The sequence below is a fragment of the Myotis yumanensis genome, unplaced genomic scaffold, assembly GCF_028538775.1.
Source record: "Myotis yumanensis isolate MYYU_CA2020_CCGP unplaced genomic scaffold, mMyoYum1.0.hap1 SCAF_21, whole genome shotgun sequence".
Lineage (NCBI taxonomy): Eukaryota > Metazoa > Chordata > Mammalia > Chiroptera > Vespertilionidae > Myotis > Myotis yumanensis.
Window position 1 is genome coordinate 11,957,915 of NW_027223772.1, and position 126,352 is coordinate 12,084,266.

The 126,352-nt window shown below is 45.3% G+C and overlaps 2 protein-coding genes, 1 long non-coding RNA gene and 2 other non-coding genes across 5 annotated transcripts; 1 reads left to right on the forward strand and 4 right to left on the reverse strand.

Moving 5' to 3' along the window:
- Positions 1-20,594: 20,594 nt before the first annotated feature.
- Positions 20,595-20,797, reverse strand: LOC138999032 (small nucleolar RNA SNORA74). The gene has a single exon (XR_011469300.1). It is a non-coding gene; the product is annotated as a small nucleolar RNA SNORA74 (small nucleolar RNA).
- Positions 20,798-41,903: 21,106 nt separating this feature from the next.
- Positions 41,904-48,535, reverse strand: LOC138998955 (NUT family member 2G-like). Its single transcript, XM_070400989.1, has 7 exons — positions 48,520-48,535; positions 45,596-46,313; positions 45,116-45,244; positions 44,528-44,667; positions 43,822-44,066; positions 43,331-43,447; positions 41,904-42,797 (listed from the first exon to the last, which is right to left on the reverse strand). The coding sequence occupies exons 1-7, from the start codon at positions 48,533-48,535 to the stop codon at positions 41,904-41,906; spliced, it is 2,259 nt and encodes a 752-aa protein (XP_070257090.1).
- A 9,074-nt stretch (positions 48,536-57,609) lies between these two features.
- Positions 57,610-83,047, reverse strand: LOC138998956 (ubiquitin-ribosomal protein eL40 fusion protein-like). Its single transcript, XM_070400990.1, has 3 exons — positions 82,958-83,047; positions 57,886-57,988; positions 57,610-57,803 (listed from the first exon to the last, which is right to left on the reverse strand). Exons 1-3 carry the CDS (start codon positions 83,045-83,047, stop codon positions 57,610-57,612), a joined length of 387 nt encoding a protein of 128 aa, XP_070257091.1.
- Positions 83,048-92,214: 9,167 nt separating this feature from the next.
- LOC138998785 (uncharacterized) lies at positions 92,215-98,164 on the forward strand. Its single transcript, XR_011469267.1, has 4 exons — positions 92,215-92,517; positions 96,646-96,727; positions 97,337-97,536; positions 97,630-98,164. It is a non-coding gene; the product is annotated as an uncharacterized lncRNA (long non-coding RNA).
- An 8,107-nt stretch (positions 98,165-106,271) lies between these two features.
- On the reverse strand, positions 106,272-106,474 carry LOC138999038 (small nucleolar RNA SNORA74). Its single transcript, XR_011469305.1, has one exon. It is a non-coding gene; the product is annotated as a small nucleolar RNA SNORA74 (small nucleolar RNA).
- Positions 106,475-126,352: the final 19,878 nt, after the last annotated feature.

Genomic DNA, 126,352 nt, shown 5'->3' on the forward strand with positions numbered 1-126,352 from the left:
CTGAGATACTGCTCAGATTCCCTGCTCTGCTGTCCATGGGTAAGAAGCAGTGAGGGACCTGGGCCATGGGTGTTGCCCAGTAGATGTCGAGAGTCAGAAGTTATGTCTCCTGACTTTGAGAAAGTACTTTGGCTTCAGGATGATCAGATTCCTCTTTGCTGTAACCATGGACACCTCTGCTTCACAGCGTGCTTTTGAGCATCAAATGCGATTATTTTATAAAGGAAGCAACATACATATGGGGACCTTATTCTTATTATCATTGACCATTTGACTCATCTACTAATTCTTGGGTCTTTCAGAGTCTAATATCCCAATGGTCTCCCAGAAAGGGCCTCATGTGTATTGCCTATGTGTCTACCTTCATTACATGTAATTCACTCTTCTGGCTCCCAGGTTCAAGATATCATCAAAGCAAGGACGACGACAGGGAGCAGATTTCTTTCCTGAAAAGGTGACTAGTCTTTCCCCATTTTTCCTGATCTCCCTTTAGCATGTTCTCTGCATTTCCAGGGATTCAGTGGAGCCTTCCCTGGTCATGGGAGGGGTTGCCATAGGAATGGGAATGTGAGTGAATGCCTTGAGATGAGTGCATTGTGAAGTCATGGGTGTGGAGCAATGTGAAAGGGCAGCAGGCTTCAGGTGCCCCACCCTCACCAGGCCAGTAGGTCCTCTTTTCCTTGTTCTGGTCCTAGCAGCATCTTCTTACTTCCTATCACCTGCAGCACCCTGGGACAGAATTATGACATCACCCGCTGTCGTCGACTTTTATGTCCAGACCCCTCCTGTGAGGTGTGTAATAATGCAGCTGCTGAAATTAATCAGATGCTGTTCTCAGAGGCATTGGAAAAGCCTACTTCCTCTTTGTCTTCTGTGGCTTCCTCAGCTTCTGAGACAGCTCCGGTGACTGAGCCATCATTTAATCAGTCCTCTGTCTTCTCAGCAATCCCTCTCGGAGAACTCTTACCAACTCCTCTGCCTGAGCCTTCCCCACAACCTCCCTCTGTTCTCTCCTCTAACCCAATGACAACCTTGGGTAATTTTCTGTCACCTTTACCACTGGGTCAAACTCCAGAGCCAATGCACCATTCCTCACCTCAACCCAAAGACTTATTCTCTTCGACCTTGACACACTATGATTTGCATCAAGGGTTTCTTGCCCTCCATTCTACAAAAACCTCTTTTTGGGCAGACCCGGAAGCCAAACTTATCGATCCTAGACATCTTTTATTTCTCAGCCCTGATGAGCATGACTCAACACAGGAGGACATACATCCTAAGACCTGGAAAGGCAACTTAAAGGGAAAACTTACTCAGCTATTCTGGGGCCTTCCATCTCTGCATAGTGAGTCCTTGTCCTCTGCCGTCAATGCCTCAGGCGACTATTCAGTCTTTTTCAACAGCATCTCAAATTCCTTCACAGACCAAGAATCCCCAGGACTTTCTTATTTCCAACCTCCATTCTTGGCAGAGGTCCAACCTCAACCCTTGTCTCAAACCTTGCCTTGTCTCAAACCTGAGTACTTCCATCTCACTCAGATCCAAACCCAGGCCCACCTTCAATCCCCACTCCCAATCCTACCATCCAGTCCCATTACCCAGAAGAAGGCCTGTGAAATGAGTGTCCACATACCCAATTATGCATCAGAATGTCACACCTCGTCTGAAACGGAACACCTGGAATGCAATGTGTTGCTGAAAGAACAGGAAAGTTGGTGGGGTTTAACCTCTGTGGTTCAAAGTTCTAAGGCCCATGTTACCAATTCCATCGATCCTGTAGAGTTTCCTCTCAGCAGTGAATTTCGAGATCAATTTGAGCATCACCTTAGAAAGAGGCTCATCCAACACCACCAGGGCCAGCCCTGCATGCTCCATGGGCCTCTGTCACTAATGAGGCCTCTGAGCAATTGCTCAGGCATACTTGAGTCAAAGAGCAGTTCTGGCCTCTCATGGATCTCTGTGGATAAGGACCAGAGCAGTGAAAATCCAAATGTTGGATTGAGCCAAACAGGAAGCTTCTATGAGAGGAGCTTAGAAATGTTTCAGCTAGAGGAGAATAAAGGGAAGGATGAGGGACCCGGCCAAGAGAATGATCCAAAAGCTCATCTGCTGAGTGATTCAAAGACCTCTTCACATAAGGATGTGGGAAGTGGCTCTGAGGTGATGAGTCTGTCAAGAGAAAACTCAATGTTTTCTGAGCATAGTGTAAGTCAGAGACAACTGGAAAATGTCCAGAAAGTACATTTTTTGAGAAAAAAGTTTGAGAAAATCGGTGAGGGTCAGCTTCCTGGGACTGTGCACAGTTCACAACACTCTATCAAGCAGAATCCTGTAAAATCCCACACCAAATTAGAGAAAAGTTTGCCATCATCAGTGGGTGGGGACTACTGCCTGAGCACATCCCAGGAGCTTCCCTCGCTTGAGTGTGGTACACAGCAGATGCGGAAACCCCACATTACCAAGTGTCAGATGGGGATGTTGTCAGCCCTTCCCACCAAAGTCCTTCAATCCAAAGAGCACTTCAAACCCAAAGATACTGCATCTCATTCTTCTATCAATCCCAACTCTTCCTCCTCAACCAAACTGATTTCTGAGGCAAACACCAAATCTGGGGCCTTCATGCCCCTGAGAGGAAGTTCTGAATCCCTTCACCTGGACAAAGTGGAAACAGGAAATTCAGCTGACGACCTGAATTTTCCTCTCCCTGCCATCTCACTCATGGACAAGAAAGGACATTCGCCTGCTGAGATCCAACACACACTCTCAGAGGAAATTCAGAAATTTTTGAAAATCAAACTGCCTGTCACAAATACCATTAATGAGGGGAAAAGTCAGATAAATTCTCTGATAGCCAACATTCAACCCCCAAAGCTGCCTGCCAGGCAAGAAGGGACCCCACAGGAGACAAAGAATAACAGTGTGAATTCTGACAGAGTAGAAATACAACAGGGTGCAAATAGGGAGAAATCAGAACCTGCTTCCAGGCCCAGCATGTGTAGGGAGATAGTCAGGGCTGAGGGGCTCAAAGCTCTTCAACCCCAAACTAGTGGCGTCTTGACAACCAGAAAGCCAGGAATCTCCCAAAGGATCGACAAAGAAACTATTGTGACCACTGAAAACCCATCAGTTCAAGATCCTAACTTATCAGAACTTAAAACGCAAATAATGACTGCGTTAAAGTTGAAGTTAGAGACAAAGCATAGTGAGTCCGAAAGCCAGCCCACGGACGTGTCCTATGACTCAGACAGCTTGACTTGCAGAGGCTCCCTGACTCCTGATCAGGGTGTCTCCAGTGGGGATGAGGAGGTTCCCCAGTTGCTGCATGTCCAATCGGAGGACAGCGGAGTCAGTATGGAGAAGCAGCAGGAACCTTGGCTTCCAAGGCAGGCATTAAGGTCCTGCCAGGATCAGAATTCCCCACCAGCTGTAAACAATGATATCGTGTCCCCTCCCCCAGAGCCTACAGACCCCAAATCAGTAGAGCTTGGTGCAGGAGATGCACAATTGACAATTTCCCAACCTGAAGAGAAGATATTTCTTTCTCAGGAAGCAATTTTAGAGGACATACTTAGGAACAGATCTTCCCAGGCGCTATCACAGAAGGGACAGGCCACCTCACTTGTGGGCAAGGAAGATACCCATTTCCTAGGTAAAATTAAGAACTTTTTTCAACGGTATCAGCCTGGAATAAAACAGAAAATGCAAGAAGCCCTCCAGGAAAAGGGCATCATCCCCCTATCATCTACACAAAGCAGAGGCCCAGTTAAAAGCAGAGCTGCTTTTACTGGGCCAGCACATGACATGTCTGACATGGGGAAGTCCCCAGAAGAGAAACTGGGGCGCCGGCCTGCAGTCGTTACCACCTGCCCCCAAGAGCCCCTTCCCTCCGCAGCGCAGTCGGGGAAACCTGTGCAGAAGGGAGCAGTGCAGGCCCAGGCAGAGCCAGTGCAGAGGCGTCCTTTCCTCCGCAGGGCTCCCCCCTATGATGTGACAAATGCCGTGTCCGGCCGCCACACAGCTATCTTGGCTGGCCAGGGCTCTAGCAATACTAGACATACCACAAACGAACACAGACCCCCCCAGAACGTTGTGTTATCAAAGGGCCAGCAAATATGTCAGAAGCACCCTCAATCTGTGCCCCTCAGGGGGACTCTGCCCCATCCAAGCCCCAACTGCAGGCCTCAAATTGCCAAGGGGCCTCCTGCTGTTCTTACCACTGCTGGAGGCACTGCGTTCAGAGAGCAGCCTCCACGATTTAGACACACAATGCTTCTCCAGAATTTCCAGGGGGAAACATTTCCCACCCCCAAGTAATTCCCTCCTTGTGGGGAATACTGATTTGCCTAATAAATGTGTCTGTAATAATAGTGATGTCTTCTCCGTGTCCTGAGTTGGGGGCAAGGGTTTAGGGTTTCTCGGGGCTTGTGCTTAAGGGAAGAAAGGAATAAGTTCAACTCCTACTGATTGCTTCCTTGGCTTCCAAAAGTGACCATTTCCAGCTAGGTTTGGCTCAGCGGATAGAGCATCAGCTTGTGGACTGAAGGGTCCCAGGTTTGATTCCAGTCAAGGTCACATGCCCAGTGGGAGGGCATGCAGGAGGCAGCCAATCAATGAGTCTCTCTCATCACAGATGTTTCTATCTTTCTCCCTCTCCTTTCCTCTCTGGAATATATATATATATATATATATTTTTTTTTTTTCTTTTTTTTTTTTAAAGTGACCATTCTCTGGAGCTCTTGTGAGAAATACATATCATGTGCCCTCCCCCAAAGTCCACTTCCTCCCTGATGAGGTTTGAGGAGATGGGCTCTGTCTCCTACCTCATAGCTTAGCCTTAAGGAACATGGATAGCAGCCCACACCTTCCCCTTCAGGGAATGCTGTATGACCTTGAAGGCAGCAGGGAAGACAGTGGCTTAATCATTATTTAGAATCAGTAATCAGAGGAACCCACAGGTGGGTGAACCCTGAATAGGAGTGTGTGGAGGGATATTGCTGCCGTGAATGTTGGGCTGGTTGAGGTAGGAGCTAGGAACAGCACAGACACTGCTCAAAAATCAATCTTGTGGGTCAAGTTAACATGTTGTAAAAGCATACTTTAACCCTGACACTGAAGTACGCCTACTGGAAAGTCACCTTAGGGAAGTGGTTCCCATCTCTGGGCATTTCTTCAGGCTGAGGGATTAATGATTTTTATTTTATTTTATTTTTTATTTTTACTTTTTGCTGAGCAAAAGCATCACTCAGCTATCAGTAGCAGCAATGTTAACCAGGCAGCCTCTTACCTCCCAGGTAAAACAAAGCTGAAAGTAAGTACAAGATGCCTTAAAGTGAAAGAGAAAGTAAGAACAAATAAAGAGGGGAAAGAATAACCTTGTTGGTGGAACAAAGGTTTATGCCTCGTCAGCCCCACCTTGGATGCTGTCTTGCTTCCAGCTTCCTCTAAGTGACCTACACTCTACCTGCTGGGGCTGGTCAGAGCACTGCACAGCACACTGATGCCTTGCACCAGAAAGGCATAGTGGTAGTGGAGCTATAATAAATCTCCCCAGAACACCTTCAGCTCATGAACCAGAGGTGCGTTCTAGACTAAGCACCAGGTTTACAGATATCTGAGGACTCAACATGGACTTCCATGGAATGTATTTTTGGGGGTGAGGTGGGGGGAGGTAAATCTGCACATACACACCCTTATTACAGTGGTCTGGAGGGAAGGCAGATCCACCGGTACAGACTGAAACACAAAAATGGAATGAGCGTCCTCATGAGCACTTCAGGTTGCCTTTCCAGTCAGCCTTGTGAATCCTGAGCGTAAAGAGAAAGAGCAAAAACCAAAACCAAAGAGCCCCCTCTCACTACCACACTAGTATCTTCTTGTCTAGAGTTATGCCATTGGCCTTGCAATGTCTGAAGCTAGAGATCAGAGAAAAAATGCAGAACAAAAAGGAACTAAAGGTGGAATGGGGCCCAAGGCAGGGGACGTGAAGAGGTCAGCAGGCAGCGGAGGGTTGTAACATCCATGTGGACAAGCAGCCGATAACGCAGCCTCCCAGTTCCTACACCATCTCATCTTGGGGTCCTTTACTGCCGCTCCAGTGCAGTCACTGCCACACTCAGACCTTATTACCAGGAACATCTCTGCCTCAGGAATAATATAGTCTGACCGTTTACCCTTTGGCCTCATCCCCTATCCTTCCAGCATAGATGCCCATTGTTAATTTTTCAATTTCAGGTCATATATTTATCCACTCACTCCCTGCCAATCCACAAAGCTCTTGGCTTCCTCCCTTACTAAGGTAGACTTGATGGTCCATCTAGTGACTAACATTTAAAAAGCTCTACGATAATGCGCCCCCCCCCCTCCCCCCCCCCCCCCCCCGCCCCCGCTTCCAGTTCCCTTTAATCCTTCCTGTCTGGCGAAATTTCAACTTTGTGTTTTTTCAGAAATGTCTTCCTATAAGTAACTGACCACTATTGGATTAGATCTCACAATTGATTCTACTGGTTCCAAGGAACTACCTGGAACTCATTCATTCCACAAATAATGCTCCCATGCTTACTGACATGTGAACAAAACAAATGGAGCTCAGTTCCCTGTTTTCTTAGTCCATTCTCTTCCCAAAGCTCCTCAAATCCATGGCAAATCTAACTTTCCTCAAACTGAGGCCATCTCCACTTGCTCGACAGATGTGCTGAACAACTGTTCAGAGAGGAGCAAGAAGCCACGAGATGGGGACTTTTCAACAAAACACTTAAAAAAACAACAACTTTCAGCCCTAACCAGTTTGGCTCAGTGGCTAGAGCATCAGCCTGCGGACTGAAAGGTCCCAGGTTTGATTCCAGTCAAGGGCATGTACCTTGGTTGTGGGGCAATGTTTCTAACTCTCTATCCCTCTCCCTTCCTCTCTCTAAAAAATCAATAAAATCTATTTTAAAAGCCCTTTCACATTCTCCTTTCCTTTTTCCTTCTTATTTTCTATGGAAAGAGGTTTCCTTCCCAACCTCAACGGAATGACACTGCCTTATTAAGAGAGAGCTAAATTCCCATCTGGATGGACTGATGCCCCTTTGCCAGGTATCCTTTGCCCCCTCCCTCTCCTTATGAGGTACCCAACGTCTTTTATTTTTCAAAGCTTGTTAACACAGAAATGCTCACACATGCATAAGAGCAGATAGAACCTTATATCTTTCCATGTACCCTCACCCAACTTTCACAATTATCATTTGGTACATGTAATACATCCCATTTTTACAATAAAGTGGAAAAGCCCATTGAAACATCTTGTTATCTATTTCTCAGACATATGCTATGTGCCCATGTCCAAGTTCCTCTTTTTCTTTGATATTCACGTATGGGACACACTTATGCACCACAGATGTAAACAGCATGCAGCTTTAGAGGCTTTGGCAATCAGTTCTGATCTGCCTTGTAGTCAACCCTGAGGAGTCATTTGAGCAAATTCTCTCAACTCCATACAGAGTAAATCCAGTGCACAGCATTGCTGTTCCTTAATCACACAGTAACTATGGTAACACGCTAAATGTATAGAAGTAGAAAACTACAGAATTGGCATTGCTATATGTGTTTTCAAATATTTAGAACAGCGGTTCTCAACCTGTGGGTCGCGACCCCTTTGGCGGTCAAACGACCCTTTCACAGGGGTCGCCTAAGACCATCCTGCATATCAGATATTTCCATTATGATTCATAACAGTAGCAACATTACAGTTATGAAGTAGCAACGAAAATAATTTTATGGTTGGGTCACAACATGAGGAACTGTATTTAAAGGGCCAGAAGGTTGAGAACCACTGATTTAGAAGAATGTTTCCTGTTATGCATGAAAATGACTTAAACGCAGATCAGCACACTTGTTTTTCTTTCTTTCCAAAAATGCCATTAAAAGTAAAATATGAGATGAAAAGATGCTCAATATCACTAGCCATCAGAAAAAAAAAATGCACATCACAAGCACTATGAGGTAGCAACAGACACACACACACAAAAAGGCTAGAATTGAAAATTCAGGTACGTCTCACTGAGAATGTGGGAAGGTGGAACCCTCACACATAGCCGGCGGGAATGAAAAATGGTTCAGCCACTTTGACAAATAATCTGGCCTGTCCTCAAAATGTCAAACAGAGAGTTTCCATATGACCCAGCAACTCCACCTCTAAGTACACACTCATGAGAAACGAAAACACATGTCCACACCAAACTTGTAAACAAATGCTCACAGCAGTAGCATCCAGTATTCATAATACTCAAAAGGTGGAAACGACCCACATGTCCATCAGCTGATGAATGGTAAATAAAATGTGGTATATCCATGCAATGTAATATCTTAAGGCAATAAAAACTATTAATACGTGCTATAACATGGATGAACCCTGAAAGCATTATGCTAAGTGAATAAAGCCAGTCACAAAGGATCACATGTGATTCCATTCATATGTAATGTCCCAAACAGAGAGAACTAGAGAAATAGAAAGTACATTAGTGATTGTTTAGGGCTGGGGGTGGGGGAAGAAAGAGGGGGGGAGATGATAATTAGAGATTATAAAGTTTCTTTTTGAAGTCATGAAAATGTTTAAAAATTCACTAGAGATGCACATATCTGTGAATATATTAAAATTATACACTTTAAATGAGTATGGTATGTGAACTATATTTAAAGTTAAACAAGTAAAAAATTTAAAAAGAATAAGTACTTAAGAAGGACAAATAGGGGAAAGGATAAGACAAAAGACGTCAACACATTTCCTGGAGATGAGAATCCAGGTGAGGAGAGGTAAGTGACTAGCAGAACAGGGGAAGTGCCAGCAAACCCATCACAGCACAAAACCCCAGAAGACGAACAACCTGGTGGCACCAGACAAGAAATGAGGGGTTCCATGTGGTAAATATCTTGATTTTTTGTTCTTTTATTGTTTTTTATATTATGTATAATTTTAAAAAATCTTTTATTCATTGGTGGGGGGAATTTCACTAAGTGAAAATATATGGTATGATGAATGGGTGAAGTTGGAAGTTACGTTAGAGAAATCTAAAGGGCCCTGTAGGGGTGGACAGATCTGCTGGGCTGGATCATGGGGAGATGAGTTGAAGGTTCTCCAGTAATTTGTAAAATCCTTTTGAAAAGTTAGCATGCTTTAAATGTGTAGTGGGTGCCAGGTTTCTGCCTAGGACAAAATCAGATCATTGTTTTAAAGTTGGCATTGCACACTTCTGGGGTCTGGGTATGGTGGTGGTGGTGGTAGCTACAGAAATCAAAGTTAGAAATCTCAAAGGTCAGGTAAAATTCAGGAAAACAATCAACGGTCCATTTAAAAAATATATTTATTTGAAAATTAAAAGTTTTGAAAAGTTGCATGCATAGTAAAACCATAAACCCTTTCTCCTCTCTGATCCATCACTGTTTCTGTTTCCTTCCTTCCCTCCCCTTTCTCCCTATATATCAACACACACACATATATGAAAAATATCCATGCATACTTGAGTTTATGCATCCTGTATATTCTCCAATATTTTATTGCATATTTCTTTAAAAGATTCTCTTACATACAATACAGTTATTCCCACCAGTAATTTAACATTTGGCATAAAACTTTTAATTAATGTCCCATTCATAGTCTATTTTTGTCAGTTTATTGAGTAGTCCTTTGTGGCTTTCTTAAACCCTCCATTACAGGATTCCGTCACAGCCCACGGCAAATTACGGCCCTCGGGCCGGATTCGGCCCGTTTGAAATGAATAAAACTATAAAAAAAAGACCATACCCTTTTATGTAATGATGTTTACTTTGAATTTATATTTGTTCACACAAACACTCCATCCATGCTTTTGTCCCGGCCCTCCGGTCCAGTTTAAGAACCCACTGTGGCCCTGGAGTCAAAAAGTTTGCCCACCCCTGGTAGAAGCACATACTGCATTGAGTTGTCATGTGTCTTTATTCTCCTTGAGTCTGTCTCAGGTTCTCAGCCTTTCCTTTTGATGGCAAGGCCATTTTTTTAAAAGCGTATTCAATGTGCTATTTTCATAATGTCTTCTCACCTAGAAAAAAAAATGTTGTACAGTTTATCTTGCTCAGATCTTAAAGGATGTTTTTACGGCTCTGAGTCCTATGGACCTTAAGGACAGTCAGGGCCAGTCTTGCTATAAGAAAGTGATACCAGAAGTACAAGGAGAGTGGAGGGATTTTTCTGAAGAGACACCTCCAGCAGTCAAGGGAGGATAAGGGGTGGCGGTGGGGCTGAAAGTGCACCTTGCTTTTGGATGGAGACAATGGTGAAGCTGTGGATGCAGGAGAAGACACACAAAGAATGGAGCCGTCATTGCTGGTGAACATCCTCAGTGGGAGGGAGAAGATAGAGGACTGAGGCCAAGCCTGATTCCTCGGACTCAGAGGGAACACAGGCAAGAAATGCAAGGGAATGACAAGGCTTCATTTCAGCAGTTTATAAGCTAAAAAAAGGGAAGCTGTAGTGGTTGTAACTATTCAAGGATTAGCTGGTATGGGAGAGGAAATGAATACATATACAACATTATCAAAAGATAATTATTCCAAAAGATACCAATAGGAATGTTGGTGAAAAATTAAAAAGTAAAACCATTAACTTTTCATAGAAGAAGTAACCATCAGTGTGATTTAAAAACACACACACAGAAAACCAAAAAAAAAAAATGTATTGCTAAACATAATCACAGTCGTGCACATTAGAAGTTATGCTAATGAGAAGCCCACTTCCTAATCAAGATGTTTGTCTTGTGTGTTGTGGGCTAGCACAACTGCTGTGTAAAATAAAGAATTAAAAAATGTTGTGAGGCCGAAACCGGTTTGGCTCAGTGGATAGAGCGTCAGCCTGCGGACTGAAAGGTCCCAGGTTCGATTCCGGTCAAGGGCATGTACCTGGGTTGCGGGCACATCCCCAGTGCGAGATGTGCAGGAGGCAGCTGGTTGATGTTTCTCTCTCATCGATGTTTCTAACTCTCTATCTCTCTCTCCCTTCCTCTCTGTAACAAATCAATAAAATATATTTAAAAAAAAATAAAAAATGTTGTGAGGAGAGAAGGAATTTGGCAGAGAAGAAAAGGAACAGCAGAGGTAGACACTGTGTGAAGAGGACTAGGTTTGAGAATCTAGGAGCTACATAAGCTAATAGGGGCTGAATAGCCTAAATGGGATCTGGCAGAAAAAGGATTACTACAGAATTTAGACATGTTTGCCATGGGTGCATGAGTGTGCCATGCCCTCGTCTCTCTCTTAGTCATGCTTTCTGTGCATTGATACAGGCTGCTCTGCTCTCTCACACTTTTTGGTAAATGTGGATTCTTTGGGGGAGATATAGAGGTGGGGCTGCTGCTGAGTGTATTTCTGGTTTCATACAAGTAAGTATCTCTGGTTTCATGTAAGAACACATTATGTTCCAGGGAAAGCTGCACTTGAGGACAGAGTAGATCTTGGGGATGTAAATCCTTGGGCACAGCAGGCTTCCAAAGGGTAATTGAGGTCCACGAGGAGATCACCAAGCAGTCAAGGGGCTTCAGGTACTATCTGGGTAAGAGGTGGAATAAATAGAAAATTTCACCAAGTTAAAATATGTGGTATGTTGACTGGGTGAAGTTGGAAGTTATGTTGGAGAAATCGAAAAGGCCCTCCCTGTAGGGATAAACAGATCTCCTGGGCTGGACGATGGGGAGATGGGTTGTGAGGCCGTTGTCTCTGAGTTGTCCCCTAACCCACCCTCAAGAACTTTTGAGGTCTCTGTTACAGCTCCGTGATGTGGGCCTGAAAATCTAGCTTAGACAGTGCTCTCAATGTCCAGCTGCCTAAGGTCCCAATGCACTTTTGAAGATGCAAACCATCTTCTTTGACTGAGGTGCTTTACTGTACGATGGCTGAACCATAGCTCAAATTTCTAGGTATTCCTAGCCTTCTTGTGGGATAGGGCTTCTCCTTCTCTCACTGTGCTACCTAGAAAAGAATCCATATTTCCCAATATTTTGGAAACAGGTATATCAATTAGATAAGTAAACCAGAGTTTCTGAGAGATATTAAATCCTTCTTTATACATAGATGCTTTCAAAGCTATCAGTTGCCCTTTAAGTACTGCTTTTGCTGAATCTTGCAAACTTTAAGTTGCATTTTTATTTAGTTTAAAATTCTTTTTTTATTTGAGACCGCTTCCTTGACATATGTGTATTGTTTAATTTCCAAACATTTCAGAATATGCCAGCTATCTATCTGTTATTTATTGCTCGTTCAATTCCATTATGATCTGAAAGCATACTTTGTATGATTTCTATTCTTTTATATTTGTTAAAGTGTGTCTTGTAGCCCAGAGTATGGTCTCTCTTGGTGAATGTTCCATATGAGCTTAATAAGAATGTGTATTGCGTTGTTGGATGAAGTGTTCTATAATTATCACTTAGATAAAATTGATATTTCTTTTTAGTCCTTTCTTACTCAGCAGTTAGCCAAATGTAGGAAGCATTGGTAGAATATGTTCATATCAGGAGGTGAAATAAAACAGATGAGTTAGTTTTGTGCAATGTCTTCACTATTCTAGTAATAATAAATACACGCGTGAGCTACAAAATATGAATTGTGGAGTTAAGTACTTGATTAATTGCATGAGTTAAGTACTCTTATGGTTACATTTAAAACTGGCATCCAACAACATAAAGTTGAATGAATAGTAAAAGGTGTGCTAATAATTTAAGATTTTAATTCCTCCTTATGTAGAATGACATTAAATAGAAAATAAAAAATACCACGATGAGTCAAAAGAGAAACCATAGAGGGGGGAAAAAGCTTTATATTTTATTACTTTAAAAATATCTATATTTTTATTGATCACAGAGAGAGACAGATACATCAATGATGAGAGAGAATCATCAATCACCTGCCTCCTGTATACCCCACACTGGAGATTGAGCCCACAACCCAGGCATGTGCCTAGACCAGGAATCAAACCATGACCTCCTGGTTCGTAGATCGACGCTCAGCCACTGAACCATTTTAAATGGCATTTTCCCCTGCTTTTAGAACAAGTGTCAAAATGAATAATGTTTTCATTTTTTACTGGGCCCCACAAATGTAAATGGCCTTAGAAGGAATGTTCTAAAACTAGCATCATTAGCTGCTATACTGTATCACATCCCCAAGACAAGTCCCATTTCCAAAGCCACTGCATGTACATTGGTTTGAAGGGCTGTGTTAACCACCATTACCTCTCTTACTAGGTGCTTATGAGAATTAAATGAACATGCTGAGTAACCCTTATATATCTATACTCATCGAAGGAATTATGACTCTTATCACACACACATGAACAGTGAAGGGTAAAACTGTCATTGCCTCCCAGGTTGAACCAGTCATGGGAGAAACCTATGAGCAGGGCTGGTGGCTTGTGGATCAGCGGAGACCAGCTGCTCTCTACTTCAAGCCTGTCATGAAGAGTTCATCCAATCCACAGAGGTTTGTGGAGAAGTGGCTTCCTGTCAGATCAAAAGAATAGGAATGAGAGTGCTGCCCAGAAGGTTGGAGAGAAATGACAAGCACCTTATTGATTTTTCACAGAGAGGAAGGGAGAGAGACAGAGAGCTAGAAAATTGATCAGCTGCCTCCTGCACATCCCCCACTGGGGACGCGCCCGCAACCCAGGCACATGCCCTTGACCGGAATCCACCCTGGGACCCCTCAGTCCGCAGGCCGACGCTCCATCCACTGAGCCAAACCGGTTTTGGCTCTCAATATCATCTTATAAAAATCTCACAACCAGGATTATGACAGTGACCCAACCACCCATGTAGAGCAGATGGAGAACAGCTCTACCCAATTCTCCCGCACCCAGGACAGTGCCTTCTATTTTTTTTTTTTTTTTTTTTTGGTATATCTTTATCACAGTAAAATATACACAATGAAATTTACCATTTTAACTATTTTTCAGGGTGCAGTCCAGTGGTGTTAAGTACATTCATATTGTTGTGCTGCCGTCACCACCATCATCTCCATCACTGTTCTCATCTTCTCCAACTGAAGCTCTGTCCCCACTAAACAACAACTCTGCATCCACTCCCCCGTCCCTGGTCCCCTCCCTCTTACCTCTGTCTCTATGACTCTGATGGCTCTAGGGACCTCAGGTGAGTGGAATCACACAATATTTGTCCTTTTGTGACTGGCTTGTTTCACTGAGCATCACGTCTGCAGGGTCCATCCAGGTTGTAGCATGTGTCACAATGGCCTATTTTTCGAAATTGAATTTATTGGGGTGAGATTGGTAACGAAATCATGTAGCTTTCAGGTATACAGTTCTATAATACATCATCTGTATGTTGATTTCTGTGTCTCACCACCCTCCCCCCTGCCCCCAGGTCAGGTCTCCTTCCATCACAATTTATCCTTTCTAAACCCTCTTCTCCCCACACCCCTTTCTCCCTGATAATCACCAAACTGCTGTCTGTGTCTATGAGTTTTTTTCTTTGCTTAATCCCTTCACCTTTTTCACCTAGTCCCCCAACCTCCCTCCCCTCTGACAGCTGTCAGTCAGTTTTCTATATCTATGAGCCTGTTTCTATTTTGATTGTAGTTTATTTTGTTCACTAGATTCCACATATAAGTGAAACCATAAGGAACTTGTATTTCTCTGACTGGCTTACTTCACTTCACTTAGCATAATACTCACCAGCTCCATCCATGCTGTTGCAAAAGTTAAGATTTCCTTCGTGTCCTGTGTGTGTGTGTGGGTGAGTAGTATTCCGTTCTGTTAATGTACCACAGCTTTTTCTCCACTAATCTGCTGCTGGGCACTTGGGCTGCTGTGAAATCTTTGCTAATGTAAATAATGCTGCAATGAACATAGGGCTGCATATATCCTTTCAGATCAGTGTTTCAGGTTTCTGCAGTTATATTCTCAGAAGTGGAAATGCTAGGTCATAAAGCAGTTCTCTTTTTAATTTTTGAGGTAACTTCATACTGCTTTCCATAATGGTTGCACCAATCTGCATTCCCACCCAGAGTACAGGAGAGTTCCCTTTTCTCCACATATTCACCAGCACTTGATGTTTATTGATTTATTGATGACAGCCATTCTGACAGATGTGAGGTGATACCTCACTGTGATTTTAATTTCTATTTCTGTAGTGATTAGTGATGCTCTGCATCTTTTTATTTGTGTAATACTCATCTGCAGGTCCTCATTGGAGAAGTGTCTGTTTAGGTTCTTTGCTCATTTTTAAATTGGATTGATTTTTTTAAGATGTTGAGTTTTATAACTTCTTCACAAATTTTGTATATTAAGCCCTTATCAGATGTATCCTTGGCAAATATGTTCTCCCATTCAATGGGTTGTCTTTTCATTTTGTTGATGGTTTCCTTTGCTGTGCAATAACTTTTTAGTTTGATGTAGTCCCATTTGTTTAGTTTTTCTTTTGCTTCCCTTACCCAAATAGAGATATCAGAATAAAAAATATTGCTATGAAAATTTATTGCCTTTATTTTCTTCTAGAATTTTTATGGTTTCAAATCTTACTTTCATTTCTTTAATCCATTCTGAGTTTATTCTTCAATATGGTGTAAGAAGGTAGTCTGCATTCATTTATTTTTCTACATACTTGTCCAATTTTCCCAATAGCATTTATTGAGTGGACTATCTTTACCACATTGTATGTTCTTGTGTCCTTTGTCAAATATTAATTTACCATAAATTTATGGGTTTATTTCTGGGCTTTTTATTCTGTTCCAATGATCTATATGTCTGTTTTATGCCAGTACCATGCTATATTTATTACTATGGCCTTTTAGTATAGTTTGTTATCAGGTAGCATGATTCCTCCAACTTTGCTGTTCTTTCTCAAGATCACTGTGGCTATTGGCTTGGTTTTATATTCTTTGATTTGTGTGTGTGTGTGTGTGTGTGTGTGTGTATGTGTTTGTGTGTGTGTGTTGGGGTTTTTTTTTTGTACTTCCATATAAATTTTTGTGGTATTTGTTGTAGCTCTCTGAAATACATCATTGGACATTTTAATGTTGGTAATTCTTCCAATCTTTGAACACCATATATGCTTTTACTTATTTGTATCTTCTGCAACTTCTTCCTTCCTTCATTTCTTTCATTTTCTTCTTTCATTTTCTTCTTTCTTTCTTTCTTTTGTTCTTTCTATCTACGTGATGTTTATTATGTTGAGGTGTATTCCCTCTATTCACATTTTGCTGCAAGTTGTTATAATGAAAAGGTGTTTTGTGGAATGCTCTTTCTGCATCTATTGTTATAACCATGTGATTTTTATTCCTTATTTTGTTTATGCTGTATCATGTATTTTATGTGCAGATACTGTACCAAGCTTGCATCCCCGGAATAAATCCCACTTCATCATGTTGTGTAATCTTTTTAATGTATTACTGGATCCAGTTTGCCAATATTTTGTTGAGGATTTTAGCATCTATGTTCATCAGGGATATTGGCCTATAATTTTGTTTCTTTGTAAAGTCTTATTCTGGTTTGGGGATTAGGATAATGCTGGACTCATAAAATGAGCTTGGATATCTTCCCTTGTCTTGAGTGTTTTGGATGAGTTTGAGGAGAACAGGTATTAGTTCTTCTCTGAATGTTTGATGAAATACACTGTGAAGCCATCCAGTCCAGTATCTGGGTTTGTTGAGAAGTTATTTTTTCTTTTAATCCTCACCAAGGATATATTTTCCAATGAATTTTTTTTTTTTTTTTTAGAGAAGAGGGAAGGAGGGAGGGTGGGAGGGGAAAGAGGGAGAGAGAGAGAGAGAGAGAGAGAGACATCAATGTGAAGCACACAAATCAAATGGTTGTCTCTCTCACACACACACACACCTCAACAGGGGGCAGGGGTGAACCTGCAACCCAGGTACTTGCCTTTGACTGGGAATCGAACCCATGATCCTTTGGTGCGTGGACTATAGCTCTAACCACTGACACACAATGGCCCGTGCTTCATCGATCACTTGTTTGTTTTTTACTGTTTTGTTTATTTCTGCTCTGATCTTTATTATTTCTTTATTATTCTCACTTTGTGGTGTCTTTTTTGTAGTTTTTTTTTTTTTTTTTTTGCACTAGTTCCTCTAAGTGTAAAGTTAGATGATGTATTTCAGATTTTTCTTGTTTCTTGAGGTAGGCCTGTAATGTTATGAATTTCCCTCTTAGGACTGCTTATGCTGTGTTCCATAGAGTTAGGATTGTTGTCCTCTCATTTCCATGTGTTTCAAGGTATCATTTGATTATGTCTTTGATCTCATTGTTAACCATTCATTGTTTAGTAACATGTTAATTAGCCTCCAAGACTTTCTGTGTTTTGCAGATTTATCTTTTTCTTTTTCTGTTTTTTTTTCAATCCTATATTATTCATTTTTAGTGTGGTCAAATAAATATAAGATTTAGAGTTTTAACCACAGTTATGTATACATTATGTATATTGACATGCAATTCTCGCCACTGTGTATCTCCAGATTTTTATTTTATTTTTTTGCTTTTCATTGCTTTTATTTCTCTGTTAATAAATTTATTGGGGCAGGGTGGTTTTAGGTGTGTACAATTAAGTAATAGATCACCTGTATATCGGTTTTTTTCTCAGTGACTTCCAGTTGTATACAGTTATGGTCAGATAAGATTCCTGATATGATTTCATTCTTCTTAAATTTCCTGAGACTGGTTTTTGTGTCCTAACATGTGGTGTATCCTAGAACATGTTGTACATCCACTTAAAAAGAATGTATATTCTACTGCTTCTGGGTGAAATGCTCTGAAGATACCAATTAAATCCATTTGATCTAGTGTGTTATTTAAGGCTACTCTTTCCTTCTTGATTTTCTGTGTGGAAAATCCAGCCATTGATGCCAAGGTGGTATTAAAATGCCCTACTATGAGTATATTATTGTTTAACTCTCCATTTATGTACATCAGGACTTGATTTACACATTTAGGTGCTCTTATGTTGAGGAAATACATGTTTGCAAGGGTTATATCCTCTTGTTGGATTGCTCCCTTTATCATTATGTGGTGTCCTTCCTTATTGCTCAATATAGCCTTTGTTTTAAAGTCTATTTTGTCAGCTATAGGTATTACCTCCCCAGCTTTTTTTCCGTTTGTATTTGCATGAAATATCTTTTGCCATCTCCTTGCTTTTTGTCTGTATATCTTTCATTCTGAGGTAGGTCTCTTATTGACTGCATATCTATGGTTCTTGTTTTCTTATCGATTCAGCTATCATGCCTTTTAATTGAAGCAGTTAAGCCACTTACATTTAAAGTGATTATTCATAGATATGTTTTATTCTTTTAACTCTTGTTTCCCTTTTATTCCTTCTTGATAGTTCTTATACTAATGTTTGGTGGTAACACACTTCTTTGCTGTTTCTTGTCTGCGAAGCTCTTTATTTCTCCATCCATTTTAAATGACAGCCTTGCTGAGGAAAGTAGTCTTGGTTGAAGGTCCTAGCTTTTCATTACTTTGAATATTTTGTGCCAACCCCTACTGACCTGGTATGTTTCTGCAGAGAAACAAGCTGACAATCTTATGGGAGCTCCCTTGTAGGTAACTGACTGTCTTTATCTTGTTGCTTTTAAGATGTCCTGTCTTTAATCTTTGTTATTTTAATTATGATGTGTCTTGGTGTCGAGTTTTTTTGAGTTCATCTCCTTTGGGACTCTGAACTTCCTGTACTTGTGTCTTTTCCTTCACCAGGTTAGGGAAGTGTTCGGTCATTATTTCTTTTAATAGGCTGTAGTCCCTTAATCTTTCTTTTCTCCTTCTTGTACTCCTGTAATGTGGATGTTATGCTTCATGTTGTCCCAAAAGTCCCCTAAACAGTCCTCATTTTTAAAAATCATGTTTTTCTTTTTTCTGCTTTTGTCTTCTGTGACCTTCTCTTCCAAATCACTAATTTGATTCTCTGCTTCATCCAACTATTTATTTCCTCTAGTGTATTCTTCATTGCAGAGTTTGTACTCTTTATTTCTGACTGGATCTTTTATATGGCTTAAATGTTCTTTTTCATGCCTACTATCAGTTTTCAAGTTCCCACTGATTTCATCCATTCTTTGCCTAACTTCTATTCACATCCTTACAACCATTTTTTTTAAAACACCCTGTATCTGGTATATTGCTTGCCTTCACTTCATTTAGCATTTTCCTGGATGTGTCTCCTGTTCTTAAATTCGGGGCATGTTTCTTTGCATTTTGGCTGCCTCTGTGTGTTTGTTTCTTTGTATTAGAACCCAAGTCTTGGTAGTGTGACTTTGTGTAGTAGGTGTCCTGTGGATCCCAGTGGCAAGGTTTTCTTGATCACCTGAGTTGAGTGCTCCAGGGATGTCCCATGTATGTTATGTGAACCTTCCTGTGGTGGTTGATTCTTGATGGCTATTGGCCCATGCATGTATTGAGTCGATGCTCAGGCTAGTTGGCTGGGACCAGTGTACCCTGCCTACAGTGCAGTGTATGAGCTGCTGACAGGTGTTGACCAGGTGGAGCGATTTTCATCTCAGCAGGTTCTGGTGCCTGCCTAGATCTCTCTTTGGATATGCAGCTTGTGAGGCTAATTGTATCCTGCTCTGATGTGCTTGGAAGCTGCCACTGGGCTTGTTGGTCCTGGGGCTTCCTGGGAGGGACTCTGGTGCTGAACAATGTCAGATGCTTTATGTGACTGGCCCAGGGCAATCGATTTGCATCTACAAAGCAATTCACAATGTGTGACAGCCTCTACGGAGGCTGAGTGAGGACAGGAGGGTCCAAGCAGGGCACCAAAGCTGGCTTTTACTAGCATTGAGCCTGGGGACAGGTCAGCAAAAGTCCCAGAGCACACCATGCTCTGCCTCCCTGTCTGCCTCCATCTGCTGGGTGCCTGTTAGTCTCAGTGAATGAAAGAGTCTCTGGAAGCATTCAAGTTGCATGAGGTAGGTGCTCAGGGAGTCCCCAGGTAGAGGTGAGTGGTGTACACCAGATTGATGCAGGTTCAAGCTCAGTGTCAGTGTTGGGTCTGAGGCCACTCAGCAAATGTCCCAGGGTATACCAGGTCCAGCTGCCACCTGCTGGGTCCTCACACATCTTTGAGCAGTGTACAGAAGACACAGACCTGGTGTTGTTTGTAGGAGGAGAAGGAAAATGTCAAAAGAGGCTGCTTCCCAGGATTTAAGATGTCTGGGATCTGTAGTCTGAGATCAGCCCTGTGAGCTTAAGGGCTTTGCAGAGGGTCTGTGGATTCTCAAAGGCCAGAGAGCTGCTTCCTGTTGTGGCTGATTCATGGGTCCCCTGGGATGCCACAGGGGAGCGAGAGCATGGCAGGATCATGCAGGTGTGATGCCCTCATCAGGTAGTGAAAAGTAGAGTCCCCTCATGGGTGGCTGATTTCAGCAGATTCATCCCTCGATTTCTATCCTAAGAGAACTGGAGCTCTCTCCAGACTTCCGATCACATGCATGCTCACTGGCTTCCTGAGCAGCACTGTCCCTGCCTTCTTTCCTCAAGGCTGGATGAGCCAGGCTGGCTGGAGTGTAGGGAAGGGAGGATAGAGGTCCATTTGGTGGGTCGAAATGCTGTTAGAATCTTTAAGGCTTAACTTTATTTTTTCTGTGTCTACTCCCACACTACAACTAAGCAGCCAAAGTGATGCTTAGCTCACTCTCAAGGAAGCACAGTACTGCCTTGTACCAGTGCCACACGTCACCAGCACAGGGAAGGGAGCAACTGGAGGAAGAAGACAGGGCATTCCTCTCCCAGCAGTGTAACACCCTCACAGGCATGATTCTGTCTGGAGAGCTGACCCCTGCTGGAGCGCTTAAGGCTTTTAGGCACAGAGTGAAATGATCTGATTTATATTTTTTAAAGATCACTCTGATTTGTATTTTTATTTTTATTAAAAATTGTTTTACTACTTTAATTTTTTATCAATTAGGGATGACATTCAATATTAGTTTCAAGTGTACAAAAGAGTGGTTAGACATTTATATAACATATAAAATCATCTCCTGATAAGCCTAGCATGGGCTATCTTTGAAAAGGGTATTAATCCTATTCATGAGGGCTCCACCCTCATGACCTAATCAACCTCAAAAGACCCACCTTTTACTTATTTTTAATCAACCTTATTTGTGTGACATTCATTAATAAAATTGCATAGGTCGGGTGTGCAATTCTATAATGCATCATCTGTATATTGGATTGTGTGTTCACTGCCTTCAAGTCTCCTTCCATCACCATTTATCCCCCCCCATGCCCTCTTCTCCCTCCCCCACCTGTCACCCACCAACCCTACCTCCTACTCCCCACATGCCACCCCCACCTGCCACCCCACACCCCACACCCTCAGCCCCCACCTGCCATCCCCACCCCTGACCTGCCAGCTCCCATCCCCCACCACTACCCCTCACCCCCACCTCCCACTCTTACCCCCCACCCCTACCCCCACCCGCCACCCCACATCCCATACCCCACACCACCCACCCACCCACCTCCCATCCCCCACCCCCACCCCCCCACTCCCTCTCCCCCACCCTCCACCCCCCTTCCTCCACCCCCCTACCCCCCTTCCCCTGTTTGTGATTTGACATTTGAAATGATATTTGAGATGTGTCTTGAGAGCACGGGTAGGATTTAGACAGATGAAGAAGGTGAGAATGTGCTTCAGGTACAGAGAGTGGACACTCGGCCTGGAGGCAGGAGAGATGAACACTGGAGAGACCAGAGCATATGCCCCTCAGATGCCTGTGAGTGAGGGGTCAGGGCAGGGAAACAGAAGACCCTTCATGGAGGGAAAAGGCAGAAGGATAAGGGGACCAACCACAGAGTGGTCAGAGCAGGGGAGACAGGGGCCCCTCCATGGGAATGCAGGGCAGCGGGGACAGGGGACCACGGGAGGGGCCGATGGACAGGTAGGACAGGGAATGCTGCGAAAGGGGCAGGGCTAGGAAACAAGGGCCCCACCATGGGGGAACAGGGGACTCTCCATGGAGGGGTCTGCTTCCCCTGTTACCTATCTCTACTTCCCTGTCCTCCCTTCCCTGGCCCCTCCATGGATGGTGCCCTAACCCCACTATCCTGCTCAGACTATGTGGGGTTCTTTGTCCTCCCTGCCCTGCTACCTCCATGGAGGATGCCCTCTCCCCCCTGCCCTGCCCTTTATTTAAGGATCTGTGCCAAAATCCTTGCTGTCTCAAAGTAGGGTTCCCTATCCCCCCAGCCTCTCCCCTCCATGTAGGGTTCTGTCTCCTCCCTGCCCTTCTCCCTCAAACTGGGGTTCCCTTTCCCCACTGCTTGCCCCCTCAAAGTGAGGTTCTCTGTCCCCCTGCCCTGCCCCCTCCATGAAGGAAACCTCCTCCTCCCTGCCCCTCCCCCTCAAAGTGAGGTTCTCTGTCCTCCTGCCCTGCCCCCTCCATGAAGGAAACCTTCTCCTCCCTGCCCCTCCCCCTCAAAGTGGGGTTCTCTACACCCCTGCCCTGCCCATCCATAGAGGGTACCTTCCCCTCCCTTCCCCTGCCCCTAAAGTTGAGATCCCTGTCCCCCTGCCCTGCTCCCTCAATGGATAGTTCTGTCTCCTCTCTGCCCTGCTCTCTCAAAGTGAGGTTCCCTTACCTCCTGCCCTCCCCCCTGCATGGGGGTACCCTGTCCAACTGCCCTGCCCCTCACCATAGAGCAGCGGTTCTCAACCTGTGGGTTGCGACCCCTTTGGTAGTCGAATGACCGTTTCACAGGGGTCACCTAAGACCATCCTGCATATCAGATATTTACATTACGATTCATAACAGTAGCAACGTTACAGTTATGAAGTAGCAACAAAAATAATTTTATGGTTGGATCACAACATGAGGAACTGTATTTAAAGGGCCAGAAGATTGAGAACCACTGCCATAGAGGGTTCCCGGTCTCCCCTCTCCTCCCTGCCCTGTCCCCCTTAAATTGGGGTTCCCTTTACTCCTGCCCTCCCCACTGCATGGAGGGTTTCCTGTATTCACTATTCCTTCCCTCCATGTGCAGTTCCCTGTCCCCAGCTCGAACTCCTTTCTGAAGGGTTCCCTGTCCACACTGTTATGCCCCCTGCCTGTAGGGTTTCCTGTCCTCTTGCACTGCCCCCTCCCAGGAGGGTTCCCTGTCCCCCTGCCCTGCCCCCTCCATGAAGGTTTCCCTGTCCCCCTGTCCTATCCTCTCCATACAGGGTTCCCTGTCCCCATGCCCTGCCTCCTCCATGAAGGTTTCCCTGTCTCCTGCCCTCCACCCTCCATGGAGGGTCCCCTCTCCTCCCTGCCCTGTCCCCTCCATGGAGGGTCCCGTCTCCTCCCGGCCCTGTCCCCTCCATGGAGGATCCCCTCTCCTCGCTGCCCTGTCCCCTCCATGGAGGGTCCCCACTTTCCCTGCCCTCCCTCCTCCATGGAGAGTCCCCTCTCCACCCTGACCAGCCAATCCATGGAGGGTCCCCTCTCCTCCCGGCCCTGTCCCCTCCATGGAGGGTCCCCTGTCCTCCCTGCCCTGTCCCCTCCATGGAGGGTCCCCTCTCCTCCCTGCCCTGTCCCCTCCATGGAGGGTCCCCTCTCCTCCCTGCCCTGTCCCCTCCATGGAGGGTCCCCTCTCCTCCCTTCCCTGTCCCCTCCATGGAGGGTCCCCTTTCCTCCCTGCCCAGTCCCCTCCATGGAGGGTCCCCACTTTCCCTGCCCTCCCTCCTCCATGGAGAGTCCCCTCTCCTCCCTGACCAGCCAATCCATGGAGGGTCCCGTGTTCCCCCTCCCCACCGCCCTGCCCATCAATGGAGAGTTCCCTGTTCCCCATACCCCTTCACTTCCCCCTCCATATAGAGTACTCATTCCCACTATCCTTCCCTTCCATGGAGGGTCCTAACCTCCCTGCCCTGTAACCTCCATGGAGGGTCCCTCTTCTTTACCTGTAACCTCCATGGAGGGTCTCCTCTACTCTTTGTACTCTCCCCTCCATGGAGGGTCACCTCTCATCCCTGTCATCTCGCCTCCATGAAGGGTCCCTTCTCCTCCCTGTCATTTCCCCTCCATGGAGGGTCCCTTCTCCTCCCTGTCATCTCCCCTCCATGGAGGGTCCCTTCTCCTCCCTGCCCTACCCCTCCATGGAGGGTCCCCTGCCCCACCTGTCCTGTAGTCTCAATGGAGTGTTCCCTGCCTCACTGCCCTGTCTCCTCCATGGAGGGTCCCCACTTCCCCTGCCCTCCCTTCTTCATGGAGCGTCCCCTCTCCTCCCTGCCCAGCCCATTCTTGGAAGGTTCCCTGTTTCCCTTCCCCACTGCCCTGCCCCCTCCATGGAGGGTCCCCTCTCCTCCTCTTCCTTCCCATTCCATGGAGGGTCCCTTGTCCTTCCTGCCCAGCCGCTTCTATTGAGGGTCCCCTCTTCTTCCTTCCCTGTCCCCTCCATGGAGGGTTCCCATCACCCTACAGTCCCCCCTCAATGGAGGGTCCCATCTCCTCCCTGCCCTTCCCGTCCATGGTGTGTCCCCTCTCCTTCCTACCTGTCGTCTCCATGGAGGGTTCTCATCCCTCTACAGTCCCCCCCTCCATGGAAGGTCCTCTCTCCTCCTTGACCTGTGCTCTCCATGGAGGGTTCCCACTCCTCCTTACCTGTCCCCTCCATGGAGGATTCCCATCACCCTATGGTCCCCCCTTCATGGATGGTTCCTTCTCCTCCCTGACCCATCCCTTCTATGGAGGCTCCCCTCTCATCCCTGCCTGTCCCCCTCCATGGAGGGTCCCCTCTCCTCCCAGCCTTGTCCCCTCCATGGAGGGTCCCCTCTCCTCCCAGCCTTGTCCCCTCCATGGAGGGTCCCCTCTCCTCCCAGCCTTGTCCCCTCCATGGAGGCTACCCTCTCGTCCCTGCCTGCCCCCCCCCTCCATGGAAGGTTCCCTGCCTCCACTGCCCTGCACCCTCCATGGAGGTTCCCCTCTCCTCCCAGCCTTGTCCCCTCCATGGAGGGTCCCCTTTCATCCCTCCCCTGTACCCTCCATGGAGGTTCCCCTCTCCTCCCAGCCTTGTCCCCTCCATGGAGGGTCCCCTCTCCTCCCAGCCCTCTCCCCTTCATGGAGGGTCCCCTCTCCTCCCATCCTTGTCCCTTCCATGGAGGGTCCCCTCTCCTCCCTTCCCTGTCCCCTCCATGGAGGGTCCCCTCTCCTTCCAGCCTTGTCCCCTCCATGGAGGGTCCCCTCTCCTCCCAGCCTTGTCCCCTCCATGGAGGGTCCCCTCTCCTCCCTGCCCTGTACCCTCCATGGAGGGTCCCCTCTCCTCCCAGCCTTGTCCCCTCCATGGAGGGTTCCCATCCCCCTACGGTCCCCCCTCCATGGAGGGTCCCTTCTCCTCCCTGACCCAACCCTTCCATGGAGGGTCCCCTTTCATCCCAGCCTCATCCCCTCCATGGAGGATCCCCTCTCCTCCCTGCCCTGTCCCCTCCATGGAGGGTCCCCTCTCCTCCCAGCCTTGTCCCCTCCATGGAGGGTCCCCTCTCTTCCCAGCCTTGTCCCCTCCATGGAGGGTCCCCTCTCCTCCCTGCCTGTCCCCTCCATGGAGGGTTCCCTGCCCCCACTGCCCTGCACCCTCCATGGAAGGTCCCTTCTCCTCCCTGCCCGGCCCCTCCATGGAGGGTTCACTGCCTCCCCTACCCTGCCCTCTCCATGAAGGACCCCTTCCCCCTGCCCTGCCCCCTCCATGCAGGGTCTTCTGTTTCCCTGCCCTGTCCCATCACTCACAAGCTCTGAAAGGCATGTGCGCTGGTCCCCAGTGTTCATCTGTCCTGCCTCCAGGCCGTGTCCACTGTCTGTACCTGAAGCACATCTCACCATCGTCATCTGCCCAAATCCTCCCGGGCTCTCAGGACACATGTCAAATATCATTTCAAATGTCAAATCACCGAGTGATCTCTAAAAAATATAAATCAGATCCCCCTATTCTGGTGCCTAAAAGCCTTCATGCTGTGACAGCATTTTCAATCCACCCTAGGGTCCCCTATGTGCCCCCTCCACCATCTGCTGTTCCCATCCAGCCTGGCTGTCCTTGCCCTGGGCACTGCCTCTCCTTTTCGGGAGGCTTTCACAGCTCTCCATGGGGCCAGCTCTGTCTCAAAAGCCACTACTCAGTTTAAATATTTTGGGGAGCCCTTCCCTGAGCCTGCTGGGGAGTCACCCTGCTGGGGAGCCCCCACCCAGCCCTAGGGGGTACAGCAGGCAATAGGTCACAGTACTGACAGAGGTCAGAATGGTAAGACAGGTCATAGAGGTAACCTAGCAACCCTGCCAGGTCAGCCATGTGGGCCAACCTCTCAAATTTTCTTGTGTTGTTTAAAATCAGTGAATAAACATTTATTGACACCAACACACCCCAGGCCCTCTACAGAAAGCACAGGAGGCGTGGCTCTCCCCGAGGTCCTGACCCTCCATAACCAGGTGTTCTTGACAGTGAAAACTGGGTGGGAGGGCGGGGCAGAGAAGCCAGGGAGGGACTCCACTTGAGTTGCTGGCTTTGAGGCTGGAGGAAGGGATCAAAGGCCAACATTTTTGGGAGCGCCCAGGAAGCTGGGAGTGGCTTTGGCAAGAACACAGAAGGGAACTGTCCCATAAGGAATGGATTCTGCCACCTCCCCATGAGCAGGCCCCCCCAAGGCCTCCTGGGAGGAGGGCAACCCAATGAACTGCCTCGGGTTTCTGACCCACAGCACCTGGGATCCCACACTTTGTCCTGTGAACCACTGTGTTTAAGGTCATTGGTCAGGGCACCAACAGAAATCCTTTGTGTCCCTGTGGTTCCCTAGTCATAATAAGCTAAGTCTGTTTTCTTTGTGGCTCTTCCTATCTCCTGAAATAAAGTGTTGCCTTGGTTCTTGTTCACCTGTCTGTCCCTCAGCCCCTCTCAGCACCTGAAAGGTGACCTGTGAAGTCCCTGCCCCCGAGACCCAGGTAGACAGCACACACTTGATGAATGAATTCCTGAGCAAAGAGCTCTTTTCTGATTTCATATTTGTAATAAACCTGATTCATTAACATGTACAGACATATGATATCTTAATCCACTTTACGACACCGCACATAGATTCATGAATTTTTAAAATATCTTAATTTTTTTTTGTCAAAACCCGTGTCTCAATTTCTTGTTCAGAAATGCAATAGCTGCTTTGTGACCTGCCTCAGGGAGGAGAGGGTTCTGACTGCAGACCAGTTCACGCCAGGATGTTGCTCCTGTCCCTAGTCCTTCACAGGCCAGCCCTTTGGCCTCTGGTGGCCAGTTGACCCATGATGCGCCTTCACACCTCATCTCCTGTTCACCAGCCTGGTGTTGCTTCCTGCGTTGGGTACACGGTGCAATACACAGATCCAGTAACATAGAACCCCACACCTGAAACCTATATGTTCATGTTGACCAATGTCACCCGAATGTATTTAATAAATAAAAATATTTTTTAAAACACACACATTAGTTATTTTGCAGATTGAAACTGGTTCAGGGAGATGAAGTGACTGGTCTGAGGTTCCCCAATATTCCCACTGCCCATGATTCTGAATGCCCAGCACTTTCTTGTCTTTCTCCCATTAGACTTCAGTGGTCCTGCCTTTTAAAAATGCAAAGAAGCTAAAAAAAAAAAAAAAAAAAAAAAAAAAAAACAGCAGGAAGCTTCAAACCTCCTTTTGAAAGCAAACTTTAAGTCAGCAGAGTGGAACATCTTCTCTATCAATGTCTCTTTTTCTTTTTGTTCATTCATTTGCCAAATGTTTATTTTACAGACCTATCTAGAACCAACCTTTTCAGTACTGGATCTCCCTCCCAGTAGGTGCCTAGGCCTGTGCTAGGAACAAAGAGTCCCCAGTGCTGAGTGGGAATTCAGCAATCACTTTTGAGTATAATGGCCTGGGTCAATTTCTGGGTCCTCTATTCTGTTCCATTGGTCTATATGTCTGTTCTTGTGCCAGTACCAGGCAGTTTTGAGAACTGTGGCTTGGTAATATAGTTTGATGTCTGGTATTGTGATCCCTCCAACTTTGTTATTCTTTCTCAGGATAGCTGTGGTTATTAGGGGTCTTATTTTATTCCAGATGAATTTTTGGAGAGTTTGTTCTAGATCTTTGAAATATGCCATTGGTATTTTAATAGGTATTGCATTGAATCTATAGATTGCTTTAGGTAGTATGGATATTTTAATGATGGTGATTCTACCAATTCATGAACATAGTATGTTCTACCATTTGTTTATGTCTTCCTCTATCTCTTTTTTCAATGTCCTGTAATTTTCCGAGTATAGGTCTTTTACGTCCCTGGTTAAGTTTATTCCTAGGTATCTTATTTTTTTGGTGCAATGGTAAATGGGATTGGTTTTTTTTTCATTTCTCTTTCTGTGAGTTCATTATTGGTGTATAAAAAGGCCATAGAATTCTGGGTGTTAATTTTGTATCCTGCTACATTGCCAAATTCATTGATTAGGTCTAGTAGTTTTTTGGTGGAGTCTTTGGGCTTTTCTATGTATAATATCATGTCATCTGCAAATAAGGACAGTTTTACTTCTTCTTTCCCAATTTGGATGCCTTTCATTTTTTCTTCTTGTCTGATCACTATGGCTAGTACTTCTAGTACTGTGTCGAACAGGAGTAGTGAAAGTGGGCATCCTTGTGTTGTTCCTGTTCTTAGGGGAAATGGATTTAGTTTTTGCCCACTGAGTATGATATTGGCTGTAGGTTTGTCATATAGGGTTTTTATTATGTTGAAGTATGATCCCTCTATTCCCACTTTGCTGAGAGTTTTTATCAAGAAAGGGTGTTGGATTTTGTCAAATGCTTTTTCTGCATCGATTGATATTATTATGTGATTTTTGTCTTTCAGTTTGTTTATGTGATGTATCACATTTATTGATTTTCGGATGTTGAATCATCCTTGCCTTCCTGGCATAAATCCCACTTGGTCAATGGTGTATGATCTTTCTAATGTATTGCTCAACCCGATTTGCTAGGATTTCATTGAGGATATTAGCATCTATGCTCATCAAGGGTATTGGCCTGTAGTTCTCTTTATTTGTGGTATCTTTGTCTGGTTTTGGTATCACTTGGAGTGCGGGTGAATTTCCCGCCAAAATATAAGATGGCTCTGTCTTTTGGTTTTGTTCCATCCACCAAAAGGGTGGATTACAAACAAATATTTGGTAATACGCAGTTACAATCGGCCCGAGTTTACACGTTTCCCGCACTACACCGCAAATCTATATGAACCGAGGTAAAGAAGGCTCCCGCTGAGTACGCGCAATTCACGCGAGCCGACTTAACTCGTTTCCCGCACTCCAAGTGGTATTAGGGGAATGCTGGCTTCATAGAAAGATCCTGGAAATGTGTGTTGCTCTTGAATTTTTTGGAATAGTCTGAGGAGGATAGGTTTTAGTTCTTTGAATGCTTGGTAGAACTCCCCTGAAAGCCACCCGGACCAGGGCTTTTGTTTGCTGGAAGATTTTTTGATCGCTGTTTCAATTTCTTCGGTAGTTATCGACCTATTCAGGTTTTTTGACTCTTCTTGGTTGAGTTTTGGGAGCTTGTATTTTTCTAAGAAGATGTCCATTTCATCTAGGTTGTCCATAGAATTTTGTTGGAATAGAGTTGTTCATAGCATTTTTTCATAATTGTTTGTATTTCTGTGGGATTGGTTGTGATTTCACCTCTTTCATTTCTGATTTTGTTTATTTGGGTCCTCTCTCTGCTTCTTGGTGAGCCTGGCTAGAGGTTCATCAATCTTGTTTATCCTTTCAAATAACCAGCTCCTGGTTTGTTGATCTTTTGTATTGTTTTTTTTAGTCTCTATGTCGTTTATCTCCACTCTGATCTTTATTATTTCCTTCCTACTCCTTACATTGGGCTTTTCTTGTTGCTCTTTCTAACTCTTTGAGTTGTAGGGTTAGATAATTTATTACCATTGTTTCTTGTTTTTTGAGGCAGGCTTGTAGAGCTATGAACTTCCCTCTCAAGACTGCTTTCACTGTGTCCCATAGATTTTGGATTGTTGTGTTTTCATTGTCGTTTGTTGCCATGATGCTTTTTATTTCTTCTTTGATCTCTCTGGTAACCCAGTCATAGTTTAATAGCATGCTATTTAGCCTCCAGGTGTTTGGGTTTTTTTTATTGTTTTTATTGTAGTTGATTTCTAATTTTATGCCATTGTGATTTGAGATGATGTTTGATATGATTTCTATCTTCTTGAATTTGAAGAGACTTTCCAGTGACCCAATATATGGTCTATCTTTCAAATGACCCATGTGAACTTGAGAAGAATGTATATTCTGTGGCTTTGGGGTGAAATGTTCTGAAGATGTCAATTAATTCCATCTGACCTAGTGCATCATTTAGGACTGATGTTTCTTTGCTGATTTTTTTTGTTTAGAGGATTTGTCCAATGGTGATAGTGGGGTATTAAAGTCCCCTACTATGACTGTATTGCTATCACTCTCTTCCTTGATATCCTCCAGAAGTTTTTTTTATGTATTTGGGTTATCCTGTATTGGGTGCGTATATGTTTACCAGAGTTATATTTTCTTGTTATATTGCTCCCTTTAGTATTATGAAGTGGCCTTCCTTATCCCTTGTTATGTCCTTCCCTTTGAGATCTAATTTGTCATATATAAGTATTGCTACCCCAGCTTTTTTTTCATTTCCATTCGCCTGAAAAATATTTTCCCATCCCTGCACCATCAGTCTGTGTGAGTCCTTTTTTCTGAGGTGGGTTTCCTGTAGACAGCAGATATATGGGTCATGTTTTCTTATCCACTCAGCTACCCTATGTCTTTAGATTGGGGCATTTAATCCATTAACATTTAAAGTTATTATTGATAGGTATTTGTTTGTTGCCATTTTCATTCTTTACGCCTGTGTTCCTTCTTCATTTCCTATTTCTTCTTTTTATAGCAAACCCTTTAGCATTTTCGGGCGTTGCTGGTTTGGTGGTAATAAACTCCTATAGTCCTTTTTTGTCTGTGAAGCTCCTGATTTCACCCTCAATTTTGATTGATAGCCTTGCTGGGTATAGTATTCTCGGATTCCGACCCTTCCTTTGCATGACTTTGTATATTTCATTCCATTCCCTTCTTGCCTGATGTGTTTCTGTTGAGAAATCAGTCACTAGTCTGATGGGGGATTCTTTGTAGATAACTTTCTGTCTCTGGCCACTTTTAAGATTCTTACTTTGTCGTTGGTGTTTGCCAATAAAATTATAATGTGCCTTGGTGTCGGTCTTTTGGGGTTCATTTTGTTTGGGACCTGTGAGCTTCTTGGATTTGTGTGTTTGGGACCTGTGAGCTTCTTGGATTTGTGTGTTTTCTTTCCTATATCAGGGAAGTTTTCTGTCATTATTTCTTCAAACATGTTTCTATTCCTTGCTCAGTTTCCTCTCCTTCTGGCACCTCTATTATGTGGATGTTGTTTCATTTCATGTTGTCCCAAAGTTTCCTTAGGCTCTCCTCCTGTTTTTTAAGTTTTCTTTTTTCCTAGATGTTGCTGTGCTTGGGTATTTTTTCCTACCTTGTCTTCTAGGTCACTGATGGCAGTCCTCTGCTTCTTCTAGTCTACTGTTGATGCTTTCTATTGAGTTCTTTATAGCAGCGATGTCATTTTTCATTTCTTCTTGGTTCTTCTTCATTTCCTCTTGGTTCTTACACATATTGTTGAATTTGTCTTCCATTCTTTTCAGCCACCTTATGACCATTTCTCTGCATTCTTTCTTTGACATATTGCTTACCTCCTTTTTGTTTACTTCCTTTTCTGGTGATTCCTCCTTTTCTTTCGTTTGTGGGCTATTTCTTTGTCTCCCCATGATCTCTCTTCTCCGGGTGTCTGGTTATGTAGCTCTTTCTCTCCGTCCAGCTCTGCACACAATTCTCCAAACATCTCTTCTGCACATCCTTTTTCCCCTGGCACTAAGCAGACGGCGCACTGGTAAAATCCGAGGCTGCCTTTTTGCGCCCAATCCAGCTATGGGATAATTTGTAGAGCTCCCTTCTGCCAGCAGCCCTGTGGATCCCCTTCCACACTTACGGATCACCTGGCCCCAAAGGCCGCGGGCTTTGTGGGGCGCAGACTTCCCCAACATGGATTCCTCTCTCCAACCTGGATTGCAGTCCTCACCTTTCCCTATGGGGATAAAATACAACAAAACAAACAGCTAAACCAAAAAGCACAAATGAAAAACACTCAGAAAAAGAGGGAGCAGAATCTGTAGGGGCAGAGCTCAAATACAGAAAATAAAGTTAAGGAATTGGATGAATAGGGGAAGGACCATGGTGTAGTATAGAGAATGGAGAACAAGAATGAGTGGATAAGAAGAAAAAAAGTTTTAATTATTTATTTTTTTAAAAGAAGAATAGAGAAGAGAGCAGATAGGCCTGAATTAGGGAAGTGAAACTAATTAAAAAATTAGGAGAAGAAAAGAGAGGAGAGAGAGAGAAAAAATGAATAGCAAAAAAAAAAAAAAAAAAGAGAAGGGGAAATGGAGTAGGAGTAGGGAAGAGGAAATTGGATATATGAATAAGCCAAGAGAGACTACAGTAATAATAACACATCAATAAAGCAGATAAAGAAGACCAATTTTTAAAAAGAGATCAAAAGAATGAGAGAGAAAAACTAAAGCAAAAAGAAGAAGAAAAACAGGATACAAAAGGGAGAATCAGGAAGAAAAAGGTGAAAAAAAGAACAATAAATTAAATAACAATTAAAAATAAAATAACTAATACTAAAATTTTTTTAATTTAAAAGAAAAAATAATAAGTGTTATTTGCTTCAGCCATATTTTAATACCCCAAAGGGGGCTAGTTTAGGACCCCACTCTTCTGTTCTAGCTGCCAATTCTGGGCTTCCTGTTAGCTAGTTATGTGCTGACCACTGTCAGGCACTGTCTTTGTGTTGAAGCTCCTAACAATCCACTGCTCTTATGTTTGTGTCTGTCTCCACAGCCATGGCTGCAAGAAGGTGGGACCAATCAGCCCACTTTGCCAGTCTGCCAGCTCTCAGTCTTAATCACTTGCTTTTGTTGATTTTTAGAGATAGAGGGGAATGGAGAGGGAGAGAGAGATAGAAACATTGATGAGAGAGGAACATCATTGATCAGCTACCTCCCACACACATCCTCACTGGGAATTGAGCCCACAACCTGGGCACATGCCCTGACTGGGAATCAAACTGGAGACTTCTTGGTTCCTGGGTCCATGCTCAACTGCTGAGCCACACCAGTTGGGCCAATCTTTCATTTTTCAAATACTCTCAACATCATTTTTACAAAAGACAGACCAGCCTGACCCCAATTAAGTAAAGAAGCACATATTGCAGAATAAGCAAGTTTGCCTCAAACAAGATCCTTAATGACTTCTATCGACCACCCTCCATGTCTCCATTGTGCTGCTGAGTTGCGAGAAGTCAGTATTTGAGACTCCTCAGGTCGTCAGTGTACAATCAATAGCATTTATTAAACAGGAAGCTATTACCCTTCATGTCTGTATGGGCAGTGGAGGTGAGGAGACAACAGGCAATGGCTCTTTGCTATCAGGGAGGGTGTCCACTCTCCCATCCCCCTTCAGTCCCTTGTATCCCTACTGTGCATGGGATGGCAGCAGTGCCAAGGACACCAGCCAGCTTCCTGATTAGTTGCCAGCAGAATCACCCCTGTCTGAAAAGAAGGCCACCTGCAATCCAGAGCGTCCACATTCTTCTGGGAACACATGGCCCCCTGCCCATCGCTTAACAAGGTCCTTCAAACAAAGCCACTTCAGCTGCACACTCTTACAAGCTGTCTGTTAAGATACACAGTGGGGAAAAAATGGTAGCCCTGCCACTTTCCAATTATACAGTTAAGGATTCAAACTGGAAATTAGGTTGATAACTTCCAGCACTTTTGTCTCACAAATCAATGGACTTGCTGTTTTCCATGCATTTGTTCAGCATCAGCACCAACTAATCATTGAAGATCTTTTTTAATCTCCAAGAAACATGGTGCTGAAATATATCTATTGTTAGTTAATTTTCTTGACTCTTATGATTCATCCTGGAACAATTGAGTGCCATGTACACTGATGGGGCAAAAGCAATGGCAGTACCTCAACCAGATCAAAGAGTGGCACCAAACTGCATTAGTAGGAATTGTATTCACTATCACACACTCGTCATGAAAAGGGCCCGTTTCAGTTAAGAATATTCTGAACAGCCCTGGGTGGGTGGCTCGGTTTGTTGGAGCATTGTCCATACACTGAACGGTGGTGGGATTGGTTCCCGGTCAGGGCACACACCTAGGTTTCAGGTGAAATCCCTGGTCAGGGCATGTGCAGGAGGCGGCCAATTGACGTTTCTCTCTCAGATCAATGTTTCTCTCTTTCTCTTTCTCTCTCTCTCTTCCCCTTCCTCCCTCTCTAAAATCAATAAACATTTCCTCGGGTGAGGATGTTTTCTCAATCACAAAAAAAGAATATTCTGAATAAAGCAGTAGCCATTATTTGTTATTAAATCTTGACTCTTGAAAATTCATATATTTATAACATATAATGAAATTGAATGTTACAAACATTACACATTTGTATTTTAAAGTAAATGGGGGGAAAGTAGATAAGATCACATTTTTGCAAAATTTCGCAAAAGAAGAAATTCATGACGTGGAATGTCACTGTACTAAATTAAATAAAGCGTAGCCCAGAAAAGAAAGAGTCAGAAAATAGGAAAGGGAAATGCATGCACATAGAGTCTGCTGGCAACTTGATCTTGGACTTCCAGCCTCCAGAACCATGGGAAGTAAGTCTCTGTTTAAGAAGTAATGTTGTTCTTCTGGTCAAGAGGACAGAGCAAGAAAGCACTCTGTTCACCTCTTCCTGTGATTCCAGCAAAATTACAAATAAATGACCAAACAGTAGTTCTTGGAAACCACCTGAAGACTAGCTGAAGAGCACTTCTATAACATGACCTAAAGCAGAAGCCACGTTGAGACTGGAAAGAGGGGCAAAGACGAACAACAGCTGGTTCCCCACACACCTGTGGCAGGTAAGAATTCGGAGGGATATCCCAGCAGTGAATGTCCCCACTGAGGAGCGAGGGGTTTCAGCCCCAAATCAAACTCCCAGCCGACAGCACCAGTGTCAGGAAAAAGAGTTCCCACAGTGGATGGTTGTGAAAATCAGTAGGAACTCAGTCCCGGTGAGATGGAGGGCTGCTATAGGCCCAGGCATCCTCCTAAAGAGCTTGAGCACAGACACACCTGCTCACCAAAACCCGTCCAAATTCCAGGAAAGGGTCAGGAGTTTGAAAGGCACCAGGCACATGTGGGAGGGACTGAATTGTCCGGCTTCAGGGCGAGGTTCGGTGGAACAGCTTTCTGCTAGAATAAAGTGATGGCAGGACCCATTGTTCCTTTGTGAGCCCTCTCCCTCACCTCCCACATATACACAGCCTGCAGTTAAAGGCTGGTGCCAAATGTGAGTCTCCATTAACCTGCCCCACACCGGTGGTTCTCTTGCCCCACCCAATTCATAGGCCTGCCAGAATCTCTTTCAGAAGTTAACCCACACAAGCGACCAACTTGGGCCCACACTATGCAGTTTTCTAAAATCTATCACAGGTTCCTAAATCCCAAACAAGCAACAGCAGACCTCGGCAGGCCCTGTACCTTTTGCTAAGCAGCCCTAGTGGTAGCCAGCCTCAGTTCACAGCACAACCACTCCCGGGTGCCACTAAACCCAGCACAGGCAACAACCAACCACAGATCACGTTGTAGTCCAACCATGTGGCCCCAGGCCAAACACAAATAGGGGCTGACCTGAACCTGCACCAGAACCCCTCTCAAAAGGCTCTAGTATCAATATGCCTGGTGGCTGTCTTCAGACCACACCGAAGCACCACACACGTAGCCCCAAAAAGGAAACACCAAAAGGTGAACATGGCCGGCACCGGCCATGCTCAAATGAATCCCACTCAAATTCCACACAACTGCTGTCCACTGTAGTGATGACAAGTCTTCAAAAGCAGTAACCCTGAGTGTCAGTTCCACCAACACATGTGCCAACAGCAATCGGGGCTCAACTACCACAGGAGAGCACACAAAATCCACTGGTGGGACACCCTTGGAGATTCGCTTAGGAAATCAGGGAGACTGTGCCACTAGGACTCACAGGACACCTACTACATAAGGCTGCTCTGCCCAGCCCGGAACACATAGCAGATCTACCCAATATATAGAAAGAGACACAGGGTGGCAACCAAAATGAAGAGAAAAAGAAATATGTCCCAAATGAAAGAAAAGGACAAAACTCCAGAAAGAGAACTCAACAATGGGGACAAGCAATCTACCAGATGCAGATTTCAAACACCGCTCATAAGGATGATCAGGAAACTTAGGGGAAGAACAGATGATCTCAGTGAGAACTTTAACAAAGAGATAGGAAATGTAAAAAAGGAGACAGAAAACATGAATGAGAACCAGTCAGAAATAAAGGGTACAATGACTGAAATGAAGAATACATAGGAATCAATCAACAACAGATTAGATGAAACCCGAGGACTGAATCAATGATATGGAAGTCAAAATAACAGAACACACACAAAGAGAAAAGAAAAAAGAACTCCCCCCGCCTCGCTGAAACCTGTTTGGCTCAGTGGATAGAGCTTTTGCCTGTGGACTGAAAGGTCCCAGGTTCGATTGCGGTCAAGGGCATGTACCTGGGTTGCTGGCGCATCCCCAGTAGGAGATGTGCAGGAGGCAGCTGATCGATGTTTCTGGCTCTCTATCTCTCTCCCTTCCTCTCAGTAAAAAATCAATAAAATATATTTTTTTTTAAAAAAAAAGAACTCCCCCCTAAAATGTGGGTGGTTTCAGGGACCTCTGGGGCAACATCAAGAGTAACAACATTCACACCACAAGGGTAAAAGAAGGAGAAGAGAGTCAACGGATTACACACCTACTTGCAGAAATAATGATGGAAAACTTCCCTAACCTGGTGAAAGAAATAGACATACAAGTCCAGGAAGTGCAGAGTCCCCCCCCAAAAAAATGAACCAAATGAGGCCCATGCCAAGACACATCATATAATTAGCATGCCAAATGTTAGACAGAGAATCTGAAAAGCACACTAAAAGAAAAACAGATAGTAATGTAAACCAGAGCTCCCATAAGACCATTAGCTGATTTCTCAACAGAAACTTTGCAGGCCAAAAGGGATTGACACAAATATTCAAAGTGACAAATATCAAGGACCAACAATCAAGATTACCAAGCAAGGCTATCATTTAGAATCAAAGGAAAGATAGAGATCTTCCTAGATAAGAAAAAACTGAAAGAGTTCATCACCACGAAACCAATATTATGAGAAATGATAAAGGGACTTCTTTAATAAGATGAAGAAGAAAAAAGAGGTAAAATATAAATAATAAAATGGTAATAACTATATACCTATCAATAACCCTAACTCATAAATACAGAGAACAAACTGATGGCTGCCTGATGGGAGGGGGGTTGCATGGAGTGGATGAAAAAGCCGAATGGATTAAAAAGCACAAATTGACATTTATGAAACAGTCGTAGGGGTGTAAAGTACAGCTTAGGGAATACAGTCAATAATATTGTAATAACTATATATACTGTCAGATGGGTGCAGCACTTCCCAGAAGGATCACTTTGTGAGTGATAGAAATGTCTAACCACTATGTAACTCATCTGAAAGTAATATAATATTGAATATGAACTGTAATTGAGAAATTTTTAATTTAAGTTAGAAATGAAGAAAATAAATAAATATTTTTGTTTAAACCACTCTGTCGTATTCAGTGTAGCAGCCTGAGCAGATAAAGACATAGAGAATACATAGGATGGGACAGTATACATATTTTTGGGGTTGTAGGGGTAGTGACAAGAGAAGATGAGGAGATGCAACATTAATAAGATGATACATTTTCTAGAGATGATGAAGAATGTGTATTGTCAGTTAATGAAGCAAAAGAGGTCAGGAGGAGGATAGAGAATATTTTAACCTGAACCCAGCTACACTTCTTAAAACAGTAGAACTCAAAAGACACTCTCAAAATCAGTGAGCAAGTAAGATGATCACCTACAAAGTAAGGATTATTAAAATGATGGCATGATTTTCAAAGGCAATTACAAAAAGCATATTAGATGCTTTAGGTGATCATCTTACTTGCTCACTGATTTTAATCCTCAGGTGAGGATTAAAAAATAAAACTATAAATAAATAAATAAAACAATAAATAAATAAATAAAATATTCAAATGAAATATTTGAACACCCACATTCATTGCTACATTTTTTTTTTTTGCAATAGCCAAGAGAAACCCCAATGTCCATCAGCAGATGAAAAGGTAAAGAAATGTGGTCTGTACAAACCAAGAGCTTTGAAAACAAGGAAAGTGAGTCACAGGAGGATGAGCCTTTAGGACATTATGTTAAGTAAAATAAGCAAGTCACAAAAGAACAAATACTGCTGTGATTCTACTCACGTGAAGTATTTAAAGTAGTCAAAGTCAAAGGTAGAACATAGAAAGGTGGTTGTCAAGGTCTGGGGAAGAAGGTAGGAGAATTGGTGTCTAATCTGTATAGAGATCCAAGGTTGAAAAATGACAATTGTCTAGAAATCTGTGACACAGCAATGCAAATGTAGTTGACACCACTGAAGTGTACATGTAAAAATGGTAAAGATGGTTTAAAAAAAAAGAATCATAAGCATACATTTCCATAACATAGATTGTGAACAGATTTGTAGATATAACACCAAACACCAAAGCAACACAAGAAAATAAATAAATAAATTGGGCTTCATTAGAAGTTAAGACTGTTTTCCTTCCAAAGACACTCTCAAGAAAGTAAAGGACAGCCCACAAAATGGGAGAATTTAGTGGAAACCATATCTCTGGGAAGACTCTTACCTAGAATATATAAAGAACTCTTACAGCTCCATAATAAAAGCCAAACCAACTAAACGTTGGGAAACGATGAGGGCACATTGTTCCATAGAAGATGTACACGTGGCCAGAAGCAGAGGAAAGATGCTCAGCATCAGGGAAACGCAATCTCCATCCGCACTGAGATGCCGCTCCGAGTCACGAGGGTGGTGACAGGTCGGTCCTATGTGACTGGGATTTCCCCAGGATGCCAGGGCTTCCTCCAGGGGATTGATTCCACGCGGAGAAGGAGGAAGTCTCTGCAGCCAAACCTGCCTGGTGCCTCCCAGGCTGTCCCAGTTCCTGGTGTGGGACCTGCACTCAGTACCCTGACCTTCCCAGGTGCACTTTCCTCACAGAAAAACGGGAAAAGAACTCACTCCCAGGCTCTCTAAGGGAGGAGGTAATATTACAATATTACTCCCCCTTCCCCCCATTCGCAGCCCCACCAGAACCTACAAGGAAGAGAAGCAGCAGAGAGCGCTGAGCACACAGGGAGCACCTTCTCCATATGAGCATCGTGATTTCCCCTGAGGAGTGATGGGAGGGCATTGCCTTTTCCACAGATTCTACTTCAGTCACTAAGAGCGCAGTCCTGCTTCCTGCCTTATGCGCTGCCCTCCAGGGTGTCATGTCAAGTTTATTTTCCATTCATTTATTACAAACCCAGTTCATTTTATTTATGTCTGCAGAACTGCCTGTAATAAGTTTGTAATAAAGAAGGTTGGCTGCAGGGAAATATGAAACACTTCTTCCCTTTTCTCCCCATTGCACCTACCGTAGTATTTTCCAAACGCTAATGTGCAAATCTCTCCAGGATTCCACGTACCCCGTGGACTTGGCCTTGCCCACGATTCAAGCAGCAATAGGCCTCCAGTCGGCCCCACTGTGCAGGTTCCAGGGAGATTTCGGGGTTCCCAGGGCTCTGAGGTGGGGGCAGCCCAGGCTCTGCGTCCCCCTGGGAACTGTTCATCCAAACAATGACTCAAAGGCAGAAACAGCAGGCAAGTGAGGACAGGCGCAGAGACACCTGGGGCCAGGTGAGAACCTAATGACAGTGACAGGTCACACAGGGGTGGAGCAAGTGTGTTCCCTTCAAACACAACTCAGTGCTCCTGACACCTTGGAGGAGGGGGAGCGGTTACCCTGTTTCACCACCAAGACCCTGAAAGCAGAGAATTTGCAGGACAAATTCACACCAGCGACTCAGGGTCGAGGCTCTGGCCGTCACCCACACATTTGCATCCAGGGCCTGCCACCCATGCAGGGACACATCGGGACTCATGGGGAGGTTGCTCACCCGGGAGGGGAGGCGGCTTCTGGACCAGCCCCACAACACACAGAGTCTGGCACAACCTCCAAGCCCGTTTCTCTGTTTGAGACCCAGCTGGACAGGGAGGGGGCAGCGGCCGGGGAAAGATGGGCCCAGGTGAGAAGTCTCCTCCACAAAGTGCCCAGGAGGCTGGGAGAGTGGGTGCTGCCCGCCACACGGGACAAGGGAAGGCAGCAAGGGAGGGGGTGAGGGCCCTGACATGAGTCCATTCTTGCCAGAGCTCTTTGTGGGGGCAGCAGAGGGCCAGGCCTCCTTTCACTGCACAGCTTCAGCCCCATCCCATCGCTGCTGCCGGACCACCGCCCGGGGCCACAGCTTTGCATGCTGGGTGGGCTGGGGCCTTGCTTGGGAGCCTCAGCCGTCCCACCCAACCTGAGCACAGGGCAGGAATCAGACTTGAACTTGGGGAAGAGGCAATGGCCAGGAGGCAGGGGTGAGGGCCAGGGCGTGGCCACATGGGAGCAGAGCTGGGACAGGCAGTTCTGCAGACAGGGGTCTCCTCCTGGCTCAGCTCCGTCCCTCACTGCTGGCTCATCTCCGTATTACATCCGTGCCTGGGTCCCTGCTTTGTCTGTGTGGTCGGTAGCAGTGCCCACAGCCGGTGACTGGGCCCTTCCCTCAGCCTGGATCTCAGCTGCCACCAGCCCTGGGGCCACAGGCACCTGGGCCCCTGCCACCCCTGCTGGTCGAGCTTGTGAAAGGGCCCCACAGGTTGTGAGTAGGACCTGTTTCCCACGCGGATGTAAATCTGCATCAGCATCTATCACACAAGAGTCCAGCCCTGGTTGGGAGGGAAGGGACAGCAGTCATGGGCGTCCTTGAATCCCCATTGACCCTGAGCCCCACCCCCAGCCACAGCACAGGGGTCCTCCTCCCCCAGCTGGACAGGATCGTCCCACACAGAAATCCCGCAAGGGACTTGGTATCCTCCCCACCCCTGCCATTCCCCGTGGACCGACCTTTAACAGGCTTGTCGCCATTACTCTCCTGTCACCCCCTTGTTCCAGACTCGCCCCCACCCCCCTCCACTTTCAATCACCCACTGAGACAGAGGATGCTCCTCCTGCAGGAGGCCCATGGGGGACAGGTGCCCCTGAGGCCCAGCCTTTCCCTCTCGGGTCAGGGCACAGTCTGGCCTTGGGAGCAGAAGTGATGGGAGGGGTCCCTGGGCATTAGAGAGCTCTGTGCTCCCAGGAGCAAGAAGAGGTCCCTGTCAATCAGGAGGAGGGACTGAGGGTCCCCTGTGGATGCAGAGCGCCCAGGACCTCCCGCATCCTCCCTTCCTCTCAGGTCCCCTCTCCAAGGAGCAGTGCAGACCCGAGTACAGACACAGCGGCCCCCAGAGCATTTTCAAACAAAATTATCTTTATTCATAACAGACCCACAATGTCCCAAAGGTGCTACTCCTACCCCCACCCCCACCCTCATGGTCCTGTCCTCCCTCCTACCCCTACCCCAGACCCACCCCCACCCTAAGGGTCCTGCCCTCCCTCCTACCCCCACCCAGACCTACTCCCACCCTAAGGGTCCTGCCCTCCTTCCTACCCCTTCCCCAGGCACCCCCCCCAATGGTCCTGCCCTCCCTCCTACCCCCACCCCATACCCACCCCTGCCCTAAGGGTCCCGCCCTCCCTCCTGCCTCCCACCCTCCCATGTCAGTGGAGCAGCAGGATCAGCCCTGCGATGAGAAGGAGCCCTTGGCTCCTCTGGGGGACAGCCAGGCCCCATGCAGTCTGGGCCCCTCAGGGCGCTGGCAGTGGGGGGCACACCCCTCTGCTCCATCCTGGCTGCAGTGCCGCTTCCTCCCACTCCCTGGGTCAGACGGGTCACACTTCCTCTTGCGAGGCTGTGAGGAGGGCACCAGCCCCAGAGCCAGTGCTGGCCGCCCACAGACCCCGAGGTCGGCCCCTGGGCGGGGGGTCTTCTCAGCATGGACGGGGCCTCCCCCCAGAGCCCGCTTCTGAGACTTGGATGCTGCAGGTGCAGCGCGGCTGAGGCCTCGTCTCTGAAGGGACTGGGACTGGGCCGCACCCCGGGGCCCCCGACCTCCAGGGCAGGCCAGGCCCGAGGCGGGGACAGGACTCAGAGAGAGCGCGCAGGGCAGCAGGCGGCCGGGAGAGGCCCAGAGGAAGGCCAGGCTGCAGAGATCCTCGTCCTCCTCACGGGGCCTGTCAGATGGCCCGCGAGTCTCCCTGACAGGAGAGGCCTCTCTGGGGATGCAGGCCTCCCTGGGGCCCAGTGCACAGTCAGCAGGCCCATGGCCCTGGGGAGCAGAGGGGGGGCATCGAGCCCGCAGTGGTGGATGCTCCTGACGCCCCGCAGAGACAGCAAAGGCCTGGGGCCTGGGCCGGTGGGCGCCTGCTGGGCCACACCTTTGCTGGTCCTTGAAGTCAGTCTCTGGTGGGCAGGCTTTGTCACTGACCCCCAGCTTGGGGCCATGGTCATGCCTCTGGGCATCTTGGCAGGTCGCAGACTCAGAAGGACTTGAGTCCCACAGGGGAGCACTGTGACTCGGGGGTGCCTGCACGCCCTCCTCCTTGGAGGCCAGGACTTGCTTCTCTACCAGCTGGGAGGAAGAAGGGACAGTGACTGGCGCTGCTCACATGTGAGAGGAGGAGGAGCGTGGGTGACAGGACAATGGCACGGGTGGGGGGCGGGGGAGGCGGGGGGAGGGGAGTGGGAGGTGACAAAGTGACTGGAATCCACCGCAGTCATGTGTCTCTACTCTGTCCCCTGTGCCATATTCCCAGCTTTGTGGCCCCTCCCCTTCTGGGCTCCCACCCCCTCCTCTCTGTAGCCCTCTCTTTTCTGTTGTCCTGCCCTGCTCCCACCCAGGACTGGCCCCTCGGCATGCGGTGCCTGCAGGCAGGGGTGGCGTGGACACAGGCATGTGTGTCCTGGTTCTGGGCTGCTCCCTGCCCTGGTTTACCTGGGTGTGCCCTTCCTGGCTCCCTGAAGGCCTCCCACCCCGATCAACCTCCCTTCCTCCCTGACTCACTAGGGCCTTTCCCTCCTCTAACTCCCCTGGGGTCCCTGGATGCTATGGCTCACTTGGGTACCCCCTCCCATCTCCCTAATGTCTACCCTCCCCTAGCTCACCTGGGCAGCAGTCAGCCCTTCTTCCTGCTCCAACTCCTCAGCTAGGGCCAAGGGATCCTGCTGTGTGTCTGGCGAAATTATTTGTTCCATGAATTGGAGGTCAATGACCTCCTCCACCTGGGACAGAAGGAAGCGGCTGTGAGCCCCTTGGCAGGGAGCAAACTGGGAGTCAGCGGGGCCTGGAGCACAAGTGGGAAAGCCAAGACCCACCCGGCCTCCTGCACAGGCGGGTGTTTTACTCCATCATGGTCATCAGGTGCACACACACACACACACATGCACATACACACACAGGCACACCCACATGAACACAGCACACACCACACACACACACACAAATCGCACACATGCACACAGACACACACACTCTCACGTGCCCAGCTCAGGAACAAAGAGCAGAGCCCAATCCCATCAGCCTGGGAGAACCCGGGTCGGGTGCTGCAGTGCCACCCTCTGGGATCTTATAGACCCGGAGCTGCCAGCCAGCCCACCTGGGTGACAAAGTCTTCCTGGGAGCACAGCTGGTCCAGGTAGCTCAGGAGATCTTCATCCTGCAGCCACTCCATTTCTTCATCTTCCCATCCTCCACCTGGCGCCCCCATGGGCAGCTCATCCATGATGTCCATGTCCTCCTGCTCGGCCTCAGGGGGGATCCCATTCTGGGACTCAGTCTCCCGGGGCAGCAGGGCTGTGTGGGTGCACTGGGCGCTGGGTACAGCCTTCCTGGTAGTGCGAGCTGGGCAGAGAGGGAAGAGGAGGGAGCGTGAGGGGATAAAGCTCCCACCTCCGGGGCGTGCGATGCTGAGGGCAGTGTTCGGGGCATTAATATGGGTGCGGCTGGGTCCGGCCACCTGAAGCCTGTGGCTATGTGAGGGGAGAGGCCAGAGGGGAGCACCCAAGAGAGTCATGTTTGAGGAAGTGTGGAGCCACTGAATCTCCAAGGGGCCCCGCAGCCAGCCCGCTTCTCAGCCGACTTCATGTGGGGCCTTTGACAGGGAGCAGGGAGAGGGGATGAGAAAGTGGACCAGGTCCAGACCCCATGGGGACCAAGGGCCGCTGAGGCCCAACTCTCAGGGCTGTTTCCCTTGAAAGACCAAAGCCCCCCTGAAGGCGAAGGGCCCCTGTGGGTGGGACAGTGGCCTGCCCTAGGCTCTGTTGCCTTTGGCCATGGGCTCCCATGAGAACGTGCTGGCCTACCTGGCTGCCCGCCCACCGCTGGGGCTGGGGGCCCCCGAGGATCAGGTCTCGGTGGGGCAGGAAGGGGCTGGGTCTGCGTCCCCTTCTTCAACTGCAACTTCTGAAACTGCATCTGCTCCTCCGCCTCAAACTCCATGAACCTGGGGGTGAGGGGGGCACAGCTGTGCTGAGAAGGAGGCCCCAGAAAGGCAGCAGCAGGTGGGGGGATGGGAGAGCCAGGGCCTTGGGGCTGTCAGGGCCCGGACACTGGGGAGGCAGGAGGCTGGCTGAGCACACTCCTGCACAGCCCCTCTGGCTGGAGTCTGCCCACGGGGCGGGCACCTCCCCCAGCCTGTCCTGAGCCTTCATGTCCAGCCCAGGATGGGTCAGGGTCAGAGGAGGGGGGGGCTCCCGGGAGGTGGGACAGAAGCACCCACGCTCTGAAGCTGAGGGAGAGGCTTCCCCAGGAGAGAAGGGCCTCTGGGCAGCGGGGACCCCGTGCTGAGTGACACCCTCCCACCACCCTGCTCTCTGATGAGACCTCACAGCTGGACCAAGCCCAGTAGGCAACCACACCCCCACCCCCAGCTGTGGGGACCAAGGACTCACTTTTCTGCCATCTCGAAATAGACCCTCCGGTCAAAGTTGCTCTTGTTCTGCCATTCCTGCATGGCCTGCCCTATTCCCTCCTGCAGCGTCATGGTGGGCCTCAGGCGGGACAGGGACCGCAGCGCTGGCCTGTAATGCCTCAGGGTCAGTCATGGCTGCAGCCTGGCCTCCACCTGCCTGCCCACCCCAGCTCAGTGGCGCCAGGTTCCCACCCCCACCCGGCAGCACTGAGCACCGGCAGGTGAGGGAAGAGGCGTCTGTGTGCAAAGACAAGCCTTCCAGCTGCTGTTGTCATGGCCTCACATTCACACCAGCCCATGAACCAGGACTGGAGGCTGACCCTACACTCACACCCATCGCTGGGACCCCACCCTCAGACCTGCCCTCCAGCATCCTGGGATTAGCCAGCCTGCAAGTCCCTCCCAGCTCCTCTGATGTGAAAGCTCCAGGCGCGCCCCCTGCCCTGCCCAGTGCACTCACATGAGGAAGCAGCAAAGAGCTCCCGCATCAGGACTCTGGGGAAGGTGCCCCCGGGCCAGGGCCTTGAAGCACTGCCACCGACGGAAGTCCTCATACACACTCTCGGGGTTACAGGCATCATCCAGAGAGGCCTTGGACTGGGAGCCGGCCAGGCCACCCTCCCTGGAAGCCGTGTGTGGCCGTGGTCCAGGATCCACTCGGGGGACGATGGGGGCCAGCTGGGCAGCTGGTGGTGGAGCTTGAGGAGGAAGGCCGGGACACCAGCCTCCATCGCCAGCCTGGGTGCCCCCAAAAGCCGAGGGGGGCATAATCGCCTCCACCTCAGTGGCTTCCAAGAAGAGGGGTGCAGGACACACAGCACCCCCACAGATGGCACCTGGGGCACTCCTGTTGAGGGGGGCCTGAGTCAGGACAATGGTCTGAGTCTGGGAGGGCTGTGGTCGTCCCCCTTCTGACCTGGCCTGGTCCATGATGTTATAAGCCCCAGGCCCAACAGGGCCTTGACCAGCATCTCCTGCCACCAGAGATGTCCTGGGCAAAGCGGGCAGCACCAGGGGGCGGCCAGGAGGGAATGACGGGGTCTTGAGGGGCGGCAGGTGCTGCTCCCAAGGTGGCCGGTGTGCGGGGCCAGTAGTGGGCGGGGGAAAGGGCTGTGCTGTGAAAGGAGTGATGGGGGCATCGGGCTTCAGGGTCACATCCGCTCCCAGCGCTGCAGATGCTGTTGAGAGAAAGGAAAGGGTGAAGGGAGGAGGAGAACCAGCAAACAGCACTGAGGCGCTCTGGGCCCCTGTAGCCACCGGGGAATCAGAGCAGTGAGTCTCCCAGGGGAGGGCCATTGGGATGGGCAAACTGCGGAGGTGGCAGATGTCCTCAGGTTATTGTCACGCTCCATTTGGGAATTACTCCACTGGAGAGCTTGCTCCCCAGCGCCAAGGCTCCCTGACCACTGTCTGCGAGAAGAAACGGCCCCAGCCAGCGCTGACCCTGAGAGCCGCCCTAAGGATTCCCTGGCACCGACCCTGCCAGTCTCAGGGCATGGCCCTGGGCAGCAGTCAGCTCTGGGGGAAATGACCCCTGGCAGACCCACTCCTGTAGTGACCGTCTCTAAGGTAAGTTCTAGGCACCCAAAGGGCCTCTGAGAACAGGCCGTGTCTGAAATATCAGGGCCCCATCTGCTCCTCAGTCTTCCCTTTTCTCAATAAATCACCCCTGTTCTGTCCTGGGCTTGCACAACAACACAGAAACACTTGAGTAATGTCTCTCCACAAGAAGGCACAGGGACCTTGATCTGACCTTTGAACGCACTGACCACCATGCACACGTATGTCAGAACCAACAGTGAACACTCAACACGGGCCAGGTCCTGCCACTCGGCCCCAGCGCTCAGACCAGTGATGGCGAACCTATGACAGGGGTGTCAGAGGTGACACGCGAACTCATTTTTTTCGTTGATTTTTCTTTGTTAAATGGCATTTAAATATATAAAATGAATATCAAAAATATCAATCTTTGTTTTACTATGGTTGCAAATATCAAAAAGTTTCTATATGTGACACGGCACCAGAGTTAAGTTAGGGTTTTCCAAAATGCTGACACGCGGAGCTCAAAAGGTTCGCCATCACTGGCTCAGACTAATGGCCCCTCAGGAGCTTGTCATTTCACAGCCAGCAATGGCTGCAGAGGGTTAGAGAAGAGTCAGGGAATGCGGCAAAGTGGGGCTGTCGGTAGGGTTTCCAGAAACTTCCATAGCTGCTGTCCTGTTAGATGGGTCATGGGACTGCAGACTGTTTGAGGTCCTTCCCCTTCCAGCTCCCAACAGTGGAAAGTGAAGGCCAGTAGGAAGCAGGTGTGAGCAGGTGACAGTGGGACACAGTTGTCTGAACACATGCCCGCTCAGAGGAACTCGAGCAGACCTAGTCCAGGAGAGCAGGCTGCACACTGCGTGCCCTAATTCCTCAGGACAGGCGGCCTCGGACATTTACTACTGACACAGGCCATGGTCTTCCTGCCCCTGTGCACTCCCCTTCCCCTTTAAAAAAGAATCCGCCTTCACAGATGTACCACGGAACACCACGCAGGCTCCACATCTGTTTTCTGTCCCTGAAGCAGGGACATGGACTATGAGCAAACCCTTCATCTCAAAGGTAAAGGGCAGGGCAGAGGGTGCACCATGAGATGCTCGACAAGAGGAAGTTGGTCTGAAGACCTGGGTGGCCACAGGGGGAACGATTCGGGACAGCTCAGGGAACCGGGCCCTCTCTTGGTGGAAGTTACCCGGCCACCCTGCCCCTGTGGAATCCAAGCCAACAAGCAGCTCCCTGGGCTGAGGAGGAGTGAGCTCTGGGCCAGAAGCAGGGGAGAAGCTCTGGGCTGCAGCAGTTGGAGGACCTTCCAGCCCAGCCCTCAGGGGGGACATTTCATTGTGGACTTGGCCACAGGCAGCCCCACTGGACAGCTTTCTGGCTAAACCCTCCCATGGCCCCCATTAGCTCTAGTGAACTCAGGTCAAGTCCCTTAGAAAGATACTGCGGGGCAAGCTCCAGGTGCCCCAAGAACAGTACACAGGACTAGGCTTTCCCGTGACCACCCTGTGCCACCCCCACGACATCGCCCACTACTCCCCACACATACATGGGAGTGGCTTGTCTCCCCTCTGGGAAGAACCCACGTGCCTGCTGCCGTCCTTTCTCCACACCCAGGCATTTCCCTGAGCCACCCTGACCCACCTCTAGGAGCCCTCCTGCCAGTGCCCTCACAGGTTCCCATGGGCTCCCAGCCTCCCAGGTGACAGGTGCTTTGAGGTCCAGTGCTCTCTCCCTCCCCTACTTCAGTCAAAGCGTGTTTCCCCAGTGTCACAGTTTAACCCCAAGTTTTGAGGGACATCTCAGTGTTTAAAACATCCCCTCTCCCATCTATAGTCTTACCTCCTACTGAAGCCATCCCCGCAGACTCATTCACCGACCACCGCTGCCTAGTAGCCTCCACAATGAGAAAAGTCAAGTCGAGAATCCAGAGACTGACCTGCTCCAACAGCTGCTCAGCATCCAGTGGAGGGAAGGTTTGGGTTTAAACTGTAGAATGTAGGGCTCCAGACATTCTGCAGCGGGGGAGGGGCCGAGGACCAATGGGCTGGGGTGGGGGTGGGGGGGCATTCCATGGAGGGCTCTGATAGGTAGGCCAGAACCAGCAGTTCCTTTCAAATTTAAAATCACAAATTTAAAGACACACTAGCAGTAATGACCTTCTCTAAGTTCTAGGCACCCAAAGTCCCCTGATGTGCCCTTTCTTTCAGTTCTTGATCCATCACCCTAGTTCTGGGTCCCTCAACCTGCTTCCTATCTGGTCTTGGTTGACTTCAACACAAACTACACTTTCTGAACAAAATTCAGAACGGGCAGCCTGAAGAAATAATGGGAACTTATGGCCACACGGAACCCAGTGTTTGAAATTAGGACTGACCCAGCAGAGGCAGCATGCTCGGTGGCTGTGTGCACATCATTCCTTAGGAAGCAGTCCTGTGGCCCCAAGTGCCGCCCAGTGCTGGGAGCCCTGCAGATGCAGCCGGCCCAGCCTTACAAACCATCCCCTTTGCTCCCGTCCATCAGGGCAAGGCCCTGTAGCCTACAGGGCAAGACCAGACACCACCACTTTTTGTTTCTCAGAGTATAACGTTGTTCAGTGTCTAACTTTTTACATTTTGTAAGATTTTAAAGTAATGCCTTTGCATAGTTCACAGTCAAATTTTGCAAAATGGAAAATGCAGTGATGTGTCTTTCTCCTGCCTCTTTCCCCTCTTGCAAATGACCAGAACGAAAATCAGATGATTTCAGTTTCTTTTGAAATATGACAAACTCTAGTAAGTTGATTCTGCTACTATATGTTTTATTGCCAACTGAAATTCTGCAATATAATGCAAAAAATGAGGGCGGGCAGGGTGACATTGTTCCCATGCTACCTGCCATGTCAACGGAAACTGGCCCAGACAGTCATGTTTTGATCAATGTTTGCACAACAACCTTGCAACGGAAACATCTGTGAAGCAACATTTATTGAAAACTTCCACTTACTGAATAAATACAGGAGGAACGGGGTCAGGGGCAAGTGTCTCTTAGAGTGTGTCCAGGTCTAAAGTTCTTGGCCGGAATTGTGCAATGCACGCCCGGACTTCTGGGAGGACGGACCTACTTTCTAGAAACCACGGACCTGCAGTCCAAGGGCATGAAGGCACTGGCCCCTCCGAGGACAGTGCTTCAGGCCGGCCTCTCCCAAACTCCGTCCCGAGGGGCAGCCAAGTGCATGGACTGCACCTTTGCAACTTTAAAGTCACAAGTGCTCCCTGCAACGGGCTGGGAGGTTCCTGGGAGGAAGACCTGCAGGAGGCCTCACAGGGCCCCTCCCTCCACTCCTTCCTCTCCTGCAGGGACAGCCTGGGCCCTTCCCAGGGTGCCTCGCGCCAGGGCGCAAGAGCATGCCCACTGGGGGCGGGACTCTGTCCTGCAACTGCTCCCAGCGTCCGTTGGGGCGGTTGGCGCCCACAGGCGCGCGCATGCGCTAACGGCAGGGCGGGTCCCCAACGGCCGCCCAGGCTGCACGCGGGGCCTGGCATGGCGGCCTCTGGAGTCCGTTAGGCAAACAGGGAGGTAAGGGGCGCGTGGCCCCCTCTCCCCTCAGGGCCCCCCTCTTCTCTGTGGTTCCCCCTGTGGGCTCTGTGCCCCGGGTCTGTGCTCAGCCCCCACACCCTCACATATTTCTGTGTGTTTTCACCGGGAATTGACAGCCACTGGCCGTTGGGGGTCAGTGATGGGGGCCTACACGGCCCAGTGATGCCTGTGAGTCCAACTCGGGGCGTCGGTCTGTGTCCCCCGCTTTCTGAACAGCGCGGCTCCCGGCAGTTCTTCCGCCTCTGACAGCGCCACCGGTTCACGCCGTGTCTGAGGGCGACTGTGGCCACGGGGCGGCCATGCCCGTGTGTGAACGTGCAGGCGGAGCGCTGTATTTGGAGGGTGTGGAGGTGTATATGCCGGTGAACAGTAGTGTGTGTGCGGTTTGGTGTGCGGTGTGTGGCTGTGTGTTCTCCAAGATGGAAGAGTGAGTTCTGTGGGAATTTGGGAGGGGGTATGTATGCGCAGGTGTGTACGTGGCATGAAGTGTGTTTGGGACATACGTATGGGGACACAGGTGTGCATGTTTGCAGGGCACGGGCTATTCGTGGGTCTGTTCGGGGCTTGTGGAGAGTGTGTGTGTGGAGTGTACTGTGTTCCAGGGCCGTGGCCGGGGAAGGATGTTTCTGGAGCTCCGTGTTTGCATTTTTCAGTCGGGCCCTAAGGCTCACATGTTTTGGGTACCGAGGGTGTGAGTATTTGAGGGAGAGATGGTTTTTGTGCTTATACAGGGGATAGAGGATGGTATCTATGTATGGGAGGTGTGTGATACGGTTATTTGTTAGTGTTTGTGGATGTGAGAGCTGACTCATTAGCTAGGGGTAACTTGGAATTTGGAAGTTGTTTTATATGTGGTTTCCTGGGGATATATCTACGTGTCTTGCCCAGGTATACTGGTCTGTGTTTATATCTATGACCAGGTGCATGAATTATCAGTTTGTTCATAAGGTGTATGGGGTTCTTAGATGTACATAAAGTGTATTTCTTTGGAGAATACTAAAGTGTTTCTACATGTATTTGGTAGTAGTTAGCAAGCAGTGGTCTGTATATTCAGAGTGATGCCAGAGAAAACAATGTGTATAGTGTGCTTTTGTTACATACTGAAGAGGCGAGGTGACGAGGTTGTATTCTGGAGAGGTGGCATAATGTATAGTGTTTGAGGGGTCTGTATATTCAGGGCTTGAGAATATTTGCAAGCGTGTGTGTTTCCATAGGTGTGTGGGAATAGTGTATGCATATTAGTGAGAGTTAAGGGATTGTCAGTGCGTTTGTGTTTTGCATGTATCCATCTGAGTGTGTGGGGTGTGTATATTCGTGAGTGGTTTGTGGGTGTGTGTATTTGGGATTTGTGAGTGTATCAGGAAGCTTAGGGTCCTCTTTGCATCTGTTCCAGAATGTAATGCTTGCGGAATTTGGTGGTATTGCTTGTATGAGTCCTCTCTGTGTGTGAGGTGGGCTTATATGTATTTGATAAGTAGAGGTTGTTTGTCACTCTATGTATTTGAGTTCTTGGAGCTTATGGATGGGCTGTGTGTTCTAGGGAATGTGAGAGTTCACTTTGTGTTTGGAAACAAAGAGACTGTGTAGGTTGTGTGTGTGTGCGTGTGTGTGTGTGTTTGTGTGTGTGTGTGTGTGTTCAGGAATTGTGGAGCGTGTGCATTTTATGGCTGTGGAGTTGCATATGGATCTTTTTTTGGGTGCCACATGAGACAGTTGTCTACTTGTATTTTTAGAGGGTCTGAAGTATTCAGTATTCAGTGTGTATATCTGGGTGGTATGTTGGTTGCCCATGTTTGTATACAGGCCCATGTTGTGTGTGTGTATATATAATTGTAGGTGTAGAATGTGAATATTCCGGATGATTAGGGGTTTGTTTGTAACAACTTAGGTAGTAAGAGGTGGTCTATCTGTATATTCCAGGAGAGTGAGGGTAGAAATGTACATGTGTGTTCATATATGTAAATTCATTTTTGTTTATATATCTGGGTGGGAGTGGAGGTTCCTACGCAGGGTGTAAGTGCATTGTGTGCACATAATCATTTGACAGGGGATGGGGTGTGCTGGAACTGGCTCATACTAGCTTGGGATAGTTGATGGTGCATGTCTCTCTGGGGCTCTGTGTTCATCTAGTGGGTACCTTGAAATTAGGCATGCTGGGAATATTTGTACCAGGAGCTCAGCACAATTGAAGTCTTTCCTGCATCCTCCTGAGAGTGATCAGCATTCACCAGCACCCCACTTGTGTGTGTGTGTCTCAGTGTATGTGCGTGTGAAGCAGGGATATTCAGGCATCAGTGGGCATATGTATGGGAGGCTCTGTGTGAATTGGGAGCGAGGCATCTGGGGCTGCGGGCCTTGCATAGACCATGGTCATTCTGAATCATTGCATTGCTCTTAATCAGGTTGGTCCACTCTTTCGGCCAAAGAATGCCATAAATGTTGGTGATTTCTGGCCCCTCTTCCTACAGATGGATTGGGGGTGTCTGTCCTTTAGGCATGTGGACATTTCTTTATTCTTTAACATTTGTATGATCCTGGCATCTGGGGCCCTAGATGGGTGGGCCTGGTGGACAGATAGCTGTGCAGAACAGAACCTTCACAGTTGTACTTCTGGCCTGACAGGCTACAGTCAGAAGATGGGGGGGCATCCTGGAGGTCAGATGGCAAACTGTTCCCCCTGGCAAACGCCCTAAGAATCAGCTGGGCAGGTACTGGTATTACTGACTCGTACCTGCTGACTGCACGGAGCAGTTGGGGCCAGCACCAGCAGCAGGTGGGAGCGGGGTCGGGGCTGTCAGCAGGTGCAAGTGGTGGCTACTGCCCTGATTGCCCCTCAGGAGCAGGGGGAGATGGAGAAGCCGTGAGGGGCGATCAGGGCTGGCAGCTGCCACTCGCACCCGCTGATGGCTTGGAGCAATTGAGGCCGGCAGCAGCAGCAGGTGCCTATATAATAAAAGCCTAAAGGTAAGGTGGGTGGGCAAGGACAGCCTTTACATGGGGTCCAGGTGGTGAGTTGTGTTGTGTATCAGGCTGGTCAGTGATATCACTAGTTCTTAACCCACTTATCTCCATGGAAACCTCAATCCTTTTGGATAGGGAGGACTTCAGGGGTCAGTGATATGACAGAGATGGATGCGAAGAGGCTTTGTCCCTGAGGATGGCTGGGAGCTGACACCTGGAGAGACAGGGGAGTCCCACTCTGAGGACATATATGTCTGTGACATTTCTGAACACTTTAGACAGGCTCTCCTTTGTTATCTGAAGGCTCATGATGATTCTAGCACTGACCCTCTTTTCTCTATTCCATGTTGATCTGCAAACCACCAGAGGCATCTTGGGCTGCGGGCCTTGCATAGACCATGGTCATTCTGAATCATTGCATTGCTCTTAATCAGGTTGGTCCATTCTTTCGGCCAAAGAATGCCATAAATGTTGGTGATTTCTGGCCCCTCTTCCTACAGATGGATTGGGGGTGTCTGTCCTTTAGGCATGTGGACATTTCTTTATTCGTTAACATTTGTATGATCCTGGCATCTGGGGCAGAGCAATGCAATGATTCAGAATGACCATGGTCTATGATGAGTGTAGCCATAAGCTGACCCCACAGCTGTCTCCTGCCTCTCTTAATTCCTCCCAAGAATCTATTGGGTCTTCCTTCCTTATGGTGAGTCTCCTTCTGGTCTTTTCTCTCCCATGGTGAATCCTCCTGCCAACAGAATGTACCCCTCACTTGCTTGAATGCCCCAATAACTGCTTGTCTGAGTAGAAGCAGATTCCTAGTAGCTCTCACTGCCCTCTCCATAACCTAGCCCCTATAAAATGACAGTGTGTTGTACTGATCATGTTGTGGGTTGATGCCAGAATGGAGCCAGTCCTAGTTTTATATTTTAAAAGGTTACATATTTAAATAAACATGCAGCAGAAACCGGTTTGGCTCAGTGGATAGAGCGTCGGCCTGCGGACTGAATGGTCCCAGGTACGATTCCGGTCAAGGGCGTGTACCTTGGTTGCGGGCACATCCCCAGTAGGAGATGTGCAGGAGGCAGCTGATCGATGTTTCCCTCTCATCGATGTTTCTAACTCTCTATCTCTCTCCCTTCCTCTCTGTAAAAAATCAATAAAATATATTTTAAAAAAAATAAACATGCAGTATAATATATACAAGGTAATGCTCTTGGGGTTGTTTGTTGAAAATTTTTTGGCTTTGGTTCTGAAATGGGAAGGCATGTCTCTTGAGTTTTATGGGTGAGGAACAGGAGTACCTTGGTATCTTGAATCAGCACTGAAAATCCCCCACCAGGTGCAATTAATGCAAAATGCTAGAATGGCTGGGCTTGGACAGAGCTGGTTTTTCTGGGGCTGATATTTTTTTGGAGTGTAGTCATTTCCTTGTCTCTCCATGGACAGAAGGAATCTTCTGTTCTTTTTAAAAACATAATTTAAGAAAATGCTTTATTACAGTTTCCATACAATTGTTATATTAGTTTCAGGTGTGCAACATGGTGCTAAAACATTTATATCACTTACAAATTGATTACCTCGATAAGTCTAGTACCCATTTGACACCATTCGTAGTTCTTACAGTATTATTGACTTTATATCCCTATGGCTGTTTTTGTAATTGGCAATTTGTAGATACTAATCCCTTCCACTTTTCCCCCCATCCTTCCCACCTCCCTTCAAAATGTTCTCAGCACCTGTGTATATACTTCTGTTTTGTTTGTTGGTTAATTTTGTTCTTTAGATTCCACATGTAAATGAAATCCCATGGTCCTTGTCCTTCTCCATCTGAGCTGTTTGACTTAGAATAATGCCCTCTAGTTCTATCTATGTTGTTGCAAATGGCAAGATTTCATTCTATCTTTTGGTTGAGCAGAATTGTATTGTTTGCAGTACCACACTTTCTTTATCCACTCATTTATTGATGGATACTTCGGTTTCTTCCATGTCTTGGCTATCCTATATAATAAAAGCCTAATATGCTAAGTGTCCAGTCGGCCAGTCATTTGTTCCACAAATCAAAGTGTAATCCTATATAATAAAATGCTAATATGCAAATAGACCCAACAGTGGAACAACAGAACAACTGGTTGCTATGATGTGTGCTGACCATCAGATGGTGTGCATAGAACGTGGTGGGTGTTGGCCACGGCGGGATGGTGGGGCAGGTGAGCAGGGGCACCAGTTGTTGTCATTGGGGTGAGCCTCTGGTGTTTACTAAAAATTCTTTGCTCCCCTGCGCCATGGTCCCGCCCGGTGCTTGCACCTGCTGCCAGTGCTGGCCCCGCTCACACCTGCTGATGGCACCTGGCATGGCACTGGTCGCTTGACGCCATTAGAGGTTGCAAGCGGTAGCTGCTGGCCCCGATTGCCCCTCAGGGCTTCTCCACCTCCCCGTGCTCCTGAGGGGCAATCAGGGCAGTAACCACCACTTGCACCCGCTGCCGGTGCCGGCCCTGCTTGCACCTGCTGCTAGTGCCGGCCCCATTTGCTTCACTCTGTCAGTGGGTGCAAGTGGGGCTGGCACCATCAGTATGTGGGAGTGGCGGCAGCAGGATTGTAGCTGCAGCAGACAATGGACCGAGGGCCTTGGGGGGAGGGGTTGGGTAGGGGCGTGGAGTATGGGCTGAGACCTGCCCCTATTCCTGCCGCAGCTTCTCGGCCCACGATTCCTTTCAAGGTGCATGAATTCGTGCACTGGCCCCCTAGTGCTAATGATATGCTAAGGTCGCTCAACCACTCGCTATGACATGCACTGACCACCAGGGGGCAGACAGTACACCAGTCGCTATGATGTGCACTGACTGCCAGGGGGCAGATGATCCAACCAGTAGGTTAGCTTGCTGCTGGTGTCCGGGACTGAGCAAGATGCACCAGACACGCCCTGGAGCCCTCCCGCAACCCCTCCCTGGCTGGCCAACCTCCCGCATCCCTCCCCAGCACCAGTGGGATCCCTTGGCCTGGCCTACACCCTCTCGCAGTCTGGACCCCTTGGGGGATGTCGGTGAGCCGGTTTCAGCCTGATCCCACAGGCCAGGCTGAGGGACCCCATTGGTGCACGAATTCCCACACTGGGCCTCTAGTTGTAATTAATGCTGCAATGGACATAGAGATGCATATATCTTTTAGAATTAGTGTTTTATGTTTCTTTGAATAAATACTGAGAATTGGAATTGCTGGGTCCTCCTCGTTTCTTTTTATGGCCTTTGATTTAAAGTGTATTTTGTGTGATAGAAGTATTGTGATACCAGTTTTTAAAATTTCCATTTGCATGAAATATCATTTTTCATCCCTTTACTTTAGATCTGAAGGAGGTCTCTTGTAAGCAGCATATGTATGGGTCTTGCTGTGTTATCCATTTAGCCATCCTGTGTCTTTGATTGGATCATTTAACCCATTTACATTTAAAGTAATTATTGATAGGTTTGTAGTTATTGCCATTTTATTATTCATATGTTCACCTCCACCTCCACCTCCACCTCTACCTCCACCCACACCCACACTCACACTCACACCTTCTTTTTCTTGAGTCTTTTTAACATTTCTTGTAATACTGTTGGGTGGTTATTAACTCCTGCTTTTTCTTTTCTGAAAAGCTCATATCTCTCCTCCTATTCTAAGTGATAGCCCTGCTGAGTAGAGTAATCTTGATATACCAGTAGGCCCTTGCTTTTCATCACTTTGAATATTTGGTGCCAGTCCCTTCTACCTTGCAAAGTTTCTACTAAGGAATCAGATGATTATGGGAGCTCTGTTGCAGGTAAGTAGTAGTTCTTATCTTGCTGCATTTCAGATTCTCTCTTTGTCATCAACCTTTGCCATTTTACTTATGATGTATCTTGGTGTGGGCCTCTTGGGTTCATCTTCTTTGGGACTCTGCACTTCCTGGACTTGTGTGTCTGTTTCCTTCACCAGGTTAGAGAAATTTTTCATTCGTACCTCTGTAAATAGGTTTTAATCCCTTATACTTTCTTCTTCTTCTGGTACCACTGTGATCTGAATGTTGTTATGCTTGATGTTGTCCCAGAAGTCTCTTAAGCTATCAGCATTTAAAAAATTTATATCTTTATTGCTGTTCCAATTTTCAGCTACCTTGTCTTCCAAATTGCTGATTTGATCCTCTGCTTCATGTAATCTACTCTAGACTCACTCGAATGTATTCTTCATTTCAGTTATTGTATTCTTCATTTGATTGATTCTTTTTTTTTTCCCATCTCCATTTTTATGTTCCCGATCTCTTCTTTTGATTTTCTTTACTGTTCTAGTCAATGAAAGGGTAACTTTATTGAGGCCCCAAGGTTCTGGGATTCAGGCAGAAGACTTCCCTGCAGTCGAGGAGCTGGTGGAGGGGCCTTATTTAACCTTCTTGGGGCACAGGTTGTTTTGGTGGCTGCACTTATTTTTGTGGCAGTTGATAGCGTGAGGATACAACTGACTGTAACACATTTGGTAGATCATCTTGTTGCATTTGTACTTCTGGGCAAGCTGGTGGAAGGAGGGTTCGATGATGCCATCCCACAGATGAAGCATCAAGTACAAGGTGGTATTTTTCTAATAATGTAGTCAGAGTGTGACCATCCTCTAGCTATATGCCAGCAAAAATCATATGCTGCTGGTTAGGCGGGATGCCCTTCTTTTCTTGGATTTTAGCTTTGACTTTCTCAATGGCATCACTGAGCTCAACCTCAAGGGTGATGGCCTTGCCAGTCAGGGTCTTCACTGTAGGGCGCGGCTATAGGGTTAAGCCTCGGACTGACCTGTTGGCAAAGCCACAAACAAGTCCCAGCTTAGAGGGCACAGTCCTCTTAGCATAATTAGGCTTGACCTTATGACGCTCCCTAGATCCTTCCTAGGTAGCTAATGAGCTGTGGGAGGTGCAGCAAGTGCTGCCAAAACAAGTGAAACTCACAAGAACATTGTAACTATGGTGACCACTACCTTGTTTACCTCTGGCTATAAAATAAAGGCTCAGCTTGCCAGGCACAGGAAGATCCACCTAGAACAGGGGTGGGCAAACTTTTTTGAGTCGAGGGCCACAATGGGTTCTTAAACTGGACTGGAGGGCTGGAACAAAAGCATGGATGGAGTGTTTGTGTGAACTAATATAAATTCAAAGTAAACATCATTACATTATAGGGTATGGTCTTTTTTTTTTTAGTTTTATTCATTTCAAACAGGCCGGATCCGGCCCGCGGGCCGTAGTTTGCCCACGGCTGACCTAGACCCAGCTTATTCTCTTTGTCATTTCTTCATCCTTTCACCACCAACACTCAGGCTTTTGAACCCTTGGCTGAACTGGTTCTGCACACTTCACAAAGATCTACATCTCTGCATCTGCTGGGGAGGCTTCTCTGCCACCTCATTGAAGAGAAAGATCCTATCTCTTTATTAATGTTCTGAGTTTATCTATGTTTTTCCTACGTTCTTTGAGCATCCTAATCAAAGTATTTTGAATTCTGCATATGGTAGATTGTTTGCCTCTGTTTTGTTGAATTCTTTCTCTGGATTTTTTCCCCTGTTTTTTTCATTTGGGTCATGTTTCTTTGTTTCCTCATTTTAGCTGCTTCTCTCTGTGTATTTCCTTGTATTTGGGTATTTGGTAGATATGTTCCATCTCCTGATGTTGGTAAAGTGGCCTTATGTTGTAGGTGTCCTGTTGGTCCCAGTGGTGCAGTCTTCCATGTCACCTGTGCCAGGTACTCCAGGGGTGTCTCTTGTGTGGATTGTGTGTGCCATTCTGTTGCAGGTGAGACTTGATTGCTATTGGTATGTTAAGGGGAGGTATTGGCTTTCAGGCTGATTAGCTGTGTGGAATGGCTGTGAGTACAGCAGACACACTGTTGTACAGGGGTTGATGCCATGGAGCAGGATTTGGATAAAGAAGAGGGGGTACAAATAATAGTAGTATTATGGAATATTACTCAGCCATGAGGAAGAATGAAATCTTACTATTTGTGACAACATGGATGGACCTCGATGGTATTATGCAAAATGAAATAAGTTAGAGAAAGTCAAATACCATGTGATTTTACTTATCTGTGGAATCCAGAAAACTATATTAACAAACAAACTTATAGATACAGAGAACAAACTGATGCTTGCCAGGTCGGTGTGGGGCTAGGGAGCTGGATGAAAAGGGGAAGAGATTAAGAAGTACAAATTGACCCGGCTGGCATGGCTCAGTGGTTGAGCATAGACCTAGGAACCAAGAGGTCATGGTTCAATTCCTGGTCAGGGCACGTGCTTGGGCTTTGGGCTTGATCTCTAGTGCAGGAGGCAGCCGATCAATGATTCTTTCTCATCATTGATGTTTCTATCACTTTCTCTCCTTCAACCTCTGAAACCAATAAAAGTATATTTTTTAAAAAGTACAAATTGGCAGTTACAAAATAGTCACAGGGATAAAAGTACAGCATAAGGAATATAGTCAGTAATATTGTAAAAACTATGTACAATGTCAGGGTGTTACTAGACTTATGGGAGGATCACTGCATAAGCTATATGAATGTCTAACCACTATGCTCTACACTTGAAACTAACATAATATTGAATGTCAACTATAATTGAAATAAAAAGATAACCTCCAGAGAAATATCTGAGTTTATATTCTCCTGATAGGGTTATTGCTTGGAAAAGACAGGTAATCATGATTTGTAAACCAATGTTTGATAGAGCATTCCTATAAATCCTTTAGACTGGAAATAAGAAGAGAGAAGAATAAAAGAAACCCTCCCCCACCCCCATAGCTGTTGTCATGCAGTAGAGGGAACCCCAACATCAGTGGTTGTTTCAAAATAATACACAGCACAGAAGTGTTTCAAATCACTGAAAATATCCTACTGTAAGGTCATGTGGCTCCAACTTGTTTGCTCTGGTTCAAGCTACTGCTGAACATGCTTCACCTTCTAACACCAACTGCACACAAAGTAATGGATTAAGTGTACTTTAACCCCAAACATTTGGGACTTACTTATAGGACATAGCTGTGCCCTGGGTACTATTGGGCTCAAGGGCCTACACACTTACCTAAATGACTGATGAAACTTAATGGACATTACTGGTTTTCTTATTAATATCTGATGTAAGTACTATTGGGATAATCAATCATATCCTGAACTTTTATTTCAATACGGAATTAAAGACTTACATTTAAGACTGCTAATCAGAAAACTCCTATAGGAAAACATAGGCAGTAAACTCTTTGATACTTGTTTTAGAAATATCTTTTTGGATATGTCTCCTCAAGCAAGGGCAACAAAAGCAAAAATAAACAAATGGGATTACACCAAATTAAAAAGCATTTGCACAGGGAAGGAAACTATCAACAAAACTAAAAGATGACCTGCTGAATGGGAGAAAATATTTGAAAATGACACATCCAATAAGGGGTTAATATCCAAAATATATAAGGAACTCATACAACTCAATATCAAAAATATAAAAAATCTAATTAAAAATGGATAGAGGGTCTGAGTAGATATTTTTCCAAAGAAAACATGCAGATGGCCAAGAGACACATAAAAAGATGCTCAACACCACTAATTATGAGGGAAATGCAAACCAAAACCACAGTGAGCTATCACCTCACACCTGTCAGGTTGGCTAGTATCAAAAGGACAATAAACAAATGTTGGCAAGGATTTGTAGAAAAGGGAACCTCATGCACTGTTGGTGGGATTACAAACTGGTACAGCCATTATGGAAGCCAATATAGAGGTTCCTTAAAAAAATTAAAATAGAACTACCATATGACCCAGCAATTCCTCTTCTGGGTATCTATCAGAAGAAAACTAAACACTAATTTGGAAAGGTATTTGCACACTTATGTTCATTGCAACATCATTATCAATAGCCAAGCTTTGGAAGCAACGTAAATGTTCATCAATAGATGGATATGCAATGGAATATTACTCAGCCATAAAACAGAATGAAGTGAAATCTTGCCATTGTGACAACATGGATGGACCTAGAAGAGTATTATGCAAAGTAAAATAAGTCATATGGAGAAGGAGAAGTACCAGATAATTTCACTTACATGTGGAATCTATAAGATAAAACAAATAAAAAACAAAACAAACAGATTCATAGACATGAAGAACAAACTGATGGTTGGCAGAGGGGAAGAGGGTAGGGGGGAGGGGGAAAAATGAAGAATAAGAGGAACAAATTTCCAGTTATCAAATAAGTTATGGTAATATAATGCACAGTATAAGAAATATAGTCAGTAATATCACAGTAACCATATATGGTGCCATATGGTTACTAGACTTATTGTGATGATCTGTTCCTTAGGTATACAAATGTTGAATAACTATGTTATATACCCAAAACTAAAGTAATATTGTATATTAACTATATATTTAGATAAAAATTTATGAATATTTATTTAAACATAAGTGTGATTTCAGATATCAAAATTACAACTAAGCCACAGAATAACCATCTTTCAGAACCACCTGAAATCTGGCTGAATGGAAGCCCTGTAAGTAGAGAATTAAAGAAGCCACACTGAGACTGGATTAAAGACTTAGATTTAAGACTGGAAATCAGAAACCAGTAGGAGGGCTGGAGGTGGGGGCCAGCTTTCTCCCAGACAAAAGTGCTGGCAGAGGTCATTGTTCCTCATCAGAGCCCTCCCCCAGCACAGAACCAACAGACAGAAGCCATATCTGAGCATCCACTAACCTGGCCCACACTATTAACCCCACCTCCCTGGTGATACTCTGAGACCCTGCCCCACCAGTTTGCAGCTCCACCCAAGCTGTTTGCAGTGGACAGTCCTGGCTTAGGCTTCAGACTTTCCTTAAATCTCTCAAACAAGCAGCAGCTGGCCTCAGCTTCCATACCTCTCGGTAAGTGGCCCCAGACGCTGGAGTAGCAACAGCCTGGCAAGGTTCATAGGTTGGCCTCTCCTAGACACCTCCAAGCCCAACATAATTAGCAGCCATCGGCAGGTCACTCTGTAGCTCATGCCAGGTGGCCTCAGGCAGGGCACAGGCAGTGGCTGACATTGTACCCCCTGGGAGGCCCAGAACCAGTGCACCTAATGGTCAGCTTCAGACCATGCCAGATTACAACTTGACTACATCCACCAGTGACACACTCAAAGGATGGACGTGGTGAGCACCAAAGCCCCACTGAAGCATGTCTTGCTCCACAGGGGCATCTCCTGCATAGCAGTTCTCCCACTGTAGTTGCAGCTGGTCCTCACAGCTGATTCACCTGGGAGTCAATTCCTCCCAGTAACACCAACAGCAATCAAAGTTCAACTACAACAAGACAGTGCACACAGCCCACATAGGGGCACAGCCAGAATGCCCAGCTCAGATGACTGCGGAGGCTGAGCCACTGGGCCGTACAGGACACCTATTGCAACAGGCTACTCTACCAATTCCAAGAGACATAGTAGTTCTACCTAATACATAGAAACAAACACAGGTAAGCAGCCAAAATGCAGAGACAAGGAAACATGTTGCAAATGAAAGAACAGAAGAAATCTCAAGACAATGAACTAAATGAAATAGAAGGAAGCAAACTACCAGATACAGTTTAAAACAGTGGTTACAAGGATGCTCAAGGAACTTAATGAGAACTTCAAGGAACTTAGGGAGTACTTTTAGGGAACATAGTGAGAACTTCGGGGAACTTAGTAAAAACAATGACATAAAAAAGGACCAGTCAGAAATTAAGGATCCACTAACTGAAATGAATAATTTACAAGGAATCAACAATACAGTAGAGGATGCCAAGAATCAAATCAGTGATTTGGAATATGAGGAAGCAAAAACTCCCTATGAGAACAACTAAAAGAAAAAAAGAATCCAAAAATATGAAGATAGTCCAGCTGGTGTGGCTCAGTGGTTGAGTGTCGACCTATGAATCAAGAAGTCCCCAGTTCAATTCCCAGTTAGGGCACATGCCTGGGTGGCAGGCTCAATGTCCAGTAGGGGGCATGCAGGAGGCAGACGATTGATGTCTCTTTCATTGATGTTTCTATCTCTCTATTCCTCTCCTTTCCTCTCTAAAATCAATAAACCATATATTTAAAAAACAAAATAATACAAAGAAATATGAAGATAGTGTAAGGAACCTCTGGGACAACTTCAAGCATACCAACCTTTGCATTATGGGGATGATGGAAGGAGAAGAGAGGGAGCAAGAAATTGAAAACCTATTTGAAAAAATAGTGACAGAAAACTTCCCCTAACTGGTGAAAGAAGTAGACTCATAAGTCCAAAAAGCACAGAGAGTCCCAAACAAGAAGAGCCCAAAGTTGCCTACACAAAGACACATTATAATTAAAGTGCCAAAGTTTAAAGACAAAGAGAGAATCTTAAAAGCAGTTAGTTACCTACAAGGGAGGGCCCATACAATTGTCAGCTGATTTCTTAACAGAAACCTTGCAGGCCAGAAGGGAGTGGCAAGAAATATTCAAAGTGATGAAAAGCAAGGACCTACAACCAAGACTAGCCTACACAGGAAGGCTATCAGTTAGAATTGAAGATTAGATAAAGAGCTTCACAGACAAGAATAATCTAAAGGACTCCATCACCACAAAACCAGTGTTCCATGAAATGTTGAAGTGTCTTTAAGAAGAAGAAAAAAAATTAAAAATATGAACAATAAAATGGCAATAAATACATATCTATCAACAATTGAATCTAAAAAAAAACAAAAAACCACCAGACACATGGAAACATGTAACAGACTGACAAATCTCAGAGTGAAGGGGGTTGGAGGATGGGAAGAAATTAGCCAAAGAACTTATATGTATACTAGAGGCCTGATGCATGAAATTTGTGCAAGAGTAGGCCTTCCTTCCCTCTGGCCACTGGAAGGCACCTGGAACCTGGGCTTTCCTTCCCACCTCGGCTTCGTCTGGAAGGACGGAAGGACGGAAGGACATCCGGTCTAATTAGCATATTATGCTTTTATTATTATAGGTATGTATTAGCTATAAACACAGATAATAGGGTGTTGAAGGCCTGGGGTGGGGTGCTGGACCTGGGTAGATGGGGGCAATAAAGGGGGTAATTAAGAGGGGGCATCAGTAATACTCTCAATAGTAAAGATTTTTTTTAAAAATAAAAAATTTTAAACAAGATCATATCATAATCATCTTTATAAACTATTTTTTATTTAACATAGAGAATTCTGCAATATAAATTACCACAAAATTAGCAGCTTAAAACAACACATATTTATTACTTAAGCATTTTTGTTGCCAGACTGAAATCCAGTGTTGGCCAGGTTGCAATCTCATCAGAGAATTGACTGGAGAAACATCTGCTTTCAAGCTCCCTCAGGTTATTGGTAGGATTCATTTCCTTGCAGCTAGAAACTGAGGTTCCTGTTTTCTAGCTGTCAGCAGTGGGTTGCTCTCAGCTCTTAGAGGCCCCTTTCATTCATTGCCATGGGGTCCTCTCCATAGCTCCTCTCACACCATGGTAGCTTCTTCAAAGCCATCAAAGGAGAATTATTATCATGTTTAATGGTAGCATATTATATATATGGTGTGGTTATAATATAATTTTACTATTCTCTTTAGATATGTTTTCTACTTTTCTTTATTATAATACATATTTGGGACTTCTCCAATTAATTCCTTAGATAATGCCCAGAAGTAGAATTGCTGAGTCAAATGGTATGCACTTTTAAAAGTTTTTTACATATTGCAAAATAGAAATCTAATCCCATGATACTTCCAGGAAGAATGTATGAGAGTGCTGGTTTGTGTACATACTTTCAAACACTGGCTTTATCCATAAATTTAAGTATTGCTAATTGACTGGTGAAAAAATATATTTCATTATCTTAATTTGTATTTCTTTGGTGAGGTCAGACATTTTTAAATGGTACTGAACTATGTGTTTGTGAATTGTCTTTTCGTGACTTTTGCTCATTTTGCAATTGCAAAAGTACTTCATATGCTCAGGACTCTGTTGATTGCAAATATTTTTCCTAATTTGCATGCTAATATTTTGGGGCATTGTTGGCCATATAAAAGTTTACATAAGTCAATTCTATTGATCTCTTTCTTTTTTATTTTTTTTTATTAAATCTTTACTGTTCAGATTATTACAGTTGTTCCTCTTTTTTCCCCCCCATAGCTCCCCTCCACCCTGTTCCCACCCCACCCTCCGCCCTCACCCCCCCCACTGTCCTCATCCATAGGTGCATGATTATTGTCCAGTCTCTTCCCACATCCCCCACACCCCATTCCCCCCCCCCAAGAATAGTCAGTCCACTTCCTTTCTATAGCCCTGATTCTATTGTAATCACCAGTTCATCCTGTTCATCAGATTATTTATTCACTTGATTTTTAGATTCACTTGTTGACAGATGTGTATTTGTTGTTCATACTTTATATCTTTACCTTTTTCTTCTTCTTCCTCTTCTTAAAGGATACCTTTCAGCATTTCATATAATACTGGTTTGGTGGTGATGAACTCCTTTAGCTTTTCCTTATCTGTGAAGCTCTTTATCTGACTTTCAATTCTGAATGATAGCTTTGCTGGATAAAGTAATCTTGGTTGTAGGTTCTTGGTATTCATTACTTTGAATATTTCTTGCCACTCCCTTCTGGCCTGCAACGTTTCTGTTGAGAAATCAGCTGACAGTCATATGGGTACTCCCTTGTAGGTAACTGACTTTCTTTCTCTTGCTGCTTTTAAGAGTCTCTCTTTGTCTTTTGCTCTTGGCATTTTAATGATGATGTGTCTTGGTGTGGTCCTCTTTGGATTCCTTTTGTTTGGGGTTCTCTGCGCTTCCTGGACTTGGAAGTCTATTTCTTTCACCAGGTAGGGTGGTTTTCTGTCATTATTTCTTCAAATAGGTTTTCAATATCTTGCTCTCTCTCTTCTTCTGGCACCCCTATAATTCGGATGTTGGTACGCTTGAAGCTGTCCCAGAGGCTCCTTAGGCTATCTTCGTTTTTTTGGATTCTTTTTTCATTTTGCTTTTCCGGTTGGGTGTTTTTTGCTTCTCTGTATTTCAAATCTTTGACTTGATTCTTGTGATCCTCTGGTCTGCTGTTGGGAGTCTGTATAACATTCTTTATTTCAGTCAGTGTATGCTTAATTTCTAGTTGGTCCTTTATCACAACCTCGAGGGTCTCATTAGATTTCTTGTAGGTCTCCTTAAGTTTATTGGCGGTTTCTAGAAAATTCTTGAAAATCCTTAAAAGTGTGGTTTTGAACTCTATATCCAGTAGTTTGCTTTCCTCCATTTCTGTCATTTGTGTCCTGTTTCTTTGTCTCAGCATTTTTTATGTTTTGCTGTGTCGATATAGTGGCTTTCTGTGCTAAGTGTCCTATAGGGCTCAGTGGCTCAGCCTCGAGAATTACCTGAGGTAGACACCCTTGGTGCACCCGCTTGTGGGCTTTGTGCTCAGTCTTGTTGTAGTTAAGCCTTGATTGTTGTAGTTAACACTGATAGGAATTGACCTCCAGGCCAATTGGCTGTGAGAATCAGCTGTGTCTACGGTGGGAGAACTTCTGTGCTGAAGACATCCTTCTGCGGCAAGACTTGCTTCAGTGAGGCTTTGGTGCTCACTGAGTCTGCCCCCTGAGTGTGTCCCTTATGGATCTGAGGAGTTGTAAGTGGATGGTCCCACTCTGACCACTGGGTACACTGGCTCTTGGATCTAAGGAGGTGCTAATCTAGCCCCTGCCTGAGGCTACCCAGCAGAAGCCAGCTGTGAAGCAATTCAGGTTGCCCTGGGGCCTTGGGGCAGCTGCAGTTTGTTAAGTAATTTTCACATTACAAAGGGCCAGGCCTTTCATATGCAAAAGCCTCCCTGCAGGGTGTGGGCAGGGCGGGGTCCCAGGGGATCAACAGGGCAGGTGGAGTGAGCAGTATGGCTGCTGTCAGTCCTGCCCTCAGAGACCCAGGCAATTGCTGGGAGCGCCTCTGAGAGAAAGCTGCCCTCGAGTTCCGACTGATGCCAGACAGTCCCGTTTCTCCCATATGAGTCTGGGTCCCCAGAGACTCACCCGGAACTGGAGCTCAGAGCGTGAGACTCCCTCCCGATTGAAAAAGACAATCATGTCCTCAGCCGCCAGCCCTCTCCGCATGCACCTCCGCACCTTTGTGTTTTACTTCACACCGCACCTCCTCTGAGTCTCGGTATGCTTTTCTCTTTCCTTCTAGTTGTAGAATTTCCACTCAGCCAGCCTTCCTGTGGTTCTGGTTGATGTCCGTTCCGTCTTTTAGTTGTATTTTTGAAGTGGCTGTGCAAGGCAGCAATCTCCGGTGTTTACCTATGCCACCATCTTGGTTTCTCTCTCTGGTCTCTTTCTTAATGCTTTTTGCCTTTGAGGTCATGCTTAGAAATATCTTCCCATCTAAGGGATGTAAAAAGTTTCCTGCATTTGTGATTTGAAAATACTTATAGTGTCCGTTTACATTTAAGTGTTAATTGTTCATGAAGTATTGTGCTGGAGATTTGTTGATTGGTTTAGTGAAACCATGACAAGTGTTTTATGGCTCTCTGAGTAATTTTATTTCTAGTAATATCCACTTTTTTCCTGAAATTTTGTGGAAACATGTCACTAGTCCCGTGACTTCTGAGATGACTTATAGATGAAATTGACAACATGAATAAATGAACATGATTGACTAGGAGGACCTGGGACAAGCATCAAACCACAAAAGCCCTTAAAAGGAGATTCCAAAATAGCGAGGAGTAAGCAGAAACTAAACAGACATGCTTCCAGGACCAAACTGGAATTACAACTAAAATACAGAAAAACCATCCTGAATAATCAACTGAAGACTAGCTGTAGAGAACCCTGATAACCAAGGACAGAAAGTGGGAACAGCATAGAGAATGGTAGAAAGTGTGGCGGTGCAAAAGGGCTGGCCAGTCTCCCACAGACATCAGCTGAAGTTCTGGAGAGATATCTCAATGGTGTAGAGTTCCCACTAAGAACTCTGAGCTGGTCCCCCCAACCCAGAGCACCAGAACTGAGAAAGACGGCCACATAACACCTGGCGGTGAAAAGCCGCAGGGTTGAGACAGCTGGAAATGCAGGTACCCTCTTATAAGGCCAATGCAGAGAATTTGGTGTGCAGACACTCATCTTGGGCTCTGGCAGAAGGAGGGCAGCGAGGACAGGAGCTATGTGACCAAAAGCCAGAGTTGGGGGCTCTGGGATTAGAGCTCAGAAGATAGACACCCTGGTCTCCTGTGTTGACTCATTCCCTCATAATGCAGAGGATATCTTTCTCCAGCAGACTTCTTCCACCCAGGCAGCTTTTTCCTGGGGAGGGGAAGAGTGATTGCCCCACTCTATTGGAAAAATCCTTATCCCACCCTGTGGAGTTTCTGAGGCCCATTAAGAGACTGAGAATAATAATCAGCCTGCAGATAGAAGCAATTGTCCCACATTGTTGGAAAACCACACCCTGTGGTCCATAGCCTGAAGTTAATCAAGATTGAATAACAATCAGACTGCAAGCAGAGGTGGGTCTCTGGAGGCTTTGAGTCTTTGCCTGACCTATTCGGGGTCTGGCACTAGGAAAAGTAGACATCTTGGTTCTTTCTAAAGGCACCCATCCCCAGTAGAGGGAGCCAAAAGCTGTGGAATGCTGGTAGCTCCAAAGAGGGCTACTCATGGGAAGTCAGAAACAGTGTCTGATACTGTCATGCACTAGAGATTGGGAGTTGTAGCAGCTTTACCTAATACATAGGTACAAACACAAAAAGGCAGCCAAAGCAGGGAGACAAAAAAAAAACCCAAGTGAAAGAATAAGAGAATTCTCCAGAAGAAGAGCTAAATAAAATGCAGATAAGAAATTTACCAGACATACAGTTCAGAATAACGATGGCAAGGATGCTCAACAGCATGAGAAAAGATATAGTAACTATGAAAAAACACCAATAAAAAATGAAGAATGGCATAGCACTAACAAAGAACACAGTGAAAGAAATACACAGCAGATTAGGGGAAGCTGTGGATTGGATCTGTGAATTAGAAGACAGGGTAGAAAAATATCACTCAGGCAGAGAATCAAAAAGAAAAACACAATTGGTTGGGATGCATGCAGAAGACAACCAATACGTGTGTTTTTCTCACATTGATATTTCTGTCTGGGTATTCCTCTCTTTTCCACTCTCTCTAAAAAATCAAGGGAAAAATATTCTTGGGTGAGGATGAAAAAAATAAAAAACAAACAGGACAGCTTAAGGGAGCTCTGGGACATGAACATAACAGTATTTGCATCCTAGGAGTGCCAGAAGGTGAAGTAAGTGAGCAAGGAATACTAAATGTGATTGAAGAAATAATGGCAGAAAACTTCCCTAACCTATTGAAGGAAAAAGTCATACAAGTTCAGGAGACACAGAGAGTCCCAAGCAGGAGGAACCCAAAAAGGCCCGTGCCCAGACACATCATAATTAAAATGTCAAAATTTAAAGACAAAAAGAATCTTAAAGGCAGCAAGTGTAAAGCAAATTGTTACCCTCAAAGGAGCTCTCATAAGGCTGACACCTGATTTCTCATAAGAAACTCTACAGGCCAGTAAGAAATGGCATGAAGTACTCAAAGTAATGGAAAGCAAGGATCCCAAGATTACTATATCCAGCAAGACTGTCATTCAAAATAGAGAAATAAAGAGTTTCCCAGACAAAAAAAAAAAAAAAAAGGTTAAAGTAGTACATCACCACCAAGCCAGCATTACAAGAAATGCTAAAGGGACTGCTATAACGAGAAGAAGAAATAGAGAGAGAAACTTAGGCATAAGAATTAAAATGGCAATAAAGAAGCATCTATCAATAATAACCTTAAGTGTAAATGGATTAAATGCTCAATCAAAAGACATAGGATAGGTCAGTGGCTAAGAGAACATGACCCAAATATGTGCTGTCTACAAGAGACCCACCTCAGAACAAAGACTCACACGGAATGAGAGTGAAGGGATGGAAATAAATTTTCGAAGTGAATGGGAAAATAAAAAGCTTGGGTAGCAATACTCATATCTGACAAAATAGATTTCAAAATGAAGGCTATAACAAGAGACAATAAAGGTGACTACGTAGTACTAAAGGAATCAATCTTACAAGAGGATATAACCTTGGTAAACATTCATCCACTGTAGAAGCACCTAAATATATATATATTTATTTTTACAGAGAGGAAGGGAGAGGGATAGAGAATCAGAAACACTGATGAGAGAGAAACACCGATCAGCTGCCTCCTGCACACCCCCCACTGGGGATGTGCCTGCCACCAAGGTACATGCCCTTGACCGGAATCGAACCCGGGACCCTTTAGTCCGCAGGCTGACGCCCTATCCACTGAGCCAAACCGGTGAGGGCTATTTTTTAAAACTTCAAGAAGACTTTAAGGGAGTGATCAACAGCAATACAGTCATAGTAGAGGATTTTTAACACCCTGCTGACTTCACTGGGTAGATCTTCCAGACAAAAAGTTAACAAGGAAATAGTGACCCTAAATGACACACTGGATCAGATGGATTTAATTGATACTTATAGAATATTTCACCCCAAAGCTGCAGATTATACATTCTCCAGTACACATGGGTCATTCACCAAGATAGACCACATGTTAGGACCCAAAACAAGTCCTACTAGAAGCCTACCTCCAAAAAACAAGAAAAAGTAATATTAAACTATTTAACCCTACAACTTAAACAACTTAAAGAATTAGAGAACAACAAGAAGAGCCCAGAGTAAGTAGGAGGAAGGAAATAAATATTAGTGCAAAAACAAATGACATAGAGACAAAAATAAACAAACAAACAAATAAATAATAACCAAGAGCTGGTTCTTTAAGAAAAATAAACAATATTGATGAACCTTTAGCCAGACTCATCAAGAAACAAAGAGGACCCAAATAAATAAAGTCAGAAATGAAGTGGTGAAGTAACAAATGACGTCAGAGAAATACAAAGGATTGTAAGAAAATACTATGAGCCAATAAGCTGGACAATGTGAATGAAATGGACAAGTTCCTAGAAAAATACAATCTTCCAAAACTGAATAAGCATGAATCAAAAAATCTGAATAGGCCAATAATAATTGATGAAATTGAAGCAGTAATAAAAAAAAACTGCCAGCAAACAATAGCCCTGGTCCAGATGGCTTCACAGAGGAGTTTTAACCAACATTCAAAGAACTAACACCTGTGCTCCTCAAACTATTCCCAAAAATCCAAGAGGAAGGGACACTTTCAACTTATTTTTATTAGGCCAGCATTATCTTAATTCCAAAACCAGATAAAGACACTTCAGAAAAAGAGAATTACAAGTCAATATCCCTGATGAACATAGATGCAAAAATCCTCAACAAAATATTAGCAAATCGAATACAGCAATATATTGAAAAGATCATACACCACGATCAAGTGGGATTTATTTCAGGGATGCAAAGCTGGTACAATATTCACAAATCAGTAAACGTGATGTATCACATAAACAAATTGAAGGACAAAAATCACATGACCATATCAATAGACGCAGAAAAAGCATTCGACAAAACAGAATACTCATTTTTTGTTTTAAAGAAAAACTCTCAGCAAAGTGGGAATAGAGGGATCATACTTCAACATAATAAAGGCCATATATGACAAACCTACAGCCAACATCATACTCCACATCAAAAACTAAAATCATTTCCCCTAGGAACAGGAACAAGAGAGGGATATCTGCTTTTACCACTCTTAATCAACATATCACTGGAAGGACTAGGCACAGTGATCCAACAAGCAGAAAATGTGAAAGGCATCCAAACTGGAAAGGAGGAAGTAAAACTCATTATTCGCAGATGACATGATATTGTACATAGAAAACCCTAAAGACTCCATCAAAAAGCTAGATTTAATAAGTGGATTCAGCAATGTAGCAGATACAAAGTTAACACCCAGAAATCAATGGTATTTTTATACAGCAATAATGAATTCTCAGAGTAACTACATCAACAATCCCATTTACCATTGCAACAAAGAAATGAAGATACTTAGAAATAAACTTAACCAAGGAGGTAAAAGACTTGTACTTAGAAAACTATAGGACATTGCAAAAAGGGATAGAGGAAGATATAAACAAGTGGAGGAATATACCATGTTCATGGATTGGTAGAATTAACATCATTAAAATATCCATACTACCCAAATCAATCTGTAGATTAAATGCAATCCCTGTTAAATTACCAATGTCATATTTCACAGATATAGAACAAATACTCCAAAAATTTATTTGGAACCAAGAAAGACCACGAACAGTCGCAGCAACCCTGTCTCAGAGGGACGGCAGGGGTGGGTAGGTGGTGGTTGGGAAGAAATCAACCACAGAACTTGTATGCATATATGCATAACCCATGGACACAGACAATATGTTGGTGAATGCGTGAGGAGGGAGGGCGGAGTCGGCTAGAAGAGGTCAATGGGGGAATGAAGGGGGCATATGTAATTCTGCCAACAATGAAGATTAAAACAAAAAACAAAAGCCCTTAAGAGGGCGGGATGATCTTGCTACAACACAATTACTGTAGAAAGCAATCATGTTGAGTTCAAGGGCACCGAGGTTTCTGTTGAGAACGCAGTTATTCATGGCTGTGAGTGGGAAACCAAAGATGTCTAGGGAGTAGTGGCAGCTGAGACTGAGCTTGGCCCTGGCTGGAGTGTAAGTTTCCTCACTCTTTTTCCACAGTGAAATTCAGAGAAGACCGGTCCAATGGAAATTCTGGTCACCAGACAACCAAAGGAGCTTTTGTGAGCTTTGATGTCTCTTACATGAAGGAAAGCATGAAATGAAGAAGCGGAAGCAGGTATTAAATTAGAATGCTCTTGACTTGTTTTCCTGAGATTCCTAGCTCTTAGCACAGAGCAGGCTTAATGTGGGCTCTCAGTAAATGCTAATTTCCAACCCCTTCCCCTGACCAGTCCTCCTACTTGTTTCAACCCCATCACTTCGCACAGTGACTGGCAAGTTAGGCACTTAGTGAATGTTTATGGACTAAATGATTGGATGATTTGAAGAAACAAACACATGGGCATTCAAGAGGAAGGTTAGTTACCTACATGCCAACAATCAGAGTAGCCCCTTTAATGGATGCCCGTTTCTACATTAAATGCTGTACACACTCAGTTCATTTAGTACTCATGATATCCCCACAGGATAAAATATTAGTATTCTCATTTTGTACGTGAAGAAACAGAAGCTCAGAGAGGAACGAAAGTTATTCAATTAAGTGGAGAAATCAAGGTTTCAAACCCTGCACTGTCTGATTACAATGCCCAAGTAGTTTTCCCGTATCCCTTCAGAGCCTCTAAAACATTCACAGATCACTATGGCAAGAAAACTCTAATCATTGTATAGGCATGTGTATACTCCAGGCATTTCAGGTAGGTGTTTATCTTCCCAAATGGACAAGGCCTACTCCCACAGATTGTGCAAGTCACATGAGCTAGGGAGGACTCATTAACCTTCCCAATTCCTTTACTCAGCTCCCCTGAGAAGGAAGATGACAGATGGTCAATGAGCTGCTCACTTCCCCAGCTGCACAGCTCTTTCCAGGCAGGCTTGGAATTGGCTAGTGGCTGTGAGAGCTGGCATGTTCAAGCTCAGCTAGAGCCTTACTACTGCTTATTAAACCTGTTCAAAAGGCAGCCACCATGTCAGTATAGTAGAAATCAGAGTGTACTGGAAAGGCTGGTGGATGAAGGATAGGAGAACTGGGTTCCTGCTCACTGTTTTATTAATTTGTTCACTCAGCGACTACATTTTTGAAATATCTATTATGTGTCAAGTGTTGTGCTCTCTTCTTATGTATTTAGCAAGAAAGGATTGAGGAGATCATCACATAATGATTTCTTCTGCTGACATGGAAATTATGATTAATATATGTAACTATCATCCTAAGCAAGTTAAATGAACGTCTGTGTGCTCCTGTCTCAGGAATTAAGCCACACTGAAGGAAGAGAGAATGGGGCTCCCACAGATGTGTGTGCTTGCTGGCTTTCAGTGTTTCTTTTGGACAATGGAGAAGTTCCCCTTGGTGTTGTAAGTTAAGAGAGTTATGATTATTTGTTATCATAACTCACAATTTCTGCCCTAAGGAACGTTCAAGAACAGGGCAGGGTAGCCAGGCTGTCATTCCTGCAAAAACATCTGCCTGGTAATCTCCACTGTGCCTGCTCCAATCAGTAGACTGTCCTCTGAGTTAAGCCCAACTCTCATGGGTGAACCATCGCTGTTTGGGGCTCCAGGGCTGTCTGGTCAATCCAGCCGAGGCAGCTCAGTGTTCTCGTAGGAAGAAAGGGCTGTCTGAAGCCCTGTGGCTGCTCTTCATTTCTTGGTGCCTTAAATTCCATCTCATTGTGACAAAGAATGGCTCACTGCAGGAGAGGAAGTCCTGGTCTGGCAGGTTGGAAGAGACAAATTTTCCTTTAACTTTAAGTACTTTGAGTCTAGTGGTGCCACACCTGTACATACTCCTTCAACTAAACCCTGCCAGGTAGTGTCTTACACCTGAAAACCACTTTTTATGTCCTTCTCATTACCCCTTACAAAACCCCTGTGGCGTGTCTACTGTTCTCATCCTACAGATGAAGAAACAGGGGCTCAAATGTAATGATACTGTGAACTGCAGAGATGGCATGAGGTGGAGCTGGTGTCAGCCCCATGTCTGTGTGATGCTCAGGCCCTTGTGTGGAGGCAGGACTCTAACTTGCTTCTAAGAATTCCCCTCCCATTCCACCTCCATGGACAAACCCTGTATAGTCCTTGGGACTGAATCTGATGGGCTTTACTGTTGTAATTAGGTTATATTACTTGGTACAGTTGATGGTAAGAAAAAGAGAGAACCCTACTGGGCCTAACCTAATTACGCCAGACTGTCAGAGGCGGAGAATTTCCTCTAGCTGGTAGCAGCAGCAGAAGTCAGAGATTTGAAGTATGGGAAGGATCTGATGCACTGTTTTTGGCGTGAAGGTGGAGGCAGCCATGTGGAAAGGACAGAGTGGCTTCCAGCAGCCAAGAGCCAGCAGTCAGCAAGGAAAGATGTCTTTGGTCCAGCAAGTGAGAGAACTGAGCTTGGGAGTGGCCCTTCCCAGTGCCTCTAGGTGGGAACGCAGCCCAACTGATGCCTGAATTTCAGCCTTTTGAAACCCTGAGCAGGGAACCAGGCACATAGCGCCAGGCTTCTGACCCAAACCGTGAGCTAATAAATGAGTATTGTCTTAAGCGACTGAGTTGGTGGTAATTTGCTTTGCTGCAGTAGAAAACTATTTTTCTTGTTAAATCTCAAGACTAGGAGCAAATATTTTAACCTTTGTTCTTCGTTTTTGTTTGAAAGAGTTACATATGATCTTTAAGGTTCCTTCTACCTCAGATGATTCTAAGGTTCTTAAATCAGTGTTTTTGTAAGGACTGAAAGAAAATAATGCATATGGAAGCTCTTCAATCTTGAGAAAGTGTACCAATGAAAGAGAATAGTACTCAGTCTAATAATGTTTCTAGTCATCTTATGGCCTCCTGGGATCTTCTAGGTCAGTTTCCCATGAAAGTAATCTGTATTTTAGGGCCACATCAGTGGACATACAGGGAAGAGAAAGAGTTTCTAACTGCGGAGGGCCCCCTCTTTGTGGCAGACGCCAAGGAGCACCTGGAGGCAGGTTGCCCTCCAGCATCCTACAGCTCCGGGAGGAGCTGTGGGAATGAGATGCAGCCTGAATGTGATGTCCTCCTGAAAGAGCTGTGATGACAAAGTGATCTGAAGCTCCTGAGGGGGAGGGAGGCATCTATGAGCCTGGGCTGCATTTTGAAGGTAAGTAGTTTCCCAGGCAGGTAGGGCTAGAGCAGCCCAGAGGCCACAGCACGTGCAGAAGGTGGATCACACTTGTGAAACTAAATCCCAGGTGGGTATTCATTCAGAGGAACTGTTAGTTGGGAGATTGTTGCTGGACCACGTGGGGTGGAGAAGCAGGAAGGGTTAGGGTGCCTGTGTTCTGACCTGACATCATTTCTCTAACTTTCAGCCCACATCATCACTGCTCCTTCATTCCGAATCTTGTGCCTGTGCCTTCTGGGGGATAGTTTTGTTGAACTTTACCTTCGCTGGTTAGAATTATCAGTTCAGTAAGCGCACACTGAATCTCTCCTCATCTACAGGGCTGGAATCAGAATTGCTGAATTGCAAACAGCTCCAGGGCCAGAGTTCAGCCTTTCACATCTTGACATCACAAGTCACTCAGCACAATTTTTTGCACACAGCAGATGCTCAGTGTCAGATTAAACTTAACTTGAGGTAAATTGAATTAACACACATAAAAAAAGAGCAGAGATTAGATCAAATCTCTGATGGGTTGTGCTCAAGCTTTTTGCACACACTAAACCCGAGTGGCCTCAAAGCACAGTGCCTCCTGGTCTGAGAGCTCTTCTCCTGATGCATTTGCATTGAAAGCCCTTGTTCCTGACAAAAGTCCTTCCTTTGCCAGGTGAGCTTGGAGGAAATCCCCTCTCCACACTAGATGCAAGCTATTCTCATCAGCCCAGAGGCTTGACTGTGACTCCAGACACCTGCTCTGGGAGTTGTTAGTTAAATTACACAACAATTATGGGTAATAGTGTGAGACTAACTGAAGAATTATTAAGGTGGTTGCTAAGCAGTGCTAATTTTCTACCACCATTATTTAGAATTAAAGATCAGACAAGATGAAAACTTGGTTGGTCAATCTTTTGTTTCTGGTGGGAAGATATTTTCCCTCTGAAATCTTTTAAGTTTCAATCTGGAAGAAACCTTATAGGTTACATCTTTTTCTACTATGTAGTTTACCGTTCATTTATTTATTGAACAAATGTTAATTTTTGACTGACTACTATGACTCAGAAACTGGACTGACCTCTAGGTTTGAGCTGCAAATGGATCAATGTGGTTCCTTGCCTTATATGAGGCGTAAAATGTAGAATTTAGACATTTCAAGAGTGTAAAGTAGCCTGATGGCCAAGGGCAATATTATCTAGAAGTGTGGTCTCAGGAAATTAACCTAGTCCAGGGAGGTGAGATTCTCAGGAAGTAATATTTAGGTGATAACTAAAGGTAAATGTGAGTTACCCAGTGAAGGGAGGTGGGAGGGATTTCAGGCCAAATAAATAAACACATTCATGTAATACAATTCTATAAATAAATTTAAAAATCAAGGTTAAATTTCTAAAGGATAAAGCATGCTTTAAGTGGAGAAAACAAAAGTTAAAATTTCAGTCTTGGACTGATCTCATTTCTTTTACTGTGGATTGCGCCACCTTTGGTAGTTAATTATCAATGCACATATTGTGTGTCAACAAGTTTTCTTAGAGTCCTAGTAGGTATTTTTTTATATGGAAGATCTCTGCTTTAAAATACAACTGTAACATAGGTTCCAAACTTTATTGAGAAAGATACATATGATAATTTGCCTTCCCCTATGGGTCGTATTTTGAAAGGTATCTGTCAATCAAAATGCAATTATTTTTCCTCTCCCCCCCTCCCCCAGCACACTCTATTATCCGGATAATCTTGGTTGCATTATTAAGTTGATATAATACTATTTAAAAGCAAAAAAAACAAACAGTAACAGATAACCACTACAATAAGTATGGTGATCACATTGTAAGGTATATATATCATATACCAACTATATTAAATTTTTAAAAATAAATTTAAAAATACAAGCAAACAAGGGGGGGAGATATTTTTTTTTGTTTTATTTAGCCTTGTAAAACCATAGCTCTGCCTTAAAAAATCATTTCACTTCTCCATGGACTATTTTCTTGTCAGAAAATGGAAATGGTAAAATCAGTATAGTAGCACCTACTTAAGTAACTGTGAAAAAGCATGAACTTCATATGTGGGCACTTAGTAAATGTTTATTCTATAGCCCTTTTGTGAGCAAAAGTTCCATTTTATCATCTTATTGATCCCCATTCATATCACGGAGGGTCCCTGGGATCTCATTCTTGGGAGTCTAACCCTGATTGAGTTCAACCTTCTTCTTTTATAGATGAAGAAACCAAGACCCAAAAGAGAGGAAATGACCCGATTTCTGCCCTTGACTTTACATTGTATTTCAGTTTATTTGCAGTCATTATAAAGAAGCAGTTAGTGAAAAAAGGGCCTGGTGCCTCCCAAATATGCCCATATGGCAGATGAGGAGTGGGCACTGGGCAAAGGCGTACACTGCAGTACAGAAGGAGGTGGGGACCAGACTAGGCAGGGCCTCTTGGGCCTTTTAAATTGCTTAGGTCTCTGTTCTAAGGTGTGGGGAACCAATAATGTTCATTGTTGGTTATATTTGGAACATTTTGACAACTACATTTTTTATTTTTCATCTATTTGTTTGGAATAGTCTAATCACAGGTTTAAAGTTAAAAAGTGTTATTGTGTCAGCTGATGGCAAGAAATTAAACTTTCTAATGAGGATAATTGCCAAAAGCAGTGAGGGTACATGGCGAGAGAGGTAGGTTGGATGTGGACGGATACCCTTGACTGCAAGTGTTGTTGTGACACTGGGCACACCACTGAGGAGTGCCCATCCTGGAAAAGTGTGTCTCGCAGCAGTATTCTTAGCATAGATCATTATGGATCTGATCACATTCAAACTAGCTGTGCCAGATGAAGATTTAATCTGTTTAAAGACCTTTAGGAATATGTTCTTAAAATTGGGATTTCTTATTTGGTTTTCTTTTATTAAAAACCCTGAGGAATGAAGAGGGTGAGTTTGAAGAAGCCTGGATCTAGAATATCTTTTATACCAGCTATAAAGCAGTGACCCTAGTATCACACTAAGAGTAGCTTCCATTTATCTCCATCCCACACCTCCCTCCTGTGTTCCCAACACTATATTTAACAGTCTATTAGACACCTGTACTTGCCTTATCCCACAGGTATCTACAACTGAACATTCTAAAACTGGATTCTTGCTCTTTCACCAAACTGCTTCTCCTTCCAGATGAGTCCATAGAACTACCTTTGATCCATCAGCCCAGATTAGCAACCAGGATGCATCCTCTATCCTTCCTTTTTCTCCCTGCTCATTGGCCATCCATCTTGTGGACTCCACCTCCTCAGAACCACCTGGGTTAACATGCTCTCTTCCACTTACAGTATGGCCGCCCTAATCTGAGTCCTCATTTGGCCAGTGACTACACCTGCCTCCTGAGTGATCGCTCAGCCTCATCCAACCGCTTCAGTCCTCTGTACTGTCCTCCCAGGAAGCATTCCACACTACACCTCTGGTCATTCCACTCCCTCTTCACATGCCTTCTTTGCTTCCACATCCTTCAAAAATCCAAACTCCTTAGGGTGACATGCAAAGTGTTTCATGATCTTGCCCTGCCTGTGTTCCTAGCATCATGTCTCCCACCCTCTTCCCTCAATCCTGAAATGTATCTATGTACTCTCTGGGCAGCTTTTCAGATATACCCAGCCCTTCCAAGAAGCCTTCTCCCTCTACTCCACTCCATCCTTAGGAATGTATAATTGCAGTATGTTACATACACAATGTGCTTTTACACACATAATCATGTAACTCTGAGGGTGCAACTCTGTAAGCACCAGGACATGCCAACCTGAGTGAGAGTGAGTGATGGCAGGGCAACAAAGTTCCCTTGGAGTGTTGTGTCCTGGGAAAAGGCAGCCATGCTGGTGGCCCATGTCCCTGCTCTGACTGTTGGACACTGCAGAGGTGCCGGGCAATGAGGCAAGAAGCTCGCACAGCATCCATGCTGGGCCTCTGGCTGCCTTGGCAGCTCCTGGACCTGGATCTGCCAGGTGCTGCTGTGTTCCCCACAGGGGACTGCATGAGCCATCAAGAATGTTCTGCTACTCAGACAGAGCCAGTGGCCACCAGAGCAACCCCAGAGCCCAGAGTTCTGTGATAAAAGGAAGGATATCAGTGGGATAGATGCATTGTCTAATTCAGTGGTTCTCAACTTTCCTAATGCCGCGACCCTTTAATACAGTTCCTCATGTTGTGGTGACCCCCCAATTTCATTGTTATAAATTGAACATAAAGCATAGTGATTAATCACAAAACAATATGTAATTATATATGTGTTTTCTGATGGTCTTAGGTGACCCCTGTGAAAGGGTCATTTGACCCCCAAAGGGGTGGCGACCCACAGGTTGAGAACCGCTGGTCTAAGTGCTTCCCAGAGGCAGAATGGAGCCTGTGGGTTTTGGATCCAGGGACAGGCCTTGATTCGAAACAAGAATGAGCTTTTGATGACCAAGCCTAATAGAGGTTAGCGAGCCCTTGTCACCGAGAGGGTACAGGCAGGGCTCCATGGCTACATGGTGCTGCAAGGGGGTGTCCAGCAGAATAGTACAGGTCAGTGTTCAGACCTGAATGTGCACCACATCACCAGGGCTAGGAAGACGGGTGCTGGGTGTTTGGGGACGAGCAGTGTCTCAGACAGCTTGGGCTGCTGTAACAAAGTACCACACACTGGGGGGCTCAAGCAACAGAAACTTATTTCTCCCAGCTCTGGAGGCTGGAAGTCTGAGGCCAGAGTGGCGGCATGGTTGGGTTGCAGACCACCATCATCTCACTGTGTCCTCACATGGTGGAAGAGGTGAGAGCACTGTTTTATAATGGCACTAATCCCATTCATGAGCGCTCCACCCTCATAACCTAATCTCTTCCCCAAAGCTCCACCTCCATCACATTTGGGTAAGGGCTTCAAAATAAAAATTTTGCAGACACAGACTCTCAGTCTATAATGCTTACGTGTTGGAGACCAGGTGTAAGCTGACATGGTCCTTACACCTGAAGGGGCTAGCAAGGCTGGGACCCTTACCCACACAGTTTTCCCAGACTTGTTTGCATGGCGGTTATCAGTAGAATGAGAGCAACCTTTGTAGAATGAGAACAGCCTTTCATGGTTTATCAAGAAGTCTGTAACTATTTACTGAGATTTGCTGTACTGAGAATTTGTCCTTCTGCTCTGTCCCTTCCTTAGAGATTAAGAGGAACAAAGAATACATTCCTCTTGACAGACCTCCTATTGAGTGTCTTGTGTATAAAAAGCATTGTGTGGTTAATAAACTTGCTGCAGTTCCTCGATTGAGCTGTAGTCCTCCCGATCCCGCTCTCCTGTCTTTCTTTCTATTCTCAATTCCCACCTCCCTACCTCAGCCTGGCTCAACCTGTCAGGCTGGCCCTGACACTTAGGTCCAGAGAAGGGCCTGAGGATTTGCATGTCTAACAAGTTTATACTTTAAGAACACCTGGTGCAGATAATCCTGATATTTGATAAACCCTGCAGTAACTGTCCCCCAATGACCAAATATCACTCAAGAAATTAATTCTGAAACTGGATTGATTGCTTAATCTCTTTGCATTTCACGTTTTCTATGGCAACACCTGCAGCTCTGCTCACTGAAAATGAGTAGGGCAGTCTGAGCCCTCTGTCCTTCACTGCCATCTAGAGAAACATGAGAAGGTAGCCACAGACAAGACACCACCGCAGACCTTACTCAGCCCTGAGACTTCCATGAGTTGGAAGGACCACACCACCTCCTCCTGCTCTCATTCTGGTTGGCAAGTGTGTGCTTGGAAGGTTTTTGGTCACTTTCACATTGAGAAAGATCATTGGCAGGTGTAACAGTGACCTTCAAAGGTATTTCTGGGTTAGGAGGAGACATCTGACCACCATGATAAGCCTGTGGACTAGTACAGATTTTGAACATTCAGGCATGTTGCTGTTGACTGAATTTGGCAGACACTCACTAACCTTTTCAAAGATATCAAATATGATGGAGCTATGACTTAAGAAAATGGGCAATTGCCCCTTTAGCAAACAACAGGGAAGATGGTGCTGAGTCCAGCTCTAGCTTTTCCCCTGTGCTAGTTTCCTATTATTAGTAACAGATTACCAGAAACTCACTGACGTAAACAACACACAATTATCATTCTGAAGGTGTGAGATTGGTTTCAAGGGGCTATCATCAAGTTGTCAGCAGGGCTGGCTCCTGCCAGGGGTCCCAGGGGTCTTGTTCCAGCATCTAGAAGTGTTCAGCAATCTAGAGAAGGGGCTGTGTGTAACTTAATAAAGGGTCCAGAGACGAAATATAATTTTGAAAGGCATTCGGGGTTCAGAGGAGCCCAGCTAAAGAAACTAAGATCTCCTCATCTCAGGACCCCATGCTTTTTATTAACACAAATTGTCCTGAGGCGAGGCAGAGATATACACTTGAAAGGGTCAGGTTTCCTATACACAGTCCATTGTCAGAATGGGCAGAATTAGCCTATTCAGGCTGTTCAGGTGTTTAACCAGTAGGAGGCAATAACATGTAGATTAAGATGCCCTGAGCTGTCTGGCAGCAAGCAATGATTTTAATGCATCTTTTTCAGGTTTGGGATAATGCCCTCAGCCATTCCCAACAGGCAATAACATATGTGACTCAGCCCTTGTTGAGTCCCCAAGTTTCATCAACCTTTCGATGAAACCTTGCAATTATGACATGCTGGAATTGGCTTCCGGCACAGGGGTGAATCCATTTTCTTGCTGTTTCCAGCTTCTGGAAAGAATCACTCCAACCGTGGCTTTCATCATCACATCTGCTTCTCTGACTCTCCTGCCTCCATATTATAAGGACCCTTGGAGTTACATTGGATCCATTCAGGTAATCCAGGAAAATCCCCATCTCAAGAACCTCAACTCAACCACATCTGCAAAATACCTTTGCCACATAAAGTACCTGGTCACAAGATCTTGAGATGAAGATGTGGACATGTTTGGGGGCAATTATTCTGTATCCCATGCCCTGGAAGAATGCTGACCCAGCCATGTTTCCGAATCACAGAGCAGGTGACCCCAGGCTGTACGCTGAAGACTGAGCAAGGAGCTGCATAGAGGGCACTGTTGGCACAGGGAACCCAGGGAGGACTAGGGGCAGAACTGCAGTGTCAGCATCTGTGCATGGGGTCTTAGTAACCTGCTGGAAGAAAATTCCAGCAGGTCAGAATTAAGCAAGAAGTTCATCAGAAGGCTGGTGGATCTTGGGGCTTCAGCAGGGCTGAAAATCTGCATATGTTATTACCTGGCGCTGAAACAGCTGTAGGCATTTTACCTAACCTGATCATCTTTTCCTGTTTACCTGCTGCTGGCAGAATAGCTGAAGGAATATCCCCTAACCTGATCATGTTTTCCTGTTTATTGAACTTTACCTGTTTGCATTCCTAAAGGGCCTGTGTGTTTTCCAGCAAATACAAAGCGGTGGGTCCGGAGATTCAGAGAGCCCACTTCACTAGAAAGTGAAGCCTCCCCTGGTTCCCCCATGCCTTCCAAATTTATATTTCATGTGTAGTTTATTAATTTACATCATAGCCCTTTTCCAGATTCCTGAACCTTTGCAGCTGCAGAAAAGACCCCAGCATTTATGGAGCCTGAAACTGGGACATCTGGAGAAGAAGATTTCACCTGAGGGAAGAAAGTAAATTCACCTGGGAGGTGATGGGTCACTGGTAGAGGTGGGGTCACTGAAAATTTGGTGGGGAGGTTCACTTGGTGTATAAAGCCTGTGCCAAGCTTTGGATTTCCAGAACCAGAGTGGGTGGGAAAGTCTTTTGTTTCAAGCCAGGCTATAATGGGGAAGGATTCAACCAAAAGGCAAAAATATCGTTGTAAATTTTTAGCTTCCAGGATCAAGGATGAAGAAATTAAAATGTCGAAAGATACTTTCTTAAATCAGTCTCAAGGAAAAGGAGTGCCATTGTCATCTAACTATGTGGGGTCTTGTTCTGCTTCTAGTGTGGAAAGACTTGGCAGCTAGAGAGGATGGAGCTGTTAATCCTCTCGCCAGGGAACTCTCTGATGCCATGTTGAACAATTACCATAAGGATGCCTTTGGACAGGCAGATTTGAGCTGAAATAACTTTAAAGGCCAGTCAATGCTGTGGAGAGCGGAATAGGAGAAGATCTTTGATTTCTTTAGTCTTGTTGATCTGTCATTGTATTTAGTTTAATGTGTTTATTGTTAGTCTATTAAGCATGGCTTTAATTCAATAAGAAAGGAAACCTGGGCGGTCAGTTCAGTTGCTAAATTTCCCCAAAGCAAGCAGGATGTGGGGGTGGGGAGACACATGGTGATCCTGTAAAATGGACGCCCACTCCCAAGAGTATTATTAGAAAAATCTCATTTCCCCTATGTTTTTTATTTTCCGGTAAAATTTTGCAGAATTTAAGGGATGCATCTGGGATTCTGTACTCGTAAAGAGAGAAAGCTAGCTTAAGACAAAACGTGCGCACCCTTTGATTTTGGATTTTAGATAATTTTGGGCTAAGTTTAAATCTCTTTACGGATGCTACAGAATGAACCCAAAACTGTTTTTTCCTCAGAAAGATGGCAGAGATGACCCAAGGAAAAGATCCAGGCAGGTTCTAAGCAACAAGGTTGGTATTTCCATAATAAATGGTAGTTGGTTTTTTTCATTGATACAGTGACAAATTTATTGAGTTCATCTATTTTAGTAATAACTATTAATATATATATATATATATATATATATATATATATATTATATAAAGATAGTAACATTCACACCTGACAAAAATGTGTAAGAACAAGTCATATACAGATATGCAAAAAAACTGATAGAATAATTTATAAAATATCATTACTGTACATAAACCCATCAGTTCAGATATAAAATTCACAATTTTGAATCTACCCTTTGACTATTTATTTATTTGTTTATTTATATTCTCAATGCAATTTTTATTTTATTTTTATTTTTTTAAATTTTATTTTATTGTTTAAAGTATTACAGATAGTAGTACATATGTCTCCTTTTTTTCCCCATTGACTTTCCCCTGGCCTCCCCTAACCCCCCCCCCCACATGCCCTCACCCCCCGCCCCCCAGTGTTTTGTGTCCATTGGTTATGCTTATATGCATGCATACAAGTCCTTCGGTTGATCTCTTACCTCCCCCACCCCAAACATTCCCCAGCCTCCCCACCGTAATTTGACAGTCTGTTCCATGCTTTTCTGCCTCTGAATCTATCTTTTTGTTCATCAGGTTATAATGTTCTTTATTATCCATAAATGAGTGAGATCATGTGGTGTTTTTCTTTCACTCCTGGCTTATTTCACTTAGCATAATGTTCTCCAGTTCCATCCATGCTGCTGCAAAGGGTAAGAATTCCTTCTTTGTTATAGCAGCATAATATTTCATTGTGTAGATGTACCATAGTGTTCTAATCCACTCATCTGTTGATGGGCATTTAGGCTGTTTCCAAATCTTGGCTATTGTAAATTTTGCTGCTATGAACATAGGGATGCATGTATCCTTTCTGACTGGTGTTTCTATTTTCTTGGGATATATTCCTAGAAGTGGTATTCCTGGGTCAAATGGCAGTTCCATTTTTAAATTTTTGAGGAAACGCCATACTGTTTCCCACAGTGGCTGCACCAGTCCGCATTCCCACCAGCAGTGAAGGAGGGATCCTTTTTCTCGGCATCCTCTCCAACACTTCTCATTTGTTGATTTGTTGATGATAGCCATTCTGACAGGTGTGAGGTGGTACCTCATTGTCGTTTTGATTTGCATCTCTTGGATGATTAGTGGCTTTCAGCATGTTTTCATGTGTCTCTTGGCTTTCTGAGTGTCCTCTTTCAAAAAGACTCTATTTAGAGTCCATTTTTGCCCATTTTTTGATTGGATTGTTTATTTTCCTTTTGTTGAGTTGTATGAGTTCCCTGTAAATGTTGGAGATTAAACCCTTATCGGAGATAACATTGGCAAATACGTTCTCCCATGCATTGGGCTTTCTTGTTGTTTTGTTGATGGTTTCTTTTGCTGTGCAGCAGCTTTTTATTTTGATGTAATCCCATCTGTTTATTTTCTCCTTAGTCTCTCTTGCCCTAGTTTCTGTGTCTATAAAGATATTCCTACGACATATATCTGCAATTTTGCTGCCTATGGAGTCTTGTAGGATTTTTATGGTTTCTGGTCTTACATTCAAGTCCTTTAGCCATTTGGAGTTTGTTTTTGTTTATGGTGTAAGTTGGTGATCTAGGTTCATTTTTTTGCATGTATCTGACCAAATTTCCCAGCACCATTTATTAAAGAGGTTGTTTTGACTCCATTGTATACTCTTGCTCCTTGTCGAATATTAATTGAGTATAATGGCTTGGGTTAATTTCTGGGTCCTCTATTCTGTTCCATTGGTCTATATGTCTGTTCTTGTGCCAGTACCAGGCAGTTTTGAGAACCGTGGCTTGGTAATATAGTTTGATGTCTGGTATTGTGATCCCTCCAACTTTATTGTTCTTTCTCAGGATAGCTGTGGCTATTCGGGGTCTTATTTTATTCCAGATGAATTTTTGGAGAGTTTGTTCTAGATCTTTGACATATGCCATTGGTATTTTAATAGGCATTGCATTGAATCTATAGATTGCTTTAGGTAGTATGGACATTTTAATGATGTTGATTCTACCAATCCATGAACATAGTATGTTCTTCCATTTGTTTATGTCTTCCTCTATCTCTTTTTTCAATGTCCTGTAATTATCCGAGTATAGGTCTTTTACGTCCTTGGTTAAGTTTATTCCTAGGTATCTTAATTTTTTTTGGTGCAATGGTAAATGGGATTGTTTTTTTTTTTTCATTTCTCTTTCTGTGAGTTCATTATTGGTGTATAAAAAGGCCATAGAATTCTGGGTGTTAATTTTGTATCCTGCTACATTGCCAAATTCATTGATTAGGTCTAGTAGTTTTTTGATGGAGTCTTTGGGCTTTTCTATGTATAATATCTTGTCGTCTGCAAATAAGGACAGTTTTACCTCTTCTCCCCCAATTTAGATGCCTTTTATTTTTTCTTATTGTCTGATCACTATGGCTAGTACTTCTAGTACTGTGTCAAACAGGAGTAGTGAAAGTGGGCATTCTTGTGTTGTTCCTGTTCTTAGGGGAAATGGATTTAGTTTTTGCCCATTGAGTATGATATTGGCTGTAGGTTTGTCATATAGGGTTTTTATTATGTTGAGGTATGATCCCTCTATTCCCACTTTGCTGAGAGTTTTTATCAAGAAAGGGTGTTGGATTTTGTCAAATGCTTTTTCTGCATTAATTGATATGTTTATGTGATTTTTGTCTTTCAGTTTGTTTATGTGATGTATCACATTTATTGATTTGCAGATATTGAACCATCCTTGCATCCCTGGAATCAATCCCACTTGGTCATGGTGTATGATCTTTCTAATGTATTGCTGAATCCGATTTGCTAGGATTTTGTTGAGTATTTTAGATTCTATGTTCATCAAGGATATTGGCCTGTAGTTCTCTTTTTTTGTGGTGTCTTTATCTGGTTTTGGAATTAGGCTTATGCTGGCTTCATAGAAAGAGCTTGGAAATGTGCGTTGCTCTTGAATTTTTTGGAATAGTCTGAGGAGGATAGGTTTTAGTTCTTCTTTGAATACTTGGTAGAACTCCCCTGTAAATTCGTCCGGACCAGGGCTTTTGTTTGCTGGAAGATTTTTTGATCACTGTTTCAATTTCTTAGGTAGTTATCAACCTATTCAAGTTTTTTGACTCTTCTTGGTTGAGTTTTGGGAGCTTGTAGTTTTCTAAGAATATGTCCATTTCATCTAGGTTGTCCATAGAATTTTGTTGGAATAGGGTTGTTCATAGTATTTTTTCATAATTGTATTTCTGTGGGATTGGTTGTTATTTCACCTCTTTCATTTCTGATTTTGTTTATTTGGGTCCTCTCTCTGCTTCTTGGTGAGCCTGGCTAGAGGTTCATCAATCTTGTTTAATCTTTCAAATAACCAGCTCTTGGTTTGTTGATCTTTTGTATTGTTTTTTTCGTCTCTATGTTGTCTATCTCCACTCTGATCTTTATTATTTCCTTCCTTCTCCTTACACTGGGCTTTTCTTGTTGCTCTCTTTCTAACTCTTTGAGTTGTAAGGTTAGATAATTTATTACCATTGTTTCTTGTTTTTTGAGGCAGGCCTGTAGAGCTATGAACTTCCCTCTCAAGACTGCTTTCACTGTGTCCCATAGATTTTGGATTGTTGTGTTTTCATTGTCGTTTGTTGCCATGATGCTTTTTATTTCTTCTTTGATCTCTCTGATAACCCAGTCATTGTTTAGTAGCATGCTACTTAGCCTACAGGTGTTTGATTTTTTTAATAGTTTTTATTGTAGTTGATTTCTAGTTTTATGCCATTGTGATCTGAGATGGTGCTTGATATGATTTACTTTCTACATTTTTTTAAATTAAAGAAAACTAATTTTAAAATCACTAGAAAATCCTGTGAGAATAGAAATGTTTTATTTTGCACTGTTCAGTAGAGTTGCCAGTAGCCACATATGGCTATTGAGCTCTTGATACATGGTTAGTGCAACTTAGGAGTGTGATTTCTCCTTTTACTTCATTTTAAATTAGCCACATGTGGGTAATGACTACCTTATTGGTCAAAGCAGAACTTGCGAGTGCTGAATCCTAACCACTAGACCACTAGGGACTGTGGTACATAAAATGAACAACATAAACTGATGAACAAAAACAGATCCAGAGACAAAGAAACATCTATCAGACCATCAAACCTCAGAGGGAAGGTAGGGGAGGGTGGGGGTAAGGGGGAGAGATCAACCAAAGGACTTACATGCATGCATATAGGCCTAATCAATGGACACAGGCAACACGGGGTGAGGGCATGAGTGGGGGCGGGGGGGGGGATGGGAGGGGTAATGTAGGGATAAGGACACATAGGTAATAACTTAATCAATAAAGAAATTAAAATAACAAACAAACAAACAAACATAAACAAAGCAGAACTTGAAACTTGGGAGCTCAGTGCACCACTTAGAGCATTTGCTTGTATGCAGGAATACCCCCATCTTGTGGTCTTTTAGAATATTCCTTCTGAAATATTGGGAACTAAGATGTATTAGCAAGTATAAGCAAGTATTTTTTCTTGTAACTTCAGAACGTTAATAAATCATAAGAGTCATCTGGTAGATTATATAAATTATCTACAAGTTTAAAGACCGGTGTGGGTAAAAGACAGTCATCACACAGGGCAAATGAATTGCAGGGGACAGTAAGTGTTTAGAAAAACACTAAGAATATAGAGTCACTCTTTTGATTGGGACACAGGGAGGCTTTTAAACAACAGAGGGACCTTGTTATCTTCCGAGTCCAACAATATTACTATTTGCAGATAAGGCTTCATATGGTTGTTCCTAGAATTAGTACAATTGGGAAATGATCACTTTTAGGCATCAAGGATATCTTTTTCCAAGAATGGTGAAATGTGAAGAGTTCCTGGAAGTTTGGTTCATCCTTGAAATGGCCTTGAACATATTTTATTGGAGATTTATCCCTAAAGCACACACCTTTGGGGCATGTTAACCAAATATCCAGGATGCTACTTTAGTTCTTTGGGCTCATCCTAAGCTTAGCAGAAATAATTGGAAAAGGGCAATGAAATGAGGCTCAATGTACTTTGTGAAACAAGGCAGAATGGCCAAACCTCAAACTCCCTGAGATAAATAAGGTAAATTATTAAACATTGGAAAGCTAATCCCATAGCTAGTTACTGGAATTTATTTAGCCATATGCAAGTAATGAGCAGCAACTATCTTGTGATCTGTAATTATTGGGAACAATAAAGTTTTTATAAGGAAGCTCAGTTTTTATTTGGTTTCAATGTCTGACATTAGCCTTGGAACAGTTCCCTGTTGCATTAGAAGAACTAATATATCTAGTGTGTATTCCTTAAAAGCTATTGGCTGTTATTTATTTTTCTTTTAGGATAAGCTAGTCATAATTTGGTGACTCTCTGATAAGTTATCAGAATCCAATCAATTGATTACCATCAATTTTATTTATTTTTTGGTGGTATGTGCAGATTTGATCTGCATTTACACCATTCACATTTCTCTTGTCAACAAATAAAAATAAATACTTCCATGGCCATGTTGCCTTCCTTTTTTATGATAAGTTATATTTATGGTACAGAAAACATCTAGTAGATGTAGAATAAACAGTGTAGAAAAAACAGAGATCATATCTTGCCCTCTTTCTTTCTATTTTCATTTTTTAATAAATAATGAAACTCTAAGGCTGGGTAGCTCAGTTGGTTGGAGCATCGTCCCATATACCAAAAAGGTGCAGGCTCAATCCCCAGTCATGGCACATATAGAAGGCAGTGTTCAATGATTCTCTCTCACATAGATGTTTCTCTCTCTCCCTCTGCCCCTCACTCTCTTTCTTTCTCTCCCTCTAAAATCAATAAACATATCATCAGGCGAGGATTATAAAAAATAAACATAATACAATAATAAAGAAATAATACAATACAGTAATACTCTGTATAATTTTTCAGTCCAATTTCTCTCTTTATATTTCCATTATAAATTTTCTAATCATTACTCTAATTTAGGTTTTTAATCATTTATTACATATACTAGAGGACCGATACATGAAATTCATGCAAGAGTAGGCCTTCCTTCCCCCAGCTGCCAGCACCAGCTTCCCTCTGGGACCAGAGATCCGGGCTTCCTACCTTCCCCCCCACCCCCCCGCCCCCTGACCGCTGTCAGGCACCCGGGACCCGAGCATCCCTTGTAGCCCTGGCTTTGTCCAGAAGCTCGTCTGGAAGGATGTTCAGTCTAATTAGCATATTATGCTCTTATTATTATAGATAGATATCAATCAACCCTATGTGGTATTAGTTCTTTCTGGATTTATATACAGGTATATTTTATGTAATATTCTGGAACTTCTTTTGTTTATATTATCATAAATTTTAAAATGTATCTACTTTGAGACAAATAGTTCTTTATTGATTTTAACTGCCCTGTAATATTTATTCATATAAGTATTTCAGAACTATGTATGTATTCCTTTACTGGTGAATATTTACCATATTTTGTTGATTTTATTTATTATTTTTTAACTATTTTTTTTACTTCAGAGAGGAAGGGAGATAGAGAGAGAGAAACATCAATGATGAGAGAGAATCATTGATCCACTGCCTCCTGCACACCTCACACTGGGGATTGAGCCTGCAACCCAGGCAAATGACTGGGTTTCAGAGCACTGTGCCTTCCTGGTTCATTGGTTGATGCTCAACCATTGAGCAACACTAGCTAGGCATATTTTGTTGATTTTAAAATGTGCAATATGTGACATTTAAAATCATTTGAAATCCAAATACAGAGCTAATAATAACGCACATGGCCTTCATCTACTCGGTGAAGGACAAGGCTCTGCAAACTTCCTGTGTAAAGGCTTTGGTAGTAAATGGTTTGGGCTCTGTAGACAATACCATCTTGGTCATAACTACTCACATTGGCCATTGTAACATGAAAGTAGCCAAAGACAATATGTAAATGAATGTACATGTCTGCCTTCCAGTCAAACAGTAATTATGGACACCAAACATTAATTATGGACACCAAAATGTTAATTTCATATGATGTTTATGTATCAAAAATATTCTTTTCATTGTTTTCTAACTTTTAAAAAGTGAATAAAAATTATTATTATCTCATGGGACATATATAAACAGGCAATAGGCCAGATCTCACCCACTGACTATAAATTGCTGACACCTGGTATACACGCAATATATTGACATACCCTCCTTTCTAACATCTACAAAAAATTATATCCTTCTTTAATAGAAAACATTTAATAAAATAAGTCAGAAGATCAGATATTCTACATCATGATGACCAAACCAGTGACCTCATGAAAAATTCTGGCTCTCGACACTGACTTGGTCAAAACGCAGAAGTGTCCTGTGTTGACATTATTCTGCAGGGACAGACTGTCAGTAAGCAATGCTGGCTGGATGAGGTAACCCACACTACTGAGCAAAGGATGGCCTCCTGGTACTGCGCAGAGGCCCCACCAGGTGGCGCTGCAGCGGCCAATGCGCCTGGCAGGCCAGCCTGGCAGATCTGGCCACAGGCGTCCACGTGGGTGAGGGGGACTAGCCTGGAGGGACTTGGAGTCACAGGACCCGCTGGGCTTCCTGGCTCGCGCCGCTGCCTCGCCCGAGTCCGCCAGGGTCCCGCGGGCAGAGGAGCTGGAGGAGCCTTTGGAGGCCGAGGCGTGCTGGTGTGGATGCCGCCCCGCTGCCAGACCAAGTGCATCAGCCTGGAATCCAGGCCACCATCCTGCAGGCGCTCCTCTCCCGCGTGTGGCCTGGATCCTCTTGCTAATCTGAGGGAGGAACTGGAGCTGAAGCTGGTGAGGGGCAGTGCTGGGCCAGGCCACCTTCCTCCATGTCACCAAGGTGAGTGCCCTCCTGCTCACCTGCCCAGCGCCTCCCGCCTAAAAGCCCTGTTAAACCTCCTCCCTCCGCCCCCTCCCCTTGCAACTGAGTGCGGGTTCCAGCCTATCTGGCACTTCCCAGGGGCCCGGCCTGGAGTGTCCCACGTGGTGGTGGCTGTGGTGGGCGTGAAGGGTTCATTCCAAGGGTGAACTTGGGCTTGTCAGGTATTTAAAACACTTGGAGGATTGGGGTTTCTCTGGGCCTTGCTCTGTGGGGGCAGCCAAGGAGTCACTATCCTGAAGGATTGGGACTTGGTGAGCCCCGGGTAATGGGAGAAAGCAGGAGAGTGGAGAGGCTCCATCAAGCCGCCACCTGGGACCAAGAGCCCCCGTGCGAGACCAAGAGCCCAAGTGTGGGCTCCTTCTCTGTGGGCAGCTGGTCCCCCGTCATTCGGGTGCAGGTTGCGTGTGCTCCCTGGACCTGGATGAGTGCTGGCTGCTGTACTGACAGGAGGCAGCTGGGGACAGAGTTCCAGCCAGACCCCAGCAGGGCCCCCTGTCTATTAAGCCAGACAGTGAGGGGTCCTGCTTCTCCAGGACTTGTCTCAAGCCGGGGGACAAGACAGATCTGTAGTCCCCAGAAAGTTAACTACCTGGTCAAACAGAGTGTGTGTGTGTGTGTGTGTGTGTGTGTGTGTCTGTATGCATTGAGGGGGGGAGCGGGGGAGGGTGGAGAGGAGAGCTGAAGGAAGGGAATGGACAGGGGCAGAGCTTATTCCAGGCCCTGACATTGTGTGTCTAGGAGAAGGGACCCTCCAGGCAGGGGGCAGGACAGTGTGGACAGGGAACCTTTCATAGAGGGGTCAGAGCTGGGGGACAGGGAACCCCACTGGGAAGGACCCCATAGTGGGGACAGGAAACCCTCCATGCAGGGGGAGGGCAGCAGGAAAGAGAACCCCAATTAGAGGGGGCAGGGCACGGAGGAGAGGGGAAACAGGGAACCCTCTATGGAGGGGACAGGGCAGTTGGACAGGCAATCCTCCATGCAGGGGGGAGGGCAGGAGGAAAGGGAACCCCACTTTGAGAGAGCAGGGCAGAGAGGAGTCAGAATTATCCATGGAGGAGGCAGGGCAGGGGGACAGGGATCCCAACTTTGAGGGGGAGGGGCAGGGAGGAGAAGGTACCCTCCATGGAGGGGGCAGGCAGGGGGACAGGGAACCTCACTTTGAGGGGGCAGGCAGGGGGGAAAGGGAAGCCCACTTTAAGGGAGAAGGGCAGGGAGGAGACAGAACCCTACATGGAGGGGACAGGGCATGGAGGAGAGGGAACAGGGAACCCTCCATGGAGGGGAGAGGCTGATTATTAAAAAGGAATAATAACATTTATCGGTCATTCATCATGTCCAAGTATGGTGATCATGATTATAGTGAAGAGCACATAGGAATGAAGTTCAAGTAGGAAGTGGTCATTCCGTGGGACAAAGGATGAAACAGAGTTTGAAATTCAAGGTGCCCAAGCAGCTGGGCATTTGAGGAACAGAACCTCAGAGAGGCAGAAACCACAGGGAAGTAGCCACCACATCTGCCTGCAATCTCCCCTCAAGGCATTTGCCAAATCCTACCTTGAAAGGGTGATTGATCTCAAAACAACAAGCAGAAAACAATGGAGTGTAGGAGATTTAGACTAGCTCTCAGCAACTGGACCTGACACTTTTAGAGAATCACACCCCACAGATGGAGAGCACTAGTTCACTTGAAGTGCATAGGAAACATTTACAATTATAGACCATCGCTGTTTCAAAGGCCTGAAATCAGAGTGTGCATTCTGATCACAGTCAACCAAACTCATCATCAACAATGACAGATTGAAACACATGGGTATGACTGGCACCACTGAGAGCTTTATACATACAGTGGGGCCTTGACTTACGAGTGTCCCGACTAACGAGTTTTTTGAGATACCAGCTGTCTCTCCGCCGATTTTTTGCTTTGAGTTGACAGAGTAATTTGAGTTAACGAGCTCCTTAAGGAGCTCAGTCTCCGAAGGAATTAAACTCGTAAGTCAAGGCCCCACTGTATGTTGACAAACTTGCTTAATTAGACCTGCTTTCTGATTTAGCTAAACTTTTTCCAGCCCAGTGAAGCACCCCAACTTTTCTTTCAGGATATTGTCAGCAACACAGCAGTAAATATCAATACGAAGCAGATTATTATTGTAGAAAATACAGGGAGTACAAAGGGTGAACTATTTAACTGTAGCACTGTTTGACTATATTCTGTGTAGTGAGAAAACCTGGAGTCATTTTCAAGTTCTACCATTTCTTATTTCTTTTCAGCTGGGCCAAGTTTCTAAACATTCTAAATCTCCATTTTCCGGCTAATTGAAAGAAAATAGGATTCTACCAAGTCTCCTATCTACCTACTCCAGGAGTTCTGTTTGGATGAAATGAGATGAGGCACGTGAAAACGTTTCACAGACATTTGGTTAAACTGTAAAATGTTTTCACTTGGCTATAAAGCAAGTGGGATGAAGAAACTCCAAGGAGGCTAGTCACCAGGGAGAGGAAGCCGGGTGTCCTATGTGACATCATTACCTGGCGCCCACAGCCATCATTTCTGTGCTGGGCTGGGCTGTGGGCTTTGCGCCATGGGGTCTCGGCAGTGTTGGCTGCTATTTGGTGGGGTGTCGCTTCAAGGTGGTGGCAGGGCCTGTGTCCCACTTGGGGGAAGCTGAGTGTTACTTGTGGGTTCCAGGTTTTCTGTAAATTGCCAGTTCACGTCAAGGCAGTTCCAGCATTGAGCATCTCCCCCTGGTGGTCAGTGCGCATCATAGCGACTGGTCAGACGGTTGGACATTAAGCATATTAGCTTTTTATATATATAGGTTTGCAATAAGAACAGCAAAAACCATTCTAAAAGAAAATTAGCTATGGCTCATGCCTAAAATTGATCAGATCTGAACCTTTACTGTAGATATCAGCCTTCCAATGAGGAATTCTTCAAATACAGCCTGTGCTGTGGATACTGAGGCATCCTGCCTAGGAGCCTCTCTCTTCAGGGTTCCTGATCTGCCCCTTCCCCTACTGCGCCCCAGCCCCTGCCCCATTATTTTTTCCAAGCAGACCCAGCATCTCCAAAGCCACGTGTTCTCATTCAGGGGCTGTTAGCGTGCAAGAATGCAGTTTAAAGGATATTTCACACCCAAAGCACTTTTTAAGTTTCTCAAAGATGAGTGGATGGTCACTGAACATGGGTGCAAAATGCATTTTAAACCAAAAATAGTTATTTAAATGTTTTTTTAGAAGATTTGTTCTCATTATCAAAACAATACAGGATCATTAGTAGAAATTTACAAGAAATATATGAGGTAAAAGAAACCACTTCTCTCCATTATCCAGGGTTAACCACTGTCAACATTTCAAAGTATTTCTGTTTGTCTTAGGTAAATTTATATATCCAAATACCTTTTTGAGGTGATACTATTTATTTTTTAAATATAATTTCTATTGATTTCAGAGAGGAAAGGAGAGGGGGAGAGAGATAGTAACATCAATGATGAGAAAGAATCATTCATTAGCTGCATCCTACACACCTCCTACTGGGGTTGGAGCCCACAATCAGGGTATGTGCCCTGACAGGGACTCTATGCATGACCTCCTGGTTCATACATCAATGCTCAACCACTGAGCATGCCTCCAGGGCAAGATGATACTATTTGTTATGTGTGTATTTTGATTTGTTTTCTTTAGTTATTGTGTATGCATTTCACTGCATCTATAACCACTTTTTTTTCCCATTTATTAAGGCACTGTTTATTTTTCCCAGCTTTATTGAGAAATAATTGATATACACCACTGTATAAGTTTAAGGCAGACAGCAGGATGGTTTGATTTACCTACACTGTGAAATGATTACCACATTGGGTTCAGCTAACATCCATTGAACATGTGACAAACCAAAATGGAAATCTCTAATGTAATTTGAGGTCTTTTTTCTTCAAAGTCAAACCTACAATTCTTACTATTGCAAAAAAGAGCTGTACTTGGAACTGAAGTGCAGGGTGTGGTGGGTCTGCAGCTGGGGCTCTACTGCCCTGGCCTCTTGCACTTGACCCTTGTGCCTGTTCACATGCAGTTCCGTTCTCCCTCCAGACTTCACATGAGGCTGGTGATGGATGTGCTGCCCCTACCGGACAAGCTCCACAGTCTGTCTTCCCACCACTGAGTGGCAGAGGTGAGAGCCCACACTGTAAGGCTGTGGGGCCTATAAAGTTCAGACCTCACTTGTGTCTAGGAAGCTCTGGGGGTGACCTCAGCATCAGTGTGCGCAGAGCCTATGCTGGCCTCTGGGATGTGCTCTGTGAGGGTCCAGCTCACCCATAGCTCCTCTACCCCTGGATCTCAGCCACCTTCCCGGTCCTTCTGCTAGAAGCTCTGGTTCTCTCAGAATCTTAGACTCCTCTCCCGCCATGAGCTGTGTGGAAGCTTCATATAACACGATAGTTTTCGGGGAAAACTGGCAAGAGAAAAATAAGAAAAATAAGCAGGAGTCCCCCCAATACTTTGGAGTCCAGGCCCCATTTTCCCAGGTCCTCACCAGAGATGGGTTTTTCCTCAGCATTTGAAGGGCTATGCCCCGGCCATGGCTTAAGAGCCAGGCCAGGAAAGAAGAGGGGGAGGATCCAGGGCAGCCCCCACTCTGGCTCCAACAGGCCCCCGGTCCAGTCCTCTGAGTCATTGCCGTCCTGCTCACAGAACAGGGCTAAGACTCACTGCCTTCAAGACAAATCAGCTCACCACCGTGCTGGTCACTTGTCAAGTTCTCACTTCTCTCCCCACTCAGCCCACTGCTGCTCTCTCTGGAGTCCGCAGTTACTATTCTCTCTGAGACCATGGTTGTCATCATTGGGTGGACAGCTAGCCATTGACCTGCTCCATCTCGGTGGCTCCAGAATGATATCTTCGGTTCTTTTGAGAAGAAGAAAAGGAAGGGAGAAAATGGGTCTGGACAGCAAGTAACCTTTCTGTAGAAATGCATGGACAGTGAGTTTTTTTCCTCTTAGTACTTTGAAGTGCTATGTGGATTGGCATGAGGTACTTTTATTTTATTATTCTCTCTGCATGTTCTTTCTGAAGGTGACTGAGTTGGCTGGCTGCACAGGTACAGGAACAAGAGAGTGAATGTGCTGTCCTATGTGCCAAGATGCAAGGAGTTTGTGCTGTTCTGCATTTCTGAGCCTCTCTCACCAAGTGAGTCAGGTCTGGCCAGAGGCAAGGACAGCCATGAGTGGCTCCTCCCAGGCCATCCTGACACCACCACTCTGTCCAACCTCTACACCATTGGTCTGTGCTCATTGCCAGCTGAATCCACAAGCCAGAGGAGCCCTGGAGCCCTGAGTCACTGTATGGAGAGGATGAGCTTTGGTGGCTCCCTGGCCCACATCATGGACCACAAGGAGCAAGATTTTATTGGGTTCAGACACTGAAAAGTTCTTCATGACAGCCCACATTATTACCCTAATGATACAGTCTTTGATGAACAATTAGAACCTCCCTGACTGGACCACAGAGTAAGGTGTCGGACCTTTGATGAGTGACACTCTGTCTCTCATCTTCTTTTAACCCAGTGGTCGGCAAACTGCGGCTCGAGAGCCACATGCGGCTCTTTGGCCCCTTGAGTGTGGCTCTTCCACAAAATACTGACTTCTGCACATGGGCCACGAAGTTTCAATCGCACTGTACGTGCGCGCCTGCACGTGGTATTTTGTGGAAGAGCCATACTCAAGGGGCCAAAGAGCCGCATGTGGCTCGCAAGCCGCAGTTTGCCGACCACTGGGTTAACCCTTAAAAATGGGATGTGTTGATTTCACTCACCAGCATTCCTTCTTCCATCTCGCAGTCAAGTTGACAGGCAAATTGGAGCCATCTCTGGAAGGAGAGAGCATATGAAGACAAGGTATTATTTTTACCTTAATTTTGAGCACCACTCTGCCGAGTACACAGAGAGAAATCATTTATCCTTCCTGACCTTTAACGGAGCATAAGTATCTTTTCTGCAGTTGAGACCTGTAGATGATTCAAAGGCACATGCTTGCAACGGCAATGCTCCCTTCCTTCATCCTTGTTCTTGGGTAGCGTCACTCCTGGGCCCTGGGCCCAGGACCCAGCCAAGACACCGAGAAGTGGATCTGCTCTGTCGATGGGACCCTGGCCCAGCGTTCCTGGAATGGCACAAAAGGCCCATCCTTGTCACTTGGTGGATGTGGTTTAATGAAGCAGAGGGTCACTGTGGGAGGACTGTGCTGCCTCTGTTGTGTTTTGTGAGATGGTTAAAAGGTTTGAAGCTCCTTTAAGAAACCAGGTGGTACAGCGAAGGAGCTGTTCTCCGGATCGATCGCATTAGCAGTGGCTGAGACACAGCAGCTGTCTTAAAGGCTGTGGAAGCTCCGTGAAGGGATGAGAACATAGCTGTGGAGGTCACTGGTCTGGATGGTGGCCCTCAATCCCACTGACTACCAGTGCCCGTGGCCAATTCCTTATACTCAGCCCAGACCCCAACTGGACCTGCTTGGACCAGATTCTCTGGGGCAAGACAACCAAATCTGGGCCACCCCTTTTATTTTTTAGCCTTTTAAAAATATAATTGTAGATTGACATTATTTGTAAGAGAGAATGCAGAGGTGGCCCATGTAATCTGACCCGGTTTCTCTCAATAATATCTTTTTTTAAAAAAATATATATTTTATTGATTTTTCACAGAGAGGAAGGGAGAGAGACAGAGAGCTAGAAACATCGATCAGCTGCCTCCCTCACATCCCCCACTGGGGACGCGCCCGCAACCCAGGCACATGCCCTTGACCGGAATCCACCCTGGGACCCCTCAGTCCGCAGGCCGATGCTCCATCCACTGAGCCAAACCGGTTTTGGCTCTCAATAATATCTTATAAAAATCTCACAACCAGGATTTTGACAGTGACCCAACCACCCATGTAGGGCAGATGGAGAACAGCTCTACCCAATTCTCCCGCACCCAGGACAGTGCCTTCTATTTTTTTTTTTTTTTTTGGTATATCTTTATCACAGTAAAATATACACAATGAAATTTACCATTTTAACTATTTTTCAGGGCGCAGTCCAGTGGTGTTAAGTACATTCATATTGTTGTGCTGCCGTCACCACCATCATCTCCATCACTGTTCTCATCTTCTCCAACTGAAGCTCTGTCCCCACTAAACAACAACTCTGCATCCACTCCCCCATCCCTGGTCCCCTCCCTCTTACCTCTGTCTCTATGACTCTGACGGCTCTAGGGACCTCAGGTGAGTGGAATCACACAATATTTGTCCTTTTGTGACTGGCTTGCTTCACTGAGCATCACGTCTGCAGGGTCCATCCAGGTTGTAGCATGTGTCACAATGGCCTATTTTTCTAAATTGAATTTATTGGGGTGAGATTGGTAATGAAATCATGTAGCTTTCAGGTATACAGTTCTATAATACATCATCTGTATGTTGATTTCTGTGTCTCACCACCCTCCCCCCTGCCCCCAGGTCAGGTCTCCTTCCATCACAATTTATCCTTTCTAAACCCTCTTCTCCCCACACCCCTTTCTCCCTGATAATCACCAAACTGCTGTCTGTGTCTATGAGTTTTTTTCTTTGCTTAATCCCTTCACCTTTTTCACCTAGTCCCCCAACCTCCCTCCCCTCTGACAGCTGTCAGTCAGTTTTCTATATCTATGAGCCTGTTTCTATTTTGATTGTAGTTTATTTTGTTCACTAGATTCCACATATAAGTGAAACCATAAGGAACTTGTATTTCTCTGACTGGCTTACTTCACTTCACTTAGCATAATACTCACCAGCTCCATCCATGCTGTTGCAAAAGTTAAGATTTCCTTCGTTTCCTGTGTGTGTGGGTGGGTGAGTAGTATTCCGTTCTGTTAATGTACCACAGCTTTTTCTCCACTAATCTGCTGCTGGGCACTTGGGCTGCTGTGAAATCTTTGCTAACGGAAATAATGCTGCAATGAACATAGGGCTGCATATATCCTTTCAGATCAGTGTTTCAGGTTTCTGCAGTTATATTCTCAGAAGTGGAAATGCTAGGTCATAAAGCAGTTCTCTTTTTAATTTTTGAGGTAACTTCATACTGCTTTCCATAATGGTTGCACCAATCTGCATTCCCACCCAGAGTACAGGAGAGTTCCCTTTTCTACACATATTCACCAGCACTTGATGTTTATTGATTTATTGATGATAGCCATTCTGACAGATGTGAGGTGATACCTCACTGTGATTTTAATTTCTATTTCTGTAATGATTAGTGATGCTCTGCATCTTTTTATTTGTGTAATACTCATCTGCAGGTCCTCATTGGAGAAGTGTCTGTTTAGGTTCTTTGCTCATTTTTAAATTGGATTGATTTTTTTAAGATGTTGAGTTTTATAACTTCTTCACAAATTTTGTATATTAAGCCCTTATCAGATGTATCCTTGGCAAATATGTTCTCCCATTCAATGGGTTGTCTTTTCATTTTGTTGATGGTTTCCTTTGCTGTGCAATAACTTTTTAGTTTGATGTAGTCCCATTTGTTCAGTTTTTCTTTTGCTTCCCTTACCCAAATAGAGATATCAGAATAAAAAATATTGCTATGAAAATTTATTGCCTTTATTTTCTTCTAGAATTTTTATGGTTTCAAATCTTACTTTCAATTCTTTAATCCATTCTGAGTTTATTCTTCAATATGGTGTAAGAAGGTAGTCTGCATTCATTTATTTTTCTACATACTTGTCCAATTTTCCCAATAGCATTTATTGAGTGGACTATCTTTACCACATTGTATGTTCTTGTGTCCTTTGTCAAATATTAATTTACCATAAATGTATGGGTTTATTTCTGGGCTTTTTATTCTGTTCCAATGATCTATATGTCTGTTTTATGCCAGTACCATGCTATATTTATTACTATGGCCTTTTAGTATAGTTTGTTATCAGGTAGCATGATTCCTCCAACTTTGCTGTTCTTTCTCAAGATCACTGTGGCTATTGGCTTGGTTTTATTTTCTGTGTTTTGTTTTTGTGTGTGTGTGTGTGTATGTGTTTGTGTGTGTGTTGGGGTTTTTTTTTTTGTACTTCCATATAAATTTTTGTGGTATTTGTTGTAGCTCTCTGAAATACATCATTGGACATTTTAATGTTGGTAATTCTTCCTATCTTTAAACACCATATATGCTTTTACTCATTTGTATCTTCTGCAACTTCTTCCTTCCTTCATTTCTTTCATTTTCTTCTTTCATTTTCTTCTTTCTTTCTTTCTTTCGTTCTTTCTATCTACGTGATGTTTATTATGTTGAGGTGTATTCCCTCTATTCACATTTTGCTGCAAGTTGTTATAATGAAAAGGTGTTTTGTTGAATGCTCTTTCTGCATCTATTGTTATAACCATGTGATTTTTATTCCTTATTTTGTTTATGCTGTATCATGTTTTTTATGTGCAGATACTGTACCAAGCTTGCATCCCCGGAATAAATCCCACTTCATCATGTTGTGTAATCTTTTTAATGTATTACTGGATCCAGTTTGCCAATATTTTGTTGAGGATTTTAGCATCTATGTTCATCAGGGATATTGGCCTATAATTTTCTTTCTTTGTAAAGTTTTATTCTGGTTTGGGGATTAGGATAATGCTGGACTCATAAAATGAGCTTGGATATCTTCCCTTGTCTTGAGTGTTTTGGATGAGTTTGAGGAGAACAGGTATTAGTTCTTCTCTGAATGTTTGATGAAATACACTGTGAAGCCATCCAGTCCAGCATCTGTGTTTGTTGAGAAGTTTTTTTTTATTTTAATCCTCACCAAGGATATATTTTCCAATGAATTTTTTTTTTTTTTTTTTAGAGAAGAGGGAAGGAGGGAGGGAGGGAGGGGAAAGAGAGAGAGAGAGAGAGAGAGAGAGAGAGAGAGAGGAGAGAGAGAGAGACATCAATGTGAAGCACACACATCAAATGGTTGTCTCTCTCACACACACACACCTCAACAGGGGGCAGGGGTGAACCTGCAACCCAGGTACGTGCCTTTGACTGGGAATCGAACCCATGATCCTTTGGTGCGTGGACCATAGCTCTAACCACTGACACACAATGGCCCGTGCTTCATTGATCACTTGTTTGTTTTTTACTGTTTTGTTTATTTCTGCTCTGATCTTTATTATTTATTGATTATTCTCACTTTGTGGTGTCTTTTTTGTTGTTTTTTTTTTTTTTTTGCACTAGTTCCTCTAAGTGTAAAGTTAGATGATGTATTTCAGATTTTTCTTGTTTCTTGAGGTAGGCCTGTAATGTTATGAATTTCCCTCTTAGGACTGCTTATGCTGTGTTCCATAGAGTTAGGATTGTTGTCCTCTCATTTCCATGTGTTTCAAGGTATCATTTGATTATGTCTTTGATCTCATTGTTAACCATTCATTGTTTAGTAACATGTTAATTAGCCTCCAAGACTTTCTATGTTTTGCAGATTTATCTTTGTCTTTTTCTGTTTTTTTTTCAATCCTATATTATTCATTTTTAGTGTGGTCAAATAAATGTAAGATTTAGAGTTTTAACCACAGTTAAGTATACATTACGTATATTGACATGCAATTCTCGCCACTGTGTATCTCCAGATTTTTATTTTATTTTTTTGCTTTTCATTGCTTTTATTTCTCTGTTAATAAATTTATTGGGGGAGGGTGGTTTTAGGTGTGTACAATTAAGTAATAGATCACCTGTATATCGGTTTTTTTCTCAGTGACTTCCAGTTGTATACAGTTATGGTCTGATAAGATTCCTGATATGATTTCATTCTTCTTAAATTTCCTGAGACTGGTTTTTGTGTCCTAACATGTGGTGTATCCTAGAACATGTTGTACGTGCACTTAAAAAGAATGTATATTCTACTGCTTCTGGGTGAAATGCTCTGAAGATACCAATTAAATCCATTTGATCTAGTGTGTTATTTAAGGCTACTCTTTCCTTCTTGATTTTCTGTGTGGAAAAATCCAGCCATTGATGCCAAGGTGGTATTAAAATGCCCTACTATGAGTATATTATTGTTTAACTCTCCATTGATGTACATCAGGACTTGATTTACACATTTAGGTGCTCTTATGTTGAGGAAATACATGTTTGCAAGGGTTATATCCTCTTGTTGGATTGCTCCCTTTATCATTATGTGGTGTCCTTCCTTATTGCTCAATATAGCCTTTGTTTTAAAGTCTATTTTGTCAGCTATAGGTATTACCTCCCCAGCTTTCTTTTCGTTTGTATTTGCATGAAATATCTTTTGCCATCTCCTTGCTTTTTGTCTGTATATCTTTCATTCTGAGGTAGGTCTCTTATTGACTGCATATCTATGGTTCTTCTTTTCTTATCGATTCAGCTATCATGCCTTTTAATTGAAGCAGTTAAGCCACTTACATTTAAAGTGATTATTCATAGATATGTTTTATTCTTTTAACTCTGTTTCCCTTTTATTCCTTCTTGATAGTTCTTATACTAATGTTTGGTGGTAACACACTTCTTTGCTGTTTCTTGTCTGCGAAGCTCTTTATTTCTCCATCCATTTTAAATGACAGCCTTGCTGGGTAAAGTAGTCTTGGTTGAAGGTCCTAGCTTTTCATTACTTAGAATATTTTGTGCCAACCCCTACTGACTTGGTATGTTTCTGCTGAGAAACAAGCTGACAATCTTATGGGAGCTCCCTTGTAGGTAACTGACTGTCTTTATCTTGTTGCTTTTAAGATGTCCTGTCTTTAATCTTTGTTATTTTAATTATGATGTGTCTTGGTGTCCTGTTTGTTTGAGTTCATCTCCTTTGGGACTCTGAACTTCCTGTACTTGTGTCTTTTCCTTCACCAGGTTAGGGAAGTGTTCGGTCATTATTTCTTTTAATAGGCTGTAGTCCCTTAATCTTTCTTTTCTCCTTCTTGTACTCCTGTAATGTGGATGTTATGCTTCATGTTGTCCCAAAAGTCCCCTAAACAGTCCTCATTTTTAAAAATCATGTTTTTCTTTTTTCTGCTTTTGTCTTCTGTGACCTTCTCTTCCAAATCACTAATTTGATTCTCTGCTTCATCCAACTATTTATTTCCTCTAGTGTATTCTTCATTGCAGAGGTTGTACTCTTTATTTCTGACTGGATCTTTTATATGGCTTAAATGTTCTTTTTCATGCCTACTATCAGTTTTCAAGTTCCCACTGATTTCATCCATTCTTCGCCTAACTTCTATTCACATCCTTACAACCATTTTTTTTAAAACACCCTGTATCTGGTATATTGCTTGCCTTCACTTCATTTAGCATTTTTTCTGGATGTGTCTCCTGTTCTTAAATTCGGGGCATGTTTCTTTGCATTTTGGCTGCCTCTGTGTGCTTGTTTCTTTGTATTAGAACCCAAGTCTTGGTAGTGTGACTTTGTGTAGTAGGTGTCCTGTGGATCCCAGTGGCAAGGTTTTCTTGATCACCTGAGTTGAGTGCTCCAGGGATGTCCCATGTATGTTATGTGAACCTTCCTGTGGTGGTTGATTCTTGATGGCTATTGGCCCATGCATGTATTGAGTCGATGCTCAGGCTAGTTGGCTGGGACCAGTGTACCCTGCCTACAGTGCAGTGTATGAGCTGCTGACAGGTGTTGACCAGGTGGAGCGATTTTCATCTCAGCAGGTTCTGGTGCCTGCCTAGATCTCTCTTTGGATATGCAGCTTGTGAGGCTAATTGTATCCTGCTCTGATGTGCTTGGAAGCTGCCACTGGGCTTGTTGGTCCTGGGGCTTCCTGGGAGGGACTCTGGTGCTGAACAATGTCAGATGCTTTATGTGACTGGCCCAGGGCAATCGATTTGCATCTACAAAGCAATTCACAATGTGTGACAGCCTCTACGGAGGCTGAGTGAGCACAGGAGGGTCCAAGCAGGGCACCAAAGCTGGCTTTTACTAGCATTGAGCCTGGGGACAGGTCAGCAAAAGTCCCAGAGCACACCATGCTCTGCCTCCCTGTCTGCCTCCATCTGCTGGGTGCCTGTTAGTCTCAGTGAATGAAAGAGTCTCTGGAAGCATTCAAGTTGCATGAGGTAGGTGCTCAGGGAGTCCCCAGGTAGAGGTGAGTGGTGTACACCAGATTGATGCAGGTTCAAGCTCAGTGTCAGTGTTGGGTCTGAGGCCACTCAGCAAATGTCCCAGGGTATACCAGGTCCAGCTGCCACCTGCTGGGTCCTCACACATCTTTGAGCAGTGTACAGAAGACACAGACCTGGTGTTGTTTGTAGGAGGAGAAGGAATAAGTCAAAAGAGGCTGCTTCCCAGGATTTAAGATGTCTGGGATCTGTAGTCTGAGATCAGCCCTGTGAGCTTAAGGGCTTTGCAGAGGGTCTGTGGATTCTCAAAGGCCAGAGAGCTGCTTCCTGTTGTGGCTGATTCATGGGTCCCCTGGGATGCCACAGGGGAGCGAGAGCATGGCAGGATCATGCAGGTGTGATGCCCTCATCAGGTAGTGAAAAGTAGAGTCCCTTCATGGGTGGCTGATTTCAGCAGATTCATCCCTCGATTTCTATCCTAAGAGAATAGGAGCTCTCTCCAGACTTCCGATCACATGCATGCTCACTGGCTTCCTGAGCAGCACTGTCCCTGCCTTCTTTCCTCAAGGCTGGATGAGCCAGGCTGGCTGGAGTGTAGGGAAGGGAGGATAGAGGTCCATTTGGTGGGTCGAAATGCTGTTAGAATCTTTAAGGCTTAACTTTATTTTTTCTGTGTCTACTCCCACACTACAAGTAAGCAGCCAAAGTGATGCTTAGCTCACTCTCAAGGAAGCACAGTACTGCCTTGTACCAGTGCCACACGTCACCAGCACAGGGAAGGGAGCAACTGGAGGAAGAAGACAGGGCATTCCTCTCCCAGCAGTGTAACACCCTCACAGGCATGATTCTGTCTGGAGAGCTGACCCCTGCTGGAGCGCTTAAGGCTTTTAGGCACAGAGTGAAATGATCTGATTTATATTTTTTAAAGATCACTCTGATTTGTATTTTTATTTTTATTAAAAATTGTTTTACTACTTTAATTTTTTTTCAGTTAGGGATGACATTCAATATTAGTTTCAAGTGTACAAAAGAGTGGTTAGACATTTATATAACATATAAAGTCATCTCCTGATAAGCCTAGCATGGGCTATCTTTGAAAAGGGTATTAATCCTATTCATGAGGGCTCCACCCTCATGACCTAATCAACCTCAAAAGACCCACCTTTTACTTATTTTTAATCAACCTTATTTGTGTGACATTCATTAATAAAATTGCATAGGTCGGGTGTGCAATTCTATAATGCATCATCTGTATATTGTATTGTGTTCACTGCCTTCAAGTCTCCTTCCATCCCCATTTATCCCCCCCCATGCCCTCTTCTCCCTCCCCCACCTGTCACCCACCAACCCTACCTCCTACTCCCCACATGCCACCCCCACCTGCCACCCCACACCCCACACCCTCAGCCCCCACCTGCCATCCCCACCCCTGACCTGCCAGCTCCCATCCCCCACCACTACCCCCCCCCACCTCCCACTCTTACCCCCCACCCCTACCCCCACCCGCCACCCCACATCCCATACCCCACACCACCCACCCACCCACCTCCCATCCCCCACCCCCACCCCCCCACTCCCTCTCCCCCACCCTCCACCCCCCTTCCTCCACCCCCCTACCCCCCTTCCCCTGTTTGTGATTTGACATTTGAAATGATATTTGAGATGTGTCTTGAGAGCACGGGTAGGATTTAGACAGATGAAGAAGGTGAGAATGTGCTTCAGGTACAGAGAGTGGACACTCGGCCTGGAGGCAGGAGAGATGAACACTGGAGAGACCAGAGCATATGCCCCTCAGATGCCTGTGAGTGAGGGGTCAGGGCAGGGAAACAGAAGACCCTTCATGGAGGGAAAAGGCAGAAGGATAAGGGGACCAACCACAGAGTGGTCAGAGCAGGGGAGACAGGGGCCCCTCCATGGGAATGCAGGGCAGCGGGGACAGGGGACCACGGGAGGGGCCGATGGACAGGTAGGACAGGGAATGCTGCGAAAGGGGCAGGGCTAGGAAACAAGGGCCCCACCATGGGGGAACAGGGGACTCTCCATGGAGGGGTCTGCTTCCCCTGTTACCTATCTCTACTTCCCTGTCCTCCCTTCCCTGGCCCCTCCATGGATGGTGCCCTAACCCCACTATCCTGCTCAGACTATGTGGGGTTCTTTGTCCTCCCTGCCCTGCTACCTCCATGGAGGATGCCCTCTCCCCCCTGCCCTGCCCTTTATTTAAGGATCTGTGCCAAAATCCTTGCTGTCTCAAAGTAGGGTTCCCTATCCCCCCAGCCTCTCCCCTCCATGTAGGGTTCTGTCTCCTCCCTGCCCTTCTCCCTCAAACTGGGGTTCCCTTTCCCCACTGCTTGCCCCCTCAAAGTGAGGTTCTCTGTCCCCCTGCCCTGCCCCCTCCATGAAGGAAACCTCCTCCTCCCTGCCCCTCCCCCTCAAAGTGAGGTTCTCTGTCCTCCTGCCCTGCCCCCTCCATGAAGGAAACCTTCTCCTCCCTGCCCCTCCCCCTCAAAGTGGGGTTCTCTACACCCCTGCCCTGCCCATCCATAGAGGGTACCTTCCCCTCCCTTCCCCTGCCCCTAAAGTTGAGATCCCTGTCCCCCTGCCCTGCTCCCTCAATGGATAGTTCTGTCTCCTCTCTGCCCTGCTCTCTCAAAGTGAGGTTCCCTTACCTCCTGCCCTCCCCCTGCATGGGGGTTCCCTGTCCAACTGCCCTGCCCCTCCCCATAGAGCAGCGGTTCTCAACCTGTGGGTTGCGACCCCTTTGGTTGTCGAATGACCGTTTCACAGGGGTCACCTAAGACCATCCTGCATATCAGATATTTACATTACGATTCATAACAGTAGCAACGTTACAGTTATGAAGTAGCAACAAAAATAATTTTATGGTTGGATCACAACATGAGGAACTGTATTTAAAGGGCCAGAAGGTTGAGAACCACTGCCATAGAGGGTTCCCGGTCTCCCCTCTCCTCCCTGCCCTGTCCCCCTTAAATTGGGGTTCCCTTTACTCCTGCCCTCCCCACTGCATGGAGGGTTTCCTGTATTCACTATTCCTTCCCTCCATGTGCAGTTCCCTGTCCCCAGCTCGAACTCCTTTCTGAAGGGTTCCCTGTCCACACTGTTATGCCCCCTGCCTGTAGGGTTTCCTGTCCTCTTGCACTGCCCCCTCCCAGGAGGGTTCCCTGTCCCCCTGCCCTGCCCCCTCCATGAAGGTTTCCCTGTCCCCCTGTCCTATCCTCTCCATACAGGGTTCCCTGTCCCCATGCCCTGCCTCCTCCATGAAGGTTTCCCTGTCTCCTGCCCTCCACCCTCCATGGAGGGTCCCCTCTCCTCCCTGCCCTGTCCCCTCCATGGAGGGTCCCGTCTCCTCCCGGCCCTGTCCCCTCCATGGAGGATCCCCTCTCCTCGCTGCCCTGTCCCCTCCATGGAGGGTCCCCACTTTCCCTGCCCTCCCTCCTCCATGGAGAGTCCCCTCTCCACCCTGACCAGCCAATCCATGGAGGGTCCCCTCTCCTCCCGGCCCTGTCCCCTCCATGGAGGGTCCCCTGTCCTCCCTGCCCTGTCCCCTCCATGGAGGGTCCCCTCTCCTCCCTGCCCTGTCCCCTCCATGGAGGGTCCCCTCTCCTCCCTTCCCTGTCCACTCCATGGAGGGTCCCCTCTCCTCCCTTCCCTGTCCCCTCCATGGAGGGTCCCCTTTCCTCCCTGCCCAGTCCCCTCCATGGAGGGTCCCCACTTTCCCTGCCCTCCCTCCTCCATGGAGAGTCCCCTCTCCTCCCTGACCAGCCAATCCATGGAGGGTCCCGTGTTCCCCCTCCCCACCGCCCTGCCCATCAATGGAGAGTTCCCTGTTCCCCATACCCCTTCACTTCCCCCTCCATATAGAGTACTCATTCCCACTATCCTTCCCTTCCATGGAGGGTCCTAACCTCCCTGCCCTGTAACCTCCATGGAGGGTCCCTCCTCTTTACCTGTAACCTCCATGGAGGGTCTCCTCTACTCTTTGTACTCTCCCCTCCATGGAGGGTCACCTCTCATCCCTGTCATCTCGCCTCCATGGAGGGTCCCTTCTCCTCCCTGTCATTTCCCCTCCATGGAGGGTCCCTTCTCCTCCCTGTCATCTCCCCTCCATGGAGGGTCCCTTCTCCTCCCTGCCCTACCCCTCCATGGAGGGTCCCCTGCCCCACCTGTCCTGTAGTCTCAATGGAGTGTTCCCTGCCTCACTGCCCTGTCTCCTCCATGGAGGGTCCCCACTTCCCCTGCCCTCCCTTCTTCATGGAGCGTCCCCTCTCCTCCCTGCCCAGCCCATTCTTGGAAGGTTCCCTGTTTCCCTTCCCCACTGCCCTGCCCCCTCCATGGAGGGTCCCCTCTCCTCCTCTTCCTTCCCATTCCATGGAGGGTCCCTTGTCCTTCCTGCCCAGCCACTTCTATTGAGGGTCCCCTCTTCTTCCTTCCCTGTCCCCTCCATGGAGGGTTCCCATCACCCTACAGTCCCCCCTCAATGAAGGGTCCCATCTCCTCCCTGCCCTTCCCGTCCATGGTGTGTCCCCTCTCCTTCCTACCTGTCGTCTCCATGGAGGGTCCTCATCCCTCTACAGTCCCCCCTCCATGGAAGGTCCTCTCTCCTCCTTGACCTGTGCTCTCCATGGAGGGTCCCCTCTCCTCCCTGACCCGTGTCCTCCATGGAGGGTTCCCACTCCTCCTTACCTGTCCCCTCCATGGAGGATTCCCATCACCCTATGGTCCCCCCTTCATGGATGGTTCCTTCTCCTCCCTGACCCATCCCTTCTATGGAGGCTCCCCTCTCATCCCTGCCTGTCCCCCTCCATGGAGGGTCCCCTCTCCTCCCAGCCTTGTCCCCTCCATGGAGGGTCCCCTCTCCTCCCAGCCTTGTCCCCTCCATGGAGGGTCCCCTCTCCTCCCAGCCTTGTCCCCTCCATGGAGGCTACCCTCTCGTCCCTGCCTGCCCCCCCCCTCCATGGAAGGTTCCCTGCCTCCACTGCCCTGCACCCTCCATGGAGGTTCCCCTCTCCTCCCAGCCTTGTCCCCTCCATGGAGGGTCCCCTTTCATCCCTCCCCTGTACCCTCCATGGAGGTTCCCCTCTCCTCCCAGCCTTGTCCCCTCCATGGAGGGTCCCCTCTCCTCCCAGCCCTCTCCCCTTCATGGAGGGTCCCCTCTCCTCCCATCCTTGTCCCTTCCATGGAGGGTCCCCTCTCCTCCCTTCCCTGTCCCCTCCATGGAGGGTCCCCTCTCCTTCCAGCCTTGTCCCCTCCATGGAGGGTCCCCTCTCCTCCCAGCCTTGTCCCCTCCATGGAGGGTCCCCTCTCCTCCCTGCCCTGTACCCTCCATGGAGGGTCCCCTCTCCTCCCAGCCTTGTCCCCTCCATGGAGGGTTCCCATCCCCCTACGGTCCCCCCTCCATGGAGGGTCCCTTCTCCTCCCTGACCCAACCCTTCCATGGAGGGTCCCTTTTCATCCCAGCCTCATCCCCTCCATGGAGGATCCCCTCTCCTCCCTGCCCTGTCCCCTCCATGGAGGGTCCCCTCTCCTCCCAGCCTTGTCCCCTCCATGGAGGGTCCCCTCTCTTCCCAGCCTTGTCCCCTCCATGGAGGGTCCCCTCTCCTCCCTGCCTGTCCCCTCCATGGAGGGTTCCCTGCCCCCACTGCCCTGCACCCTCCATGGAAGGTCCCTTCTCCTCCCTGCCCGGCCCCTCCATGGAGGGTTCACTGCCTCCCCTACCCTGCCCTCTCCATGAAGGACCCCTTCCCCCTGCCCTGCCCCCTCCATGCAGGGTCTTCTGTTTCCCTGCCCTGTCCCATCACTCACAAGCTCTGAAAGGCATGTGCGCTGGTCCCCAGTGTTCATCTGTCCTGCCTCCAGGCCGTGTCCACTGTCTGTACCTGAAGCACATCTCACCATCGTCATCTGCCCAAATCCTCCCGGGCTCTCAGGACACATGTCAAATATCATTTCAAATGTCAAATCACCGAGTGATCTCTAAAAAATATAAATCAGATCCCCCTATTCTGGTGCCTAAAAGCCTTCATGCTGTGACAGCATTTTCAATCCACCCTAGGGTCCCCTATGTGCCCCCTCCACCATCTGCTGTTCCCATCCAGCCTGGCTGTCCTTGCCCTGGGCACTGCCTCTCCTTTTCGGGAGGCTTTCACAGCTCTCCATGGGGCCAGCTCTGTCTCAAAAGCCACTACTCAGTTTAAATATTTTGGGGAGCCCTTCCCTGAGCCTGCTGGGGAGTCACCCTGCTGGGGAGCCCCCACCCAGCCCTAGGGGGTACAGCAGGCAATAGGTCACAGTACTGACAGAGGTCAGAATGGTAAGACAGGTCATAGAGGTAACCTAGCAACCCTGCCAGGTCAGCCATGTGGGCCAACCTCTCAAATTTTCTTGTGTTGTTTAAAATCAGTGAATAAACATTTATTGACACCAACACACCCCAGGCCCTCTACAGAAAGCACAGGAGGCGTGGCTCTCCCCGAGGTCCTGACCCTCCATAACCAGGTGTTCTTGACAGTGAAAACTGGGTGGGAGGGCGGGGCAGAGAAGCCAGGGAGGGACTCCACTTGAGTTGCTGGCTTTGAGGCTGGAGGAAGGGATCAAAGGCCAACATTTTTGGGAGCGCCCAGGAAGCTGGGAGTGGCTTTGGCAGGGACACAGAAGGGAACTGTCCCATAAGGAATGGATTCTGCCACCTCCCCATGAGCAGGCCCCCCCAAGGCCTCCTGGGAGGAGGGCAACCCAATGAACCTCCTCGGGTTTCTGACCCACAGCACCTGGGATCCCACACTTTGTCCTGTGAACCACTGTGTTTAAGGTCATTGGTCAGGGCACCAACAGAAATCCTTTGTGTCCCTGTGGTTCCCTAGTCATAATAAGCTAAGTCTGTTTTCTTTGTGGCTCTTCCTATCTCCTGAAATAAAGTGTTGCCTTGGTTCTTGTTCACCTGTCTGTCCCTCAGCCCCTCTCAGCACCTGAAAGGTGACCTGTGAAGTCCCTGCCCCCGAGACCCAGGTAGACAGCACACACTTGATGAATGAATTCCTGAGCAAAGAGCTCTTTTCTGATTTCATATTTGTAATAAACCTGATTCATTAACATGTACAGACATATGATATCTTAATCCACTTTACGACACCGCAAATAGATTCATGAATTTTTAAAATATCTTAATTTTTTTTTGTCAAAACCCGTGTCTCAATTTCTTGTTCAGAAATGCAGTAGCTGCTTTGTGACCTGCCTCAGGGAGGAGAGGGTTCTGACTGCAGACCAGTTCACGCCAGGATGTTGCTCCTGTCCCTAGTCCTTCACAGGCCAGCCCTTTGGCCTCTGGTGGCCAGTTGACCCATGATGCGCCTTCACACCTCATCTCCTGTTCACCAGCCTGGTGTTGCTTCCTGCGTTGGGTACACGGTGCAATACACAGATCCAGTAACATAGAACCCCACACCTGAAACCTATATGTTCATGTTGACCAATGTCACCCGAATGTATTTAATAAATAAAAATATTTTTTAAAACACACACATTAGTTATTTTGCAGATTGAAACTGGTTCAGGGAGATGAAGTGACTGGTCTGAGGTTCCCCAATATTCCCACTGCCCATGATTCTGAATGCCCAGCACTTTCTTGTCTTTCTCCCATTAGACTTCAGTGGTCCTGCCTTTTAAAAATGCAAAGAAGCTAAAAAAAAAAAAAAAAAAAACAGCAGGAAGCTTCAAACCTCCTTTTGAAAGCAAACTTTAAGTCAGCAGAGTGGAACATCTTCTCTATCAATGTCTCTTTGCTTTTTGTTCATTCATTTGCCAAATGTTTATTTTACAGACCTATCTAGAACCAACCTTTTCAGTACTGGATCTCCCTCCCAGTAGGTGCCTAGGCCTGTGCTAGGAACAAAGAGTCCCCAGTGCTGAGTGGGAATTCAGCAATCACTTTTGAGTATAATGGCTTGGGTCAATTTCTGGGTCCTCTATTCTGTTCCATTGGTCTATATGTCTGTTCTTGTGCCAGTACCAGGCAGTTTTGAGAACTGTGGCTTGGTAATATAGTTTGATGTCTGGTATTGTGATCCCTCCAACTTTGTTATTCTTTCTCAGGATAGCTGTGGTTATTAGGGGTCTTATTTTATTCCAGATGAATTTTTGGAGAGTTTGTTCTAGATCTTTGAAATATGCCATTGGTATTTTAATAGGTATTGCATTGAATCTATAGATTGCTTTAGGTAGTATGGATATTTTAATGATGGTGATTCTACCAATTCATGAACATAGTATGTTCTACCATTTGTTTATGTCTTCCTCTATCTCTTTTTTCAATGTCCTGTAATTTTCCGAGTATAGGTCTTTTACGTCCCTGGTTAAGTTTATTCCTAGGTATCTTATTTTTTTTGGTGCAATGGTAAATGGGATTGTTTTTTTTTTCATTTCCCTTTCTGTGAGTTCATTATTGGTGTATAAAAAGGCCATAGAATTCTGGGTGTTAATTTTGTATCCTGCTACATTACCAAATTCATTGATTAGGTCTAGTAGTTTTTTGGTGGAGTTTTTGGGCTTTTCTATGTATAATATCATGTCGTCTGCAAATAAGGACAGTTTTACTTCTTCTTTCCCAATTTGGATGCCTTTCATTTTTTCTTCTTGTCTGATCACTATGGCTAGTACTTCTAGTACTGTGTCGAACAGGAGTAGTGAAAGTGGGCATCCTTGTGTTGTTCCTGTTCTTAGGGGAAATGGATTTAGTTTTTGCCCACTGAGTATGATATTGGCTGTAGGTTTGTCATATAGGGTTTTTATTATGTTGAGGTATGATCCCTCTATTCCCACTTTGCTGAGAGTTTTTATCAAGAAAGGGTGTTGGATTTTGTCAAATGCTTTTTCTGCATCGATTGATATTATTATGTGATTTTTGTCTTTCAGTTTGTTTATGTGATGTATCACATTTATTGATTTTCGGATGTTGAATCATCCTTGCCTTCCTGGCATAAATCCCACTTGGTCAATGGTGTATGATCTTTCTAATGTATTGCTCAACCCGATTTGCTAGGATTTCATTGAGGATATTAGCATCTATGTTCATCAAGGGTATTGGCCTGTAGTTCTCTTTATTTGTGGTATCTTTGTCTGGTTTTGGGATGAGGGGAATGCTGGCTTCATAGAAAGATCCTGGAAATGTGTGTTGCTCTTGAATTTTTTGGAATAGTCTGAGGAGGATAGGTTTTAGTTCTTTGAATGCTTGGTAGAACTCCCCTGAAAGCCACCCGGACCAGGGCTTTTGTTTGCTGGAAGATTTTTTGATCGCTGTTTCAATTTCTTCGGTAGTTATCGACCTATTCAGGTTTTTTGACTCTTCTTGGTTGAGTTTTGGGAGCTTGTATTTTTCTAAGAAGATGTCCATTTCATCTAGGTTGTCCATAGAATTTTGTTAGAATAGAGTTGTTCATAGCATTTTTTCATAATTGTTTGTATTTCTGTGGGATGGGTTGTTATTTCACCTCTGTCCTTTCTGATTTTGTTTATTTGGGTCCTCTCTCTGCTTCTTGGTGAGCCTGGCTAGAGGTTCATCAATCTTGTTTATCCTTTCAAATAACCAGCTCCTGGTTTGTTGATCTTTTGTATTGTTTTTTTTAGTCTCTATGTCGTTTATCTCCACTCTGATCTTTATTATTTCCTTCCTACTCCTTACATTGGGCTTTTCTTGTTGCTCTTTCTAACTCTTTGAGTTGTAGGGTTAGATAATTTATTACCATTGTTTCTTGTTTTTTGAGGCAGGCTTGTAGAGCTATGAACTTCCCTCTCAAGACTGCTTTCACTGTGTCCCATCGATTTTGGATTGTTGTGTTTTCATTGTCGTTTGTTGCCATGATGCTTTTTATTTCTTCTTTGATCTCTCTGGTAACCCAGTCATAGTTTAATAGCATGCTATTTAGCCTCCAGGTGTTTGGGTTTTTTTTATTGTTTTTATTGTAGTTGATTTCTAATTTTATGCCATTGTGATTTGAGATGATGTTTGATATGATTTCTATCTTCTTGAATTTGAAGAGACTTTCCAGTGACCCAATATGTGGTCTATCTTTCAAATGACCCATGTGAACTTGAGAAGAATGTATATTCTGTGGCTTTGGGGTGAAATGTTCTGAAGATGTCAATTAATTCCATCTGACCTAGTGCATCATTTAGGACTGATGTTTCTTTGCTGATTTTTTTTGTTTAGAGGATTTGTCCAATGGTGATAGTGGGGTATTAAAGTCCCCTACTATGACTGTATTGCTATCACTCTCTTCCTTGATATCCTCCAGAAGTTTTTTTTATGTATTTGGGTTATCCTGTATTGGGTGCGTATATGTTTACCAGAGTTATATTTTCTTGTTATATTGCTCCCTTTAGTATTATGAAGTGGCCTTCCTTATCCCTTGTTATGTCCTTCCCTTTGAGATCTAATTTGTCATATATAAGTATTGCTACCCCAGCTTTTTTTTCATTTCCATTCGCCTGAAAAATATTTTCCCATCCCTGCACCATCAGTCTGTGTGAGTCCTTTTTTCTGAGGTGGGTTTCCTGTAGACAGCAGATATATGGGTCATGTTTTCTTATCCACTCAGCTACCCTATGTCTTTAGATTGGGGCATTTAATCCATTAACATTTAAAGTTATTATTGATAGGTATTTGTTTGTTGCCATTTTCATTCTTTACGCCTGTGTTCCTTCTTCATTTCCTATTTCTTCTTTTTATAGCAAACCCTTTAGCATTTTCGGGCGTTGCTGGTTTGGTGGTAATAAACTCCCATAGTCCTTTTTTGTCTGTGAAGCTCCTGATTTCACCCTCAATTTTGATTGATAGCCTTGCTGGGTATAGTATTCTCGGATTCCGACCCTTCCTTTGCATGACTTTGTATATTTCATTCCATTCCCTTCTTGCCTGATGTGTTTCTGTTGAGAAATCAGTCACTAGTCTGATGGGGGATTCTTTGTAGATAACTTTCTGTCTCTGGCCACTTTTAAGATTCATACTTTGTCGTTGGTGTTTGCCAATAAAATTATAATGTGCCTTGGTGTCGGTCTTTTGGGGTTCATTTTGTTTGGGACCTGTGAGCTTCTTGGATTTGTGTGTTTGGGACCTGTGAGCTTCTTGGATTTGTGTGTTTTCTTTCCTATATCAGGAAAGTTTTCTGTCATTATTTCTTCAAACATGTTTCTATTCCTTGCTCAGTTTCCTCTCCTTCTGGCACCTCTATTATGTGGATGTTGTTTCATTTCATGTTGTCCCAAAGTTTCCTTAGGCTCTCCTCCTGTTTTTTAAGTTTTCTTTTTTCCTAGATGTTGCTGTGCTTGGGTATTTTTTCCTACCTTGTCTTCTAGGTCACTGATGGCAGTCCTCTGCTTCTTCTAGTCTACTGTTGATGCTTTCTATTGAGTTCTTTATAGCAGCGATGTCATTTTTCATTTCTTCTTGGTTCTTCTTCATTTCCTCTTGGTTCTTACACATATTGTTGAATTTGTCTTCCATTCTTTTCAGCCACCTTATAACCATTTCTCTGCATTCTTTCTCTGACATATTGCTTACCTCCTTTTTGTTTACTTCCTTTTCTGGTGATTCCTCCTTTTCTTTCGTTTGTGGGCTATTTCTTTGTCTCCCCATGATCTCTCTTCTCCGGGTGTCTGGTTATGTAGCTCTTTCTCTCCGTCCAGCTCTGCACACAATTCTCCAAACATCTCTTCTGCACATCCTTTTTCCCCTGGCACTAAGCAGCCGGCGCACTGGTAAAATCCGAGGCTGCCTTTTTGCGCCCAATCCAGCTATGGGATAATTTGTAGAGCTCCCTTCTGCCAGCAGCCCTGTGGATCCCCTTCCACACTTACGGATCACCTGGCCCCAAAGGCCGCGGGCTTTGTGGGGCGCAGACTTTCCCGACATGGATTCCTCTCTCCAACCTGGATTGCAGTCCTCACCTTTCCCTATGGGGATAAAATACAACAAAACAAACAGCTAAACCAAAAATCACAAATGGAAAACACTCAGAAAAAGAGGGAGCAGAATCTGTAGGGGCAGAGCTCAAATACAGAAAATAAAGTTAAGGAATTGGATGAATAGGGGAAGGACCATGGTGTAGTATAGAGAATGGAGAACAAGAATGAGTGGATAAGAAGAAAAAAAGTTTTAATTATTTATTTTTTTAAAAGAAGAATAGAGAAGAGAGCAGATAGGCCTGAATTAGGGAAGTGAAACTAATTAAAAAATTAGGAGAAGAAAAGAGAGGAGAGAGAGAGAAAAAATGAATAGCAAAAAAAAAAAAAGAGAAGGGGAAATGGAGTAGGAGTAGGGAAGAGGAAATTAGATATATGAATAAGCCAAGAGAGACTACAGTAATAATAACACATCAATAAAGCAGATAAAGAAGACCAATTTTTAAAAAGAGATCAAAAGAATGAGAGAGAAAAACTAAAGCAGGAAAGAAGAAGAAAAACAGGATACAAAGGGAGAATCAGGAAGAAAAAGGTGAAAAAAAGAAAAATAAATTAAATAACAATTAAAAATAAAATAACTAATACTAAAATTTTTTTAATTTAAAAGAAAATATAATAAGTGTTATTTGCTTCAGCCATATTTTAATACCCCAAAGGGGGCTAGTTTAGGACCCCACTCTTCTGTTCTAGCTGCCAATTCTGGGCTTCCTGTTAGCTAGTTATGTGCTGACCACTGTCAGGCACTGTCTTTGTGTTGAAGCTCCTAACAATCCACTGCTCTTATGTTTGTGTCTGTCTCCACAGCCATGGCTGCAAGAAGGTGGGACCAATCAGCCCACTTTGCCAGTCTGCCAGCTCTCAGTCTTAATCACTTGCTTTTGTTGATTTTTAGAGATAGAGGGGAATGGAGAGGGAGAGAGAGATAGAAACATCGATGAGAGAGGAACATCATTGATCAGCTACCTCCCACACACATCCTCACTGGGAATTGAGCCCACAACCTGGGCACATGCCCTGACTGGGAATCAAACTGGAGACTTCTTGGTTCCTGGGTCCATGCTCAACTGCTGAGCCACACCAGTTGGGCCAATCTTTCATTTTTCAAATACTCTCAACATCATTTTTACAAAAGACAGACCAGCCTGACCCCAATTAAGTAAAGAAGCACATATTGCAGAATAAGCAAGTTTGCCTCAAACAAGATCTTTAATGACTTCTATCGACCACCCTCCATGTCTCCATTGTGCTGCTGAGTTGCGAGAAGTCAGTATTTGAGACTCCTCAGGTCGTCAGTGTACAATCAATAGCATTTATTAAACAGGAAGCTATCACCCTTCATGTCTGTATGGGCAGTGGAGGTGAGGAGACAACAGGCAATAGCTCTTTGCTATCAGGGAGGGTGTCCACTATCCCATCCCCCTTCAGTCCCTTGTATCCCTACTGTGCATGGGATGGCAGCAGTGCCAAGGACACCAGCCAGCTTCCTGATTAGTTGCCAGCAGAATCACCCCTGTCTGAAAAGAAGGCCACCTGCAATCCAGAGCGTCCACATTCTTCTGGGAACACATGGCCCCCTGCCCATCGCTTAACAAGGTCCTTCAAACAAAGCCACTTCAGCTGCACACTCTTACAAGCTGTCTGTTAAGATACACAGTGGGGAAAAAATGGTAGCCCTGCCACTTTCCAATTATACAGTTAAGGATTCAAACTGGAAATTAGGTTGATAACTTCCAGCACTTTTGTCTCACAAATCAATGGACTTGCTGTTTTCCATGCATTTGTTCAGCATCAGCACCAACTAATCATTGAAGATCTTTTTTAATCTCCAAGAAACATGGTGCTGAAATATATCTATTGTTAGTTAATTTTCTTGACTCTTATGATTCATCCTGGAACAATTGAGTGCCATGTACACTGATGGGGCAAAAGCAATGGCAGTACCTCAACCAGATCAAAGAGTGGCACCAAACTGCATTAGTAGGAATTGTATTCACTATCACACACTCGTCATGAAAAGGGCCCGTTTCAGTTAAGAATATTCTGAACAGCCCTGGGTGGGTGGCTCGGTTTGTTGGAGCATTGTCCATACACTGAACGGTGGTGGGATTGGTTCCCGGTCAGGGCACACACCTAGGTTTCAGGTGAAATCCCTGGTCAGGGCATGTGCAGGAGGCGGCCAATTGACGTTTCTCTCTCAGATCAATGTTTCTCTCTTTCTCTTTCTCTCTCTCTCTTCCCCTTCCTCCCTCTCTAAAATCAATAAACATTTCCTCGGGTGAGGATGTTTTCTCAATCACAAAAAAAGAATATTCTGAATAAAGCAGTAGCCATTATTTGTTATTAAATCTTGACTCTTGAAAATTCATATATTTATAACATATAATGAAATTGAATGTTACAAACATTACACATTTGTATTTTAAAGTAAATGGGGGGAAAGTAGATAAGATCACATTTTTGCAAAATTTCGCAAAAGAAGAAATTCATGACGTGGAATGTCACTGTACTAAATTAAATAAAGCGTAGCCCAGAAAAGAAAGAGTCAGAAAATAGGAAAGGGAAATGCATGCACATAGAGTCTGCTGGCAACTTGATCTTGGACTTCCAGCCTCCAGAACCATGGGAAGTAAGTCTCTGTTTAAGAAGTAATGTTGTTCTTCTGGTCAAGAGGACAGAGCAAGAAAGCACTCTGTTCACCTCTTCCTGTGATTCCAGCAAAATTACAAATAAATGACCAAACAGTAGTTCTTGGAAACCACCTGAAGACTAGCTGAAGAGCACTTCTATAACATGATCTAAAGCAGAAGCCACGTTGAGACTGGAAAGAGGGGCAAAGACGAACAACAGCTGGTTCCCCACACCCCTGTGGCAGATAAGAATTCGGAGGGATATCCCAGCAGTGAATGTCCCCACTGAGGAGCGAGGGGTTTCAGCCCCAAATCAAACTCCCAGCCGACAGCACCAGTGTCAGGAAAAAGAGTTCCCACAGTGGATGGTTGTGAAAATCAGTAGGAACTCAGTCCCGGTGAGATGGAGGGCTGCTATAGGCCCAGGCATCCTCCTAAAGAGCTTGAGCACAGACACACCTGCTCACCAAAACCGGTCCAAATTCCAGGAAAGGGTCAGGAGTTTGAAAGGCACCAGGCACATGTGGGAGGGACTGAATTGTCCGGCTTCAGGGCGAGGTTCAGTGGAGCTGCTTTCTGCTAGAATAAAGTGATGGCAGGACCCATAGTTCCTTTGTGAGCCCTCTCCCCCACCTCCCACATATACACAGCCTGCAGTTAAAGGCTGGTGCCAAATGTGAGTCTCCATTAACCTGCCCCACACCGGTGGTTCTCTTGCCCCACCCAATTCATAGGCCTGCCAGAATCTCTTTCAGAAGTTAACCCACACAAGCGACCAACTTGGGCCCACACTATGCAGTTTTCTAAAATCTATCACAGGTTCCTAAATCCCAAACAAGCAACAGCAGACCTCGGCAGGCCCTGTACCTTTTGCTAAGCAGCCCTAGTGGTAGCCAGCCTCAGTTCACAGCACAACCACTCCCGGGTGCCACTAAACCCAGCACAGGCAACAACCAACCACAGATCACGTTGTAGTCCAACCATGTGGCCCCAGGCCAAACACAAATAGGGGCTGACCTGAACCTGCACCAGAACCCCTCTCAAAAGGCTCTAGTATCAATATGCCTGGTGGCTGTCTTCAGACCACACCGAAGCACCACCCACGTAGCGCCAAAAAGGAAACACCAAAAGGTGAACATGGCCGGCACCGGCCATGCTCAAATGAATCCCACTCAAATTCCACACAACTGCTGTCCACTGTAGTGATGACAAGTCTTCAAAAGCAGTAACCCTGAGTGTCAGTTCCACCAACACATGTGCCAACAGCAATCGGGGCTCAACTACCACAGGAGAGCACACAAAATCCACTGGTGGGACACCCTTGGAGATTCGCTTAGGAAATCAGGGAGACTGTGCCACTAGGACTCACAGGACACCTACTACATAAGGCTGCTCTGCCCAGCCCGGAACACATAGCAGATCTACCCAATATATAGAAAGAGACACAGGGTGGCAACCAAAATGAAGAGTAAAAGAAATATGTCCCAAATGAAAGAAAAGGACAAAACTCCAGAAAGAGAACTCAACAATGGGGACAAGCAATCTACCAGATGCAGATTTCAAACACCGCTCATAAGGATGATCAGGAAACTTAGGGGAAGAACAGATGATCTCAGTGAGAACTTTAACAAAGAGATAGGAAATGTAAAAAAGGAGACAGAAAACATGAATGAGAACCAGTCAGAAATAAAGGGTACAATGACTGAAATGAAGAATACATAGGAATCAATCAACAACAGATTAGATGAAACCCGAGGACTGAATCAATGATATGGAAGTCAAAATAACAGAACACACACAAAGAGAAAAGAAAAAAGAACTCCCCCCGCCTCGCCGAAACCTGTTTGGCTCAGTGGATAGAGCTTTTGCCTGTGGACTGAAAGGTCCCAGGTTCGATTGCGGTCAAGGGCATGTACCTGGGTTGCTGGCGCATCCCCAGTAGGAGATGTGCAGGAGGCAGCTGATCGATGTTTCTGGCTCTCTATCTCTCTCCCTTCCTCTCAGTAAAAAATCAATAAAATATATTTTTTTAAAAAAAAAAAAAAAGAACTCCCCCCTAAAATGTGGGTGGTTTCAGGGACCTCTGGGGCAACATCAAGAGTAACAACATTCACACCACAAGGGTAAAAGAAGGAGAAGAGAGTCAACGGATTACACACCTACTTGCAGAAATAATGATGGAAAACTTCCCTAACCTGGTGAAAGAAATAGACATACAAGTCCAGGAAGTGCAGAGTCCCCCCCCAAAAAAATGAACCAAATGAGGCCCATGCCAAGACACATCATATAATTAGCATGCCAAATGTTAGACAGAGAATCTGAAAAGCGCACTAAAAGAAAAACAGATAGTAATGTAAACCAGAGCTCCCATAAGACCATTAGCTGATTTCTCAACAGAAACTTTGCAGGCCAAAAGGGATTGACACAAATATTCAAAGTGACAAATATCAAGGACCAACAATCAAGATTACCAAGCAAGGCTATCATTTAGAATCAAAGGAAAGATAGAGATCTTCCTAGATAAGAAAAAACTGAAAGAGTTCATCACCACGAAACCAATATTATGAGAAATGATAAAGGGACTTCTTTAATAAGATGAAGAAGAAAAAAGAGGTAAAATATAAATAATAAAATGGTAATAACTATATACCTATCAAGAACCCTAACTCATAAATACAGAGAACAAACTGATGGCTGCCTGATGGGAGGGGGGTTGCATGGAGTGGATGAAAAAGCCGAATGGATTAAAAAGCACAAATTGACATTTATGAAACAGTCGTAGGGGTGTAAAGTACAGCTTAGGGAATACAGTCAATAATATTGTAATAACTATATATACTGTCAGATGGGTGCAGCACTTCCCAGAAGGATCACTTTGTGAGTGATAGAAATGTCTAACCACTATGTAACTCATCTGAAAGTAATATAATATTGAATATGAACTGTAATTGAGAAATTTTTAATTTAAGTTAGAAATGAAGAAAATAAATAAATATTTTTGTTTAAACCACTCTGTCGTATTCAGTGTAGCAGCCTGAGCAGATAAAGACATAGAGAATACATAGGATGGGACAGTATACATATTTTTGGGGTTGTAGGGGTAGAGACAAGAGAAGATGAGGAGATGCAACATTAAAAAGATGATACATTTTCTAGAGATGATGAAGAATGTGTATTGTCAGTTAATGAAGCAAAAGAGGTCAGGAGGAGGATAGAGAATATTTTAACCTGAACCCAGCTACACTTCTTAAAACAGTAGAACTCAAAAGACACTCTCAAAATCAGTGAGCAAGTAAGATGATCACCTACAAAGTAAGGATTATTAAAATGATGGCATGATTTTCAAAGGCAATTACAAAAAGCATATTAGATGCTTTAGGTGATCATCTTACTTGCTCACTGATTTTAATCCTCAGGTGAGGATTAAAAAATAAAACTATAAATAAATAAATAAAACAATAAATAAATAAATAAATAAAATATTCAAATGAAATATTTGAACACCCACATTCATTGCTACATTTTTTTTTTTTGCAATAGCCAAGAGAAACCCCAATGTCCATCAGCAGATGAAAAGGTAAAGAAATGTGGTCTGTACAAACCAAGAGCTTTGAAAACAAGGAAAGTGAGTCACCGGAGGATGAGCCTTTAGGACATTATGTTAAGTAAAATAAGCAAGTCACAAAAGAACAAATACTGCTGTGATTCTACTCACGTTAAGTATTTAAAGTAGTCAAAGTCAAAGGTAGAACATAGAAAGGTGGTTGTCAAGGTCTGGGGAAGAAGGTAGGAGAATTGGTGTCTAATCTGTATAGAGATCCAAGGTTGAAAAATGACAATTGTCTAGAAATCTGTGACACAGCAATGCAAATGTAGTTGACACCACTGAAGTGTACATGTAAAAATGGTAAAGATGGTTTAAAAAAAAAAAGAATCATAAGCATACATTTCCATAACATAGATTGTGAACAGATTTGTAGATATAACACCAAACACCAAAGCAACACAAGAAAATAAATAAATAAATTGGGCTTCATTAGAAGTTAAGACTTTTTTCCTTCCAAAGACACTCTCAAGAAAGTAAAGGACAGCCCACAAAATGGGAGAATTTAGTGGAAACCATATCTCTGGGAAGACTCTTACCTAGAATATATAAAGAACTCTTACAGCTCAATAATAAAAGCCAAACCAACTAAACGTTGGCAAACGATGAGGGCACATTGTTCCATAGAAGATGTACACGTGGCCAGAAGCAGAGGAAAGATGCTCAACATCAGGGAAAGGCAATCTCCATCCGCAATGAGATGCCGCTCCGAGTCACGAGGGTGGTGACAGGTCGGTCCTATGTGACTGGGATTTCCCCAGGATGCCAGGGCTTCCTCCAGGGGATTGATTCCACGCGGAGAAGGAGGAAGTCTCTGCAGCCAAACCTGCCTGGTGCCTCCCAGGCTGTCCCAGTTCCTGGTGTGGGACCTGCACTCAGTACCCTGACCTTCCCAGCTGCACTTTCCTCACAGAAAAACGGGAAAAGAACTCACTCCCAGGCTCTCTAAGGGAGGAGGTAATATTACAATATCACTCCCCCTTCCACCCATTCTCAGCCCCATCAGGACCTACAAGGAAGAGAAGCAGCAGAGAGCGCTGAGCACACAGGGAGCACCTTCTCCATATGAGCATCGTGATTTCCCCTGAGGAGTGATGGGAGGGCATTGCCTTTTCCACAGATTCTACTTCAGTCACTAAGAGCGCAGTCCTGCTTCCTGCCTTATGCGCTGCCCTCCAGGGTGTCATGTCAAGTTTATTTTCCATTCATTTATTACAAACCCAGTTCATTTTATTTATGTCTGCAGAACTGCCTGTAATAAGTTTGTAATAAAGAAGGTTGGCTGCAGGGAAATATGAAACACTTCTTCCCTTTTCTCCCCATTGCACCTACCGTAGTATTTTCCAAACGCTAATGTGCAAATCTCTCCAGGATTCCACGTACCCCATGGACTTGGCCTTGCCCACGATTCAAGCAGCAATAGGCCTCCAGTCGGCCCCACTGTGCAGGTTCCAGGGAGATTTCGGGGTTCCCAGGGCTCCGAGGTGGGGGCAGCCCAGGCTCTGCGTCCCCCTGGGAACTGTTCATCCAAACAATGACTCAAAGGCAGAAACAGCAGGCAAGTGAGGACAGGCGCAGAGACACCTGGGGCCAGGTGAGAACCTAATGACAGTGACAGGTCACACAGGGGTGGAGCAAGTGTGTTCCCTTCAAACACAACTCAGTGCTCCTGACACCTTGGAGGAGGGGGAGAGGTTATCCTGTTTCACCACCAAGACCCTGAAAGCAGAGAATTTGCAGGACAAATTCACACCAGCGACTCAGGGTCGAGGCTCTGGCCGTCACCCACACATTTGCATCCAGGGCCTGCCACCCATGCAGGGACACATCGGGACTCATGGGGAGGTTGCTCACCCGGGAGGGGAGGCGGCTTCTGGACCAGCCCCACAACACACAGAGTCTGGCACAACCTCCAAGCCCGTTTCTCTGTTTGAGACCCAGCTGGACAGGGAGGGGGCAGCGGCCGGGGAAAGATGGGCCCAGGTGAGAAGTCTCCTCCACAAAGTGCCCAGGAGGCTGGGAGAGTGGGTGCTGCCCGCCACACGGGACAAGGGAAGGCAGCAGAGGACCTGAGGGCTGACCTGCGATTTTGTGGGAGGGGGTTAGGGCCCTGACATGAGTCCATTCTCGCCCGAGCTCTTTGTGGGGGCAGCAGAGGGCCAGGCCTCCTTTCACTGCACAGCTTCAGCCCCATCCCATCGCTGCTGCTGGACCACCGCCCGGGGCCACAGCTTTGCATGCTGGGTGGGCTGGGGCCTTGCCTGGGAGCCTCAGCCGTCCCACCCAACCTGAGCACAGGGCAGGAATCAGACTTGAACTTGGGGAAGAGGCAATGGCCAGGAGGCAGGGGTGAGGGCCAGGGCGTGGCCACACGGGAGCAGAGCTGGGACAGGCAGTTCTGCAGACAGAGGTCTCTTCCTGGCTCAGCTCCGTCCCTCACTGCTGGCTTATCTCACTCTTACATCCGGGCTGGGTCCCTGCTTTGTCTGTGTGGTCGGTAGCAGTGCCCACAGCCGGTGACGGGGCCCCTCCCTCAGCCTGGATCTCAGCT

Coding starts and splice junctions, on each gene's coding strand:
- LOC138998956 (XM_070400990.1), bottom strand. CDS start 83,047: ATGGCTGGGTCAGCATTCTTCCAGGGCATGGGATACAGAATAATTGCC. Junction 57,989..82,957: donor TCTCAAGATCTTGTGACCAG/GTACTTTATGTG, acceptor TTAACCCTATAG/CCGCGCCCTACAGTGAAGAC. Junction 57,804..57,885: donor TAAAATCCAAGAAAAGAAGG/GCATCCCGCCTA, acceptor ATTATTAGAAAA/ATACCACCTTGTACTTGATG.
- LOC138998955 (XM_070400989.1), bottom strand. Junction 44,067..44,527: donor AGCGGTGGGCGGGCAGCCAG/GTAGGCCAGCAC, acceptor CTCTCTGCCCAG/CTCGCACTACCAGGAAGGCT. Junction 43,448..43,821: donor AGGAAGACTTTGTCACCCAG/GTGGGCTGGCTG, acceptor CTTCTGTCCCAG/GTGGAGGAGGTCATTGACCT.